The sequence below is a fragment of the Oncorhynchus keta genome, chromosome 5 (assembly GCF_023373465.1).
Source record: "Oncorhynchus keta strain PuntledgeMale-10-30-2019 chromosome 5, Oket_V2, whole genome shotgun sequence".
NCBI lineage: Eukaryota > Metazoa > Chordata > Actinopteri > Salmoniformes > Salmonidae > Oncorhynchus > Oncorhynchus keta.
In genome coordinates, this window is record NC_068425.1 from 10,456,772 (window position 1) to 10,579,067 (window position 122,296).

Genomic DNA, 122,296 nt, shown 5'->3' on the forward strand with positions numbered 1-122,296 from the left:
AGGAGAAGTACTCCAGATATAACAGACTGACCCTAGCCCCCTGACACATAAACTACTGCAGCATAAATACTGGAGGCTGAGACAGGAGGGGTCAGGAGACACTGTGGCCCCATCCGATGATACCCCCGGACAGCGCCAAACAGGCAGGATGTAACCCCACCCCCTTTGCCAAAGCACAGCCCCCACACCACTAGAGGGATATCTTCAACCACCAACAACCATCCTGAGACAAGGCCGAGTATAGCCCACAAAGATCTCCGCCACGGCACAACCCAAGGGGGGGCGCCAACCCAGACAGGAAGATCACGTCAGTGACTCAACCCACTCAAGTGACGCACCCCTCCTAGGGACGGCATGGAAGAGCACCAGTAAGCCAGTGACTCAGCCCCTGTAATAGGGTTTGAGGCAGAGAATCCCAGTGGAGAGAGGGGAACCGGCCAGGCAGAGACAGCAAAGGCGGTTCGTTGCTCCAGAGCCTTTCCGTTCACCTTCACACTCCTGGGCCAGACAACACTCAATCATATGACCTACTGAAGAGATGAGTCTTCAGTAAAGACTTAAAGGTTGAGACCGATTCTGCGTCTCTCACATGGGTAGGCAGACCATTCCAATAAAAATGGAGCTCTATAGGAGAACACCCTGGCTCCAGCTGTTTGCTTAAAAATTCTAGGGACAATTAGGAGGCCTGCGTCTTGTGACCGTAGCGTACGTGTAGGTATGTACGGCAGGACCAAATCGGAAAGATAGGTAGGAGCAAGCCCATGTAACCCCAAAGCCAATTCCTCCTTCGGCCGCCTTTCCTTCCAGTTCTCTGCTGCCAATGACTGGATCGAACTGCAAACATCACTGAAGCTGGAGACTCATATCTCCCTCACTAGCTTTAAGCATCAGCTGTCAGAACTGCTCACAGATCACTGCACCTGTATATAGCCTATCTGTAAATAGCCCATCCAACTACCTCATCTACATACTGTTATCTATTTTATTTATTTTTTGCTGTTTGCACTCCAGTATCTCTACTTGTACACTCATCTTCTGCACATCTATCACTCCAGTGTTTAATTGCTATATTGTCATTATTTCGCCACTATGGCTTATTTATTGCCTTACCTCCGGTATCCTACCTCATTTGCAAACACTGTATATAGACTTTTTCTACTGTATTATTGACTGTATGTTTGTTTATTCCATGTGTTGCACTCTGTGTTGTTGTTTGTGCTGCACTGCTTTGCTTTATCTTGGCGAGGTTGCAGTTGTGAATAAGAACTTGTTCTCAACTAGCCTAACTGGTTAAATAAAGGTGAAATAAAAAATCTACTTTAAGACCCATGAAAAATAATTGTGAACATGCCAGCGCGTGCACACATAGAAGGTCCCGTGAAAAAACGTCCGCACATGGATATCAAAAGCCCGTCCAGATGATTTGTTCTGTCAACCCTGCCTCAGACTCTAACCGAGCCTCATCTCTCCTGAATGGACGAGGCACCAGGACCACTCTCTCTACAAACTGCAGAAACAACACCAATTGTAGTAGTGCAGGCTTCTCAAAGAATTCAACCACAGTCTATGTAAAAATAAGTGAGTATGATTGCAATAAAAACATTCCGAAGTTTCTCCGTTTGACCTTTCATATAGTAATGAAAAGTTTACAATGAAAATGAATTTAACATGTTCAAAAACTGTATTCTTCTCACCTACTGATTGAAGCAGTGATGTCAGGGATATGACGTCATACGACCAAGAATATGACTTTCACGAAGTGGATTCTGCGTTCTGCCTTTCACCCAGGACAACTGAATGGATCCCAGCCGGCGATCCAAAAAAACGACTTCGTAAAAGAGGGAAACGAAGCGGTCTTCTGGGCAGACTCCGGAGACGGGCACATCGCGCACCACTCCCTAGCATACTTCTTGCCAATGTCCAGTCTCTTGACATCAAGGTTGATGAAATCTGAGCAAGGGTAGCATTCCAGAGGGACATCAGAGACTGTAACGTTCTTTGCTTCACGGAAACATGGCTCACTGGAGAAACGCTATCGGAGTCGGTGCAGCCAGCTGGTTTCTCCACGCATCGCGCCGACAGAAACAAACATCTTTCTGGTAAGATGAGGGGCGGGGGCGTATGCTTTATGGTTAACGAGACGTGGTGTGGTCACAACAACATACAGGAACTCAAAGTCCTTCTGTTCACCTGATTTAGAATTCCTCACATCAAATGTCGACCGCATTATCTACCAAGGGAATTCTCTTCGATTATAATCACAGCCGTATATATTCCCCCCCAAGCAGACACATCGATGGCTCTGAACGAACTTTATTTGACTCTTTGCAAACTGGAATCCACATATCCTGAGGCTGCATTCCTTGTAGCTGGGGAATTTAACAAGGCTAATCTGAAAACAAGACTCCCTAAATTGTATCAGCATATCGATTGCGCAACCAGGGCTGGCAAAACCTTGGATCATTGCTATTCTAACTTCCGCGATGCATATAAGGCCCTCCCCCGCTCTCCTTTCGGAAAAGCTGACCACGACCCCATTTTGTTGCTCCCTGCCTACAGACAGAAGCTAAAACAAGAAGCTCCCGCGCTGAGGTCTGTTCAACGCTGGTCCGACCAATCTGATTCCACACTCCAAGACTGCTTCCATCACGTGGACTGGGATATGTTTCGTATTGCGTCAAACAACAACATTGACGAATACGCTGATTCGGTGAGCGAGTTCATTAGAACGTGCGTTGAAGATGTCATTCCCATAGCAACGATTAAAACATTCCCAAACCAGAAACCGTGGATTGATGGCAGCATTCGTGTGAAACTGAAAGCGAGAACCACTGCTTTTAATCAGGGCAAGGTGACCGGAAACATGACCGAATACAAACAGTGTAGCTATTCCCTCCTCAAGGCAATCAAACAAGCTAAGCGTCAATATAGAGACAAAGTAGAATCGCAATTCAATGGCTCAGACACAAGAGGTATGTGGCAGGGTCTACAGTCAATCACGAATTACAAAAAGAAAACCAGCCCAGTCACGGACCAGGATGTCTTGCTCCCAGGCAGACTAAATAACTTTGCCCGCTTTGAGGACAATACAGTGCCACTGTAAAACATTTAAACGTGTTAACCCTCGCAAGGCTGCAGGCCCAGACGGCATCCCCAGCCGCGCCCTCAGAGCATGCGCAGACCAGCTGGCTGGTGTGTTTACGGACATATTCAATCAATCCCTATCCCATTCTGCTGTTCCCACATGCTTCAAGAGGGCCACCATTGTTCCTGTTCCCAAGAAAGCTAAGGTGCTTTGAGAGACTAGTAAAGGACCATATCACCTCCACCCTACCTGACACCCTAGACCCACTCCAATTTGCTTACCGCCCAAATAGGTCCACAGACGATGCAATCTCAACCACACTGCACACTGCCCTAACCCATCTGGACAAGAGGAATACCTATGTGAGAATGCTGTTCATCGACTACAGCTCAGCATTTAACACCATAGTACCCTCCAAACTCGTCATCAAGTTCGAGACCCTGGGTCTCGACCCCGCCCTGTGCAACTGGGTACTGGACTTCCTGACGGGCCGCCCCCAGCGGAGGGTAGGTAACAACATCTCCACCCCGCTGATCCTCAACACTGGGGCCCCACAAGGGTGCGTTCTGAGCCCTCTCCTGTACTCCCTGATCACCCATGACTGCGTGGCCACGCACGCCTCCAACTCAATCATCAAGTTTGCGGACGACACAACAGTGGTAGGCTTGATTACCAACAACGACAAGATGGCCTACAGGGAGGAGGTGAGGGCCCAGGAAAATAACCTCACACTCAACGTCAACAAAACTAAGGAGATGATTGTGGACTTCAGGAAACAGCAGAGGGAACACCCCCCTATCCACATCGATGGAACAGTAGTGGAGAGGATAGTTTTAAGTTTTAAGTTCCTCAGCGTACACATCACAGACAAACTGAATTGGTCCACCCACACAGACAGCATCGTGAAGAAGGCGCAGCAGCGCTTCTTCAACCTCAGGAGGCTGAAGAAATTCGGCTTGTCACCAAAGGCACTCACAAACTTCTACAGATGCACAATCGAGAGCATCCTGTCGGGCTGTATCACCGCCTGGTACGGCAACTGCTCCGTCCACAACCGCAAGGCTCTCCAGAGGGTAGTGAGGTCTGCACAACGCATCACCGGGGGCAAACTACCTGCCCTCCAGGACACCTACACCACCCGATGTCACAGGAAGGCCATAAAGATCATCAAGGACAACAACCACCCGAGCCATTGCCTGTTCACCCCGCTATCATCCAGAAGGCGAGGTCAATACAGGTGCATCAAAGCTGGGACCGAGAGACTGAAAAACAGCTTCTATCTCAAGGCCATCAGACTGTTAAACAGCCACCACTAACATTGAGTGGCTGCTGCCAACACACTGACTCAAAGCCACTGGGATGGTGTTCTGTGGCTTGCAAGCCTCCCCCTTTTCCCTCCAAATATAACAATGGTCATTATGGCCAAACAGTTCTATTATTATTTCATCAGACCTGAGGACATTTCTCCAAAAAGTACGATCTTTGTCCCCATGTGCAGTTGCAAACCTTAGTCTGATATTTTTATGGCGGTTTTGGAGCAGTGGCTTCTTCCATGCTGAGCGGCCTTTCAGGTTATGTCGATATAGGACTCGTTTTACTGTGGATATAGATACTTTTGTACCTGTTTCCTCAAGCATCTTCACAAGGTCCTTTACTGTTGTTCTGGGATTGATTTGTACTTTTCGCACCAAAGTACGTTCATCTCTAGGAGACAGAACGCGTCTCCTTCCTGAGCGGTATGAAGGCTGCGTCATCCCATGGTGTTTATACTTGCATACTATTGTTTGTACAGATGAACGTGGTACCTTCAGGCATTTGGAAATTGCTGCCAAGGATGAACCAGACTTGTGGAGGCCCACAATTATTTTTCTGGGGTCTTGGCTGATTTCTTTTGATTTTCCCACAATGTCAAGCAAAGAGGCACTGAGTTTGAAGGTAGGCCTTGAAATACATCCACAGGTACAACTCCAATTGACTCAAATTATGTCAATTAGCCTATTAGAAGCTTCTAAAGCCATGACATACTTTTCTGGAGTTTTCCAAGCTGTTTAAAGGCACAGTCAACTTAGTATATGTGAACTTCTGACCCACTGGAATTGAAGTTGAGAGCTTCAAGTAGTCCACATTCATCTCCTTTGTCTTGATCACGTTGAGGTTGTTGTCCTTGCACCACATGGTCAGGTCTCTAACCTCTTCCCTATAGGCTGTCTCATCATTGTCGGTGATCATTCCTACCACTGTTGTTTCATCAGCAAACTTAATGGTGGTGTTGAAGTTGTGCCTGGATGCAGTCATGAGTGAACAGGGAGTACAGGAGGGGACTGAGCACGCACCCCTGTGGGGCCCCCATGTTGAGGACCAGCATGGCAGATTTGTTACCTACCCTTACCACCTGAGAAGTGGGAGGTGTTTAGTCCCAGGGACAGCATAGTGATGAGCTTTGAGGGCACTATGCTGTTGAACGCTGAGCTGTAGTCAATGAATAGCATTCTCACATAGGTGTTCCTTTTATCCAGGTGTGAAAGTGCAGTGTGGAGTGCAATAGAGATTCCATCATCTGTAGATCTATTGGTGCGGTATGCAAATTGGAGTGGGTCTAGGGTTTCTGGGATAATGGTGTTGTTGTGAGCCATGATCAGCCTTTCAAAGCATTTCATGGCTACAGATGTGAGTGCATTTACATTTACATTTACATTTAAGTCATTTAGCAGACGCTCTTATCCAGAGCGACTTACAAATTGGTGCATTCACCTGATGACATCAAGTGGAACAGCCACTTTACAATAGTGCATCTAAATCTTTTAGGGGGGTGAGAAGGATTACTTATCCTATCCTAGGTATTCCTTAAAGAGGTGGGGTTTCAGGTGTCTCCGGAAGGTGGTGATTGACTCCGCTGTCCTGTCGTCGTGAGGGAGTTTGTTCCACCATTGGGGGGCCAGAGCAGCGAACAGTTTTGACTGGGCTGAGCGGGAACTGTACTTCCTCAGTGGTAGGGAGGCGAGCAGGCCAGAGGTGGATGAACGCAGTGCCCTTGTTTGGGTGTAGGGCCTGATCAGAGTCTGGAGGTACTGAGGTGCCGTTCCCCTCACAGCTCCGTAGGCAAGCACCATGGTCTTGTAGCGGATGCGAGCTTCAACTGGAAGCCAGTGGAGAGAGCGGAGGAGCGGGGTGACGTGAGAGAACTTGGGAAGGTTGAATACCAGACGGGCTGCGGCGTTCTGGATGAGTAGTAGGGGTTTAATGGCACAGGCAGGGAGCCCAGCCAACAGCGAGTTGCAGTAATCCAGACGGGAGATGACAAGTGCCTGGATTAGGACCTGCGCCGCTTCCTGTGTGAGGCAGGGTCGTACTCTGCGGATGTTGTAGAGCATGAACCTACAGGAACGGGCCACCGCCTTGATGTTAGTTGAGAACGACAGGGTGTTGTCCAGGATCACGCCAAGGTTCTTAGCGCTCTGGGATGAGGACACAATGGAGTTGTCAACCGTGATGGCGAGATCATGGAACGGGCAGTCCTTCCCCGGGAGGAAGAGCAGCTCCGTCTTGCCGAGGTTCAGCTTGAGGTGGTGATCCGTCATCCACACTGATATGTCTGCCAGACATGCAGAGATGCGATTCGCCACCTGGTCATCAGAAGGGGGAAAGGAGAAGATTAATTGTGTGTCGTCTGCATAGCAATGATAGGAGAGACCATGTGAGGTTATGACAGAGCCAAGTGACTTGGTGTATAGCGAGAATAGGAGAGGGCCTAGAACAGAGCCCTGGGGGACACCAGTGGTGAGAGCGCGTGGTGAGGAGACAGATTCTCGCCACGCCACCTGGTAGGAGCGACCTGTCAGGTAGGACACAATCCAGCGTGGGCCGCGCCGGAGATGCCCAACTCGGAGAGGGTGGAGAGGAGGATCTGATGGTTCACAGTATCGAAGGCAGCCGATAGGTCTAGAAGGATGAGAGCAGAGGAGAGAGAGTTAGCTTTAGCAGTGCGGAGCGCCTCCGTGATACAGAGAAGAGCAGTCTCAGTTGAATGACTAGTCTTGAAACCTGACTGATTTGGATCAAGAAGGTCATTCTGAGAGAGATAGCGGGAGAGCTGGCCAAGGACGGCACGTTCAAGAGTTTTGGAGAGAAAAGAAAGAAGGGATACTGGTCTGTAGTTGTTGACATCGGAGGGATCGAGTGTAGGTTTTTCCAGAAGGGGTGCAACTCTCGCTCTCTTGAAGACAGAAGGGACGTAGCCAGCGGTCAGGGATGAGTTGATGAGCGAGGTGAGGTAAGGGAGAAGGTCTCCGGAAATGGTCTGGAGAAGAGAGGAGGGGATAGGGTCAAGCGGGCAGGTTGTTGGGCGGCCGGCCGTCACAAGACGCGAGATTTCATCTGGAGAGAGAGGGGAGAAAGAGGTCAGAGCACAGGGTAGGGCAGTGTGAGCAGAACCAGCGGTGTCGTTTGACTTAGCAAACGAGGATTGGATGTCGTCGACCTTCTTTTCAAAATGGTTGACGAAGTCATCTGCAGAGAGGGAGGAGGGGGGGAGGGGGAGGAGGATTCAGGAGGGAGGAGAAGGTGGCAAAGAGCTTCCTAGGGTTAGAGGCAGATGCTTGGAATTTAGAGTGGTAGAAAGTGGCTTTAGCAGCAGAGACAGAGGAGGAGAATGTAGAGAGGAGGGAGTGAAAGGATGCCAGGTCCGCAGGGAGGCGAGTTTTCCTCCATTTCCGCTCGGCTGCCCGGAGACCTGTTCTGTGAGCTCGCAATGAGTCGTCGAGCCACGGAGCGGGAGGGGAGGACCGAGCCGGCCTGGAGGATAGGGGACATAGAGAGTCAAAGGATGCAGAAAGGGAGGAGAGGAGGGTTGAGGAGGCAGAATCAGGAGATAGGTTGGAGAAGGTTTGAGCAGAGGGAAGAGATGATAGGATGGAAGAGGAGAGAGTAGCGGGGGAGAGAGAGCGAAGGTTGGGACGGCGCGATACCATCCGAGTAGGGGCAGTGTGGGAAGTGTTGGATGAGAGCGAGAGGGAAAAGGATACAAGGTAGTGGTCGGAGACTTGGAGGGGAGTTGCAATGAGGTTAGTGGAAGAACAGCATCTAGTAAAGATGAGGTTGAGCGTATTGCCTGCCTTGTGAGTAGGGGGGGAAGGTGAGAGGGTGAGGTCAAAAGAGGAGAGGAGTGGAAAGAAGGAGGCAGAGAGGAATGAGTCAAAGGTAGACGTGGGGAGGTTAAAGTCGCCCAGAACTGTGAGAGGTGAGCCGTCCTCAGGAAAGGAGCTTATCAAGGCATCAAGCTCATTGATGAACTCTCCGAGGAACCTGGAGGGCGATAAATGATAAGGATGTTAAGCTTGAAAGGGCTGGTAACTGTGACAGCATGGAATTCAAAGGAGGCGATAGACAGATGGGTAAGGGGAGAAAGAGAGAATGACCACTTGGGAGAGATGAGGATCCCGGTGCCACCACCCCGCTGACCAGAAGCTCTCGGGGTGTGCGAGAACACGTGGGTGGACGAGGAGAGAGCAGTAGGAGTAGCAGTGTTATCTGTGGTGATCCATGTTTCCGTCAGTGCCAAGAAGTCGAGGGACTGGAGGGAGGCATAGGCTGAGATGAACTCTGCCTTGTTGGCCGCAGATCGGCAGTTCCAGAGGCTACGGGAGACCTGGAACTCCACGTGGGTCGTGCGCGCTGGGACCACCAGATTAGGGTGGCTGCGGCCACGCGGTGTGGAGCGTTTGTATGGTCTGTGCAGAGAGGAGAGAACAGGGATAGACAGACACATAGTTGACAGGCTACAGAAGAGGCTACGCTAATGCAAGGAGATTGGAATGACAAGTGGACTACACGTCTCGAATGTTCAGAAAGTTAAGCTTACGTAGCAAGAATCTTATTGACTAAAATGATTAAAATTATACAGTACTGCTGAAGTAGGCTAGCTGGCAGTGGCTGCGTTGTTGACACTACACTAATCAAGTCGTTCCGTTGAGTGTAATAGTTTCTACAGTGCAGCTTTTCGGGGGCTAGCTGGCTAGCTAGCAGTGTTGATTACGTTACGTTGCGTTAAAAGAACGACAATAGCTGGCTAGCTAACCTGAGTGCTATGGGTTGGTAGTAATTTAGGCAGGTTACCTTAGAGTTCTTGGGCACAGGGACTATGGTGGTCTGCTTGAAACATGTTGGTATTACTGACTCAGATAGGGAGAGTTTGAAAATGTCAGTGAAGACACTTGCCAGGTGGTCAGCGCATGCTCACAGTACACGTCCTGGTAATCCATCTGGCCTTGTGAATGTTGACCTGTTTAAAGGTCTTACTCACATCGGCTGCAGAGCGTGATCACACAGTCGTTTGGAACAGCAGATGCTCTCATGCATGTTTCAGTGTTACTTGACTCGAAGCGAGCATAGAAGTTATTTATCTTGTCTGGTATGCTCGTGGCACTGGGCAGTTCTCAGCTGTGCTTCCATTGTAGTCTGTAATAGTTTGCAAGCCCTGCCACATCCGACAAGAGCCGGTGCAGTACGATTCGATTTTAGTCCTGTATAGACGCATTGCCTGTTTGATGGTTCGTCGGAAGGCATAGCGTGATTTCTTATAAGCTTCCGGGTTAGAGTCCCGCACCTTGAAAGCGGCAGCTCTACCCTTTAGCTCAGTGCTAATGTTTCCTGTAATCCATGGTTTCTGGTTGGGGTATGTACGTACAGTCACTGTGGGGACGACATCCTCAATGCACTTATTGATAAAGGCAGTGACTGATATGGTGTACTCCTCAATGCCATCGGAAGAATCCCGGAATATATTCCAATCTGTGCTAGCCTATACAAAGGGGGATTCATATACAAATATCCATAATGGAATGATCCAAATAGATATCAATATTCTAAATATGAACAAATGTACAAAAATTCACATAAATAATAATACTGTAATAACTTAAAATATACAAATGCTATTTTCTGCATTATGGCAAGAGAAACAATCTCCTCTGTTTGATTTGGGATGAGTGATTCCCTCCCTACACAGACGGTGAGGTCTCTCGCTTGATTAGGGCACAAAAACAATCTGCCTAAATACCTATATTAATCCAAGTGTTCTGCCTAATCACTACACCCCTGGTCCATTGGTCCATGGAACAAACCCCTGGACAGACACCTAGGTCAATTAATTTTCCAAATATTCTACCCCTGGCCAGTGGATAGAGCCGTCAGACCTCATGTCCACTTGGCTGGCACGCTCAGTCTGACACACTGATTGTCTCAGTCTTAAAGGGCTCCAGTTGAATGGTACAGTACAATGGCTCACAGCACATTAGTGCTCCAGCCACATCTAGGGGCAGCCAGTCACAATGCCTCGCTGCCAGATCAGCCGCAACAGGCAGGCGGCACATAGACAAGCTATTGGTGCCTGCCAAGCCATACAGAAGGAGTCTTTGTCAGAGCAAAGGTAGAGGCCCTTGTTTCATTCTCCTCCAATGAGGTGTGGCAGATCAGGATCCCAGCCTGAACTAAGAGTCTGAGCAGACTGGATGGAGACACAGCTGTAGACATTCAAGGACACAAACATGCACATACAGTAGATATGTATGGGGTGGAGAGACAGAGAGACAGACAGAGATGGTGAAAAAAATATGATGCATCAGACCAGGAAAGTGAGGAACTCATTAAACACAGTTTAAATGAGCTGTTAGGGTGAGCAAGACCTGCCCTCTGGTGGGGGTTCTTCAACATCACAACTATTTATCTTACTAGTTCATTCAAGGCAACAGTAAACATCTCGTCCCCCCACAATAACATGCAAAGACTGGTGTAACTAAAGTACCAACAATTTAAACAATTAAATAATTCTATTGACAGTCATTTAGCCAACATATATTTTATTCATTACATATAAAAACAACAGATATTTAAAAAATCAAAACAGGTGCTTATTTGAACCTTTCTTCACAGGGACTCAAATGTAAAAAGCCCACCACAGTCACATAGTCAGTCCCAGATAGGGTAGGACATCAGGACCAGACTCACATCATCACTTTGTAGGCAACTCCAACTTGTAGTCTGCTCAAATTCATTACAACCAGTTCGGCAGTCATTTTGAAGCAGGGTGCTACAGCAACCCTCCACTAGGAGGCAGGGTGAACCTAGGACATTTCACTTCTCTTCTCTCATCTCCATTCCTCCCTCCCTGCCCCATTTATCCCACATACCTGCCTGCCTGTCAGTCTCCCTCTCCCTCCATTATTTTTACCCCTTTTCTCCAATTTTCTCACCCTTCTCTTTCGGCCCTGAGCTCTTCTGCTCTGATCGGTCCCAGACTTGCCACTGAGCTCTTCTTGCCGACTCAACATTCCACGATAACACACACACAATCCCCCTCACTCCTCCGTCTCCTTCCATCCGCCCTCCCCCTCTCTCTCCTCAGCCCCATTCGTCCGGTCTACAGAGCAGAAAAGAGCTGGTTTTGAAGCGTGGCTCACTGGCCCACAAAGAGTTTCTATCTAAAACTTCTCCAAAGCATTCCACGGAGCAGGACAGCAATCCGGTCATGAGAAGGAGCGAACTGTAGGAGGAATGTTATGAGGGGGAAGAAAACATCTGTCTTTGCCTCCTATTCAAACGGGAACCCAGAGGTTAGGGTTTTGGTTGATTCCCTGCATTGAATCTAGTTGTGACCTGCTAGAAACCTTACTTTCCTCCTCCCAATAATGTACTACACAAGGTTAAGACATGACAAGGAGAAATAAGATGGATGAGTTGATCTTTCTATTCCTAAATATTTGAATAATGGGGTGGATCGTTTCCCTTTTCAAACTAGTTCTTTGGTTTTCCTAGCTGTATTTTGCATTGATATAGAGGGTACCCCTTAAGTAAGGTTCTCCAGTATCTTGTGGAACATACCACATACAAAAGTTTATTGCAACATCCAGAAATGCAATACTGTATGTTATTTCATAGTTTTGATGTCTTCACTATTATTCTACAATGTAGAAAATAGTAAAAATAAAGAAAAACCCTGGAATGAGTAGGTGTGTCCAAACTTTTGACTGGTACTGTACATGTGGACTCACGTCAGATGTGTCACTTTTCAAGTGAATGACCTACAGGTGACCTAAGTTACACAACATGACCAAAAGTATGTGGACATCTGTTAATCGAAAATCTCGTTCCAAAATAATGGGCATTAATATGGAGTTGGTCCCCCCTTTGTTGCTATAACAGCCTCCACTCTTCTGTGAAGGCTTTCCACTAGATGTTGGAGCATTGCTACGGGGACTTGCTTCCATTCAGCCACAAGAGCATTAGTGAGGTTGGGTAATTAGGCGTTGCTCGCAGTCGGCGTTCCAATTCATTCCAAAAGTGTTTGATGAGGTTGAGGTCAGGACCTCGCTTTGTGCACATGGGGCATTGTCATGCTGAAACAGGAAGCACAAAGTTGGAAGCACAGAATCGTCTTGAATATAATTGTATACTGTAGCGTTTATATTTCCCTTCACTGGAACTAAGGGGCCTAGCCCAAACCATTAAAAACAGCCCCAGACCATTAGTCCTTCTCCACCAAACTTTACAGTGGGCATTATGCATTCGAGTAGGTAGTATTTTGCTGGCACCCATTGGGTTGGGCTGCCAGATGGTAAAGCGTGATTCATCACTCCAGAGAATGCGTTTCCAGAGTCCAATGGTGGTGAGCTTTACACCACTCCAGCCTACGCTTGGCATTGAGCATGGTGATCTTAGGCTTGTGTGCCGCTGCTCGGCCACGGAAACCCATTTTCATGAAGCTCCTGACGAACAGTGTGTGGCTGACGAACGGGTGTGGCTGAAATAGCAGAGTCTACTAATTTGAATGGGTGTCCACATACTTTTGGATATATAGGGTATGTTTTACATGGCTGCAGGTCAGTGTGTAATCATACCACCAACAAACACAGACATTAACATGGGAAATCTAACCCTCCGTACCAGTCATGAGACTAACACTGACGTTCACCTACTTTACACCAGGTTACCCATCCAAAAGTCAAAGGAAGGAAATAAAACAAAAACAATTGAAAAGTATCTTAGTAATAATGCATAAACAAAGGAGTGAATGTACTGTCCTTTGCTTAAAGTAACTGTCTAGGGGCCTCCTGAGTGGCGCAGCGGTCTAAGACACTGCAGTGCAGTGCTTGAGGTGCCACTACAGACCTGGGTGCGATACCAGGCTGTGTCACAACTGTCCGTGACCGGGAGTTCCATAGGGCGGCACACAATTGGCCCAGTGTAGTCCGGGTTAGGGGAGGGTTCGGCCGGGGGGTGCTTTACTTGGCTCATTGCGCTCTAACAACTCCTTGTGGCAGGCCAGGCGCCTGCAGGCTGACTTCACTCATCAGTTGAACAGTGCAGCTGGCGGGTGGGTGTTGAAAAGTGTGGTTTGGCGGGTCATGTATCGGAAGACGCATGACTCGACCTTCGCCCCTCCTGAGCCCTTTGGGGAGTTGCAGCAGTGAGACAAGATCAACAACAACAAAAAAGTAACTGTCTAGTGAAAATCTCACTTTTAAAAGTTCACATTCTGTTAACTCATAACCAAGTAATGTTGTTGACTTATCCTATATTTGTATGTGGTCAGAGCATGAACTGGAGAATAAAAAGATTTCAAAAACCCCAACTCCAACCTGTATCTCAGACTGTCTAAAGAAACGCTTGCTATTTCCTCATAGAGGATGATTTTATTCTCCTGTAGAGGATGGGCTGGCCAATCAGCGGTCTACTCGCATTAATACTTTTAATGACCGGTAAACTCCCGTACCATTCTGTTGTTGGGGTACACCCACACCATTCCAACAAGGAAAAGCTGCTTTTAAACATATCTAATTAAAAATGATTTGAAGGTAAACTATTTCACTCGTAGTGTAATTAAGTATAGGTCCTATTTCATAGAAATCTGGAAACACTGGACAGTTACTTTAAGTAATACATGTTGGCTCTTCTCGTGATTGTGGTAGAAAGTGCTAAAACAAACCCTCTTAAAACCCTCTAGAATGTTACATACTAATACCCTTATCTACCCCATCACACTGTACCAAGACAACAAAAGACGGTATCGGTCTGTATCAACATCAAAACTCTGCCCCCCTCTCCTAATGTATGTGCAGTTGTGGTGAACAGGCCAGGGACTCTTTAAAATCACTCTAAAATCGTCTCTCTAACATCACTGTCCTCTTCTCTTCCACACTGAATGTATTGCTTTCCAACCAGTCTTTGCTGACGTGTCAGTCAGAACCGAAGGGAGGGAGGGAAGGGGACTGGCAACAACAAAAGCTTCACCACAACAACCAGAATTAGAAGGAGTATTCACTACAGATTCACTACAGCTGCACTGGACAAAAAAAACACACAAACAAACCAAAAGGAAATATACAAAACAAACCTGAAGTTAACCTCAGGTAAATACTGTCATGGTCTCGATGGAGGCTGTGTTGATATTTGGATGATACTGAGTCTCCTGACGAGGGAAGAACTGGTGCAAAGCCTTAGTCTATGGCTTTTGGCATCTGCCTTTTAAACATAGTGACCAAAAACAGGAAGTGTTTGAAATGAAATGTGAAACTGACATTAGAAACATTATTGCTATACTACTAAGAAAAGCAGTTCATATTGTAATTTGCATATTATTAACCCCTTTGGGGAATGACTGATTAAAGGGAATTTGATTGACATCTGCTGCGCTCGACACAGCACAGACCTTCAGCATCTTCAACATCTTTTCAAACAGAACAGGGACATGAAATGTAGAAGCAGAATGCGTATCAGTCAGACAGTGGGTCAGTCAGTATTAGGTACTCCCAGGTGTCTCCTGCCCCGGGGGGGAGGGGCCAGTCCTGGTTGGCTGTGCTACTCCGGCTGCTCGTTGAGCTCCATGTCAGACACCAGGATGTTCTTCTCGGCCTGTTCGGAGGGGTTGGAGTTGGTGCGGCTGTAGCGCGCCCCCTCGTAAGATCCCCGGGAGCCTGCCTGGCGTCGGCGGTACAGGTAGATCACGCCCGCGATGAGGATCACCAACACCAGACCTGTCACCATGATCACAATCAGAGTGGGCAGGTGGTCCTCTTCAGCTGAGACAAACAGGGAGGGAGGGAGAGAGAGAGAAGGGGAGAAAGAGTGAGAGAGGGACAATTTTTTTTTTTGTTTACAGATTAGCATTACAGATTTAAACAAATCTAACATTTGATGACTTGAACAAACAACATGGGATATCCTATCCCTACTTACAGACTACCGCCAAAGCCTCAGCACCTGCAACGGAAAAGATAACATTCGAGTTGTGTTGTCAGCTCAGAGATTGCTTTTTGCAGATATAAATGAAGCACAGTAAGTGGTTATACAGCGTTGCTATCACTGTGTACACGTATGACATTGTCCATAATGTTATTTGTCTGCGCTACAGGGTGAGGCCTTCCTTACTGCGTGGCCGTTTGCAGATGACTCCGTGTGTGCGGTTCTTGCAGGGGCCTGGTTTCCAAAGGCCTGTGTTGCTCTGGATCCAGAAGCAGGTGTTGGGAAACAGCATGCTCAGGTTGGTGCCCTGCACCTCCCAGTTAGTGAACTTCACCTCAGCACTCTCAGACCACATCAGACTGCCCCCTGCAGGACAACACCAGGAACAACACACACACGCACACACACACACACACACACACACACACACACACACACACACACACACACACACACACACACACACACACACACACACACACACACACACACACACACACACACACACACACGCACACGCCTGTCTGAAGAATATCTTGAAATAGCCCTGGAACACCCTAATGCAAAAAGGTGTGTATAAATCATGTATGTAATATATGAATGAGTATATGGATAGCATATGTCACTCTGATAAATTACTCTTCTTACAGTAGCCATTAGATTATATGACCTTACAGTATAGGATATTTACATGTTTTTAACAGTCTGTGTATACTTTTCACTGTGTACATCCTGAGGAGTTCCTTACCTTTGGAGTTAAAGGTCATACCCAGCCAGGCTCCATGGGCCTGCTCCTGGTAGCCCTGGATGTGTTCCCACACAAAGCCATTCTCTGTTTCATCCAGGACCGACAGCAGCTGGCCACCCACTGGGGGGTGAGAAAGGGTGAGAGAGAGAGAGAGAGAGAGAGAGAGAGAGAGAGAGAGAGAGAGAGAGAGAGAGAGAGAGAGAGAGAGAGAGAGAGAGAGAGAGAGGCAGGCAGAGAGAGAGCGAAAGGGAGGATCAGATAACCATATTGAGATAATTAAATGCGGTCAGAGAGGAGTTGACAGACAGAAAAAGAGAGATGATGATGATGATGAGGGAACATTAAAGTGGGAAATCAGGAGATAAAAAAGCGAGTGCATTTCAATAAAAGCTCAATGAATCACAACTAACTTAGACTTATTGACGTATTTGGTCATTGACGTCAGTGCTGAGCGATGAAAGCTCTCTCCGTGATAACAGCGATTGAATGGAGAGAACTGTAATGTTCTCTGTGTTCTTTTCGTGTCACAATGTGCATGTAAAGTGTCACATATAGAGACTGTTTGTATTTATTATGGATCCCCATTAGCTAGATATAGAGACTGTTTGTATTTGTATTTATTATGGATCCCTATTAGCTAGATATAGAGACTGTTTGTATTTGTATTTATTATGGATCCCCATTAGCTAGATATAGAGACTGTTTGTATTTATTATGGATCCCCATTAGCTAGATATAGAGACTGTTTGTATTTGTATTTATTATGGATCCCTATTAGCTAGATATAGAGACTGTTTGTATTTGTATTTATTATGGATCCCTATTAGCTAGATATAGAGACTGTTTGTATTTATTATGGATCCCTATTAGCTAGATATAGAGACTGTTTGTATTTATTATGGATCCCTATTAGCTAGATATAGAGACTGTTTGTATTTGTATTTATTATGGATCCCCATTAGCTAGATATAGAGACTGTTTGTATTTGTATTTATTATGGATCCCCATTAGCTAGATATAGAGACTGTTTGTATTTATTATGGATCCCTATTAGCTAGATATAGAGACTGTTTGTATTTGTATTTATTATGGATCCCCATTAGCTAGATATAGAGACTGTTTGTATTTGTATTTATTATGGATCCGCATTAGCTAGATATAGAGACTGTTTGTATTTGTATTTATTATGGATCCCCATTAGCTAGATATAGAGACTGTTTGTATTTATTTATTATGGATCCCCATTAGCTAGATATAGAGACTGTTTGTATTTGTATTTATTATGGATCCCCATTAGCTAGATATAGAGACTGTTTGTATTTGTATTTATTATGGATCCCTATTAGCTAGATATAGAGACTGTTTGTATTTATTATGGATCCCTATTAGCTACATATAGAGACTGTTTGTATTTATTATGGATCCCCATTAGCTAGATATAGAGACTGTTTGTACTTATTTTAGATCCCCATTAGCGGCTCTTCCTGGGGTCTGGTCAAATTAAGGCAGTTATACAATTTTAAAAACATTACAATACATTCATAACTGATTTCAGAACACACACAGTGTGTGCCCTCAGGCCCCTACTCGACTACTACATATCTACAACAGAAGATCCTAGGATACGTGTGTGTGTATAGTGCGTATGTTATCATGTGTGTGTACGCATCAAATCAAATCAAACTTTATTTGTCACACACGTCAAATACAACAAGTGTAGGCTTACTTACAAGCCCTTAACCAACAGTGCAGTTCAAGAAGAGTTAAGAAAATATTTACCAAATAAACTAAAGCAAAAAATAATAAAAAAGTAACACAATAACATAACAATAACGAGGCTATATAAAGGGGATACCGATACCGAGTCAGTGTGTGAGGGTACAGGTTAGTTGAGGTAATTTGTACATGTAGGTAGGGGTGAAGTGACTATGCATAGATAATTATGTGCATGTGTCTGTGTGTATGTGTATGTGCATGTGTCTGTGTGTATGTGTATGTGCATGTGTCTGTGTGTATGTGTATGTGCATGTGTCTATGTGTATGTGTATGTGCATGTGTCTGTGTGTATGTGTATGTGCATGTGTCTGTGTGTATGTGTATGTGCATGTGTCTGTGTGTATGTGTATGTGCATGTGTCTGTGTGTATGTGTATGTGCATGTGTCTGTGTGTATGTGTCATGTGTCTGTATGTGTATGTGTATGTGCATGTGTCTGTGTGTATGTGTATGTGCATGTGTCTGTGTGTATGTGTATGTGCATGTGTCTGTGTGTATGTGTATGTGCATGTGTCTGTGTGTATGTGTATGTGCATGTGTCTGTGTGTATGTGTATGTGCATGTGTCTGTGTGTATGTGTATGTGCATGTGTCTGTGTGTATGTGTATGTGCATGTGTCTGTGTGTATGTGTATGTGCATGTGTCTGTGTGTATGTGTATGTGCATGTGTCTGTGTGTATGTGTATGTGCATGTGTCTGTGTGTATGTGTATGTGCATGTGTCTATGCCTAAGTTTGTGTTGCTTCACAGTTCCGCTGTTCCATTATCTGTTTTTTAAATCTGATTCTACTGCTTGCATCAGTTACCTGATGTGGAATAGTGTTCCATGTAGTCATGGCTCTTTGTAGTACTGTGCACCTCCCATAGACTGTTCTGGACTTGGGGACTGCGAAGAGACCTCTACGTCTTGTGGGTTATGCATGGATGTGCATGGGTGTCTCGGGGCTCCCGAGTGGCGCAGCAGTCTGAGACACTGCATCTCAGTGCTAGAGGCATCACTACAGACCCTGGTTTGCTTCAGGCTGTATCACAAGCGGCCGTGATTGGGAGTCCCATAGGGCTGCGTACAATTGGCCCAGCGTCGTCCAGGTTAGGGTTTGGCCAGGGTAGGCCGTCATTGTAAATAAGAATTTGTTCTTAACTTACTTGGCTAGTTAAATAAAGATTGAAAAAAGAAGTCTGAGCTATGTGCTAGTTGTTTAAACAGACAGCTCGGTGCTTTCAACATGTCAATACCTCTCACAAATACAACTAGTGATGAAGTCAATCGCTCCTCCACTTTGAGCCAGGAGAGATTGATTATTAATGTTTGCTCTCTGTGTACATCCAAGGGCCAGCTGTGCTGAGTCAATTGCAATTTTCCCAAGTCCCTCTTTGTGGCACCTGACCACACATTGAACAGTAGTCCAGGTGCAACAAAACCAGGGCCTGTCGGACCTGCCGTGTTGATAGTGGTGTTAACCTGTTACTCCTACCCCCTACTTTTTCGAACATTCTGTTAAAAATCGCGCAACATTTCAGCGCCCTGCTGCTCATGCCAGGAATATAGTATATGCATATGATTAGTATGTGTGGATAGAAAACACTCAGACGTTTATAAAACTGGTTAAATCACGGCTGTTACTATAACAGAACGTGCGTTTCATCGAAAAGTGCAGGAAAATCTGATCACTGAAAATGGAAAAATATATCCATGCGCGACTTGAACCCATTGATAAAGGTGAACCACTTTTGCTGAGATGCAATACCTACAGCTTCCACACGTTGTCTAGAGTCTTGTCATTTGCCTACTATTTGTTTCTTGGTCAAACAGATGTAAGGCAGCGCATTTCTTCCGGTCTCTGACCGGATATTTTGGTTGAGATTTACCACATTATTTCCAGACGGACAGCTAAAGAATATACTTCGCCTCGTGATCAATTTGATCGCTTATTAACGTTTACTAATACCTAAAGTTGCATTACAAAAGTATTTCGAAGTGTTTTGTGAAAGTTTATCGTCGACTTTTTTAATTAAAAAAAATGACGTTACGTTATAAGACGCTATTTTTTTCCGTTCATCACACAGTCTTCATAGATCGATATCTAGGCTATATATGGACCGATTTAATCGAAAAAAAAAGACCCAATAGTGATTATGGGACATCTAGGAGTGCCAACAAAGAAGATGGTCAAAGGTAATGAATGTTTTATATTTTATTTGTGCGGTTTGTGTAGCGACGACTATGCTAATTATTTTGTTTACGTCCCCTGCGGGTCTTTTGGGGTGTTACATGCTATCAGATAATAGCTTCTCATGCTTTCGCCGAAAAGCATTATAAAAATCGGACTTGTTGCCTGGATTCACAACGAGTGTAGCTTTAATTCAATACCCTGCGTGTGTATTTTAATGAACGTTTGAGTTTTAACTAGTACTATTAGCATTTAGCGTAGCGCATTTGCATTTCCAGATGTCTAGATGGGACGCCTGCGTGTCAGGTAGGAGCAAGAGGTTAAGAAGGCAGAGCAACGCTTTATTATGGACAGCCTTCTCCCCATCTTAGCTACAGTTTATCATTATGTTTTGACCATGACAGTTTACAATCCAGGGTTGCTCAAAGCAGTTTAGTGACCTCAACTTGCTCAATTTCCACATTATTTATTACAATATTTAGTTGAGGTTTAGAGTTTAGTGAATGATTTGTCCCAAATACAATGCTTTTAGTTTTTTTATATTTAGGACTAACTTATTCCTTGCCGCCCATTCTGAAACTAACTGCATCTCTTTGTTAAGTGTTGCAGTCATTTCAGTCGCTATAGTAGCTTTACTCAAAGCCAGTGGCATGTTGTTAGTAAAGATTGAAAAAAGTAAGGGGCCTAGACAGCTACCCTGGGGAATTCCTGATTCTACCTGGATTATGTTGGAGAGGCTTCCATTATAGAACACCCTCTAAGTTATGTTAGACAGGTAACTCTTTATCCACATTATAGCAGGGGGTGGAAAGCTATAATACATGTTTTTCCAGCAGCAGACTATGATCAATAATGCCAAAAGCCGCACTGAAGTCCAGCAAAACAGCCCCTACAATCTTTTTATCATCAATTTCTCTCAGCCAATCATCAGTCATTTGTGTAAGTGCTGTGCATGTTGAATGTCCTTCCCTATATGCGTGCTGAAAGTCTGTTGTCAGTTTGTTTACTGTAAAATAGCATTGTATCTGGTCAAACACATTTTTTTTCAAAACGTTACTAAGGGTTGGTAACAGGCTGATTGGTTGGCTATTTGAGCCAGTAAAGGTGGCTTTACTATTCTTAGGTAGCGGAATGACTTCTGCTTCTCTCCAGACCTGAGGGCACACACTTTCTAGTAGGCTTAAATTGAAGATATGGCAAATAGGAGTGGCAATATCGTACGTTATTATCCTCAGTAATTTTCCATCCAAGTTGTCAGATCCTGGTGGCTTGTCATTGTTGATAGACAACAATATTTTTTCACCTCTTCCACACTCACTTTAAGGAATTCAAAATAACAAATCTTGTCTTTCATAATTTGGTCAGATATACTTGGATGTGTAGTCTCAGCGTTTGTTGCTGGCATGTCATGCCTAAGTTTGCTAATCTTGCCAATTAAAAAATCAATAAAGTAGTTGACGATGTCAGTTGGTTATGTGACGAATGAGCCATCTGATTCAATAAATGACAGAACTGAGTTTGCCTTTTTTCCCAAAACTTCCTTGAAAGTGCTCCAAAGCAATTTAGTATAATTCTTTATGTAATTTATCTTTGTTTCATAGCGTAGTTTCTTCTTCTTTTTATTCAGTTTAGTCACATGATTTCTCAATTCGCAGTACTTTTGCCAATCGTTTGTACAGCCAGACTTATTTGCCATTCCTTTTGCCTCATCCCTCTCAACCATACCATTTTTCAAATCCTGATCAATCCACGGGGATTTAACAGTTTTTACAGTCATTTTCTTAATGGGTACATGCTTATTGGAAACTGGGATAAGCAATTTCATAAATGTGTCAAGTGCGATGTCTGTTCGCTCCTCATTACACACCATGGACCAACAACTATTATTTACATCAACAACATAAGGTCACTATGACCTCTCCTACACTATATTAGGCCCAGCCTTTGGAACTTTGTATTTCCTAGATATGGCTACTATATTGTGATCACTACATCCGATGGATCTGAATACTGCTTTCAAGCACATGTTGCTGATTTCATTCTACCCTGGTAGGTTGCCGACAGAAGGTTGCCGACGTCAACTTCAAAATCGTAGAGGAAGGAGTAGGAGTAGGCACAGTGGCGGCAGACACACGTACCCCCAGCAACAAAGGTGCAGGAGATCAGGCGGCAAAACTATTTGTTATTTTGAATTCGCTTCGGGCCTCTCGTTGGGAGAGCATTGCGGGAGTACTGCTTTGCGGGAGGCCGCTGTCTTCGGCTTCCACAGCTCAAGACATGCGACCATCGTTGATTGCCATGCTCCTCTTGCTGTGCTCCTTCGACTCCGCTATCAGATGGGGAAAGTGTGGCAAGAGATGGCTCCCCTGGTGAACGAACTCCTGGCAACACCGGCCAGTCGGATAACGACAAACGACAAGGCTGAGATGCATCCAACAAGCGCGAAACGCCGTCCAGCCATCGGCGTAGGTAAGGAAAACATTTTACACTGCGTTTTCCCTAGTTTTTTACGTAGGCTGGTGACCTGCATAATCAACGAAGCCCCCTCAAGCCTTTAATCCTCGGCAGCAAACAATTGCCGCATTGGAACTCTGAGTGATCCGGTTTGTCCCAAAAAAAAGCGTCGTAGATAGAGCTCCTACAGGGCTGGAACCATTCATTTACTTCTCCAGACAAGGAGGGCTCCATTGGAAAACTCATCTGGGACTAACTTTGTTAGCTTGATGGCTAGCAGTTTAGCTAGGTTAGCGACTCTTTCAAGTAGGCTTTAACCTGTCAGTTAAGCGGGATTCCAGGACAAGAAATAGCGGTCCTAGTTACTAAAACCGCGTTGCGGAATCCACTGGTGTGCGTCCAAAATGGCATCCTATTCTCTACAGGGCACTGGTTAAAAGTAGTGTACTACATAGGGAAATGGGTACCATTTGGGACATAGCCGATGTGCATGTAAAAAGACTAAGGAGTGTCTGGCTGACTAAGGGCATTGGCAGTTGACAGAGTGTCCTCCTTACCCTTCCTGCAGGAGGAGTGGGCGTCGGTCTGCAGCCGGAGGTTCTGCAGGTTGAAGGAGTAGCAGTGGTTCCTGAAAGGCACCCAGGCCCAGTCGCCCAGAGAGTGAGGGCACTGTCCTGGGAAACTCCACTTGTGCACCACAGCCTCCTCTGGTGGAGAGAGAGAGAGAGAGAGAGAGAGAGAGAAAGAGAGAGAGAGGGAAAGAGAGAGAGAGAGAGGACAGGGCTTACACACACTATTTAACTTACACACATGTTCATATACTGTATTACCCTATTGATAAGGCACACACACAAACATGCACACAGACATGTATGCACACAGACACACACACACCTGTATTAATCTGACAGATGGCAGCGTCCAGTTTAGCATCACAGGGGGTCATAGTCCACTGCCCCACCGTGGTCATGTGACCACATCCAGACAGTGTATTAGGCTCCCCATCCCGCCAGGCAGTGTAAATCAGGTCCTCCTCGCCCAACCAGCTGAAGCTCCGTCCCTGAGTGTGGAACAGAAGAGGAGTTAATCATAATATTCTGACCCCAAATCTTACCTCATTGGTCAATCTAGTTAAATCAACCTTTGAAGATCTGATTATATCAATGTAATATTGATTTGTCGTGATACAGGGCCTCACCCCATAGTTGTAAAGGCCTATCCATGCTGGGAGGTGTAGGCTGTTCATCAGCAGGGTGAGGTAAGCCTGTTGGTAGGGGTCTCTCACTGAAGCCAACGTCCCGTTCAGAGACTCGCACACATGCAGCGCCCCCATCCAGTCCAGGCGCTTCTTCACTATGCGGTACGACACCCCACCCAGGTCCAGGGCTCCGGACAGGGAGGAGGGCAGGAGGGCAGCGCCAGGGGGCAGAGCTGGGTCTAAGGAGACAAAGTTAAATCAGTATATAAAGGAAACTGTTTCTGCTGACTGATATAAACACAACTGTTTAATATATCAGGTATGTGTTTCAGTAGGTATAGTACTATGTAACAGATTCCCACAGGAATGTTTGTCTGTTACATAATTCACACTGGTTAGTTATGTTATGCACTGTTGAATTGCAAGTGGCTGTGCTGTTTGGAGTTGTGACATCTCCTGACTGTACCTTGTTTCTTCTGGCAGATGTAGCCATGGTTCTCCATCTCACAGGCCCGGGATGCCCACATGCCCGTATTTTTTGTTGGGTTCCCATGGATCATCACCACACAGTTCCCCTGTTAGGTGACAATGATGTCATCAACAATGGACATGACAAATCCTGGACCCACGGACCAAATATGTGTCCCAAATGGCACCATATTCCATATATAATGAACTACTTTTGACTAGTACCCTAGTTCTGAAGTAGTGCACTTATGTAGGGAAAAGGGGGCCATTTGGGATGCCGCCAAAGACTGGATTAATACAGAAAAAGATTAGACCAGGGTGGTATGTACCGGAGTCTTGTTGTGGAGTGGTCCACTGTTGTCCAGGGGTTCTCCAGAGGCCCAGTTGGTGTAGCTGAGGAGTCCAGGACGAGCCCACTGGAAGTGGCCTTTAGAGTCAGACGTCAACCCCAACCACAGGTCAAAACTCACATTGGACAACAGAGTTGTGACAAAGGCTGTGGGAGACAGCATGCATGATGTCATTCAGTGCTTCCCAAACTTTTTCAAACATTTTTCATCACTGGGGAACTGGACAAGTTATAAAAGTTATAAAAAGCTCTCTAAGGTCTGCAATAACTGACATGACCCCCCCCCACGCCGAATGCCCGATAGTTTGGAAACCACTGATGTTATTGATGGTGTATGTGTGTGTTTGTTTGTGTGTGCGCGTGTGATTGAGTGTGTGCATGCTTGCGTGTGTGAGTGAGTGAGTGAGTGAGTGAGTGAGTGAGTGAGTGAGTGAGTGAGTGAGTGAGTGAGTGAGTGAGTGAGTGAGTGAGTGAGTGAGTGAGTGCGTCAGTTGAGTATAAAACTACCTTGCTCCACGTGATTGGGCACCACAGCCAAGGCTCCTCCTTGAAACTCACACATGAGCCTGGCTCCTGACCATATGGCCTTCTGGTTCTCCTCATGACCAAACACCTTATAACACTACACACACACAAACAGGAAGGTCAGAGATCAGGTCAGGAAGGACCACCATGCTCTCACACGTAACACAACCCAGGAGAAACCAGTACCTCAGGTGAGAGGTCTGTTTGAGGTCTAACGTGAGATCTGATAACAACTGAGAGGCTAAAACGGAAGATCAATTCAAAACATAACACAGTAATGTCACATTCATATAACTGTCACATCTTTATCAGCACAGTAGAAACTACAAAACCCAGGAGCCCTACCTTGTGCAGGAAGGGGCTCCAGCCATTGGGGCAGCCCATGGGGGGCAGGGGTGTGGAGGGTGTGGGTGGGATGGTGCCTGTGACATTCACTCTCTTACAGACGTAGGGCAGGTCTGAGTGGCATTTCTGATCTGCCCACTCCGCTGTAGAACGTTTTAGAATGAAAGATGAAATATAGTTTTTTTTAAATCACAAAATAAGCTAATAACAAACTGCACAGTATCCCAGAATCCTCACCTTTGCTGACTGACATGTGGACACACTTGCGGTCGCGGCTGAGTGGGTGTGGCCTGCCGAGTGCCCAGGACACATAGTTGAGCACAGAGTGGTCTGACCAGTGGAAACGGCCATCGTTCTCATACGTATGAAGCCCCACCCACCAGTGGTCCCCCTCTACCTTGGTCATCTGCAGGCGAGGGAGAAAACACACGTGACCTCTAGTCATGCACATTTGACCTCCAGTGACATGCAGTGATGTACAGTACAGCATAGACTATTGGCTTGGTACCATATGTAGAGATATGAAAGTGCCCATGTGGATGTTTAATTTTGTCACGTTCTTCATGAACATGAAGTAGTTATAAAAGGGTTCTAACTTTTTTTATGAAGGGTTATAAAGGTTATGTAGCGCACCTTGTGCACTAGGAAGGCCTCCTTCTCAACAGTGGATGTGTTACTTTATGAAGGGTGCCTCGTGTCTGTGCCTCGACCTAGGTTGGGCAAAACTAAACATGGCGGTGTTCACCTTAGCAATCTCACTTCCTGCCATTATTGAAAGAGATCGTGATACCTCACATCTCAAAATAGGGCTACTTAATGTTAGATCCCTCACTTCAAAGGCAGTTATAGTCAATGAACTAATCACTGATCATAATCTTGATGTGATTGGCCTGACTGAAACATGGCTTAACCCTGATGAATTAACTGTGTTAAATGAGGCCTCACCTCCTGGTTACACGAGTGACCATATCCCCCGTGCCTTCCGCAAAGGCGGAGGTGTTGCTAACATTTACGATAGCAAATTTCAATTTACACAAAAAAAAGACGTTTTCGTCTTTTGAGCTTCTAGTCATGAAATCTATGCAGCCTACTCAATCACATTTTATAGATACTGTTCACAGGCCTCCTGGGCCATATACAGCGTTCCTCACTGAGTTCCCTGAATTCCTTTTGGACCTTGTAGTCATAGCAGATAATATTCTAATTTTTGGTGATTTTAATATTCACATGGAAAAGTCCACAGACCCACTCCAAAAGGCTTTCGGAACCATCATCGACTAAGTGGGTTTTGTCCAACATGTCTCTGGACCTACTCACTGTCACAGTCATACTCTGGACCGAGTTTTGTCCCATGGAATAAATGTTGTGGATCTTAATGTTTTTCCTCATAATCCTGGACTATCAGACCACCATTTTATTATGTTTGCAATCACAAAAAAGTATCTGCTCAGACCCCAACCAAGGAGCATCAAAAGTCATGCTGTAAATTCTCAGACAACCCAAAGATTCCTTGATGCCCTTCCAGACTCCATCTGCCTACCCAAGGACGTCAGAGGGCAAAAATCAGTTAACCACCTAACTGAGGAACTCAATTTAACCTTGCATAATACCCTAGATGCAGTTGCACCCCTAATAACTAAAAACATTTGTCAGACTAGCAGCATTCACCAAGAGAGGATGGCTTTCACTTCAGCAGTAATACATTCATGAGGTTCTTTGAGGAAAAGATAATGATCATTAAGAAAGCAAATTACAGACTCCTCTTTAAATCTGCGTATTCCTCCAAAGCTCAGTTGTCCTGAGTCTGCACAACTCTGCCAGGACCTAGGATCAAGAGAGACACTCAAGTGTTTTAGTACTATATATCTTGACACAATGATGAAAATAATCATGGCCTCTTAACTTCAAGCTGCATACTGGACCCTATTCCAACAAAACTACTGAAAAAGCTGCTCCCTGTGCTTGGCCCTCCTATGTGGAACATAAGAAACGGTTCTCTATCCACCGGATGTGTACCAAACTCACTAAAAGTGGCAGTACTAAAGCCTCTCTTGAAAAAGCCAAACCTTGACCCAGAAAATATAAAAAACTATCGGCCTATATCGAATCTTCCATTCCTCTCAATTTTTTTTTAAAAAAGCTGTTGCGCAGCAACTCACTGCCTTCCTGAAGACAAACAATGTATACGAAATGCTTCAGTCTGGTTTTAGACCCCATCATAGCACTGAGACTGCACTTGTGAAAATGGTAAATGACCTTATAATTGCGTCAGACCGAGGCTCTGCATCTGTCCTCGTGCTCTTAGACTTTAGTGCTGACTTTGATACCATCGATCACCACATTCTTTTGGAGATTGGAAACCCAAATTGGTCTACACGGACAAGTTCTGGCCTGGTTTAGATCTTATCTGTCAGAAAGATATCAGTTTGTCTCTGTGGATGGTTTGTCCTCTGACAAATCAACTGTAAATTTCGGTGTTCCTCAAAGTTCCGTTTTAGGACCACTATTGTTTTCACTATATATTTTACCTCTTGGGGATGTCATTCGAAAACATAATGTTAACTTTCACTGCTATGCGGATGACACACAGCTGTACATTTCAATGAAACAATTGAAATTGCCCTCGCTAGAATTGCCCTCACTAGAAGCCTGTGTTTCAGACATAAGGAAGTGGATGGCTGCAAACTTTCTACTTTTAAACTCGGACAAAACAGAGATGCTTGATTTTTTTTATTTTACCTTTATTTTACTAGGCAAGTCAGTTAAGAACAAATTCTTATTTTCAATGACGGCCTAGGTCCCAAGAAACAAAGATATCTTCTGTTGAATCTGACAATTAATCTTGATGGTTGTACAATCATCTCAAATAAAACTGTGAAGGACCTCAGCGTTATTCTGGACCCTGATCTCTCTTTTGACGAACATATCAAGACTGTTTCAAGGTCAGCTTTTTTCCATCTACGTAACATTGCAAAAAACAGAAACTTTCTGTCCAAAAATGATACAGAAAAATTAATCCATGCTTTTGTTACTTCTAGGTTAGACTACTGCAATGGTCTACTTTCCGGCTACCCATATAAAGCACTAAATAAACTTCAGTTAGTGCTAAATACGGCTGCTAGAATCTTGACTAGAACCAAAGAATTTGATCATATTACTCCAGTGCTAGCCTCCCTACACTGGCTTCCTGTTAAGGCAAGGGCTTTGGTCCTGCCATACATACCTACACGTACGCTACGGTCACAAGACGCAGGCCTCTTAATTGTCCCTAGAATTTCTAAGCAAACAGTTGGAGGCAGGGATTTCTCCTATAGAGCTCAATTTTTATTGGAATGGTCTGCCTACCCATGTGAGAGACGCAGAATCGGTCTCAACCTTTAAGTCTTTACTGAAGACTCATCTCTTCAGTAGGTCATATGATTGAGTGTAGTCTGGCCCAGGAGTGTGAAGGTGAACGGAAAGGCTCTGGAGCAACGAACCGTCCTTGCTGTCTCTGCCTGGCCGGTTCCCCTCTCTCCACTGGGATTCTCTGCCTCAAACCCTATCATAAGGGCTGAGTCACTGGCTTACTGGTGCTCTACCATGCCGTCCCTAGGAGGGGTGCGTCACTTCAGTGGGTTGAGTCACTGACGTGAGCTTCCTGTCTGCCCCCCTTGGGTTGTGCCGTGGCGGAGATCTTTGTGGGCTATACTCGGCCTTGTCTCAGGATGGTAAGTTGGTGGTTGAAGATATCCCTCTAGTGGTGTGGGGGCTGCGCTTTGGCAAAGTGGGTGGGGTTATATCCTGTCTGTTTGGCCCTGTCCGGGGGTATCATCGGATGGGGCCACAGTGTCTCCTGGCCCCTCCTGTCTTAGCCTCCAGTATTTATGCTGCAGTAGTTTATGTGTCGGGGGGCTAGGGTCAGTCTGTTATATCTGGAGTACTTCTCCTGTCTTATCAGGGGTCCTGTGTGAATTTAAGTATGCTCTCTCTAATTCTCTCTTTCTCTCTTTCTTTCTTTCTCTCTCTCGGAGGACCTGAGCCCTAGGACCATGCCTCAGGACTACCTGGCATGATGACTCCTTGCTGTCTCCAGTCCACCTGGCCGTGCTGCTGCTCCAGTTTCAACTGTTCTGCCTGCGGCTATGGAACCCTGACCTGTTCACCGGACGTGCTACCTGTCCCAGACCTGCTGTTTTCAACTCTCTAGAGACAGCAGGAGCGGTAGAGATACTCTTAATGATCAGCTATGAAAAGCCAACTGACATTTACTCCTGAGGTGCTGACTTGCTGCACCCTTGACAACTACTGTGATTATTATTATTTGACCATGCTGGTCATTTATGATTTGAACATCTTGGCTATGTTCTGTTATAATCTCCACCCTGGCACAGCCAGAAGAGGACTGGCCACCCTTCATAGCCTGGTTCCTCTCTAGGTTTCTTCCTAGGTTTTGGCCTTTCTATGGAGCTTTTCCTAGCCACCGTGCTTCTACACCTGCATTGCTTGGTGTTTGGGGTTTTAGGCTGGGTTTCTGTACAGAACTGAGATATCAGCTGATGTAAGAAGGGCTATTTAAATAAATTTGATTTGATAAAGTTGTTATAATGTTTTCATTAAATGTGTGGTACCTTGTGCAGTGTGTTGGCAAGGAAAACCTCCTCCGCAGAAGAGTGGATGGAAGCCAGAGAAGCACCGGACCAGGAGCAGATCCTCTGGGCTTGGTCCCACGTAGACCGGTGGTCAAAGAACTTATACTCTGCCTCCTGGAAGCCCACCCACTCACTTGCACTGGGGGCTGGAGGGATGAGGAGAAAGATAGGAAAGAAAAGTTGTTGCTAGTTGGTTATGATGGAAGACTATAAAAACAACAGACACAATGAGAGGAGGGTGGTTTATAAACTGACCTTCAGTGGGGTTTGGATCCTTATCAATTTTTCCTGAAAACACAAAACAAAAAGTGGTCTGAATTCATCATTCAGAACAAATGCATAACGCTACCACTGAGTGATTAGTGCTTTTTGAGTCTCTGTCTTCATTGTTGTGTTGTGTACACTCCTCTCTCATGAGGTCTATACAGTCTGTGTATATCTAACCTAACGTAGCAGGCGTAAAAGTGTACCAGAGCTATTAATATTATGACGTGATGCTCATGTCTTCGCCCTAATAATGGAAGTCGTTGTCCCAAAGACGGGATGGCAGGCGACAAGTTTAAGTCCAAAATAAGCCAATTGAAACACATTGGGCTTATTTTGGACCAATTTGGGGGAGAGTGAAACCTCTCGCTTTGCCTCTTCCTCTCTGACCCCGTCGCTGTTCGAGCCGGAAGAAACTGGCGCAATGGATCATGGTCATTGTAGTTAATTACCACGTGTTTTACGCTGAACTAGGTTGAATATGTCACCTACGTCCCCTATGGGCACAAACCCACCGTCACTGGACCAGACAGGACTGTCAAAAAGTGTTCTTCACTGACAAAACAAAACCAGGGGTGATGGTCGGATTCGCGTTTCTTGTTGAAGGAATGAGCGTTACACAGAGTCCTGTACTCTTGGGGCGGCAGGTAGCCTAGTGGTTAGAGCGTTGGACTAGTAATCAGAAGGTTGCAAGATCCCTGAGCTGACAAGGTAAAAATCTGTCGTTCTGCCCCTAAACAAGGCAGCCCACTGTTCCTAGGCTGTCAATAAGAATTTGTCCCTAACTGACTTGCCTAGTTGAATAAAGAAAAACAATATGTGACTTGTAATGGAAATGTTATACGTCTTATTTACTAACTACCAATTCTATGTTTTATGTTTGTGGTTCTCTATAAACCAATTTCTGTGTTCATGCAAGTGACAGACTGAACGAATCCTCACTATCAGTAGCTGCAATTTGGCTGGACGCCCAGACCTTGTTTTGAGAACGAAAGATATCTCAGTTTCAAGGTCTCAGTATTGGTCGGTCACATGAATGAAACAAAATGGTAATGATTCATTAATTATGCTAAATTATGCAAATATAACTCTGTACAGCCGTATATAAGACAACTGCAGGGACTGCCCCAGCAGATCTTCTGACAGATGTTCACTATGGTACATTACGTTTGTTGGAACCTCTACAGCGCATTGGCAATAAACAATGATTAATTTGAGAATGACTTAGAGTCCCTATGTAAGAATTTCAACAACAACTTGATTCAGGAAACTAGGCGTTTGTTGAGCGTCAATACAGGCCTTTAGCTATATTTCAAATACAATTGAGGAAAACAAAGGTTGGAAAGCAAATGGCACCTGCTGTAAGTAACAGATTCTATGCTGTAGGCTACCAACTGTAGGCTACCAACTACCAACGTCCCTTTATCAGGACCCTGTCTTTCAAAGATAATTCGTAAAAATTCAAGTAACTTCACAGATCTTCATTGTAAAGGGTTTAAACACTGTTTCCCATGCTTGTTCGATGAACCATAAACAATGAATGAACATGCACCTGATGAACGGTCGTAAAGACACTAACAGCTTACAGACGGTAGGCAATTAAGGTCACAGTTATGAAAACTTAGGACACTAAAGATGCCTTTCTACGGACTCTGAAAAACACCAAAAGAAAGATGCCCAGGGTCCCTGCTCATCTGCGTGAACATGCCTTAGGCATGCTGCAAGGAGGCATGAGGACTGCAGATGTGGCCAGGGCAATAAATTGCAATGTCCGTATTGTGAGACGCCTAAGACAGAGCTACAGGGAGACAGGACGGACAGCTGATCGTCCTCACAGTGGCAGACCACATGTAACAACAGCTGCACAGGATCGATACATCCAAACATCACACCTGCGGGACAGGTACAAGATGGCAACAACAACTGCCCGAGTTACACCAGAAATGTACAATCCCTCCATCAGTGCTTATACTATCGACAATAGACTGAGAGAGGCTAGACTGAGGGCTTGTAGGCCTGTTGTAAGGCAGGTCCTCACCAGACATCACCGGCAACAACGTCGCCTATGGGCACAAACCCACCGTCGCTGGACCAGACTGGCAAGAAGTGCTCTTCAATGTCGAGTCGCGGTTTTGTCTCACCAGGGGTGATGGTCAGAATCGCGTTTATCATCGAAGGAATGAGCGTTACACCGAGGTCTGTACTCTGGAGCGGGATCGATTTGGAGGTGGAGAGTCAGTCATGGCCTGGGCCGGTGTGTCACAGCATCATCGGACTGAGCTTGTTGTCATTGCAGGCAATCTCAACGCTGTGCGTTACAGGGAAGACATCCTCCTCCCTCATGTAGTACCTTTCCTGCAGGCTCATCCTGTGACATGACCCTCCAGCATGATAATGCCACCAGCCAAACTGCTCGTTCTGTGCGTGATTTCCTGCAAGACAGGAATGTCAGTGTTCTGCCATGGCCAGTGAAGAGCCCAGATCTCAATCCCATTGAGCACGTCTGGGACCTGTTGTATAGGAGGGTGAGGGCTAGGGCCATTCCCCCCCAGAAATGTCTGGGAACTTGCAGTAGCCTTGGTGGAAGAGTGGGGTAACATCTCATAGCAAGAACTGGCAAATCTGGTGCAGTCCATGAGGAGGAGATGCACTGCAGTACTTAATGCAGCTGGTGCCACACCAGATACTGACTGTTACTTTTGACCCGTAAGTATTTTTAGGACTATAATTTCCTCCTCATATTGTAGCCTACAACATGCGTCTCCACACACCTAGGCCTAGGTCATTTTTATGGATCTCAGATTCTCATTTGTGCTGTATTAAAAATATTCTGCCAAAGTCTCCAGTCATGTAAAATGACTTAGAATTGCATGAAATGCATTAATAAAAGGCCACATTCTTCCCGGACACCAGGCTACAAAAAATGTCCCCAATGTGTGCAACTTCTGTAAGTGCCTCTACTTTACTGCTCTACGTCGCAAAATCGAGCCAGGCGGTCACATATTTGCTTAATGAAAACTACAACTCCCTTCAACATCCCACATAGTTATTGACTGGATTTCTCTCCAGAATGATTTGATTTGAAACAGCACATTAGGCTCACCCCTACCCCCCCACCCAAAAAACACGAAAAGGAATTCAAGTAACTGAACCGTCGTCGGAAAATTAGTTGTTTAATAACCTGAGAGAAACATGTTGGTTAATCGCTCAGCACTACATAACACATACTTGAATTTTCAAAATGAAAGCTTTCAGGCAACAACAAGGGCCCCTTGTGTCAGCGTGTCTCTATTGTGTCTGTATACAGCAGTAGCACTGCTTTGTGACTGTATCAGTGTCTATGTGTGGTTCCGTTGTCTTGCTGTTACCTTTGGGGATCTTGCAGATCCAGTCCAGTTCAGCGTCACAGCGCATGGCCAGCCAGGTCATGGTGCCCAGGTCTGCTGCTGCACACTGACGGACGTTGTAGTAGTAACGCCCAAAGTTCTGGTACGTATACTGACATGCAGAGGAAGATGGGTTAGAGGACTTTACAAACATAGTTTAACAAGCTACAGTGCTGTGAAAAGTATTTGCCCCCTTCCTGATTTCTTGTTTTTTTTTGCACATTTGGCACAAGTAAATGTTTCAGATCATCAAACTAATTTTAATATTACACAAAGATAACCCAAGTAAACACAAAATGCAGTTTTTAAGTGATGATTTTAAAAATCTATCCGAACCTTCATGGCCCTATGTGACAAAGTAATTGACCCCTAAACCTAATAACTGGTTGTGCCACCCGTTAAATCGAGAATTCACTGTGGTTAATCACATTCTTTGGAAAGCTGAGTGCAATTTCACTAGCCACACCCAGGCCTGATTACTGCCAGACCTGTTGAATCAAGAAATCACTTAAATAGAACCTGTCTGACAAAGTGAAGCAGGCCAGAAGATCTCAAAAAGCAAGACATCATGCTGCGATCCAAAGACATACAGGAACAGATGAGAAACAAAGTAATTGACATCTATCAGTCTGGAAAGGGTTACAAAGCTTTGGGACTCCAGCGGACCACGGTGAGAGCCATTATCCACAAATGGAGAAGATTTGGAACAGTGGTGAACCTTCCCAGGAGTGCCCGGACTACCAAAATTACCCCAAGAGCGCAGATACGACTCATCTAAGAGGTAACAAAAGAACCCGTAACAACATCTAAAGAACTGCAGACCTCACTTAAGGTCAGTGTTCATGACTCAACCATAAGAATGAGACTGGGCAAAAATGGCATCCATGGTAGAGTTCCAAGGCGAAAACCACTGCTGACCAAAAAGAACATACAGTGGGGCAAAAAAGTATTTAGTCAGCCACCAATTGTGCAAGTTCTCCCACTTAAAAAGATGAGTGATGTGATTTTCTGGATTTCTTTCTCATTTTGTCTGTCATAGTTGAAGTGTACCTATGATGAAAATTACAGGCCTCTCTCATCTTTTTAAGTGGGAGAACTTGCACAATTGGTGGCTGACTAAATACTTTTTTGCCCCACTGTAAAGGCTCGTCTCACTTTTGGAAAAAAACATCTTGCCGATCCCCTAGACTTTTGGGAAAATATTCTGTGGACTAACGTGACAAAAGTTGAACTTTTTGGAAGGTGTGCGTCCCGTTACATCTGGCGTAAAAGTAACACGGCATTTCAGAAAAAGAACATCATACCAACAGTCAAATATGGTGGTGGTAGTGTGATGGTCTGGGGCTGCTTTGCTGCTTCAGGACCTGGACGACTTGTTGTGATTGATGGAACCATGAATTCTGCTCTCTACCAAAAAATCCTGAAGGAGAATGTCCGGCCATCAGTTCGTGACCTCAAGCTGAAGCGCACTTGGGTTCTGCAGCAGGGCAATGATCCAAAAGACACCTGCAAGTCCACCTCTGAAGGGCTTAAAAAAAAAAACTAAAAAGGCGGTTCATGCTCGAAAACCCTCCAATGTGGCTGAATGTGGCTGAATTAAAACAATTCTGCAAGGAAGAGTGGGCCAAAATTCCCCCACGGCGATGTGAAAGACTCATTGCTAGTTATCGCAAACGCTTGATTGCAGTTGTTGCTGCTGAGGGTGGCACAACTAGTTATTAGGTTTAGGGAGCAATTACTTTTTCACATAGGGCCATGAAGGTTCGGAAAGCTTTTTTCCCTTAATAAATAAAATCATCACTTAAAAACTGCATTTTGTGTTTACTTGGGTTATCTTCGTGTAATATTAACATTAGTTTTGATGATCTGAAACATCTAAGTGTGACAAATGTGCAAAAAATAAGAAATCAGGAAGGGGGCAAATACTTTTTCACAGCACTGTATATCTCTAAGCTTTGAGGTAAACGTATATGGTGCAAGATGCTGTATGTTGTTGCAGCGGGGCTGTAGCTATCAGTAAATCAAGGTTGCTGTGTTAAGCTGGGTCAATAATAGATAGTGCTGTGGTTTGGCTGCTCTAATTAGGTCCATGGACATGCTGTGATGTAATGCTGTGGCTGGAAGATTGGATGGTGATGCTGTGACTCACAGCCAGTCCATCGCTCCACTTCCAGCTACCGTTGTCCATGGGGTTCCTGCGGTTCAGCCCGATCCAGAACCAGTGCTGCTCATGGTCCTCTGATTCCCTGTGAACCATCATCATCAGCAGCAGCAGCAGCGTCATCAGCATCATCAGCAGCAGCGTCATTATTATCATCATCATCATCATCATTACTAGCATCATCACCATCATCAGCATCATAGTCATCACCATAAAAAATATATTTAATCTGTCACTGTGCCCTTGAGCTAGGCACTTAACCCTAATTGCTCCAGAGATTATGTACATTGGCAACCCTGGCCGTGACCCCACTCCCTGCGGGTATCTCCGGGGGAGTTGGGATATGCAAAAAATGTATTTCCTTTACACACTGTGTGTAACAGGACGAATATAAGCACCCCCAAAAATAATTATATACAGTACATTTATTATTATCATCCTCATCATTACCACCACATTCCCTCTTAAATTACAAACCCATCCCCTTTTCAAATAAGAACCACATTCTCCCTCCATCCAGTCTGGGCCCTGTAATAGAGACCCATTCATACAACCCATGCATGATCAAGGTGGAGTGTCCACCCACCCAAAGGCTTCGTGTAATATCTGCAGTACGAAGTGCTCCTCCTCTGGGCCACTGACACTCAGCAGGTTGGCTCCATGGTGTCTCTGACAGGCTAGGTGGGCCTGCAGCCAGCTCAGCTTCTGGTCCATCTGGGCTCTGTCAAACACCTGGGACACACATACACAGGCAGACAGGCAGGCGCATACACACACACACGCAGGCAAACAGGCAGGCACATACACACACACACACATGTAGGCACACAGGTCGGCACACGCATGCACGCACGCACGCACGCACACACACACACACACACACACACACACACACACACACACACACACACACACACACACACACACACACACACACACACACACACACACACACACACACACACACACACACACACACAGAGGCGTTAGAGGCAAATAAATGGTATGTATATTGACTAAACTAATACATATGCTTAAAATATGTCTAGTAATAAACTCAGCAAAAAAAGAAACATCCTCTCACTGTCAACTGCGTTTATTTTCAACAAACTTAACATGTGTAAATATTTGTATGAACATAACAAGATTCAACAACTGAGACATAAACTGAACAAGTTCCACAGACATGTGACTAACAGAAATTGAATAATGTGTCCCTGAACAAAGGGGGGTCACAGCGTTGAGATTGCCAGCAATGACAACAAGCTCAGTCCGATGATGCTGTGACACACCGCCCCAGACCATGAGAGACTCTCCACCTCCAAATCGATCCCGCTCCAGAGTACGAGGCTCATTGTAACATTTATTCATTCGGTTGTACCGATCCTGTGCAGCTGTTATTACACATGGTCTGCCACTGCAAGGACGATCAGCTGTCTGTCCTGTCTTCCTGTAGCGCCATCTTAGGCGTCTCATAGTACAGACATTGCAATTTATTGCCCTGGCTACATCTGCAGTCCTCGTGTCTCCTTGCAGCATGCCAAAGGCAAGGTCGCGCAGATGAGCAGGGACCCTGGGCATCTTTCTTTTGGTGTTTTTCAGAATCTGTAGAAAGGCCTCTTTAGTGTCCTAAGTTTTCATAACTGTGACCTTTATTGCCTACTGTCTGTAAGCTGTTAGTGTCTTTACGACCGTTCAACAGGGGCGTGTTCATTAATTGTTTATGGTTCGTTGAACAAGCATGGGAAACAGTGTTTAAACCCTTTACAATGAAGATCTGTGAAGTTATTTGGATTTTTACGAATTATCTTTGAAAGACAGGATCCTGAAAAAAGGGACGTTTCTTTTTTTGCTGAGTTTATCAAGCAGCGGTAAAGGTGTAGGATACCTTGTAGCAGTGATGCAGCTTGCCGTTTGTCTTCCACCCGTTGGGGCAGGATCCAGTGAGGCTGGGGGTGGGGTGCGGGGCTGGGGGCTCAGGGCTGAGGGACGTGTCCTGGTTCAGTCTACAGATGAACTTGGCCCGGGCTGACGCACAGTCCTTCACCTCCCATAGGCCTGTGGCGTAGCCCGTCTCCATGGTTACACAGCCCCCTTTGATGTTTCCTCCTGACAGAGGAGAGCGGGGAGAGAGTGGTCCATGTTACGTAGTTGCATGAGTCTGGGTCTGGGTGTAACTGACTGACACACCAGTGGGGATAGTAGAGATCATGGAAAAAGATGGTCTTGAAAATGGTAAACCAATCACCTGATTAAGTCATTGGCAATTTAGCCACAATGAATAGCCAAGAGATAAGAGTTTATACCATATCTAGTTTTGACAGGGCTCTGGGCATACAGCACAGACAGGTGTCCTGAAGACTAGTACAAGACCAACATGTCCGTCATGATAGCTCTGTGGACAGATAGAGAGACAGAGGTCCATGTCCCCACCTGGCTGGTCTCTGTTCCAGTTGGTATAGGTCACTTCATCCCCGCTGAGCCAGTGGAATTTCCCAGGGCTGTTCTGGTCAAGCAGTGCTATCCAGAATGAATCCCCAGAACGGCCAAACACCAGACTGTTGACAAACGCCTGCTCAAACCTACAACATCGCACATGGACAAGGCTCAGGGGTCAGAGGTTACACTAGGTGTGTGTGTGTTTGTGTCTGTGTGTGCTTGCGTACGTGCATGAGTGTATGTACAGGTATGCATGTGTGTGCGTACCTATTGGCGATGGTGATGAGGGTAGCTCCGCTGCCAGCGCAGGCCTTCCTGCCCTCCTCGAAGGTCACCTGCTCCTCTCCCACCCAGTAGCAGGCCGGACTGTGCCATCTCCAGCCCTGACGGGAGAGAGAGAGGAGAAAGGTTGAGCACAGAAATAATAACTGTCCAAAGAGATCTATCTACATCCAGAGACTTGCATGAAAACACAACCAGATAGGATGGGAACATATCAGCATAAAGTACTATAAACAACACATGTGTAATAAGGAAAGGGCAATTATTTTTCCCTACATATAAAAGCAGGGCAGGACAGAACAAGTCCAGGCTCAGAGCTATACTCTCTCTCAAACCGCTCTCTCACTCCACCCCTCTCTCTCGCTTCTCAGTGCTTATCTGCAGACGTGTACAGACCGAGAGCACAGTCAACACACAAAATGTCACAAGGGTTTGAGTGTGTAGTCGTGTACGTGTGTGTGTTTAAGTGAGTGCGTATGTGAGAGAGGAAGAGAGAGGGAAAGTCACTTTATGTGATTTAGTCCAACGTCAGGCTTTTGCACAACTGCACTTGGCAGGGAGGGAGAAACCTCAAAGACTTCCAGCTGGCGAGCCACGTTCCCCTTTATGAGCCTCATACTGAAGAGGCAGATGCGTATGCTATCTATTTCTCTCTCTCCTGTCACATGACCCACAATGCAACACTCTCTGGGGGATATCTAGTGTTACAGTTCCCTGAGCCAATGAGCCAATGAGCCATGGATCATATAGACCCTATTGTTCCGACAGAACCACAGAACCGCTGAACAATTAAGTTGTTAACTTGGTTGTCTCACACTTTCTCTTCAGATGTTGAGTTACAGTGGGGCAAAAAAGTATTTAGTCAGCCATCAATTGTGCAAGTTCTCCCACTTAAAAAGATGAGAGATGCCTGTAATTTTCATCATAGGTACACTTCAACTATGACAGACAAAATGAGAAAAAAAATCCAGAAAATCACATTGTAGGATTTTAAATGAATTTATTTGCAAATTAAGGTGGAAAATAAGTATTTGGTCAATAACAAAAGTTTATCCCAATACTTTGTTATATACCCTTTGTTGGCAATGACAGAGGTCAAACGTTTTCTGTAAGTCTTCACAAGGTTTTCACACACTGTTGCTGGTATTTTGGCCCATTCCTCCATGCAGATCTCCTCTAGAGCAGTGATGTTTTGGGGCTGTTGCTGGGCAACACAGACTTTCAACTCCCTCCAAAGATTTTCTATGGGGTTGAGATCTGGAGACTGGCTAGGACACTCCAGGACCTTGAAATGCTTCTTACGAAGCCACTCCTTCGTTGCCCGGGCGGTGTGTTTGGGATCATTGTCATGCTGAAAGGCCCAGCCACATTTCATCTTCAATGCCCTTGCTGATGGAAGGAGGTTTTCACTCAAAATCTCACGATACATGGCCCCATTCATTCTTTCCTTTATACGGATCAGTCGTCCTGGTCCCTTTGCAGAAAAACAGCCCCAGAGCATGATGTTTCCACCCCCATGCTTCACAGTAGGTATGGTGTTCTTTGGATGCAACTCAAGATTCTTTGTCCTCCAAACACGACGAGTTGAGTTTTTACCAAAAAGTTATATTTTGGTTTCATCTGACCATATGACATTCTCCCAATCTTCTTCTGGATCATCCAAATGCTCTCTAGCAAACTTCAGACGGGACGGGACATGTACTGGCTTAAGCAGGGGGACACCTCTGGCACTGCAGGATTTGAGTCCCTGGCGGCGTAGTGTGTTACTGATGGTAGGCTTTGTTACTTTGGTCCCAGCTCTCTGCAGGTCATTCACTAGGTCCCCCCGTGTGGTTCTGGGATTTTTGCTCACCATTCTTGTGATCATTTTGACCCCACGGGGTGAGATCTTGCGTGGAGCCCCAGATCGAGGGAGACTATCAGTGGTCTTGTATGTCTTCCATTTCCTAATAATTGCTCCCACAGTTGATTTCTTCAAACCAAGCTGCTTACATATTGCAGATTCAGTCTTCCCAGCCTGGTTTTGTTTCTGGTGTCCTTTGACAGCTCTTTGGTCTTGGCCATAGTGGAGTTTGGAGTGTGACTGTTTGAGGTTGTGGACAGGTGTCTTTTATACTGATGACAAGTTCAAACAGGTGCCATTAATACTGGTAACGAGTGGAGGACAGAGGAGCCTCTTAAAGAAGAAGTTACAGGTCTGTGAGAGCCAGAAATCTTGCTTGTTTGTAGGTGACCAAATACTTATTTTCCACCATAATTTGCAAATTAATTTAAAAAAAATCCTATAATGTGATTTTCTGGATTTCTTTTCTCATTTTGTATGTCATAGTTGAAGTGTACCTATGATGAAAATTACAGGCCTCTCTCATCTTTTTAAGTGGGAGAACTTGCACAATTAGTGGCTGACTAAATACTTTTTTGCCCCACCGTAACTCAAAAAGCGAGCATTAACTCATTCAACTCACACAACACAGTCAAGTTGGCCAAGCAGGAGCCAAGCTAACAGCAGTAACTCATTTGCCATGAGGCATTAGCTGGGATATCCATCATGTCGAGTGAGGGAGTGAGGGAGCACATAAACACTAAATTACTGAAGCATCAGGATCAAACAGTAATACCTTTGCATGAGTAAACGTTTTTACCCTTTAAACAGGAGGAGAGGGTTGAAAGACAGCAGGAGAGGAGAGCACACAACCATGGGGGGAACTAGTCAAAGATAAGAAGAGAATTACAGTCTGTGAAATTGCAGAAAGAGAGAAAGACAGAGAGAGAGAGAGAGAGAGAGAGAGAGAGAGAGAGAGAGAGAGAGAGAGAGAGAGAGAGAGAGAGAAAGAAAGAGAGAAAGAAATAAAGAAATAAAGAGAGAAAGAAAGAAAGAAGGAAAGAAGGAAAGAAGTAAAGAAGGAAAGAAAGAAGGAAATAAAGAAGGAAAGAAAGAAGGAAAGAAGGAAAGAAAGAAGGAAAGAAGGAAGTAAAGAAGGAAAGAAAGAAGGAAAGAAAGAAGGAAATAAAGAAGGAAAGAAAGAAGGAAAGGAGGAAAGAAAGAAGGAAAGAAAGAAGGAAATAAAGAAGGAAAGAAAGAAAGAAGGAAAGAAAGAAGGAAAGAAAGAAAGAAGGAAATAAAGAAAGAAGGAAAGGAAGAAGGAAAGAAAGAAAGAAAGAAGGAAAGAAAGAAGGAAAGAAAGAAGGAAAGAAGGAAAGAAAGAAGGAAAGAAAGAAGGAAAGAAAGAAGGAAGTAAAGAAGGAAAGAAAGAAGGAAGGAAAGAAGGAAAGAAAGAAGGAAAGGAAGAAGGAAAGAAAGAAAGAAATAAAGAAGGAAAGAAAGAAAGAAGGAAAGAAGGAAAGAAAGAAGGAAAGGAAGAAGGAAAGAAAGAAAGAAAGAAAGAAGGAAAGAAAGAAGGAAAGAAAGAAGGAAAGAAAGAAGGAAAGAAAGAAGGAAAGAGGGAAAGAAAGAAGGAAAGAAAGAAAGAAGGAAAGAAAGAAAGAAAGAAGGAAAGAAAGAAGGAAAGAAAGAAGGAAATAAAGAAGGAAAGAAAGAAGGAAAGAAGGAAAGAAAGAAGGAAATAAAGAAGGAAAGAAAGAAGGAAAGAAGGAAAGAAAGAAGGAAAGAAAGAAAGAAAGAAGGAAAGAAGGAAATAAAGAAAGAAGGAAAGAAAGAAGGAAAGAAGGAAAGAAAGAAGGAAAGAAAGAAAGAAAGAAAGAAAGAAGGAAAGAAAGAAAGAAAGAAAGAAAGAAGGAAAGAAAGAAGGAAAGAAAGAAGGAAATAAAGAAGGAAATAAAGAAAGGAAAGAAGGAAAGAAAGAAGGAAAGAAAGAAGGAAAGAAAGAAAGAAAGAAAGAAAGAAAGAAAGAAAGAAGGAAATAAGGAAAGAAGGAAAGAAGGAAAGAAGGAAAGAAAGAAGGAAAGAAGGAAAGAAAGAAGGAAAGAAAGAAGGAAAGAAGGAAAGAAAGAAGGAAAGAAAGAAGGAAAGAAAGAAAAAAGAAGGAAAGAAAGAAAGAAAGAAAAGAAAGAAGGAAATAAAGAAAGAAAGAAAAGAAAGAAGGAAATAAAGAAGGAAAGAAAGAAAGAAGGAAAGAAAGAAAGAAAGAAAGAACGAAAAAGAGAGAGATGGGTTAACCAGATGTGAGACCTGTGGATATGGTTCATTTGTGTGTGGGTATTTTTGTGAATGTGAACACATTTGTGGGGCTGTCTGGGGGTAGGGTGTCTGGCTGACCTCCCTGGCCCTGAGGGGGTGATTCAGAGCAAATACAGACTGGGGCGGAGGGGTGGTCAGAGGGCAGAGGGGCGGAAGGTGGAGGGGTGAGGGGTGTTCAGGGAGGGGGGCAGAGTGAGGGGGTGCACTCAAATATTCACAATCTGCATTCAGAGTGCCAGTGCTGACTGTCTGCATCTGGAGTTAGAACAGCGTGACGCTGCTAGAACTGTGAATAGAACCTTTCTAGACAGACAGAGAGAGGGACAGAGACGAAGAAACACAGATTGAGAGGAAGGAGTGAGAAAGAGAGAGAGAGAGAGAGAGAGAGAGAGAGAGAGAGAGAGAGAGAGAGAGAGAGAGAGAGAGAGAGAGAGAGAGAGAGAGAGAGAGGGAGAAAGTAGAGAGAGAGAGAGAGAGAGAGAGAGAGAGAGAGAGAGAGAGAGAGAGAGAGAGAGAGAGAGATTGGGAGAAGGAGTGAGAGAAAAAAAGTAGAGAGGGGGGCAAGATAGAGAGAAAGAGAGGAGAGACAAAGAGAGAGGGAAAAAGAGAACGTAGAAATAGCGAAATAAAGAAAGCGACTATAGTAAATCTTACTGGTTTGCACCGGTGGTCCTGTGCCTGTCCGTCAGTCTTCTGGGCTGCTTTCTTACAGATGGACGGCAGGGTCTGGTTACAGGGACTGTCATTCCAGCGGCCTTCCTGTACACACACACGCACAGACGCACACACAGAGAAAGAGAGAGGATACAGCTGCAGAGTATAAACAATAGTGTTCCGTAAAGGAGGCTTGCTGGCAGTGAGAACACACAGCTGTGAGATGGCGAAGGGTCCAGACTATAGGGGTCAAAGGCCAAAGGGTCACTCACGGGTCCCCAGATGGTGACACAGTCCTCGGGGGTGTTTTGGAAGTTGTTGGGCTCAAAGGGGTGCCAGTAAGTGAAGATGACGGGCGTGTGGTCTGTCCACTGGAAGTCCATCTGCATAGCCGTGTCATGGAGACCAATCCACAGCTCCTCCACATCTGACACACAGAGATAGGACGATAACTATCACAGAGCAGGGAGGAGGAGACACTACAGCAAGCACATTAGGACAGAAACAAGATGGGAGAAGCAGTGAGTGGAGTGGAGTATTAGACACGCTTCAACTAAAGTGTTCCAAAAGGGTTCTTCGGTTGTCCCCATAGGAGAAGCATTTTTAGGTACAACTCTTAAGGGTTCCATGTAGAGCCCTCCGTGGAAAGGGTTCTAGCTTGAACACAAAAGGATTTGACTTGGAACTAAAAGGGTTCTTTCCAGCTGGAACCAAAAAGGTTTTTCCAATGAGGACAGCCGAAGAACCCGTTTAGGTTGTAAGAGTGTAAGTAGGGTGTAAGTAGGGTGTAACTACAGTATGCCAACCCCTGTCCTTATAGTGGGGTGGTGAAAAAAGTTGTAAATAACTTATTATGTACAGTACCAGTCAAACGTTTGGACACACCTAATCATTCAAGGGCCTTATTTCCTTATTTCCACTTTGTAGAATAATAGGGAAGACATCAAAGCTATGAAATAACACATATGGAATCATGTACTAATCAAAAACTTTCCAATACTTTTGACTGGTACTGTATCTTTTTTATTTCATTTAATTTTTGTTGTTTCAGGTAAACAACCTAAACAAGTTGTACATATGTGCTATATATAAACACAAACAAGAAACCAGATCAAATGTCTCCTATGAGAGAAACTGCTCGACACCGAAGTTGAAGCCTGTTTCTATGACATGTACAGTATTGTAGTGTCTGTGTAGCTGCCTGTCTTCAGGTTGAGGTACCTTACCGTGACATACTGCATTATCTGTGTACCTCGCTTGATGTTGTTGATGATGAACTCTAGTTCAGGCAGGGTGTGGAGGCTGACCAGGTTGGCCTCCATTTTCTGACAGGTTTTCTGAGCAGTGTCCCAGTTCACCTTCTCTGACGTCAGTCTGTAGCAGCCTGCCTGGAACGCCTGCCAGCCCACATCACACTCGTACTTCTCATCATCCGCCCACGAGTCTGCAGCCCACAGAGCAGAGACAGAGAGCAAACAGAAGGGAAATATATCCTATATTAACTATTTGTTAATACAGTAGAGAGCATATAACCCAATGGCTACACAAATCTAGGATGTCTTTTTTAAAACTGTAACTACTCACATACAGTGTATGTAACTGTCCATGAAACAACAAGCTACGGATGTAGGATCTTAATTTGAGCCTGTTTGCTACAGAGGGAAAATAATCCTGCAGCAACAGGAAATGTGAATTGTTATGTGGATTGTAACAAATGTACAGTTTGCAGGGGATTTTTCGTAGAGGAAAATCAAATCTGAAATTTGAAAGTGGAAATTACAAACATTAGAAGCCTTTTTTAAAACTCAAATACACAACAAATGTGCCTTTCCTTTCCTTTCTCAAATCAAGCTCCAACATCTGTAAAAGCTTTAGCAGGGAGGATTTGATAAGGAGGTCTAGAGTCTCGACCGGTGACTAGACAGACGAACCGGTGGTGAAGGGGTCCAGGGTGGCATTGGGTCTCTTCTTACAGACGTAGGGAAGGGCTACAGAGCAGTCTCTGTTCTGCCAGCGGCCAGACGACTCTGTCCTGATCACCGCACAGTTCACCTCCTCCACATGGCTCGGCTGGTCTGGGATTTAAATAGAATTAATATTGGGAGATAGAAAGAAGAGACAGCTTAGAAGTTCTCTGTGTCGTCTGTGGTGTTAGTGTTGTTAACAGATGGTAGAGGTTGGGTTGGGTTAAAAGGATGGTTGAGGTTAAAAGGATGGTTGAGGATGGATAAGGTTAAAAGGATGGTTGAGGATGGATGAGGTTGGGTTAAAAGGATGGTCAATCACCAAGATGGCATTGCAGTCAGACGTCTTTTGTCCTTGTCGTGTCCCGTAATAATATATATATTTACAACTTTCTTCGCATACCTTTTTATATATATATATTTTCTTTTCCATAAACTCATCTTCAAAACACTCTCCTGAAACCCGCCTCACCAATTTATAAAACAAGTATTATTTACCTCAAATCTGTAATCCTCCATAGAAGCTAACCAGAAGCTAGCCAGAAGCTAACCAGAAGCTAATCAGAAGCTAGTTAGCTTCTTAACTGGTTAATCGTTAGTATTCAGCTAACCACGGTTTGTGGTCATCAGCTATCCTTCAGCTCGAAAATCTATTGCCAGTTTTGTACGGCGCGGAACATACCGGACCTATTTTTCTTTCCATGTCCCCGGATTTCAACAGCAAGCTCTGGACATTTATACCCGGATCTCGCAGCTAGCTAGCTGCTATCCGTGTGACTATCGGCTTACGTCGATTCCAGAGCAAACATCAATGGACCCCTACAAATCAGCCGGGATAAACAATCTGGAACCTTTCTTTCTAAAATTATCTGCCAAAATTGTTGCCACCCCTATTACTAGCCTGTTCAACCTCTCATTAGTGTCGTCTGAGATTCCCAAAGATTGGAAAGCAGCTGCGGTCATCCCCCTCTTCAAAGGGGGGGACACTCTTGACCCAAACTGCTACAGACCTATATCTATCCTACCCTGCCTTTCTAAAGACTATGAAAGCCAAGTCAACAAACAGATTACCGACCATTTCGAATCTCACCATACCCTCTCTGCTATGCAATCTGGTTTCAGAGCTGGTCATGGGTGCACCTCAGCCACGCTCAAGGTACTAAACGATGTCTTAACCGTCATTGATAAGAAACATTACTGTGCAGCTCTTTTCATTGATCTGGCCAAGGCTTTCAACTCTGTCAATCACCACATCCTCATCAGCAGACTCGACAGCCTTGGTTTCTCAAATGATTACCTCGCCTGGTTCACCAACTACTTCTCTGATAGAGTTCAGTGTGTCAAATCGGAGGGTCTGCTGTCCGGACCTCTGGCAGTCTCTATGGGGGTGCCACAGGGTTCAATTCTTGGACCGACTCTCTTCTCTGTATACATCAATGATGTCGCTCTTGCTGCTGGTGAGTCTCTGATCCACCTCTACGCAGACGACATCATTCTGTATTCTTCTGGCCCTTCTTTGGACACTGTGTTAACAACCCTCCAGGCAAGCTTCAATGCCATACAACTCTCCTTCCGTGGCCTCCAATTGCTCTTAAATACAAGTAAAACTAAATGCATGCTCTTGAACAGATCGCTGTCTGCACCTGCCCGCCTGTCCCACATCACTACTCTGGACGGCTCTGACTTAGCATATGTGGACAACTACAAATACCTAGGTGTAGACTGTAAACTATCCTTCCAGACCCACATCAAACATCTCCAATCCAAAGTTAAATCTAGAATTGGCTTCCTATTTCGCAACAAAGCATCCTTCACTCATGCTGCCAAACATACCCTTGTAAAACTGACCATCCTACCAATCCTCTACTTCGGCGATGTCATTTACAAAATAGCCTCCAATACCCTACTCAACAAATTGGATGCAGTCTATCACAGTGCCATCCGCTTTGTCACCAAAGCCCCATATTCTACCCACCATTGCGACCTGTACGCTCTCGTTGGCTGGCCCTCGCTTCATACTCGTCGCCAAACCCACTGGCTCCATGTCATCTACAAGACCCTGCTAGGTAAAGTCCCCCTTATCTCAGCTCGCTGGTCACCATAGAATCACCCACGTGTAGCATGCGCTCCAGCAGGTATATCTCTCTGGTCACCCCCAAAACCAATTCTTTCTTTGGCCGCCTCTCCTTCCAGTTCTCTGCTGCCAATGACTGGAACGAACTACAAAAATCTCTGAAACTGGAAACACTTATTTCCCTCACTAGCTTTAAGCATCAGCTGTCAGAGCAGCTCACAGACTACTGCACCTATTAGCCCACCTATAATTTAGCCCAAACAACTACCTCTTTCCCTACTGTATTTATTTAATTTAATTTATTTATTTTGCTCCTTTGCACCCCATTATTTTTATTTCTACTTTGCACATTCTTCCACTGCAAATCTACCATTCCAGTGTTTTACTTACTATATTGTATTTACTTCGCCATCATGGCCTTTTTTTGCCTTTACCTCCCTTATCTCACCTCATTTGCTCACATCGTATATAGACTTATTTTTCTACTGTATTATTGACTGTATGTTTGTTTTACTCCATGTGTCGTTGTATGTGTCGAACTGCTTTGCTTTATCTTGGCCAGGTCGCAATTGTAAATGAGAACTTGTTCTCAACTTGCCTACCTGGTTAAATAAAGGTGAAATGAAAAAATAAAATTATAAAATGGTTGAGGACGGATAAGGTAAAAAGGATGGTTGAGGACGTATAAGGTTAAAAGGATGGTTGAGGATGGTTGAGGTAAAAAGGATGGTTGAGGATGGTTGAGGTAAAAAGGATGGTTGAGGATGGATAAGGTAAAAAGGATGGTTGAGGTTAAAAGGATTGTTGAGGATGGATAAGGTTAAAAGGATGGTTGAGGTTAAAAGGATTGTTGAGGATGAATAAGGTTAAAATGATGGTTGAGGATGGATAAGGTTAAAAGGATGGTTGAGGTTAAAATGATGGTTGAGGATGGATAAGGTTAAACGGATGGTTGAGGATGGATAAGGTAAAAGGGATGGTTGAGGTTAAAAGGATTGTTGAGGATGGATAAGGTACAAAGGATGGTTGAAGTTAAAAGGATGGTTGAGGATGGATAAGGTAAAAAGGATGGATAAGGTTAAAATGATGGTTAAGGTTAAAAGGATTGTTGAGGATGGATGAGGTTAAAAGAATGGTTGAGGATGGATGAGGTTAAAATTATGGTTGAGGATGGATAAGGTTAAAAGGATGGTTGAGGATGCATAAGGTAAAAAGGATGGTTGAGGTTAAAAGGATTGTTGAGGATGGATAAGGTTAAAATGATGGTTGAGGATGGATGAGGTTAAAAGAATGGTTGAGGATGGATGAGGTTAAAATTATGGTTGAGGATGGATAAGGTTAAAAGGATGGTTGAGGATGGATAAGGTAAAAAGGATGGTTGAGGTTAAAAGGATTGTTGAGGATGGATAAGGTTAAAATGATGGTTGAGGATGGATAAGGTTAAAAGGATGGTTGAGGTTAAAAGGATGGTTGAGGATGGATAAGGTTAAAAGGATGGTTGAAGAGGGATGAGATTGGTTTGGGTTAAAAGGAGCAGGTTCGCATTTATTGTCATGAATATTGCCCTGAAAGCAGCTCTGCAGTGGTCTCTTGCTGGCACAGCCACAAAGTCATAAAACCTGATTTTAAACCTAACCATAACCATAACCCTAACCCTGTTAACCCTAATGCCTAACCCTAACCTTACATTAAGACCAATAAAATAATTTCTGTTTTCATACATTTTTACTATCTAGTCAATTTTGACTTTACAGCTGCCCCATCTAGCGGAGATCGCTCAGTTCTGCTTCCAGGGCAAGATTCAGGACAATAAACATCAATCTGATTTTAAAATGATGGTTGAGGATGGATGAGGTTGGGTTTGGTTGGGTTGTAAATATGTTTGAGGATCGTTGAGGTTGGGTTAACTTCTTCGAGATAGGGGGCGCTCTTTTAATTTGGATAAAAAACGTTCCCGTTTTAAACAAGATATTTTGTCACGAAAAGATCCTCGACTATGCATGTAATTGACAGCTTTGGAAAGAAAAGACTCTGACGTTTCCAAAACTGCAAAGATATTATCTGTGAGTGCCCCAGAACTAATGCTACAGGCGAAACCAAGATGCATTTTCATACAGGAAATGGTTCAGATTTTGAATGCCCTGTGTTCCAATGTCTCCTTATATGGCTGTGAATGCGCCAGGAATGAGCCTGCACTGTCTGTCGTTTCCCCAAGGTGTCTGCAGCATTGTGACGTATTTGTAGGCATATCATTGGAAGATTGACCATAAGAGACTACATTTACCAGGTGTCCACCCGGTGTCCTCCGTCGAAATTATTGCGTAATCTCCAGCTCCATCCGCGTTCCATTTTCTTCAGAGGAGAAAGTCAACTGCCACGAATGATTTATCATCGATAGATATGTGAAAAACACCTTGAGGATTGATTCTAAACAACGTTTGCCATGTTTCTGTCGATAGTATGGGGTTAATTTGGAAAAAAGTCAGCGTTGTAATGACTTAATTTTCGGGTTTTTTCTTACCCAAACGTAATGAACAAAATGGAGCGATTTGTCCTACACAAATAATCTTTTTGGAAAAACTGAACATTTGCTATCTAACTGAGAGTCTCCTCATTGAAAACATCTGAAGTTCTTCAAATGTAAATGATTTTATTTGAATGCTTTTCTTGTTTTTGTGAAAATATTGCATGCTGAATGCTAGGCTTAATTCTATGCTAGCTATCAATACTCTTACACAAATGCTTGTTTATTTATGGTTCAAAAGCATATTTTCAAAATCTGAGATGACAGGGTTGTTAACAAAAGGCTAAGCTTGAGAGCTAATATATTTATTTCATTTCATTTGCGATTTTCATGAATAGTTAACGTTGCGTTATGCCAGGGGTGTCAAAGTCAAATGGACGGAGGGCCAAATAAAAAATTTAGCTACAAGCCGAGGGCCGGACTGTTCGAATGTTCATTGAAAAATTTTTAAATGACGCATATAGTCTAGTGAACCTAATTGAACCTACTGAAAACCTAACAAATATATTCCAATATGATCAGATAAATAAAGCAATATTTTCTTATGGCTCTGTCAGTAATCTTTAATTTTCAACAGACACAAAAGACAAATTTCCTTTATATAAAAATCCCCATAACATGAACATTAAATGAAAGAAACCGGTATTCAAGGCACCATCAGTAGCCTATATTTTCTATTTTAGCAAAAGTGGGCTAAATTTACTTCAAAGAAAAAAACAATAATAGCAATTTTCTATCATCCACTCAACTGAAATATTTTTAAAATATAATTGGATTGAAATACAATAAAATAAAGTGCAAAAATCTATTAATCAAAAACAACACTTTGTTTAAGGAGAAGTAACATGCAGTGAAAACAAATATTAAACTTTAACTTTTAAACTTGAACTGAGTAAAAACTCTAAATATGTGATTGCACAGTAATGTTCACTTGTTTGAGGTTGAGGGTGATACTTGGTGGTGTCCCATCTTTTCCACAAGTTCATCAATGTTCGGGGTAAGGCTCTGAGCTGAGGAAATCCTCAGAATTGAGTGGAGGTGTTCAGCAGTAAGTCAACTTCTGTGTGATGTTTTGTTCAAGTTCATCAAAGAAAACAGTTGTTCACACAGGTATGTGCTGCCAAACATAGACAACGTTTGAGCAGCCTGGATGCGCAGCTGGGGCATTGTGTCGGGAGGAAACGGGCGAACTCCGCAGCACCCACTGCCGCATATTTTGCCCTCAGTGCATCATTGCATTGGAGGTCAATCAACTCCATTTGGAGGTTTGGTGGTGAGCTTTCCACGTCAACAGCAAATGGGTTACCGAGCAGTTCCAACCTGCTTTTTTGTGCTTCAAAGTCAGCAAATCTTCGCCACCAGTCCGCTCCTGTGTCCACACATCGCAGGTGCTCCGTCGGTTGTCAAACCCACGAGTTTTTCCCAAGGCAGCTCCATCTCATTTACACATCTTGACACCTCTTCATACAAATCATGCCCCGTAGTTGTGCCATGCATAGGACGTAAAGCCAAAAACTCCTCTGTCACGCTTAGGCTGGAGTCCACTCCGCGGATGAAAATTGACAACTGGGCAATGTCAGAAATGTCGGTGCTCTCATCCACAGCCAAGGAATATGCAATGAAATCTTTTCCCTTTTTCACAAGCTGCTCTTTTAGATTGATGGACAACTGGTCTACTCTCTCGGCAATGGTGTTTCTGCTCAGACTCACATTTAAAAAGAGTTGCCTTTTTTCTGGGCAAACTTCGTCACAAACTTTAATCATGCAGTTTTTGATGAAATCCCCCTCCGTAAATGGCCGGGCTGATTTAGCGATCTCTTCTGCCAAAATAAAACTGGCCTTGACAGCAGCCTGGCCTTGTGATTTGGCTTTTTTGAACAGAGCCTGTCGAGATTTGAGGCCTCGTTTTAATTCCTCTGCCTTTTGTAGCCTTTGTTCCATGTCCATATTCTTGTTTTTGTCCGCGTGTTTCGTTTCATAATGTCGTCTCAGATTATACTCTTTCAGTACCGCCACACTTTCTCCACACAGAAGACACACAGGTTTTCCAGCTACCTCCGTGAACAAATACTCCGACTCCCACCTTGTTTGAAACCCCGGTTCTCAGTGTCCACCTTCCGTTTTGCCATTTTTGATGGGTATCTGAAAGTTAATTTTACTGTGATGCTGACAACTGCTGTGCCAATAAATATTGAAATGAAGCAGCCTACTGCTCGGTGCGTCACCGTTGCATTGTGGGAAATGTAGTATTGGTGCGTGTAAAAGATCTGCGGGCTGCCGGCTTGCTGCGGTCTGCGGGCCGGTTCTAATAATAAATCAAGATCATCCCAGGGGCCGTAAAAAACCTTCTCGCGGGCCGGATGTGGCCCGCGGGCCTTGACTCTGACATATGTGCGTTATGCGAATGAGCTTGCGGTGATAATTACACTCCTGGATACAGGTTTTTTTCGTAGCCAAACGTGATGAACAAAACGGAGCGATTTGTCCGACACAAATAATCTTTTTGGAAAAACTGAACATTTGCTATCTAACTGAGAGTCTCCTCATTGAAAACATCTGAAGTTCTTCAAAGGTAAATTATTTTATTTGAATGCTTTTCTTGTTTTTGTGAAAATGTTGCATGCTGAATGCTAGGCTTAATGCTATGCTAGCTATCAATACTCTTACACAAATGCTTGTTTAGCTATGGTTCAAAAGCATATTTTGAAAATCTGAGATGACAGTGTTGTTAACAAAAGGCTAAGCTTGAGAGCAAATATATTTATTTCATTTAATTTGCGATTTTCATTAATAGTTAACGTTGCGTTATGGTAATGAGCTTGAGGCTATAAATAGGATCCCGGATACGGGATTGCTAGTCGCAACAGGTTAAAAAGACGGTTGAGTATGGTTGAGGTTGGGTTAGAAAGATGTTTGAGGATGGTTGAGGTTGAGTTATAAAGACTGTTGAGGATGGTTGAGGTTGGGTTAGAAAGATGTTTGAGGATGGTTGAGGTTGGGTTAGAAAGATGTTTGAGGATGGTTGAGGTTGAGTTAAAAAGACGGTTGAGGATGGTTGAGGTTGAGTTAAAAAGACTGTTGAGGATGGTTGAGGTTGGGTTAGAAAGATGTTTGAGGATGGTTGAGGTTGGGTTAGAAAGATGGTTGAGGATGAGTTAAAAAGACGGTTGAGGATGGTTGAGGTTGGGTTAGAAAGACGGTTGAGGATGGTTGAGGTTGGGTTAAAAAGACAGTTGAGGATGGTTGAGGTTGGGTTAGAAAGATGTTTGAGGATGGTTGAGGTTGGGTTAAAAAGACTGTTGAGGATGGTTGAGGTTGGGTTAGAAAGATGTTTGAGGATGGTTGAGGTTGGGTTAAAAAGACGGTTGAGGATGGTTGAGGTTGGGTTAAAAAGACGGTTGAGGATGGTTGAGGTTGGGTTAAAAAGACGGTTGAGGATGGTTGAGGTTGGGTTAGAAAGATGTTTGAGGATGGTTGAGGTTGTGTTAAAACGACTGTCGAGGATGGTTGAGGTTGGGTTGGGTTAAAGACAGTGTTCTCTCACCATTCTCCCAGTTGAGGTATTTGAGCGGGGAGGAGTCACCCCACTGCCAGCCTCCGGTGATGTCCAGGTCATTCAGACCGATCCACAGAGCAGCACTGTAACCAGTCAGCAAACCTACAGCAGCGGGGAGAGACTTCTCTTAAAAACATAAGATGTTCTCATATAAACAGAGGCAAGATCACACCACCTCTTTAAAACTAATAGAGAAGAGGCGAGTTGAGAAAAGACGGTAACCCTTGATTGTAAGGTATGCTTTTAAATGGCTTATACACGCTTAATACATAGTTGTTTACCAGCAATGTCTAATACCAGTTCACAACAGACCTATAAACACATTTCCATCAAACCGAGAATAAGGAAGAAAAGCGGTCCCGTGTTGTAGCACAGAGGACTGCATTTTAGACTCTCCTCTGGTCTCCTACCGTTGATGTAGGTCTGCTCATGCAGCTTGGTGATACTGAGCAGGTCAGCCCCCTGCTGTTGGCAGCTGATGCGAGCCTCGCTCCATGACAGGGTGGCCTGGAAGTTGAACTGGTAGCAGCTGTCTGTCATGGGGTCTGTGTCCCAGAACGTCTCACAGTCATTGCCTGGGAGGGGGAGGGAGTGAGTGGGAGAGAGAGGGGAGGGGAGGGAGAAACAGAGATCATTGCAAGGGGGAAAAAGTCATAGAGAGAGAGACATAGAAAGAGTCTGTGGTGCGTGTGTGTGGGGTGTGGAGGAGGTGGAGGGGGAATATAGCTGTGTGAGACGGTGACTCACTCTTAACAGGACAGAAGCCCCAGAGTTCGTCCTTGCCATAGTCGAAGGTGGTGGCACACCACAGGTGACCGTCCTCTCTGCCAATACTGGTGCAGTTGTGGAACCACTGGCTATCGTACATGAAGGGCAGGTAGCAGGGCCGACCGTGAGAGTTCCCCTGGATAGTATAGATCTCTGAAAAGGCACACGATGGAAAGACTTCAAATCCCAGGATGCACTGGCACTGAAGCGCCAAATTGATTTGTGTGGATAGTTTTTACTGAGCAAGCAAATCTGTGTACTTGGGAAAGACCATCAAAGGTAAACAATAAACCAAAATAGACCAGATAATGGAAAAACAATCAAACAATTTACATCTGAAAAATAAATACATCAGGACAAAGCTTTATAAAAATGATATACTGTCTCAAACTAAAAAGTATGCCAGACAAAGTCATTTTCATTTTCACTAGCAAGTGACAAGGGTAGGAAAGATACTCTTTCCAAAAAACTTTCTCTAAAATAATAAAATATTGAGTTTAGTTTATAAGCCGCTGTTTTGGTTATTTTTTCCAGTCTATTATGAGACTGCCATGTATAAACTAAACTCCATTATTCTTTGAGAGTTGAATGAACTTTATCTTGAATGAAACCTGATCTCCACAGTTTGACAAAATGCCCACGGGTTGCCACGGTAGCCTCTGCATTCCACTGGACAGCGGGGTATGAAGGAAAGGACAGCGGGGACAACTCAAATCAACTCTCCAAGACACGATGGAGAAAGAGAGAGAGCGGGAGAGGGAAGAGAGCGAGCGAGGAAGGATTGAGAGAGAGGGAGAAAGGGAGAAAGAGAGAAAGGGAGAAAGAGAGCGGTAGAGAGAAAGAGCTGTAAAGAAAGGGACTGGAAGGGCGTCTGCGATGTTACCAAAACACACAGAGAACGAGCCAGACCCATGGAAAGTAGGGCATATGTGTTAAAAAGGGGGAAAGGCCTAGAAAGTTCCCTCCCTCCTTCATTTCCCTCTCTTCTCCACTAGTGGCTGGTTCGTGTCAAGCTGCTAGCCTGCTAGCTACACAGCGGGGTGACTAATGTCCGTGGCATTCTTTATTCAGCAGCCTGTTGACTTCACAAAAGCAAGTTGTGCGGAATGGCAGTTAAAAGTTACAAATGCCTTTTGCCTCCCCACAAAAAAAGGAAAGAAAAGAAGGAGAGGAACGATAGAGGAGGAACGTAAAGAAGGAGAGGAAGGATATAGGAGGAAAGTAAAGAAGGAGGGGAAAGATAGAGGAGGAACGTAAAGAGGGAGAGGAAGGATATAGGAGGAAAGTAAAGGAGGGGAAAGATAAAGGAGGAACGTAAAGAAGGAGAGGAAAGAGAGAGGAGGAAAGTAAAGAAGGAGAGGAAAGATAGAGGAGGAAAGTAAAGAAGGAGAGGAAAGAGAGAGGAGGAAAGTAAAGAAGGAGAGGAAAGAGAGAGGAGGAAAGTAAAGAAGGAGAGGAAAGATAGAGGAGGAAAGTAAAGAAGGAGAGGAAAGATAGAGGAGGAAAGTAAAGAAGGAGAGGAAAGAGAGAGGAGGAAAGTAAAGAAGGAGAGGAAAGATAGAGGAGGAAAGTAAAGAAGGAGAGGAAAGATAGAGGAGGAAAGTAAAGAAGGAGAGGAAAGAGAGAGGAGGAAAGTAAAGAAGGAGAGGAAAGAGAGAGGAGGAAAGTAAAGAAGGAGAGGAAAGAGAGAGGAGGAAAGTAAAGAAGGAGAGGAAAGATAGAGGAGGAAAGTAAAGAAGGAGAGGAAAGATAGAGGAGGAAAGTAAAGAAGGAGAGGAAAGATAGAGGAGGAAAGTAAAGAAGTCGAGATCTGGTTTTAATTGCAGTCAGACAGGCTAGAGACGGTATTTCAAAGACTAAGCCCAGCAGAAAGGCTGTCTGTGCAACTTAAATAATAACATTTGATATCTGCATGAATAATAATACTACTACTAATAATAGTGGAAACGAGGCTTTGCTTCAAAACCACACTGTTATCCCTTCAGCGGGGGGCTTCAACTCCTAGGTCCTATGTAAACACTAACATACGTAGGCTAGAACTGGGTGATATGGACAAAAATCCACATTGTGATAAATTGCCTGAATTGATGCAATAATGATAAATAGAAGGATAGTTTATAACATTAATGTGCAACAAGTTTCTTTAAACTACTTTAAACGTTTCCTTTAAACTACTAACTTACTACGAGTCTGATGGTTGTAGCCATCAACTGTCCCATGAACAATCACCCACATTAACACACTTACTTCATGTCAAACTTCACCTTTCTCTAGTACAGGCTACGTATCATAATGAACGATATCAGCGAAATGCCTGCGATAAGTGATTGGTATGGTCGGTGTCAATCATTTCCGGTTTAATGAGCCAGCTCTACTGTAGGCTATGTGAGGGCAAGGGCATTCCACTGTTTAAGTCTTGAGTTTACAAACACAGAGCGAGAGGGCTTTCCTTAGCTATCTTGCTGGCGGACTGCCAGTCAGTCATACAGTCGACAGAGAGGCTCAGGGCAAAAAAATTGCAGCATGCGTCTGAACAGATAGAGCTGTACCCTCCTCAACAGTACAACACAGCTGACGAACCCTACCTATCTCTCTGATTTGGTCCCGCCGTACATACCTACACGTACGCTACGGTCACAAGACGCAGGCCTCCTAATTGTCCCTAGAATTTCTAAGCAAACAGCTGGAGGCAGGGCTTTCTCCTATAGAGCTCCATTTTTATGGAATGGTCTGGCTACCCATGTGAGAAACGTAAACTCGGTCTCAACCTTTAAGTCTTTACTGAAGACTCATCTCTTCAGTGGGTCATATGATTGAGTGTAGTCTGGCCCAGGAGTGTGAAGGTGAACGGAAAGGCTCTGGAGCAACGAACCGCCCTTGCAGTCTCTGCCTGGCCGGTTCCCCTCTCTCCACTAGGATTCTTTGCCTCTAACCCTATTACAGGGGCGGTTTACTAGGGCTCTTTCATACCATCCCGAGGAGGGGTGCGTCACTTGAGTAGGTTGAGTCACTGATGTGATCTTCCTGTTTGGGTTGGTACCCCCCCTTGGGTTGTGCCGTGGCGGAGATCTTTGTGGGCTATGCTCGGCCTTGTCTCAGGATGGTAAGTTGGTGGTTGAAGATATCCCTCTAGTGGTGTTGGGGCTGTGCTTTGCAAAGTGGGTGGGGTTACAGTGCCTTGCGAAAGTATTCGGCCCCCTTGAACTTTGCGACCTTTTGCCACATTTCAGGCTTCAAACATAAAGATATAAAACTGTATTTTTTTGTGAAGAATCAACAACAAGTGGGACACAATCATGAAGTGGAACGACATTTATTGGATATTTCAAACTTTTTTAACAAATCAAAAACTGAAAAATTGGGCGTGCAAAATTATTCAGCCCCTTTACTTTCAGTGCAGCAAACTCTCTCCAGAAGTTCAGTGAGGATCTCTGAATGATCCAATGTTGACCTAAATGACTAATGATGATAAATACAATCCACCTGTGTGTAATCAAGTCTCCGTATAAATGCACCTGCACTGTGATAGTCTCAGAGGTCCGTTAAAAGCGCAGAGAGCATCATGAAGAACAAGGAACACACCAGGCAGGTCCGAGATACTGTTGTGAAGAAGTTTAAAGCCGGATTTGGATACAAAAATATTTCCCAAGCTTTAAACATCCCAAGGAGCACTGTGCAAGAGATAATATTGAAATGGAAATCTAAATCTACAAGACCTGGCCGTCCCTCTAAACTTTCAGCTCATACAAGGAGAAGACTGATCAGAGATGCAGCCAAGAGGCCCATGATCACTCTGGATGAACTGCAGAGATCTACAGCTGAGGTGGGAGACTCTGTCCATAGGACAACAATCAGTCGTATATTGCACAAATCTGGCCTTTATGGAAGAGTTGGCAAGAAGAAAGCCATTTCTTAAAGATATCCATAAAAAGTGTTGTTTAAAGTTTGCCACAAGCCACCTGGGAGACACACCAAACATGTGGAAGAAGGTGCTCTGGTCAGATGAAACCAAAATTGAACTTTTTGGCAACAATGCAAAGCGTTATGTTTGGCGTAAAAGCAACACAGCTCATCACCCTGAACACACCATCCCCACTTTCAAACATGGTGGTGGCAGCATCATGGTTTGGGCCTGCTTTTCTTCAGCAGGGACAGGGAAGATGGTTAAAATTGATGGGAAGATGGATGGAGCCAAATACAGGACCATTCTGGAAGAAAACCTGATGGAGTCTGCAAAAGACCTGAGACTAGGACGGAGATTTGTCTTCCAACAAGACAATGATCCAAAACATAAAGCAAAATCTACAATGGAATCGTTAAAAAATAAACATATCCAGGTGTTAGAATGGCCAAGTCAAAGTCCAGACCTGAATCCAATCGAGAATCTGTGGAAAGAACTGAAAACTGCTGTTCACAAATGCTCTCCATCCAACCTCACTGAGCTCGAGCTGTTTTGCAAGGAGGAATGGGAAAAGATTTCAGTCTCTCGATGTGCAAAACTGATAGAGACATACCCCAAGCGACTTACAGCTGTCATCGCAGCAAAAGGTGGCGCTACAAAGTATTAACTTAAGGGGGCTGAATAATTTTGCACGCCCAATATTTCAGTTTTTGATTTGTTAAAAAAGTTTGAAATATCCAATAAATGTCGTTCCACTTCATGATTGTGTCCCACTTGTTGTTGATTCTTCACAAAAAATACAGTTTTATATCTTTATGTTTGAAGCCTGAAATGTGGCAAAAGGTCGCAAAGTTCAAGTGGGCCGAATACTTTCGCAAGGCACTGTATATCCTGCCTGTTTGGCCCTGTCCGGGGGTGTCATCGGATGGGGCCACAGTGTCTCCTGACCCCTCCTATCTCAGCCTCCAGTATTTATGCTGCAGTAGTTTATGTGTCGGGGGGCTAGGATCAATTTGTTATATCTGGAGTACCTCTCCTGTCCTATCCGGTTTCCTGTGTGAATTTAAGTATGCTCTCTCTAATTCTCTCTTTCTTTCTCTCTCTCGAAGGACCTGAGCCCTAGGAAGGTGCCTCAGGACTACCTGGCATGATGACTCCTTGCTGTCCCCAGTCCACCTCCAGTTTCAACTGTTCTGCCTGTGATTATAATTTTTTGGCCATGCTGGTCATTTATGAACATTTGAACATCTTGGCCATGTTCTGTTATAATCTCCACCCGGCACGGCCAGAAGAGGACTGGCCAACCCACATAGCCTGGTTCCTCTCTAGGTTTCTTCCTAGGTTTTGGCTTTTCTAGGGAGTTTTTCCTAGCCACTGTGCTTCTACACCTGCATTGCTTGCTGTTTGGGGTTTTAGGCTGGGTTTCTGTACAGCACTTTGAGATATCAGCTGATGTACGAAGGGCTATATAAATATATTTTATTTTATTTTGAATTGATATTGCAAAATGGCTGACTCCCTTTGCCTACCAGAGTCAAACTGACGTCTTGTTGCTCCCCCATACCAAAACGAAATCAAGACTGACCAGAATGACTTGTTCAACTTACACTTGACTTTACCAGAGAAAGAGTACCAAAATAGCATCATCAACCGTTTGTAATCCACTAGAATTACTTTGCAAACCAAAAGTAGAAGCTCTTCTACTTACCACGATAGCTCCTAGAACAAAGGTCCTGATCGTCCCCAAAGAGCCTCCACTTGAGCCCCTCCCGTAGGGGCTTGACATCCGAGGCCACCGCTGAGGCGTTAGCGGAGGGGTTAACAGGGTGCGAGGGTGACGGCAGGTACAGGTTGAGGTTGTCCAACACCTGGGAACAGTACCAGGTCCAGCGGACCCCGGGAGGCTCTCTGTCACAGGGGTAGACGCCCAGCAGTGAGGTGTCCTCCCTGGAGCTGTAGTTGCCTGTTGTCAGGCCCAGGCACAGAGAGGAGCCTAGGTTGAAGAGTCGGCCCCGGGTCACCCACTTCCACTTCTGGGCGTCATCCTCGCAGGACTCGGACAGGGACAGGGAGTGACCCTGCACCCCTAGACAGCCCTGAGCCCCCTCGTGGAAGAACACAAACACATCACCATTCACGGGCTCTGTGGAGAGAGAGACAGAGAAACACACAGAGAGAGAGAAGGGCATTCTATGCCATTAAAAGGAACAGAAATTTCAACATACCAATTAGGATCTGGCTAAAAATACTTGAATCAGTCATAGAGCCCATTGCCCTTTATGGTTGTGAGGCCTGGGGTCTGATCACCAACCAAGACTTCACAAAATGGGACAAACACCAAATTGAGACTCTGCATGCAGAATTCTGCAAAAATATCCTCCGTGTACAACGTAGAACACAAATGCATGCAGAGTAGAATTAGGCCGATACCCATTAATTATCAAAATCCAGAAAAGAGCCGTTAAATTCTACATCCACCTAAAAGGAAGCGATTCCCAAACCTTCCATAACAAAGCCATCACCTACAGAGATGAACCTGGAGAAGAGTCCCCTAAGCAAGCTGGTTCTGGGGCTTTGTTCACAAACACAAACACACCCCACAGAGCCCCAGGACAGCAGCACAATTAGACCCAACCAAATCATGAGAAAACAAAAAGATAATTACTTGACACATTGGAAATAATTAATTAAAACAACAGAGCAAACTCGAATGCTATTTGGCTCTAAACAGAGAGTACACAGCGGCAGAATACCTGACCACTGTGACTGACCCAAACTTAAGGAAAGCGTTGACTATGTACAGACTCAGTGAGCATAGCCTTGCTATCGAGAAAGGCCGCCGTAGGCAGACATGGCTCTCAAGAGAAGACAGGCTATGTGCTCATTTTGATAAACTCCCATATCTACTGGGTGAAATTCCACAGTGTGCCATCACAGCAGCTAGATTTGTGACCTGTTGCCACGAGAAAAGGGCAACCAGTGAAGAACAAACACCATTGTAAATACAATCCATATTTATGCTAATTTATTTTATCTTGTGTCCTTTAACTATTTGTACATTGTATGACATTTACATAATATGACATTTGTAATGTCTTTATTGTTTTGAAACTTCTGTATGTGTAATGTTTACTGTTAATTTTTATTGTTTATTTCACTTTTGTATATTATCTACCTCACTTGCTTTGGCAATGTTAACACATGTTTCCCATGCCAATAAACCGCTTGAATTGAATTGAGAGAGACACATAAGGGAGAGAGAGGGAGAGAGAGAGAGAGTGAGAGAAACAGAGCGAGACACACAGAGAGAGACACATAGAGAGAGAGACACACAGAGAGAGAGAAAGCGAGAGAGAGAGAGGTAGAGATAGAGAAACACACAGAGAGAGACACATAGAGAGAGAGAGTGAGAGAGAGAGAGAGAGATAAACACAGAGAGAGAGACACACAGAGAGAGACAGAGAGAGAGAGAGAGACACACACACAGAGAGAGAGAGAGAGAGAGAGAGAGAGAGAGAGAGAGAGAGAGAGAGAGAGAGAGAGAGAGAGAGAGAAACACAGAGAGAGAGACACAGAGAGAGAGACACCGAGAGGGAGAGAGAGAGAGAGAAACACAGAGAGAGAGACACACAGAGAGAGACACAGAGAGAGAGACACACAGAGAGAGAAAGCGAGAGAGAGAGAGAGAGAGAGAGTGAGAGAAACAGAGCGAGACACACAGAGAGAGACACGTAGAGAGAGAGACACACAGAGAGAGAGAGAAAGCGAGAGAGAGAGACACACAGAGAGAGACAGAGAGAGAGAGAGAGACACAGAGAGAGAGAGAGAGAGAGAGAGAGAGAGAGAGAGAGAGAGAGAGAGAGAGAGAGAGAGAGAGAGAGAGAGAGAGAGAGAGAGAGAGAGAGAGAGAGAGAGAGAGAGAGAGAGAGAGAGAGAGAGACACAGAGAGAGAGAGAGAGAGATAGAGAAACACAGAGAGGGAGACACAGAGAGAGAGAGAGAGAGAGAGAGAGAGATAGAGACACAGAGAGAGAGAGACAGAGAGATAGACACAGAGAGAGAGAGAGAGAGAGAGAGAGAGAGAGAGAGACAGAGAGAGAGACACACACAGAGAGAGAGAGAGAGAGACAGAGAGAGAGGTAGAGAGGACAGTCAACTATTCCATATTTAGCTGCTAATGTGGAGACCACAATCAATATCACTGTTAATGGATGTCCTGCTTTGCTAGAGCAAGCATCTTTCAGCTGGTTGTGGTGCTGTTGAAAGGCTAGCTTTCTCACAATAATACCTAGCCCACCTAGTTATATCTCCTCTCACATCTATGACAAAACAGACAAAAAAGTTGGAGAAAGAAATCATTTCATTTGCATATTTGAAAGACCAGAGGAGGCTCACAGACCTGTATCAACTTAAGCAGACATTTACCAAGGTTGTGTGTTTAGACAAGTGTTCATTGGAGGGGGCTGCTGCTTTTAAAATGTGGCTGCACATGTTTTTTTCACGCATCTTTTAATGTTGGTAATGTCTATTTATTTGTTATTTCCTGTCAGATTCTGGGATATTTTCCCTGTTTCAGACATGTGACCTGGAATGGCCTTTCTCCTCACGGGGAGTCTGTGGTCTGAATGTCATGTGAGGGAAGGTTGGCTGAAGAACTAAAAGAGTATCTAATGCCTTCAATAGAGTTCTATCCCCAGACCCATTGATCACTCTGTTTGGTACAGTTGATGGGAATAGCCGGGAAGGGAAAGCGGTCTCTCTTTGTACTCTATTAGCCAAAAGGCTCATATTGCAATTTTGGAAATTGGAGACTGTACCTGCCTTTGAAATGTGGTTACGGGATTTAGGGAATGTAATATATATGGAAAAGATTCGATACAATACCTCCAATAGAAGTCCAATGTTTTACAAAATATGTCAGCCGATACTGGATAAATGGTCTAGTCCCGCTTCATAACTGGGTTGACGATCTGCTGCTACTCTGTGCTGTACTCCACTCAATATTTATTTTTGTCTTAACTACACTGCTTGTAATGACTATATGCTGTCTTCTTATACATGTACCACCTAATAGGATTTAGTTTTAGTTTGTGTATGTGTGAGTTAAGTTTTGTTTTGTCCTCTAAATTGGCCATCCCATTCAACAGTACAATGAATGTCATTGTTAGTATTGCTGTGTTTTTTATTAGATTTTTTATTGGAAAATAATAAACATATTATAAAAAATTTAAAAAAGAAGAACTAAATGAGGACTGGGCAGTCTGAGGTTTTGGTGGACTGGTTTGGAACTTTATCCGGAGAACATGTCTGGTTTCATATTTGAAGATGTTTCTGTTGTCAATATCGGATAATATACATGTCATTACTTTACTTAATTATGCCAGTAATTTACCCAGACCGAGTGACCCTACAGTTAATCCTCAAAAGTAGGTACAGTGAAATGTCATGAACTGTACCTTGGCTTAGTTCATCCTCATGTAGTAATGTATATGTCAATGTGCCCTGCGCATTGGGTCTCTACTGTAGGCTCTGTGTAAGACAAGAGCAAGTATACTGTATACACTCCAGCCCTGTATGAACTGATAAGAGGAGGAGGTAGAGAGAAAGCGAGATACTGTGTCTAAGCTAGCTAGATACTGGCTGGACTCCAGCCACTTTGACTGGAATGTCGGGAAGAAAACAACCTTCCCAAAAACCCACTGTGGTTTTCTCTCCTGCCCACGTCTTCTCCGAGCTATTCTTTTTCTTCTCCTGCAAGGGGGGTTATGGGGATTGGGAGGTTAAGGCCAGGTGATTCAAACATGTGTGCACTGGTGGAGGAGAGAGCAAGGGACGGAAAGGGGGAGAAAGAGAGGAAGAAAGAGAGGAGAGGGAGAGCAGCTGTGATGTTAAGTGAACACAAAGAGCAAGGAGAAAAAAGGGAATGACCCCAAAACAAACACAAGCCCTCCTCAGTGAATCTAGGTCCAGAGAAGAGTAACAGAGAGAGAGAGAGAGAGAGCATCAGCTTTCCTCCTTCACGGGGCCCTCCGAGGGGCCAGGATGTGGGGAAGGTGGGACAGATCACTGGGCGTTGGACTGAACATAGGGAAAGGGGGGATACCTAGTCAGTCGCACAACCGAATGCATTCAACTGAAATGTGTCTTCCGCATTTAACCCAACCCCTCTGAATCAGATGGCTCTGGTATGGGTGTACTTGGGTCCACACACAGAACAGGGGTCCTGGCCTGTAGCACAAAAACCTCCTCAAGTCATCTAATCAGTCCACTGTAGCTCTCTCACAGAACTAGCAACACCGCCCTTGCAGCACTACCAACACTCAAACGACGGAGAATCTCCATAAAAAGAGTCCCTACAAAGTCGTTATAAAGCAGAACTTCAATCGGTGTACAGCACTAGCTTTTCTCAGACTCACTCAAACTCTGTTGCAAAGTTGTTGAGAAATAATAGTCAGCTTGTGGCCTTGGACGGCTTCCAGATGCTGCAAAGGCAGAAGTTACTAAACACAATGGCTGAGTGGTTCCACAGAGCTGTGAGCCTCCACTGGCAGTGCTTTGTACAGTGTAATCAGATATAATTACCAGCTAGCGCTGACTGCTGCAGACATCTCACTGTAGCACCATGTTGTTAGTCCTGTTTACTGTCCACTAATTGTGACGCAATAAAGATTCAAGAGTCAAAATACTTTTTTCTCACATGGTAATGGTGCGCCTCTGGAAAAATCTTTACTATGCACTCTTAGAATTTTTTTAACTTGTATTATTTATTTAACCTTTATTTAAGTAGGCAAGTCAGTTAAGAACAAATTCTTATTTACAATGATGGCCTAGGAACAGGGCTTAACTGCCGTGTTCAGGGGCATAACGACAGGTTTTTACATTGTCAGCTCAGGGATTCAATCTAGCAACCACTAGGCTACCTGCCGCAAGATGCAGAGCCTTTGACCGATGCGCCAATGCGCCACTCCAGGTATAACTATTTTGGGTTCCATGTAAAACCCTCTGTGGGAAGGGTTCTACATGGAACCCAAAAGGGTTCTACCTGGAACCAAAAGGGATTCTTCAAAGGGTTCTCCTATTGGGACAGCCAAAGAACCTTTTATGGTTATAGATAGCACCTTTGTCATTGAAGTAAAATAATGAGGGTCAGGTTCCACGAGTTTATAATTTCAGACACCGATTATTAAAGTAACACAATCCATAACAGTCTGAAATGAAAAACCTTTCCATGGACTCATTTCTCTCCAGGGAAGTCATTGTCTGTCATTTCCATTAAACGGCATGTGTTCAATAACCTTGCTACAGTTAGTCAAGCACGCTCTACAGTTCTCCAACAGCAAAGACAATCTGAGTCCTGTTAACGTCATACCGTATGGACCCTGTAGAACAGACAGTTCAGCAAAGTCGCTGGCTTTGATGCCTCTCAATTCAAGGATCTTTCTTACCTTGTGGTCCATGCCAAAACATTTAGCAGTGCTCCCAGCTACCCCGGTCTGAAAATCCAACCCGTCTATATGTTCTTTTAACGGGCTCTTCTCTGCCGTGACAGGCAATCCACCCCAGCTGCATGCAAATTAAGGGTTCAACTTTGCCCTTCCCAAATTGTCAGAACACTGTACAGAACAATGAATTAATTTTGGACATCTACAGCGCTGGCTTAACTTCTTGGTGACAGGGGGGCATTATTGAGTAGCTTGGATGAATAAGGTGCTCAGCTGCCTGCTACTCTGTCCCAGATGCTAATATATGCATATTATTAGTAGTATTCTAAAACTGTTTGAATGATGTATGTGAGTATAACAGAACTCATATGGCAGGCAAAAACCTGAGAAAAATCCAACCAGGAAGTGGGAAATCTGAGGTTTGTAGTTTTTCAACTCTTTGCCATTCCAATATACAGTGTAAATGGGGTCATATTGCACTCCCTAAGGCTTCCACTAGATGTCAACAGTCTTTAGAACGTTGTTTCAGGCTTCTACTGTGAAGTGGGGGCGAATGAGAGGGGATTGAGCCAGGTGTCTGGCAGAGTGCCACAGGCTCTGACGCGCGGTCATAAGAGAGTTGGCTCTCGTTCCATTGCTTTTCTACAGACAATGGAATTCTCCGGTTGGAACATTATTGAACATTTATGATAAAAACATCCTAAAGATTAATTCTATACTTAGTTTGACAAGTTTCTAAGGGCTGTAACAGAACTTTTTTTACTTGTTTTTTTTTTTTTTTACTTTTCTGAACGTGCGTTTGGATTTGTTTACCAAACGCCCTAACAAAAGAAGCTATTTGGACATAAATTATGAACTTTATCGAACAAATCAAACATTTATTGTGGAACTTGTATTCCTGGGAGTGCATTCTGATGAAGACCATCAAAGGTGAGTGAATATTTATAATGCTATTTCTGACTAATGTTGACTACACAATATGGCGGATATCTTTTTGGCTGCTTTGTTGTCTGAACGCTGTACTCAGATTATTGCATGTTTTGCTTTTTCCGCAAAGTGTTTTTGAAAGCTGACACCACAGCAGTTGCATTAAGGAGAAGTATATCTCTAATTCCATGTATAACACTTGTATTTTCATCAACATTTATGATTAGTATTTCTGTAAATTGATGTGGCTCTCTGCAAAATCACTGCATGTTTTAGAACTACTGAACATAACACGCCAATGTAAAATGAAATGTTTTGATATAAATATGCACTTTATCGAACAAAACATACATGTATTGTATAACATGAAGTCCTATGAGTGTCATCTAATGAAGATCATCAAAGGTTAGTGATTCATTTTATCTCTATTTGTGCTTTTTGTGACTCCTCTCTTTGGCTGGAAAAATGGCTGTGTTTTTCTGTGAGTTGGTGGTGCTTTCGCTGTAAAGCCTTTTTGAAATCAGACACTGTGGCTGGATTAATGAGAATTGTATCTTTAAAATGGTGTAAAATACTTGTATGCTTGAGGAATTTTAATTATGCGATTTTTGTTGTTTTGAATTTGGCGCCTTGCACTTTCACTGGCTGTTGGTGAGGTGGGACGCTGCCGTCCCACATACCCCAGAGAGGTTAAGCCGGATGCTCTGAAGTAAGCAGCGCTGCTTCCAGTGGTGTGTGATTTCCTTGACAAGTCTTACATAACGATGGTTTTGGCCATGCTAACACTTGGAGACGTAAATGTTATTAAAGGCAGCCTAATGTCATTTTGTCTTTTGTCATGATGAGAATCAGAGCCACAACAAAAGGAATGTTGGTTTTCTGTGGCTACCAAGGCAGTAAAACTGAGACTACCTATTAGACCTTGATGACTAATTTCCCACAGGACATGACTAGTACCCAACAAGCTGGGCACTGATGTTACTGATGTGAAGTAGAAGCTCTAACTTCTCAAAGTGTTCACACCTGGGCCCTGCAGCTGTGTTTGAAGTGTTGGTTCAACCTCAGATGGCTCTGCTGAGTAAAAGACAAACTTCAAATGTAATTCCAGAAGCGGATTTGAAAGTGTTTGATGTGAGTACAGTAAAGCACAGATCAACAGCTTCACCAAATTTTTGACGAAAGTTAAACCTTGGGAAAGTACAACCAGAACAACACCCATCTAGCCTGATCCCTCCTCTCCCTCTCTCCCACTCCCTGCCCCGTCACCCTGCTCACACCAATGCCAGTTTCCCGCTGCAAAAGAGAGCGGTTTAAACCTGCAGCCAAGAACAACGGAACATGAGAAGCCAAGAGCAGAGAGTTTGATGTTCCCAGAACCGCCTTCTTCTCCTCCAACTCTGGCTGGTGTGTTGATGAGGTCTCTCTGGGCGTGGGGGTGTGAGCAGGGCACCGGAGCTGGAACACAGAGGTCCAGTGGAGGCCGAGGTACATGAAACAAAGGTGACTGACTTGATCCACACTGAGGTGAGACGTACTGGAGAGATGGAGGCAATGGGACTGGGAACCACATTGGGATAGAAATTTGAAATAACAAATATTTCACTCCCATAGATGTAGAAGCAAAATGGAGTAAATGTGTGGGTGGATGTTATTGGATAAGAACAACAATGATGATAGATTCTGGTCTCAGGTTAAAGACCCCCAGGTCTAGATGAAGGTGTGGTTGTGGGACCAAAGGATTGTCTTTGAACCTTTTTCTTATTTTGACAGATGTTTGCGATGAAAGGGGACGCTTGTTTTACGGGTAAGCTTTATGAAACAGAACATCTCCTTGTCCAGTAAAAACAACAACCAACAAATAGACAGGACATTCCAGCCTGTTAGTGTGTTTGTTTCTATTTATTTTACGACAGTTCAGGCCAGCCTCTGAAACTGCTGGAGCGGTGGTAGGCCCCCTCCCAGCAAACATCTCAGTGGGAGGGGAGGAGAAGCAGCAGTGAGTGGGTGGGATTTATTAGGGGCTGATCAGCCCTTTAGAGGGTGGTTGGGTGGGATTTATTTAGGGGCTGATCAGGCTGTTTGCTTCCTGCTTTCTGTACAGCTCGAGTCCAAAGACACAGGGGTGGTACCTGAAATTCCTCCATGATCCTAAAGGTAAGACCGAGCCCCAGGAGATAGGGATTGTTCTGAAACCTGTACCTGTACCGTGAGGTAGACCTCACGGTGTGAATAAGTGTCTAAAATACAGAATAAATAGGTATGATGGAAAACAAGAATGAAAGCATGTGAATGAGAGATCTGCATTGCCTTTGCAGTTGGCAAACAAACCCAGTACCATCCACACTGCAGGTGTAACAGCTAGACACCACAATATATCTGGCCCTACATGACATTTGATTGAGAGCTGACACAACTGTGCTTTTAGAGAAATCACACAGAAACCAAAAACAGTGACTGTAATAAAACAGTAATAACAGAACCTGGTGAATTACAGTATATGATCTTCTTATTGACTTCATCACCTTGAATCATCATACTCAGCTTTGTTGATACTGTTTTCCCTCCCTTGTACTAACTGAACTAATTCTGGCCGCATTACACACAATGTATGTTCTGGTGTAGACCTCAGTATCAAAGAACTGAATACATCTTGTTGAAAGTTCAATTCCCTCTGAGGGTGTGATATAGGATCGGCCAAGTAAATTTAAGTTATATTTCCACATGGGAGGAACTGAGAATTTCATTGAAGAAACAAGAAGAGTTTTTAGTTTGGCCCACCTCCAACGTTGTTCACAATGTCAAGTTGGTTACTGGGCCTCTACTTTGTCTTCATTTCAGAGAGACAGTGAAATAACTTGTATATCCTAGTGTTATCCGTCTTCATTCATGGATTATTATTAACCTATAGATTTAATCTCTACAAATCGACCCATAGCATGCCTAGGAGTAAGGCAGGTCAGTGGTACTACTACAGTGGATGGAGAAGAGATGGATGTAATTGTATAACAGGATGTAAAGGTCACATCTGCCCCCGAGGTGGCAAATATATGCAACGCGTCAGTCCCATACCCCCCCCACCAACCAACACAACACACACACATCTGGTTCCACTCAGAATTCGGACTTTCGTTGCATTCCAATGCATCAGTGAAGTTCGGATAAAAAGTACCCGTAAAATCCCACCAGCCCCCAAAAAAAAAAAAAAAAAATACAACCGAAATAAGTTTTAGGTGGATATTCAGACATGCAATAACAACGAGTCTGCGACTCTCGGTCTCCAGAGTTTTCCTTGAATGAAAAGCCGAGAAGCATTCGACTGCAACATATTGATCTTACCTGAAACGCTGCTGTTTAGTTCCAGACTAAAGATGAATAAATATAAAGTGCATTTGTAAAAGTGAAGGCAATTTTTCCATGTTCTCCTCGAATTCTTGTTTCGGTCGCAGCGTGGCATGCCCACTATTGCTCAGCAAACTGTAAATCGGAGCAATTTATGGAGAGCTTTCCTTTCGGGACGGATGGGTAGAGTGGTGGTGGGTATGATGGGTTGCAGATGAGAGGAGGAGTAGAGTGGGCTCTGTGTCTTTTTAGCGCGTCATTAAAACTGAAGTTAGCAGACGCGTTGGGTTTGCGTCACCATACTCTAGCCCGCCTCACATTCACACACAGTTGTGCACAAACTAAATGCACTGTATTGCAGATATGCAACACTGTGTCAGAATCACAGACATGCAACATTATTACCTTGCATTTTCTTGAGATCCGCCCGCTGTTACATTGTAACAACATCCCTGCTTGTGATACGTTACATGCTGCAAATATGTAGCCTATCTCGTCTAGGCCTATTTGTGTCCTTCAAAATAAGCTATTGGTATTACAGATATATATAATAATATATATATATATATATATATATATATATATATATATATATATATATATATATATATATATATATATATATGATAAATCTGTACATCGTAATATATATATATATATATATATATATATGATAAATCTGTACATCGTAATATATATATATATATATATATATATGATAAATCTGTACATCGTAATATATATATATATATATATATATGATAAATCTGTATATCGTAATATATATATATATATATATATATATATATTACACCTATAGACACTTGATTTTGCTTATTTTAAAACGACAGTAGAGTTTGAAAACATAAATTATAAATTATTTTACTAGATACTAGATTCTGACTCATAGAATCATTCCCCAAAGCAGCAGTGGGGTGACAGTTATGGACACAGATCATCCAAGTGAGACTGCAACAAGAAACAGTTTTACTTCCCATTCCAAAACCAGAGACCAAAAGCCAACTCACAAATATGTGTGAAAAATACTAAAGTGATGGCTTCTTGGCCTCCACAATTCTGGATTATTTAATTATCACCGTATTGCTGTCCCTTCCTCGTGAATCAATTAAACTGCCCTGGTGCACATATTCACACCTGGAAGGATTCTGTGTTGGGGATTGGTAGTGGTGGATGTTGGGGAGAGTGGAAACAATCCAATGTCAATCTGTTGGGAAATGCAAGAATGATGCATCAATCAGAACAACTTTACATTGGTGGATAATGTGGGTGTGTGTGCACAATCTGCACAAGGAGCCTAAAAGTTCAAAGCTGGTGTCACCGATGTGTTGGCTTCATCCATCTCTCTTGTGAACACAGTCATTGTTGGACCATTAGCAGTATGCATGGCTCAGGGCCCTGTCTGTCTTCCTCTCCACTGATCATTATTGATCTGTGGCTTTGGCAGTGCACTGCACACAACCACACTCAGTTTAACACACATTTTAAACAACGTGCGAATGCACCGTGCACGGTAGTAGCCTACCCACAGAACTAGATTGACCGCTGACCCCCTCAATTACTATCTCTATGGCCTACCCATGCATTTTATATCAGTGTGGTTCAATGGTAGAGTGATCTTCGCTCATGGCATCAATTCAGCACTACGCGAGCCCAATCATTCATTCAATAATGTGACTGTTGTAATATAGATAATTACTTCAGGGGCTCTCAAACTTATTTTTGGCCGGGGACACCTTTTGTGATAGCAAATTCATCGGGGACCCCCTCATAATCAGAACACAACTGGAGTGAGATAAAAAAAAATAGCATACAAAGAGTTCTACTATGACTTTGGCAGTGCATGGCCAGGCAAACCATTTAAAATGTCCATTTCTTGGCATCGGAGAGAACTTTTTGTTGTTGTTGCGGTTTCTCTCTTGAGGCAGAGAGAAAACGTTGCAGTTTTAAAGCTTAAATTACAGTGCATTTACATAACATAAAATATAATTAGGATGGAGTTGATAATTGGTGGAGTACTGTGGATGCCAATATCCAGGCCCATGTTGCCCAGGGTTAATTAAGAACATCATTTGTAGATCAATCATGTTACATTGTATTACATACACCCTCTTAACTTATTCTACAGATCTCTTGGCCAAAATTCATTCAATCTGTTTGTAAAATTCATTTAAAAAAATCAAATGTAAAAATGATAGTGTATAGACAGATTTTGAGATCTGACCGCGGACCCCCTTCAGTACCTCAGGGTCCGTGGACCCCATTTTGAGAACCCCTGGGGAGTAGACGGGTTGGATGTTTAGCAACAAAACTTAACACATAAGCATATATGGGGCAAAACAGACAGGGCTGGCTTAGATTGTTGACATGTAAACTATATTTTGTCTCAAAATGTTTATTGAAGACAAATACATTTGCACAAGGAGCACTTGTCTCTCAAATACATCATTACAGTTGTTGGTTAGCTAGCGAATTTGAGCCATATTAGCATAGACATTAGTCAAAACACCTCAACAGTCTCAACAAGGTAAAAATGATTCCCCACATGGTTGTTAGCTATTTGAATCATACCACATGGCCTTCTGCCTCATCGACACATCCACAGTCTCATGGTGTTGTCAGCCAACCTGTCTTTAGGTTATTCAAACTTCTCCATCAGGTTTGGTTTCCCCCACTTTGTTATATTCATTTGATATTTTTGTCATTTAGCTGACGCTCTTATCCAGAACAACTTACAGGAGAAACTAGGGTTAAGTGCCTTGCTCAAGGGCACATTGACAGATTTCTCACCTGGTCAGCTCTGGGATTTGAACCAGCGACGTTTTGGTTACTGGCCCAAAGCTCTTAACCGCTGGGCTACCTGCCGCCCTTTCAAAGATTTTCTTGATTATTTTAGTTCTTCCTCGATAGACCTTCTCCAGCTGTTCATGTTCCTCTGCAACCGCCAGGTTACAGATAATAAATATTACATAAGTGTGCTTTGTGTTGTTGATGTAGAGAAATGAGCTTGCCGAGCCTTCGGAGAGTAAACAACCCAACCAGAACTAACACCCCCACAAACACTCAGATCGCACAGTTTAACCAATAGTATTTAATGGGTTATGCAATTCTCTGCTAAGGCCCAATCTCCTCCCAACAGTACAATGAGTAAACCAGTCCCTTGCATTTTATTGGCAAAAAATTCATTAAAACAGACCTAAATAAATATGTTTTTGTGAAGGGAATTACTAAAACGAGAATAGGGCAAAAAAAAAAAAAAAAAGAAATTTAAAAACCACCAATTGCTTTTTTTTCCTTAAAATTGGGAAAATGTAAGTAACAATTCTTTAAAAAAGGGACCATTCATTAGTTTTCCACGTCATATTATCATGTAACAACTAGAACCAATATAAAAACTGCAGCGGAACAGTGCCACCATCTGGAAGTCTTAAGCTTTGGTCACAGGATTTAAAACAGACAGGGGGGTCGGTATGCCTCCCTTCAAAAACGACCTGGACCCAGGAGAGTGGCTTAAATTAATGAACGCCATAGGTCTTGTTCAGGTCCAGTCTAAAGGCAGGCTAGACTGGTACTGTCAGTCAGGGGAGGGGGTTGGATGACAACCAAAGCATTTATCAAAAGGAGAACCCAGAGCATCTGGGACGACTCCGAGGCATGGTGGGTGGGTGGGTGGGTGGGTGTGTATGAGATGGAAAACAGAGTCTTCCAACAGTCCCTTCCATTTCTCAAAGCTAATGCAGCCCTGTTCCATTCTTTTAATCTTAAAATTGTTGAATTTTCCCATTTCTCCTCAGCTCAGTGCCATGTCCCCCTCCACACTGTGGGGGACCCTAGGGCTTTGACCCCCAGAACAACAACACCCCTCAGGGGAGGGAGAGACAGGGAAGCTGGGTGGGTGGACATGGAGGGCTCCAGGTTTCAGTTGGAACACTGATTACCCCACCTCTCTCCCCTCCACCTCATCCATGATTCCTCAAGCTCCCCCTGCCTGCACCCCAGAGGTTTCCCTGGGGTGCTGAGCCCATGGTGGGACATAACAGGATGGGAAGTGATGAGGGGGCTGAATCAGGCAGCCACCCCCACCTCCACCTTCCACTTAGGTCAGTCAGTTCGTAGTGAGATAGATAGTGAAGGCTCAGTTTGAGGCGCTGCTGTTGGAGGAGCTGGAGGTGGAAGGTATAGCCGTGCCAGAGGCCCCGGACGTGGCCACAGACTTGCGGATGTGAGGCATGAGGAAGGGGTCACTGGCTAGCTGGTGCACATCGATACGGTCCTCCTTCCGGTAGACCAGACAGCGCCTTATAAAGGCCTGGAGAGAGATAAGGAGGGGACATTTATAGACGTTGTGACAGGAGAATAATTTGTACACAGAGCAGAAAAGGATGAATGTGTAAAGTAACAGACCAATGAAAGAGGGATGGAGAAACAACACCAGGTGAGGAAGAATTTAGGGAATGGACTAACAAATCACGGAAAGTTGAGGGAAGGACAGAAAAAAAAAAAGTAGTACCTTAGCTTCTGGGGTGACTACTGGTTTGGGGGGAAACTGAACCTCTGTTGCCTTCAGTATGGTGTTCTCCTGCAGGATGTCCTGTTGAGACTGGTTATGGCCAAAGGGCTGGCGGGGAAGACAAAGAAAGAGAAAAGAGGCTAAAGTTAGCAACACAAAACATCCTCATCTCTTAAATGGAATATAAAGAGCATGAATACAATTCTGAGAGGAGTGAGTAGTGTGTGCGTGCTTGCATTACCTTGCGTCCGTACAGAGCCTGGTAGAAGATGACTCCCACTGACCACACGTCCACCTTGTTGGAGATTTTAGGAGGCTCTTTACCCACCACAAAGCATTCAGGGGGAAGGTACCTGCAAGGGAAGATCATTGCTTAGAGCAACACCCTTTCCACAATAACAATCATCCAAACAAGATAGTCATTCTATTGTTCTAGTTTGTGCGGCGCCTCACCAGTAGGTCCCTGCACCCTGCGAGGTCAGCTCCATCCCATCCACTGAGTTGTAGCTGTCGTCGTCCATGATCTTGGACAGGCCGAAGTCGGTGATTTTGATCTCCCCACAGGCTGTGCCATTCACCAGGAGGATGTTGCCTGAGGAAACGACAAGTCAGAGGTCAAGACAAAAGTTCACAATGAACATTTCTCTGTAATATACTGGCATGGCTGGTTTATAAATTGGTCTAACGACATGCCGCGTTCGAATTGTCTACAGACAAGTTTCGCTGGTCAAAACAACATTTCATTTATACTCCGGTGGAATGTCTAAAGACAGACACAGACTTCTCGGTTTTCTTGTTGGAGACAGATAAGTGTGTTGTCATGGTTACCCAACTGCGACAGCAACGAGACAAGTTAAACAAATTATCCGGTAGAACGCCCTGCATTTATTACGTCACATACACAACCGTAAGCTATTTTCTTTAATTAACTTGACATTACATTGAAAAATTATCTTGTTGGGAGTTTATTTTCCTGTAATAATTCATAAAAATGTACTAAAAAGGAAGCCTAGTGGTTAGAGCATTGGGCCAGTAACCGAATCGGATGGGTTTATTGGTGTTAAAATACACCAGTTATGCTATTTGGATCACCAGGCTGCTGTCAAGCATATCATAACAACAACGACAAGTTTAATGTCGGACGACAATAGAACGTTCATGATGTCACTGCGACAACAGTCTACAGACTGTCGATGTCGATAGACCAACTGTAAACCAGCCTTAAGAGTCAACTGAGTGAAAGGTATCTTTTATCTTGTCTCGTTTTAGTCTGCTGTCATCGTTTCAACTTGCTTTACATGTAGACTACCAGTCAAAATGACACACCTACTCATTGCAGGGTTTCTTTATTTTACAATTTTCTACATTCTAGAATAATAGTGAAGACATCAAAACTATGAAATAACATATATTGAATCATGTAGTAACCTAAAAATAAAAAAAAGAAAGTGTTAAACAAATCCAAATATATTTTATATTTGAGTTTCTTCAAAGTAGTCACCCTTCGCCTTGATGACAGCTTTGCACATTCATGGCATTCTCTCAACCAGTTTCATGAGGTAGTCACATGGAATGCATTTCAATGAACAGATGTGCCTTGTTAAGGGTTAATTTATGGAATTTCTTTCCTTCTTAATGCGTTTGAGCCAATCAGTTGTGCTGTGACAAGGTAGAGGTGGTATACAGAAGATAGTCCTATTTGGTAAAAGACCAAGTCCATATTATGGCAAGAACAGCTCAAATAAGCAAAGAGAAACAACAGCACTCTGCAGTGATACGCCATCCCATCTGGTTCGTGCTTAGTGGAACTATCATTTGTTTTTCAACAGGACAATGACCCAAAACACCTCCAGGCTGTGTAAGGGCTATTTGACCAAGGAGAGTGATGGAGTGCCGCATCAGATAACCTGGCCTCCACATTCACCCAATCTCAACGCAATTGAGATGGTTTGGGATGAGTTGGACTGCAGAGTGAAGGAAAAGCAGCCAACAAGTACTCAGCATATGTGGGAACTCCTTCAAGAACATTGGAAAAGCATTCCAGCTGAAGCTGGTTGAGAGAATTCTAAGAGTGTGCAAAGCTGTCAACAAGGCAAAGGGTGGCTACTTTGAAGAATCTCAAATATATGTTGATTTGTTTAACACTTTTTTGGTTACTTCATGATTCCATCCATATGTGTTATTTCATTGTTTTGATGTCGTCACTATTATTCTACAATGTAGAAAATAGTAAAAATAAAGAAAAACCCTGAAATGAGTAAGTGTCAAAACTTTTGACTGGTTCTGTAAGTGATGGCATCAGTGTTGACCTGATACTAATATCGCAGTGTAACTGCTGCCATGCTAGTGTCCGTGCGATCTGCTGTGTGTACCCACCAGGTTTGAGGTCGTAGTGGATGATGGGTGGGCGGATCTCGTTGAGGTACTTGAGGGCGTTGACCATCTGCATGATGATGGAGCGGCCCTCCTTCTCCGACATCAGCTTGTGCTGCTTCAGGTAGAAATCCAGGTCGTTCCCCTCACAGTACTCTAGAACCGTACAGAACCTGGAACACAACGAGAGAGAGAGGATGTGGTACTGTTTAACTCCAGAACCTAGAAATTGAATTGGCTGTGTGGTACTGTTTTAGTTTAGAAACCGTACAGAGCCTGTTCCACAACGAGAGACAAAGGAACCGACTGAGGTACTGTTTCAAAACAGTAGGATAGAGTTGAATTAAATAAATAACACCAGAACTAGAAATCCCCCAAAATCTCACTTTCTATTCCAAAGATGTGTTGGATATGTTCTGTAGCTCTTTTTTTGGGGGGGGGGGGACTTACGAGTCTGTGTCGAGTGAAAAGTAGTCGTAGAGTTTGACTATCCGTGGGTGGTCCAGCTCCTTATGGATTCTATACTCTCGACATGCGTGTCTGAAACAGAGACCATGTTAAAAACTCCAATGTTAAAACCAAAGTGCTTTTGTTACCCGTATCACTCCGAGAACTGTTTTTGTGTCTATGATAAGAAAAAGGGAACTCACTTGTGGTAGTTCTCTTTCTTCTCATCCCTCCAGTTCTTATTCAACTGGTGGATTTTGACTGCGACGTATCTCTGCTCCGTTAGGTCAAAGGCCTTCAAAAGTGAGAGACGTGACATCAATTATAAATAAATGATTCTATCACATCCATTATTCTTTATCATATCTGAGAAAAACCTGGCACCAACATGAAACCGTTTGAAAACTTGGCACAGACTTAAATGGATTCCAGGTGAACATCAAAAGTTCATCATTATGAGAAAACCTTTCGACTATGTAGTCGCTATACTTAGTTCAATGGGTATACAACTATGCATTTGACCATGATGACAAAAGGTCAGTTCCACTGACTGTTAATGAATGGGCAGAGTGCTCTCACCTTGTAAACTTCACTGAAGCCACCTCGGCCTAGTAAGTAGAGCAGTAGGTACCGGTCGTTTAGCGTAGGGTGGTCTTTGAACCTGTGGCGGAAAGCAGACATATTTTGATTATAAGTCAAACAGAGAGAAAACAAATAAAAGAACACTGGTAGAGAGCACGTACGTGGAGTTATCCTCGTTGTGGATCCTCTTGAGCTCGCGGATGTGCAGGTTCCGTACTCGCTCCAACCTCTCCAGCTCAGCCTGGATCTCTGCCTCCTCCTGCAATACACAGCAAGCTTATTAGCAACTTTTACAGGAACCAACAGATAAACAGTAGACAAACTACATACACAAAACATAGAAACATTGCATGTAAAAACAGCACACTACCTTCTTGAGATGGCCCAGTCTTAGTTTGAAAATCTCCTCTTGCTCGTGATACTCGGCCTGTGATAACCTGGAAGAAGAAACTCACCATGATAAACAGAACCAAACCTGGGAAAATGTATGCATTTAAACAGAGAGTGGAAGAGGCAGGGTAACGTACGCTTCGCTCTCGGCTCCGTTGGCCTTGCTCTTGCGTTTGTTCTGCTCCAGGCTAAGGGGCGGGGTCTGGGCCATTGAGGGCGGTTTCCTCTTGGCCAGGGCCTTCCTCTGTCTCTCTATGTCCTCTCGCTGGGAGTTGATCCTCTCCTGTTGCCTAGAGACGAGACACAGACAGACACAGAGACAGACAGGAGATGGGGAGGGTCAGTGCTGATGTGAGAGAGAAAGATATTAAAAACAACAGAGGAGAATAGAGAGGAGGAGCATGAAGGAGGAGAAAATTAGATGCAGAGTGAGAGAGGCTTTTGAGTGACCCTTACTTGATAAGGTTCTGAAAGGCATATCCGTCGGTCCACTGTTCTGTGAATGAGGCACCATGTCGGACGGTGGTGAAGTGACCCAGACGTAGACGGTCCTGCATGCTCTTGTCGCGACACGCCATCTTCTCCTGCTTCGACTGGGGGGCGAGAACACACACACGCACATTATACTTGGGGAAAGCTAGTCCTTGGTCAAGAAAATAGACATGGGTTAAGTTATTCTAGACTCCCAAGCCTGTTGTAGGGACAGAGGGAGAACTCACTTTCTCAATCAGCAGCTTCTTGCTCATGGTCACACATTTGTTCAAGCGTTCTTTGTACCGCTCCAGCATCCTCTGCTGCTCATCCAACTGCCTTCGAAGGTCACAGTTCGCCTGAAACAGAACGGGTCAAAATCCCATTCATTAATAGTCCTTTTAATGAAACAAAGCTCTTTTAAAATGTCAGATGGAAGTTTCTGAGGAGGTCTGTTCCCATGTCTGGAGCATAATGCTGTCTCATGACGAGGCCAACAACATGTTATTCCATTAGAAGACAGAATGGGAAAACAAGGACGCGTTGATGGCAGAGGTGTTCCCACCCGCAGTAAGTCATCTATCCTCCCCTCCTTCTTCTCCAGGTCAGAGTTCTTGTTGTTCTCCATAGCAGTTAGCTTCTCTACTGTCAGGTCAGACTGCAGGAGGAGGCGAGAAAGAGAGATGAAGTCAAACAGTCATTGGAGACGTGTCATATTATACAGGAGTTATTAGACATCACCAGTGCTCTGTGAATCTGTACAGAAGGTGCAAGGTAACAGCTACCTGTGTGGCTTTGTGGTTCATGTAGAGGGAGACAGGCTTTAGGGAACAGGATGAGTGCTCTGTGTTGGCTGAACCCATAGAGGACGGGCTGCCCTGCTGCATCTGGGATAGAAAGACATCCACACATACCACTAACATCATGTCATGGACCACAGTAACATTCTGCTTTGCATTCAGATCAGTTTGAAGGGCATGATGGGTTCGTTAGGAACAGCGGGAGAGAAAAAAAGATATGGTGAAAAGGGAGGAGGAAAAAGAACAGGGAAGTAAGGGAGCATGCTCACCGTGCCTGGGGGGTTGGAGAGGGAGTGATGTTGTGGGGAGGAGCGGACAACTGGAGGGAGACTCCTGGCAGGACTGGTACCAGGACCGCTACCACCCGCAAACTGACAGATTAAATGGAAAAGTCAGAAGAAGAGCGAAGGAATTGAAAGCTATGGATGCGTTTTGCCAGAAAGTGAGCACACTCACCTCAAAATAATCACTAATTTTCTGTCCTCTTGCTCCTCCTTTCCCTGGAGAAGAGAAAAAAAAGGCAGAAAATCTGTGTGACATTGATCTATTCTGACAACAAAATGGCTGCCGGCAAGGCACGACTGAGGTGACAGAGAGATCACAGAGGAAGGGAGACAGACATCTCACCTTGGCTGCTGTCGTACAGCTCTGCTTTCCTCTTCCTCGTTCTCTGGTCGTTGGGCTTTTTCTCTGGGGTCTGGATAAAGAGTAGGAGAAACACATTTCACTTTATGACAGCGGACGATGTCTAAAATATCATATAACAAGAGTGAAAAAATGTATGGCGTCACTGCTGTGGGACACTGACCTCCAGCTCTTTGTCGCTGAGAGAGCCCACGCTGCACAGGCTCTGATTGGATGACTCATTGTGGCCTGAACCCTGTTCAAAAAACAAACAAACAAACCCACACAATTACACGTCAGACAAAGAGTGGAAGGATATGCCAAGGGCAGGGAGGGACTAAACTTAATTCACAATTAAACCAGGGGTGTGGAAGGGAGGGATAATGCTTTCTGCTTTCATTTGACTGACTGCTTCTCCCCATGGCTACTCTCTGGTGAACAGATAAGGTGAGTGATTGTTTGTGAGAGAAAGAGAGAGCAGAAGAGAGTCGGGAGAGGAATAGGCTTGAGCTAATATCATCACCATTCGTCTCCACACTGTGCACCTACCCTATTAATTCTAAATGTCTGTTCCCTAGGTGATGCCTGTCACTCAAATGACTCACTTTTGAATTCACCAGGCTCTGCCATATCAGAAAAATATACTTAGTCATTCTGGGCACATAATGCTGCTCCCTCTAACTAAATTGAACCTGAAATTGCTGAACATCAGACATAACTAATGCAGGTGGGAATAGGTCTCTCAATTTTTTCTCCCTCACACTCTCGCCTTTCATTATTTCATCCTCATTCTCTCCAGCCTTGTTCAAACAATTTCAAAATCCTACTGCTCAGATAGGGTATTGGAGGGCTTTCAGTGTTTCCCCTGTATTCACTTAGTGGCGCAGCTAAAGGAAATAATTTCTGTCCATCCTTAAAACGTATGTACAAAATTCTCTCAGCTCCATTGCAAAATTGATAGAATTGCAGGAAATTAGCTGAAAAACAGCACATTTCTCTCTGCCGACAATTCTGGACTGCTTAAACGCTTAAAAGGCAGCTCAGGATGACTGATAGGGAGCAGAGCTACAGGGCTGTTCAAGGTCAAGAGAGACAGGCTGAGCTGCCCTCATATCTTGGGGCTTTCAGACCTATAACACCAGGGCATGCTATATGTCTCTCAACTCTCTCTAGGCTAATACTTCCTCTCTCTCTTTCCCAGTCTTTCCACACACTGCAACTCTATCAGACGGACCCTGGTCAGACGGGGCGGCCGTGGTGTGATGCTTTTAGCGGGAGCCGCCATTTTCTCTGCGACAGCACCGTGCTCTGGGTTCAGTTCTGCCTATGGCTGGCATAGAGCCCAGTCCTGGCTCTGATTCACTCTCTGGGCTCCGGTTCACTTTCCACAAAGGCAGCTCTCTAAGATGGAGTTTACCTCAGCACCACCAGGCAGGACCTCTAATCAAAAGCCAGAGAGCTAGTGCCATAACATCTGGTCAGGGTTTCTACGCGTATGAGGGTGACCGGCATTCATGCCCATCCCTGCCCCCACTCCCTGCCCGTTCCCTTCTTGGCAGCCCTCCGCACTTGCATATGCAGCCGCCACATCATGAGCCAGTAGGAGAGGATAGCATATCACACCAGCCAACAAACACAGACACACAGCTCTACATTCTCAAGAGAGCGAGAGAGAGAGGCGGAGGGGGCCAGCCGGTCCCTGGCCAAGCTCAACCAGAAATAGAGAATCAAACAAAGAAAAGGAGAAACAAAGAGAAAGGGTGAGAGAGAGACAAAGATAGATAGTTATGGCCCTAAAGTAAATTTGCAACACTGAGATCCCCCTGTCAGTCCTACATTAGTAGAAAGGGTGGAGTGGCAAAGGAGCAGGACCCTATATAGGCCTCTCATCTCCAATGATATAGTGTAGTAGCACAGACCTTAGCCACGCCGACCCCGGTGAAGCGAGCCTCCAGCAGCTCCTGGCGTCGCGGGTCCAGGCTGTGCAGTTCTTCCATCATGGCTGCAGGGACAATGAGCAAGAAACACACAATTTGATATCAGATCTGTTTACTTTCCATAGCACAGACAAACATCATACAGAGTAAGAATACAAGGGGCTGGAAATCGTCTGACAACAGCTTGAGGATTTAGTGACACAACCAGTTCAGGGTTGCCTATAGGTGAATGTGTTGACGCATCCAACTATACATTCGCAGATAATGACTCATGGATAACCTTAGACACACCTGTTTTTTGTTTTAAAAAATCTAAAGTCACCACCACTGATTCCAACACAGCACTTGATCAACAACAACAAATCAAACAACGACTAAACAAGCAAGAGCTGTGCACAGTCTAGTGCTGGCTGAGATGGGACATTTCAGAAAATATGGTTTGAAAACTGTGATTACAGTATTGTGATAAGATTTGTGAATCTGATTGAGTCATTTTGCCACATAGCTAACTAGCTAGGCAATGAAGCAGACCGTTTTGGCAAGAAGGGTCAGGCCAGCGACCAACCAACTTGTTAATAGTATATCAAATCAACTAGCTAGATAACTAACTAGCTAGCTGATCAAAGAGTACAGGCAGCTTGCCATCATCCACTTGCAGGGGACAGACTACTAAAAATGAGAGTAACATGATAGACATCATCATGACTCGTGATCATGTGTTCATTACATTAGTTGACATGTGTCAATATTTCAGCCCCCCCTAAGCTAAATGCTTGTTAACTAGCTAGTTAACTACAGTAGCTAGCTAACGTCCGACGTTAGCCACCTGGTGCAGCTAACTAGTAACTAGCAAGTTGGTCACTTCGTTGGCAAATATGTCTGATAGGTAACTAAAAAACAAAATGTTATGTTTCCAAAATATACCTACTTGTAAAATGGTAAATTTAAGGAGGGGGGTACATAACTAGTTAGCTAACTAACGTTACTAGGTTAAGGGAGATGGATAGCGACATGTCAAATGTCCGATTAACATGTAACGTTAGCTAGTTAGCTAACGTTAGCTACATAACTGCTGTTTTTCAGGAATATTATGACCCAACCCGAAGTGTTATGTTAGAAATAAAACATTAATACAGCTCGACCAAGGTTACCTGTTGTAATGATATTTTCCACGGGTCCAATCTTTTTTTTGTCCAAGATTCTTGTCTCCCTACCTCGACACTGTCAAACGAGGCCTCATCCAAATCCCCGTTCTTCGGTGTTGATTTGTTACCCGTTAGGAGACGAGCGTCTGCTTGGCCCCCCAATAACGACGGATAGTTCCCTTCTCGGCCTAGGAGTCCTGGGGTATCCCGAACCCGCCTTTCCGCACTCCCTACACGGGTATCCCCAGGTTCACATTCCTTTCATCAAGGGCCGTACCATGCCTCTTTCGGGGTATTTATCCCGAACAATGACCATCACTTGCCCTTTTCATCGCGAATATGATCCAACAATGTGGCCTTTATTGTGTTTTAATTTTGTCCTCCGATATGATATGTTCGGTCTAATTCTGTACTCAATCAGAACAAAGTTGGTGTGCGGCTTCACCTTCCTCGCCCTAGCAAACAATCTGTTACGGAAGTTGTGTTGTTCCGATCATTTCAGTTGAATCTGGATCGGTTCGGTTCCTCATTTTGGGGGGGAATGTAAACAATAATCGGTAAATCTCCCTTCATTCTCGTGAGATTGTTCAAATTTGTCTTTCCACCTTCACCCCAACCACGCCTGCCCCCAAAACCGACTGTAGACCAATTGAAGTCGATTTACAAACTAGCTACATGCAATCTAAAACTGCCCATAAGGTTTCAGGGAGACAGAAATGCAATCATCTTTTGATATGTGAAGTGAAGGCAATTATCAGAAAGGAATCATGTCACAGTGATGGGTTTACACAAGGTTTTTTAATCATTTTGAAGTGGTGAATGTAAAAAAAAAAAAAAGTTTACTCCTACAGCGCAATTGATCTAAAATAATGGATTATGGCAAACAGTCTGTTGAATGTAAACATTAGAATATTGGGTTTCCAGACATTTGTTCAGGTTTCATTAGCTCATCAGCCTTCTCTGTATTCCGTTTCTGAGTCATGTCCACCTCTCAGTCAGAAATTCATTATCAAAAAGCACCTGGGGGAAACCAGAGCTGTGAAGACAAATGGCTGAGGGAAACCAATAGAAAAACATGTCTAATGCTTTGCACACACATCACCCCTCAATCCATCTCCATAGTGTCCCTCATCACAATGGTCTGATGGAGGTATCCCAATTCTATCCCTCCCTCCCAGGGGCTGCAGTCCCACATCTACCTCAGACACTAGTTCAATGATAAGCCACACAGTGTTCTCTCTGCTATTCCTGGCTCACTCCTGTGTCTCTGGTGGTTGAGTATGAGGCTTGCGGTACTTGCATTGGATCCAGACACGGTACATGGTCAGCTGCTTGCCTCTGTTCACCTGCAGCCGCCGGTCCACCATGTTCTGGACCTTCTCCAGACCCGCTTCACTGAAGTAATCATGTAGCTCATCTGGAGAGAGATGTCATGGAGATATAATATACAAAAAAAACAACAGAAAGTGTCTAGTGTCTGAGGTAGATGTGGGACTGCAGCCCCTGGGAGGGAGGGATAGAATTGGGATACCTCCATGAGACCATTGTGATGATGGACACCATGGAGATGGATTGAGGGGTGTGTGCAAAGCATTAGACATGTTTTGCTATTGGGTTCCCTCAGCCATTCGTCTGCACAGCTCTACGTTCACCCAGGTGCTTAGATAAATAAAAGGTTAAATAAGAAATACATTTTTAAAAAGTGACTTGCAAATTACCACTGTTAAAAAGCAGTACATACTAGCCTTTTGATTTGATTCATTACCTTGTGTGAAGAAATAGACTCGTGTTCCATCACCCCGGACATAAAAGTTATCTGACAAACACCTTCCTGAAAAAGGAACACATTCAACAGATTTTCCCCAAAACATGTACATATTGCTAATCACAATTTATAAGCATTTTGTTACATAACATCTGCTAAATATGTGTATGTGACCAATACAATTTGATTTGATCCCACACAGTCCCACGCATGAGTGCCTATGGTAACTAACCTTTCTTGAAGCGTAGCTGTGCCATGTCATAGCGCCCATAGTCCCTGAGCAGCAGCACTCCTCCAGGCTTCAGCAGCCGAGCCAGTCTGCTGATGGAGGCTTGCATCCTGACAGAGAAAAAGAGACATGGGAATTTGATGGCACTTAATTTTCCCTATCACACACATGCAGTCACACAGACACACACCCACACTTGATTGTTGCCACACTCAAACACGTCACACAGGGGCCGGCTTACTTGTCAGGATGCAGGGCTGAGAGCACGAAGATGAGCACTATAACACCCATGCTGGCGTCTGGGACAGGGTAAATAGCTCCCTCATCACCCAGGTCATGAACAAAGGCATAGCAGCGTCCGGGGTCATATTCTGAATTAGCCTGGTAGTGAAAGGGACAAGATGAATAAATCTATTTATCAGCCAACTAATGACATCATCTATCAAGCATTTCTCCTTCTCACCTTGACCAGCTCTACAGCGGTGCTGGAGAAATCACAGCAGTAGACAAAGAGCCCAGGGTCACTGTCACACACAAAGAAGACAGGGTCACGCAACAAGGAGGTGTGAACAGGGTTGCATCTAATACATATTGAGATCTGAATAGCAGATATACAGCATGTGTATACGAAGAGGGTAGTAGCTACTATACAAAGTCAAACTGATCAGGCTGCATACTGCATAATGGGACTGATCAATACACGTGGTCCCAACCACCACTCACTTGTTGGTCTTCAGAATGGGAAAGACGGTGTTGCCAACACCACAGCCAACCTATTGAATCAAACAAGGGCATAGGTTAGCCTACTTTATGCCTAAGGGCCACATGTACTTAGCTGGTCCCATATCTGTTTGTGCTCTTGCCAAATCTATTGCTCATTCTTCATGTTTGACATTACAATGAGTGACAATGAGTTGGCATAACACAAACAGACTGGCAGCCAAGCGAACATATACTGCAGTCATACTATGATTCAATATTCCTCACCTCCAGTATGCGATACATGGCACTGGATCCAGGGAAGTCACCATCTACAGGGGCCAGAGGAGCGACTTCACTGGTTTGGCCCTGACTCTGTTCGAGACCATGTGGTTCACTGTCCTCAGCTCTATGGTCCCCAATACAGGAGTCCTGGTTGAGACGACACTGTGGGGCCAGCTCAGGGAACTCTGTGAAGAGCCAGTGGCGGTCTTTGAAGAAGCGATTCTCATGGATGGTGTAGAATTCATTCCAGTACTCATTCGCCCTGCAGTCAAAGTCCTCTGTTGAAATGAGTGGAAGAGATGCAAATTGACTACCACATATACTATATCTTGTTCGGGTACTTACACTACATGACCAAAAGTATGTGGACAAACATCTGCTCGTCAAACATCTCATTCCAAAATCACGGGCATTAACATGGAGTTGGTCCCCCCCTTTGCTGCTATAACAACCTCCACTCTTCTGGGAAAGCTGTCCACTAGATGTTGGAACATTGCTGCGGGGACTTGCTTCCATTCAGCCACAAGAGCATTAGTGAGGTCGGGCACTGATGTTGAGCGATTAGGCCTGGCTCGCAGTCAGCGTTCCAATTCATCCTACAGGTGATCGATAGGGTTGAGGTCAGAGCCCTGTGCAGGCTAGTCAAGGTCTTCCACACCGATTCTGACAAACCATTTCTGTATGGACCTCACTTTGTGCACAGGGGCATTGTCATGCTGAAACAGGAAAGGGCCTTCCCCAAACTGTTGCAACAAAGTTGGAAGCACAGAATCGTCTGGAATGTAATTGTATGCTGTAGCGTTCAGATTTCCATTCAATAGAATTAAGGGGCCTAGCCTGAACCATGAGACACAGCCCCAGACCAATATTCATCCTCCACCAAACTTTACAGTTGGCACTGTGCTTTCAGGCAGGTAGCATTTTCCTGGCATCCGCCAAACCTTGAGTAGTCCTTCGGACTGCCACAGCAACTTGCCCAAGCCTCCCCCATTTCTCATTCACGCAAATCCAGATAGCTGATGTTCTGAAAGAGATGCAAAATCTGGACCCCTATAAATCAGCTGGGCTAGACAATCTGGAACTCTATTTCTAAAATTATCCGCGCAATTGTTGCAACCCCTATCACTAGCCTGTTAAACCTCTCTTTCGTATCGTCTGAGATCCCCAAAGATTGGAAAGCTGCCGTGGTCATCTCCATCTTCAAAGGAGGAGACACTCTAGACCCAAACTGTTACAGACCTACAGTGGGGAGAACAAGTATTTGATAACCTGCAAAATCAGCAGTGTTTCCTACTTACAAAGCATGTAGAGGTCTATATTTTTTTTTATCATAGGTACACTTCAAACTGTGAGAGACAGAATCCTAAACAAAAATCCAGAAAATCACATTGTAAGATTTTTAAGTAATTAATTTGCATTTTATTGCATTACATAAATATTTGATACATCAGAAAAGCAGAAAATACAGAGATCATATGTTTCCTGTAGTTCTTAACCAGGTTTGCACACACTGCAGCAGGGATTTTGGCCCACTCCTCCATAACAGACCTTCTCCAGATCCTTCAGGTTTCGGGGCTGTCGCTTGGCAATACGGACTTTCAGCTCCCTCCAAAGATTTTCTATTGGGTTCAGGTCTGGAGACTGGCTAGGCCACTCCAGGACCTTGAGATGCTTCTTACGGAGCCACTCCTTAGTTGCCCTGGCTGTGTGTTTCGGGTCGTTGTCATGCTGGAAGACCCAGCCACGACCCATCTTCAATGCTCTTACTGAGGGAAGGAGGTTGTTGGCCAAGATCTCGCGATACATGGCCCCATCCATCCTCCCCTCAATACGGTGCAGTCATCCTGTCCCCTTTGCAGAAAAGCATCCCCAAAGAATGATGTTTCCACCTCCATGCTTCACAGTTGGGATGGTGTTCTTGGGGTTGTACTCATCCTTCTTCTTCCTCCAAGCATGGCGAGTGGAGTTTAGATCAAAAAGCTCTATTTTTGTCTCATCAGACCACAGACCCATTCATCCTCTGGATTATCCAGATGGTCATTGGCAAACTTCAGACGGGCCTGGACATGCGCTGGCTTGAGCAGGGGGACCTTGCGTGCGCTGCAGGATTTTAATCCATGACGGCATAGTGTGTTACTAATGGTTTTCTTTGAGACTGTGGTCCCAGCTCTCTTCAGGTCATTGACCAGGTCCTGCCGTGTAGTTCTGGGCTGATCCCTCACCTTCCTCATGATCATTGATTTATGTCTGTATAACGCATAGATGGTGGACAATCTATTCCTAGTATTTACGGAATGTCTGTCTCTTACCAACTGAATACCGTTTTAAATTATGTATATTATAAAATAAAATAAGCATGTTTTTTTCAATATCCTTGTCGATTGATGACCAACCGAGAACACTGCAACAGAAGAACCATATCTCCACCTTAAAACAACCCATGACTGCAACAGAATAACCATATCTCCACCTTAAAACAATCCTTGCTGCTTTATTCTGTGCATTCTGCAGTCTTCTAACTTTACTTGATGATGCATTTCCCCAGACCACCGAACAGTAGTTCACCTGACTCTCAATTAATGCTTGTGTTATTTGCTGAATAATTTTTCCTGGTAAATATTTAGCTATCCTTCTGATTATGCATGCTGTTTTAATATTATTATTATTTTTACATAGATTAGTTATTTGAGAAGACCATAATAAGCAGTTGTCTAGCTGCACTCCCAATAGTTTGGTTTCTGCCACTTAAATTTGTACTCCTCCCATACTTAATTGTATCCCATGCTGTTTTGGCCTTTTCCTAGTTGAACAGACCAATATAACTTTGGTTTTCTTGGTGTTTAAAACAAGTGTTTTTGGCAAACCCGCTTCCTGATGTTCTCCAAATCTCCTTGTAAAGCCTGCTGTACCTGTTGAACCAATTGTCTTGCTGCATAAATTGTAGTATCATCTGCAAATATAGTAGATTGAGTTTCAACATAGGGAAGGTCGTTGGTATATATTAAATAAAGAAGTGGCCCAAGGCAGCTGCCCTGCGGTATTCCACAGTTTAACACATTAGGGGAAGAAAATGAACCATTGATATAGGTTTCCTGTCAGTTAGATATGACTGTACCCAATTCAATGCTACCTCCTTAAAACCATAATGCATTAATTTGGTCAAAATTATTTCATGATCCACAAAATCAAATGCTGCAATGAAATCTAAAAATAGTACACCTACAAATTTGCCATTATCCATAGCATTGAGCCACTGATCAGTCATGTCAACCAATGCAGTGGAATGTTTTTTGCGATAAGCATGCTGATTGGCTGTAATCAGATCATTATTTTCCATGTACTCCCACATTTGTCTACTCACAATACCCTCCAATATCTTACTGAGTGTAGGGAGTAGACTAATTGGTCGACTATTAGCAGGAGTAATGGGTTCTTTGCTGTCTTTCGGAATAGGACACAGTTTCGCATGCTTCCATACATTTGCAAACATCCCCTTTTCCAGTGACCAATTAAATATGTATCACAGTGGAACTGCAATCTGGGGATCAGCACAGCGAAGCAAAAAATTGTCCATAAGACCATAACCTGTAGATTTACCATCAGGTAATGACTTCAATAGGTTTAACACCTCCTCCACTGACACCGTTTGTAGACTAAAAGAGCAGATCTTATTGCTCATAATATGATCATCAATCCATTGAACAATAGCTTGTTTGGAAGAATGTATGTCTACATTGTTGCTCAGTAATTTAATTTTCTGTGTAAAAAAATCTGCAGAATGATTGGCAATATCAACTGGTTTTGTTATTATTCTCCCGTCAACCTCCACAATACATGGGCATGATGAGATAGATGTACCAAGTAAGCCCTTAACTGTGTTCCATACCTTTTTACAATCATTTTTACAATCAATAAAAACATTGTTGTAAAATAACTTTTTTTCCCTTCGATTCAATTTAATTGCATAATTACGTAATGTTCTATAATTCTGTTCATCAATTTCTAATTTTGACTTGGCTGCTAAGACTTTTGCCAGATTTCTTTGAGAAAAAGCCTCACCCAGTTCATCATTAATCCATGGAGATGGACGAGCACCAACTGTACTCTTTCTTTTAGGGGCATGATGGTCCATTACCTCAGTGAGCAAATCAATAAAACATTCTGTAGCGTGATTTAAATCATCCTCTAGATAAATCATCTCCCAGGGTACAGCAGCCAAATCATTTAGAAATAACTCAAAATGTTTTAACATTTCTCTTAACCACAATCCTTTGGGGTTTCTTTGGAACCTTGGCGTTTATGGTTATGGTCACAATATTATGGTCTGTCCAGCCCATTGGCATTGATCTGGCTTTTAAGCATTGCAATGGTATATTACAGAAAATCAGATCAATGCATGTCTGAACGATGACCCAACTTAATTGAAGACCTAGTAGTATCATTCACCATTTGTTTCAAACCACAGTTCTTAGCATATCTCATCAATGTTGTTCTATTCTAATTATTGTGATCCTTCCAATTTATATTAAAATCACCCAAGATAAATACATCTCTGTTGCTATCTGTGGCCTGGTCAAACCCAGTACATAAGTCATCCAGATAGACCTCCTATCTCTACGGTGTCCTATACACACATCCTACCAATATGGGTGCCTGGTGAGGCAGATGTACTTGAGCCCATTGTGCCATTTGACCTACATTAAGGTCATCCCTCCTCTTAAAAGGTATATGATTCTGAATATACAGTGCAACACCCCCACCATTCCTATTCCTGTCCCTTCTCAGTAGACTATATCCTTGAATGTTCATTTGCCCATCATTTACAGATGCATCTAAATACGTTTCGGTCAAAGCCAAAATGTGAATATTATTTACGTTGACCAAGTTAAAAACCTCATGTATTTTGTTAGGAAGGCTACATACATTAACCAGAGCTATATGCAGCCCTTTCCTTATCAAGTGGAGATCAATATAGCATGTATTCGTTATATTTGAAGTTGTCATGATACACTACAACACACAAACTCAGTTTTAAACATTACATTAAAATAACCAGGGAGTTACTCTAGAGTCCTGATACAATTGCCCGTTGATATAAAGTTTATCCATCACCATGGAGACTCGTTGATTCAGGCAACTGTAACGGTGTTCGCCTGTTGGAAGAGAGTCGGACCAAAATGCAGCGTGGTGGTTACTCATGTTCTTTAATGAAGATGAACGATACATGAAATAACTATATATATATATACAAAACAACAAAACGGACTGTGAAAACCTGTACAGCCTGTCCGGTGAAAACAAACACAGAGACAGGAACAATCACCCACGAAAACACTCACAGAATATGGCTGCCTAAATATGGTTCCCAATCAGAGACAACGATAAATCACCTGACTCTGATTGAGAACCGCCTCAGGCAGCCATAGACTAATTAGTCACCCCACAAAACCCCAAGACAAAAAACACAACACAATAACCCATGTCACACCCTGGCCTGACCAAATAAATAAAGAAAACACAAAATACTAAGACCAAGGCGTGACAGAACCCCCCTAAGGTGCGGACTCCCGGACGCACCTCAAAACCATAGGGAGGGTCCGGGTGGGCGTCTGTCCATGGTGGCGGCTCCGGCTCGGGACGTGGACCCCACTCCATAAATGTCTTAGTTCCTCCCCTTCGCGTCCTGGGATAGTCCACCCTCGCCGCCGACCATGGCCTAGTAGTCCTCACCCAGAACCCCACTGGACTGAGGGGCAGCTCGTGACTGAGGGGCAGCTCGGGACTGAGGGGCAGCTCGGGACTGAGGGGCAGCTCGGGACTGAGGGGTAGCTCGGGACTGAGGGGTAGCTCGGGACTGAGGGGTAGCTCGGGACTGAGGGGAAGCTCGGGACTGAGGGGAAGCTCGGGACTGAGAGGAAGCTCAGCACTGAGAGGAAGCTCAGCACTGAGAGGAAGCTCAGGCAGGTAGTTGGCTCTAGCAGATCCTGGCTGGCTGGCGGATCTGGAAGAGTCTGGTTGACTGGCAGATCTGGAAGAGTCTGGTTGACTGGCAGATCTGGAAGAGTCTGGTTGACTGGCAGATCTGGAAGAGTCTGGTTGACTGGCAGATCTGGAAGAGTCTGGTTGACTGGCAGATCTGGAAGAGTCTGGTTGACTGGCAGATCTGGAAGAATCTGGTTGTCTGGCAGATCTGGAAGATCATGGCTGACTGGCGGATCTAGCTGTTCTGGCTGCTCCATGCAGACTGGCAGCTCTATGCAGACTGGCAGCTCCATGCAGACTGGCAGCTCTGGCTGCTCTATGCAGACTGGCAGCTCTATGCAGACTGGCAGCTCTATGCAGACTGGCAGCTCTATGCAGACTGACAGCTCTGGCTGCTCCATGCAACCTGGCAGCTCTGGCTGCTCCATGCAGACTGACAGCTCTGGCTGCTCCATGCAGACTGGCAGCTTTGGCTGCTCCATGTAGACTGGCAGCTCTATGCAGACTGGCAGCTCTATGCAGACTGGCAGCTCCATGCAAATTGGCAGCTCTGGCTGCTCCATGCAGACTGGCAGCTCTGGCTGCTCCATGCAGACTGGCAGCTTTGTGCAGACTGGCAGCTCTGGCTGCTCCATGCAAACTGGCAGCTCTGGCTGCTCCATGCAGACTGGCAGCTCAGGCTGCGCTGAACAGGCAGGAGGCTCCAGCAGCGTTGTAGAGGAGGAAGGCTCTGGAAGCGCTGAACAGGCGGGAGACTCCGGCAGTGCAGGAGAAGAGGAAAGCGCTGGCTGCGCTGAACAGGCGGGAGGCTCCGACAGCACTGGAGAGGAGAAAGGCTCTGGCTGCGCTGAACAGGCGAGGCGCACTGAAGGCCTGGTGCGTGGTGCTGGAACTGGTGGTACTGGACCGAGGACACGCACAGGAAGCCTGGTGCGGGGAGCTGCCACCGGAGGACTGGTGTGTGAAGGTGGCACAGGATGGACCGGATCGTGAAGGTGTACTGGAGAGCCTGAGAGCAGGGCTGGCACAGGACGTGCGAGGCTAGGTAGGTACACAGGAGGCCTAGTGCGTGAGGCTGGCACAATTTTCACCAGCCGACAAACACGCACCTCAGGACGAGTATGGAGCGCTGACCCAGGTGCCATCAAATCCCCGACACGCTCCGTCGGGCGACTATCTTGCATACTACGCCAAATCAACTGCTCTCTCTCTTCACTCTCCTCCAATTCCATTAACAACTCCTCGAGTGTCTCCTCATCTCCCATCTGTTCACTCTCCTCCATTATGTCCAATTATTCCTCGACCCTCTCAGACTCAGCCCTCAGCTTCGTCGATAGTTCCGATAACATCCATGGCTCCTTACGGTAAACAGGGGGAGTTGGCTCAGGTCTGAACCCTGACTCTGCCACACTCTCCCTGAGCCCCACCCCAATAAATTTTTGGGGCTGACTTTTGGGTTTCCTTGCCAACCGTGTTCCCTCCTAACGTTGGCTCCTCTCTCCGGCTGCCTCTGCTCTCCTAAGTGCCTCCACCTGTTCCCATGGGAGGCGATCTCTTCCAGCCAATATCTCCTCCCAAGTGTAACAACCCTTGCCATCCAAAACGTCTTCCCATGTCCATTCCTCCTTTCGCTGCTTCTGCTCTCGCTGTTGCCTGTTACCATGCCGCTCCGTCCGGGTGTGGTGGGTGATTCTGTAACGGCGTTCGTCTGTTGGAAGAGAGTCGGACCAAAATACAGCGTGGTGGTTACTCATGTTCTTTAATGAAGATGAACGATACATGAAATAACTATATATATATATATATATATATATATACAAAACAACAAAACGGACTGTGAAAACCTGTACAGCCTGTCCGGTGAAAACAAACACAGAGACAGGAACAATCACCCACGAAAACACTCACAGAATATGGCTGTCTAAATATGGTTCCCAATCAGAGACAACGATAAATCACCTGACTCTGATTGAGAACCGCCTCAGGCAGCCAAAGACTAATTAGTCACCCCACAAAACCCCAAGACAAAAAAACACACCACAATAACCTGTCACACCCTGGCCTGACCAAATAAAGAAAGAAAACACAAAATACTAAGACCAAGGCGTGACAGCAACGCTTTTCCTTCGTGATGTGATATATATTTTTTCTCCTTTCATTGATCTTGGTGGGGAAATGATAATTCATTCCAAAATCAGTGTTTCTGAGTTCTCTCCCCATGTTCTTCGTCATTTCCTTTTGGTTAAAGTGGCATTACGCACAACATCAGTGGGCAGTTTCAGTTGAGTTGACATAAAGTCTCGGACTGTTTCCTCACAGCCTCGGCTGTTGTCATTCTCCAGTATCCCTGAGAATATTAGATTGTCCCGCATTGATCGACACTGTACATCAAGCAATGTTTCTTTAAGTTGTCTGGACCTCTGGCAGTCTCTATGGGTGTGCCACAGGGTTCAATTCTCCGGCCGACTCTCTTTTCTGTATACATCAATGATGTTGCTCTTGCTGCTGGTGATTCTCTGATCCACCTCTACGCAGACGACACCATTCTGTATACTAACCTCCAGACGAGCTTCAATGCCATACAACTCTCCTTCCGTGGCCTAAATCAAATCATATTTATTTATATAGCCCTTCGTACATCAGCTGATATCTCAAAGTGCTGTACAGAAACCCAGCCTAAAACCCCAAACAGCAAACAATGCAGGTGTAAAAGCACGGTGGCTAGGAAAAACTCCCTAGAAAGGCCAAAACCTAGGAAGAAACCTAGAGAGGAACCGGGCTATGTGGGGTGGCCAGTCCTCTTCTGGCTGTGCCGGGTAGAGATTATAACAGAACATGACCAAGATGTTCAAATGTTCATAAATGACCAGCATGGTCGAATAATAATAAGGCAGAACAGTTGAAACTGGAGCAGCAGCAGTCAGGTGGAATGGGGACAGCAAGGAGCCATCATGTCAGGTAGTCCTGGGGCACTGTCCTAGGGCTCAGGTCCTCCTGAGAGAGAGAGAAAGAAAGAGAGAATTAGAGAGAGCATATGTGGGGTGGCCAGTCCTCTTTGGCTGTGCCATGGTGGAGATTATAACAGAACGTGGCCAAGATGTTCAAATGTTCATAAATGACCCAGCATGGTTGAATAATAGTAAGGCAGAACAGTTGAAACTGGAGCAGGAGCATGGCCAGGTGGACTGGGGACAGCAAGGAGTCCTCATGTCAGGTAGTCCTGGGACATGGTCCTAGGGGCCCAGGCCAGTTGAAACTGGAGCAGCAGCATGGCCAGGTGGACTGGGGACAGCAAGGAGTCATCATGTCAGGTAGTCCTGGGGCATGGTCCTAGGGCTCAGGTCCTCCGAGAGAGAGAAAGAAAGAGAGAAGGAGAGAATTAGAGAACGCACACTTAGATTCACACAGGACACCGAGAAGTACTCCAGATATAACAAACTGACCCTAGCCCCGACACATAAACTACTGCAGCATAAATACTGGAGGCTGAGACAGGAGGGGTCAGGATGGACCGGACTGTGGCCCCATCCGAGGACACTGGACAGGGCTGGAAGGATATAACCCCACCCACTTTGGTAAAGCACAGCCCCCACACCACTAGAGGGGCATATCTTCAACCACCAACTCACCATCCTGAGACAAGGGAGCGCTGACCGAGGTAGCCCACAAAGATCTCCGCACGGTACAACCGGGGGGCGACCCAGACAGGCCGACCACAACAGTGAATCAACCCACCCAGGTGACGCACTCCCCCAGGGACGGCACGAGAGAGCCCTCGAGCAAGCCAGTGACTCAGCCCCGTAACAGGGTTAGAGGCAGAGAATCCCATGTCACTCTCTCCATTATGATAGTTCCGATAACATGAAAGAGGGGAACCGGCCAGGCAGAGACAGCAAGGGCGGTTCGTTGCTCCAGAGCCTTTCCCTTCACCTTCCCACTCCTGGGCCAGACTACACTCAATCATATGACCCACTGAAGAGATGAGTCTTCAGTAAAGACTTAAAGGTTGAGAGCAATTTCTCTCTGACATGGGTAGGCAGACCGTTCCATAAAAAAGCTCTATAGGAGAAAGCCCTGCCTCCAGCTGTTTGCTTAGAAATTTGGGACAATTAGGAGGCCTGCTCTTGTGACCGTAGCGTGTGGTAGGTGATTCTGTACGGCAGGACCAAATCAGAGAGGTAGGTAGGAGCAAGCCCATGTAATGCTTTGTGGTTAGCAGTAAAACCTTGAAATCAGCCCTTGCTTTGACAGGAAGCCAGTGTAGAGAGGCTAGCACTGGAGTAATATGATCAAATTTTGGTTCTAGTCAGGATTCTAGCAAAACGTATTTAGCACTAACTGAAGTTTATTTAGTGCTTTATCCGGTGAAGCCGGAAAATAGAGCATTGCAGTAGTCTAACCTAGAAGTGACAAAAGCATGGATTAATTTTTCTGCATCATTTTTGGACAGAAAGTTTCTGATTTTTGCAATGTTACGTAGATGGAAAAAGCTGTCCTCGAAATGGTCTTGATATGTTCTTCAAAAGAGAGATCAGGGTCCAGAGTAACGCACAAGGTCCTTCACAGTTTTATTTGAGACGACTGTACAACCATTAAGATTAATTGACAGATTCAACAGAAGATCTCTTTGTTTCTTGGGACCTAGAACAAGCATCTCTGTTTTGTCCTTTAATAGTAGAAAGTTTGCAGCCATCCACTTCCTTATGTCTGAAAATCATGTTTCTAGCGAGGGCAATTTTGGGGCTTCACCATGTTTCATTGAAATGTACAGCTGTGTGTCATCCGCATAGCAGTGAAAGTTTACATTATGTTTTCGAATAACATCCCCAAGAGGTAAAATATATAGTGAAAACAATAGTGGTCCTAAAACAGAACCTTGAGGAACACCGAAATGTACAGTTGATTTGTCAGAGGACAAACCATTCACAGAGACAAACTGATATCTTTCCGACAGATAAGACCTAAACCAGGCCAGAACATGTCCGTGTAGACCAATTTGGGTTTCCAATCTCTCCAAAAGAATGTGGTGATCGATGGTATCAAAAGCAGCACTAAGGTCTAGGAGCACGAGGACAGATGCAGAGCCTCGGTCCGATGCCATTAAAATGTCATTTACCACCTTCACAAGTGCCTACAACTGCTCTTAAATGCAAGTAAAACTAAATGCATGCTCTTCAATCGATCGCTGCCCGCACCTGCTCGCCCGTCCAGCATCACTACTCTGGACGGCTCTGACTTAGAATACGTGGACAACTACAAATACCTGGGTGTCTGGTTAGACTGTAAACTCTCCTTCCAGACTCACATTAAGCATCTCCAATCCAAAATTAAATCTAGAATCAGCTTCCTATTTTGCAACAAAGCATCCTTCACTCATGCTGCCAAACATACCCTCGTAAAACTGACTATCCTACCGATCCTTGACTTCGGCATTGTCATTTACAAAATAGCCTCCAACACTCTACTCAGCAAACTGGATGCAGTCTATCACACTGCCATCCGTTTTGTCACCGAAGCCCCATATACTACCCAACACTGCGACCTGTATGCTCTCGTTGGCTGGCCCTTACTTCGTATTCGACGCCAAACCCACTGTCTCCAGGTCATCTATAAGTCTTTGCTAGGTAAAGCCCCGCCTTATCGCAGCTCACTGGTCACCATAGCAGCACCCACCAGTAGCACAGGTACAGTGGGGCAAAAATGTATTTAGTCAGCCACCAATTGTCCCACTTAAAAAGATGAGAGAGGCCTGTAATTTTCATCATAGGTACACTTCAACTATGCCAGACAAAATGAGAAAAAAATCCAGAAAATCACATTGTAGGATTTTTTAATGAATTTATTTGCAAATTATGGTGGAAAATAAGTATTTGGTCAATAACAAAAGTTTATCTCAATACTTTGTTATATACCCTTTGTTAGCAATGACAGAGGTCAAATGTTTTCTGTAAGTCTTCACAAGGTTTTCACACACTGTTGCTGGTATTTTGGCCGATTCCTCCATGCAGATCTCCTCTAGAGCAGTGATGTTTTGGGGCTGTTGCTGGGCAACACGGACTTTCAACTCCCTCCAAAGATTTTCTATGGGGTTGAGATCTGGAGACTGGCTAGGCCACTCCAGGACCTTGAAATGCTTCTTACAAAGCCACTCCTTCGTTTCCCGGGCGGTGTGTTTGGGATCATTGTCATGCTGAAAGACCCAGCCACGTTTCATCTTCAATGCCCTTGCTGACGGAAGGAGGTTTTCACTCAAAATCTCACGATACATGGCCCCATTCATTCTTTCCTTTACACGGATCAATCGTCCTGGTCCCTTTGCAGAAAAACAGCCCCAAAGCATAATGTTTCCACCCCCATGCTTCACAGTAGGCATGGTATTCTTTGGATGCAACTCAGCATTCTTTCTTTCCTCCAAACATGACGAGTTGAGTTTTTACAAAAAAACCAAAAAGCCAGTAGCACCAGTAGCACAGGTACAGTGGGGCAAAAATGTATTTAGTCAGCCACCAATTGTCCCACTTAAAAAGATGAGAGAGGCCTGTAATTTTCATCATAGGTACACTTCAACTATGACAGACAAAATGAGAGAAAAAAAATCCAGAAAATCAAATTGTAGGATTTTTAATGAATTTATTTGCAAATTATGGTGGAAAATAAGTATTTGGACACATACAAACAAGCAAGATTTCTGTCTCTCACAGACCTGTAACGTCTTCTTTCAGAGGCTCCTCTGTCCTCCACTCGTGACCTGTATTAATGGCACCTGTTTGAATTTGTTATCAGTATAAAAGACACCTGTCCACAACCTCAAACAGTCACACTCCAAACTCCACTATGGCCAAGACCAAAGAGCTGTCAAAGGACACCAGAAACAAAATTGTAGACCTGCACCAGGCTGGGAAGACTGAATCTGCAATAGGTAAGCAGCTTGGTTTAAAGAAATCAACTGTGGTAGCAATTATTAGGAAATGGAAGACATACAAGACCACTGATAATCTCCCTCGATCTGGGGCTCCACGCAAGATCTCACCCTGTGGGGTCAAAATGATCACAAATCCCAGAACCACATGGGGGGACCTAGTGAATGACCTGCAGAGAGCTGGGACCAAAGTAACAAAGCCTACCATCAGTAACACACTACGCCGCCAGGGACTCAAATCCTGCAGTGCCAGACGTGTCCCCCTGCTTAAGCCAGTACATGTCCCGTCCCGTCTGAAGCATTTGGATGATCCAGAAGAAGATTGGGAGAATATCATATGGTCAGATGAAACCAAAATATAACTTTTTGGTAAAAACTCAACTCGTCATGTTTGGAGGAAAGAAAGAATGCTGAGTTGCATCCAAAGAATACCATGCCTACTGTGAAGCATGGGGGTGGAAACATTATGCTTTGGGGCTGTTTTTCTGCAAAGGGACCAGGACGATTGATCCGTGTAAAGGAAAGAATGAATGGGGCCATGTATCGTGAGATTTTGAGTGAAAACCTCCTTCCGTCAGCAAGGGCATTGAAGATGAAACGTGGCTGGGTCTTTCAGCATGACAATGATCCCAAACACACCGCCCGGGAAACGAAGGAGTGGCTTTGTAAGAAGCATTTCAAGGTCCTGGAGTGGCCTAGCCAGTCTCCAGATCTCAACCCCATAGAAAATCTTTGGAGGGAGTTGAAAGTCCGTGTTGCCCAGCAACAGCCCCAAAACATCACTGCTCTAGAGGAGATCTGCATGGAGGAATCGGCCAAAATACCAGCAACAGTGTGTGAAAACCTTGTGAAGACTTACAGAAAATATTTGACCTCTGTCATTGCTAACAAAGGGTATATAACAAAGTATTGAGATAAACTTTTGTTATTGACCAAATACTTATTTTCCACCATAATTTGCAAATAAATTCATAAAAAAATCCTACAATGTGATTTTCTGGATTTTTTTCTCATTTTGTCTGGCATAGTTGAAGTGTACCTATGATGAAAATTACAGGCCTCTCTCATCTTTTTAAGTGGGAGAACTTGAACAATTGGTGGCTGACTAAATACTTTTTTGCCCCACTGTATATTCCAGCAGGTATATTTCACTGGTCACCCCCAAAGCCAATTCCTACTTTGGCCACCTTTTCCTTACAGTTCTCTGCTGCCAATGACTGGAACGAAATGCAAAAATCACTGAAGCTGGAGACTCATATCTCCCTCACTAACTTTAAGCATCAGCTGTCAGAGCAGTTTACAGATAATTGCACCTGTACATATTCCATCTGTAAATAGCCCATCCAACTACCTCATCCCCATATTGTTATATATCATGAAATTGGGGACAAAAAAATAAATAATCATAAGGGTACGTTTTTAGTGATAAGCATATTTCAAGGCTTTCTTTGGTGTATTTTAATTATGTTACTAATATTACAGGAGGTGCAGAAGAGGTGGATTTGGCGCATGCGCACTTGCTCAAAAACAATATTTAGATTCTTTCCAGAAAAGGCATTGGCCATGTTCAAGAGGATTAAAACTGCAATGTATCATGGGTAAATTGTGACTGACTGACTGATCTTCAAATAATAATGAGTCGTTACTTGTGATGCAAGGTGATTTGTGGATCAGTCAGTCGGGACATTATATACAGATCTCTGATAGCAGTAATGAGGTAGATTTTTTCGGTTGCTTGTAAACTTTTTATTTAGACCTATATCAGTACATACTGTCTGGGACGGCAGGAATTATGATAGTTGCTCAGTGAAACTCCTTTCCTTGGTAAGTACCAAATTAATTTGTACATTATTAAGCTTGAAAAGCTGGTGAATGGCAAGTTGAATGGATGCTTCTGGGCTTAAAGGAGGGCGTCTCTTGTAAACCCAGATTCTGGTTCAGAACCAACCTTGCTTCTCTTGAGGGAGGGGCTGACTGTTTTCTTGGACCTTCTTCTTGGCAGCTGCCTCTTGCTCCTCTGTCCACTCCACATTGTCCCTGAAAGTGAATGGGACACCAACACCACTAGAAACCAAGAGGAAGGCATGCTACCCAGGCCTCGTTCTGTTATGTTCTGTCCATATGTTAGCCCTATAATAGACTAATGGAGCCTAAAGTTACTCTTTATAGTACAAGGACCTTACATGTCCTGTTGAAAACACCCATGTACAGAAGACACCTTCATCCAATGACTCGTGTAATGTAATGGAACTGAGAATCATGATCAAGGGCTATCCATGTGTGTGTACTACCACAAGTAGTATGCATGCTAAAATACGAACCATGCGTTATGTTGAAAAACTTGACGTGGGTCTGTCAGGAAACGGGTTCCAAACTGAGATCTTTTCAGTTCTCCAGATGTGGATTCTGGTAATATTTGTCCCGTTTCAGTGATGTTTTGCTCCACTATCCCTCCCAGAGTAACGGGCGCTGCCATGTTGAACTGACGCACCGGAAGGAATGTCCAGAGAAGTTGAAACAAAGACTACATTGTCAACGAGATATCCCACTACAGTCAGTAAATCAGCGTTGCCTGTGAGTACTCGTTTACACCAGTTGAGCGCGCCATAGCCCTACATTTGTCATTATGATCGAGAACGTGGCTGCTGATGAGATCCCCGATTGGGGATGAATGGCGGTAGGATGAAAGAAGATGGCGGGCAAGGATAAAAAGGGGATTAGGTTTTGAGGGAATATGGAATTCAGGACTGCACAGGACTTTTGGAAGAGCTAGAGAAGGAAAGTGAACGTGAAGAGACTGAGGGTGAATTCATTGTGGTGGCAAGTGCAGTGATAACCACTGAGAAGAAGCTGAGTGTAGAGGGCAGTGGTGTGGTAAGGGAAGTTGGTGCCAAGTGTGAAAAGAGGGATATGTCCCCTAGTAGCTCAGAGATGGAACCTGACGAGTTTATGGATGTAGTACCTGCGGTGAGGACCGCCTAGCGTCCCGAGGATGAAAAGGATGATTCTGTCCCAGTGGGACGGAGATTTGTGGAGTGAATGATCCTTGCATTTTGGATAATCCATATGTGGTGTCAGGTTGGATGGAGAAGAGGTTGGGGACTGTTGAAAGTAACTCTGAGTGGAATACTGATGATTTGTTGTGTTTCTTCAGTCCAGAGGGAGTTCGGGACTAGAAATGTGACCTGCTTTGCTCCCTGGAGCAGGGTGGACTTGAAAGGAGTGTTAAACAGGGATGGCAGTGTGTTGAGGAGGATCAGTTGAAATGGGAGATTTGCGGTGTCTGTGACACCCGCCGTTTGGTGTGACGGAGACCCGGTGGAGAGCGTGGGAAAATGGAGAAGACAATGTCTGTCCTGCTGAGTTTTGATGCAGAGTCTTTGGCCGACAAGGTCAAGTTAGGAAGTGTAAGGTATCCCGTGAGAGATTTTGTTCCAAAAATACCAGTGTTTTAGTTGTGAAGTTATGGGGATGTTGCAGCAGTGTGTAGGAGGGGAGATTCCTAGAAGTGTGCAGGAGGGCATGAGACGAAGAAATGTGGTGTTGCAGGTGGTGTTGAGTGGGAGTGTTCTGTTCTCTCAGACCGTTGCTCAGTAGATTAGACAGGGTTAAATAGTGGAATGGGGTAGTGGTTTTTTTTACAGAGGGCTTATAGTTGGCAGGGTAATTTTCCTGTTTCCCAATATTGTAGTACTCTATCAAATGTATGTAGGCCGTGAATGGCCTCACACACCAGTACAGTAGGTGGTGATGTATGCGCCTAAACGATGGATGCGATCCGCCAACCCAATACTTTAGATAAAAATAAGACTTTGCACCTGCTCCTCTGGAAATCCTTGGGATGTCACTCTACTAAGCTAACATATGGAATTGTTTTAAAATGGTCATACCAATGATAATTTAGCTATTTGATTTGGAATTTTAGGACCTCTTTAGGTATCAAAGATTAAAAATGTTTTTAATGATTTGATGAAACATTGAATTTGGCCTGCTATTGCTATTGGCCTGTTGAAACGCATTGAATAACAGATTCACACATGGGAAAAAGAAATAGTGAAAAAAATCTAAACAGAGTTTGTTTTAAAGTGTCTGGGCTACCATCAAGTATTGTGAGGCTTGTGAGAATCCTAGAGCAAAATAACCTGAGGTGTACAGTGCCATAAATGAATCATAGAAATGAATGTAACTAAATGATGGGAATTGCCTGTACATTTACTAGGCCTGCTGGTTACACATGTAATGGGGAATTTATCAAAATTAGCAAAGGGCAAGCAATTCACACAATGAAACAATGAATGTGCAAGAATTGGCAGGTGACAGTGGAGCACGTTCTGGAGAGAGCATGCATTCCCATCTTCTTGTCTCAACATTTTAAATTATAGTCGAGACACATTATCTCCACACATTTGAAATGCTTTTTTACCAACAGCTGCAACTCAATAATAAGCTAGGCCTATTGCCACACGCACTGCCGTCTTCTGAAATAGGCATATGCACTTGTGATTTGAAACAATCCACAACTATAAACAATCCACACACAAATAAAAAGCTAATGATCCTCTATAGCTAAGTCAAGCTCTCTGGTAAACTTTTTAGAATAATTTTATTTAGACAGGGGTGATTATACACTTTTGGCAAAACACCAATGTGCTTAATGGGTTAGTGAGCATCTTAGCAGTGCACTGTGCACCTGCCAACTTAACTTTTTAATTTGCAAGTGGCTGAAACCAGAGATGTGTATATAATGACGAGATGCTCATGTTACGGGTGGGTGAAGCGGCAACGAAGCACTGAGCAGCAGCGGAGTTGACAGCATCTTGGTTAAAAAAAAATATCCTGCACATGTGCATAAATCTCCGTATCTTTCTCCATGGCAAATCGGGTTTGTACTGGTTTGCACAATGTGTTGTTGATACTCATTCAATTACAAACATAATGTTATATATATAAAAGGAAAACACAAAAGCAGATCATTTTTTCTCAAATATATTTTAGCAGAGTGAAATTGCTAAAAAAAAGAAGACAGAAAAATGGATGAGTGATTTCTATTTTTTTTATCAACATAGTAAAACCAATCAAAAGCCACTCATTCCCAAGACACATTAAATGTAACATTTACATATGTTATGCAATAAAGCAAATGACAGAACAACCAATGTCCCAGAAATGCTTTCTTTTATATAAAGAAAAAGTGATTTATAAAAGGGACCACAAACTTCTTCTGTTTGTCTAGCCACATTCTAACAACTGTCAAACTTGGCTACAAACAGTTCATTGTTGTCCATCACTCCCAAGTTTGATACCAAAGCACAAATGCATACTGTACTGTACACATGCTAGAGCAGATTGCCATAGCTGTTCATTAGTGACCATTAACATACAACATACATTGGGCACCATTAACTAAAACTCATGATATCCCATGTGGCTGTTTATTACAGGTATTGGACTTTACTTTTATGTAATACAGTGTGAATACCTGAGTTCAGTGTCATAACACAAGTAAACCGTGGCAGTAGTAGTAAGCAGCTGGGCTCCATAATAATATACTACAACCAGGTTGTTTGTAAAAGAGGCCTGTGGACAAGTGTGCTGTGGTGTGTGCAGTGCAATTTCATAAACCAAATTTGAAACAATAACAGAGCATAACAATCTTTCTCTCCAAAGGTAGGTTTGGGGTCGCTGAACCATACTAGTTCTTATTACGGGAATGACGTCACACCTCGTGGGTGAAATCGGGGTCCTGGAGGCCTTGCCATAATTTGGACTGACATTGAAATGTTGGATAAGGCAGTATTAATTATTTGTTTTTTACATGATATGTACAATACCATCACTACAATACAATGTCAACAAATGTATTTCATTGACATTAGAGTCAGCACACTTCATCACATGACAGTGGAGAGGTTCCACTTCACCAACCCCCTCTGTGTCACTACATTGCATCTCTCATAGACCCCTGAGTTTTGCTGATTGTGATTGGACAAGAGTCCCTCAAGAGTTCCCACGGTAGGTCACATTGGTGAAAGTGGTGGTGGCTCCTTTGTACAAGGGGTTGTTAGCCTGAAAATAATGGAAACAAATAGAGGACAAATATATCAAACATCCAATCAGACACATGTCATCTTGACATGGATAAATATTCTTGCCATTCATATTTTCTCCATCAGATGGCAGCCTTGTATTAAAAGCATAGTCGGACTCACCGTATCCCATTTGGCCTTAGCCCTCTCCTCCTCAAACTTGGCGAACTCTCGGCGATCATGAACGGTGACCAGCAGCTTCCAGATGAGCAGGCCAGCCAGACCCAGAAACAAGATGGCCCCCGCCACCGCCATGAGAACCACCAGGATATCAGGCCCTTTAGGGCAGTCTGAAAGAGAGAGAAGAACACAGGAGAAGAGAGGATTGAGCAGGGAAAAGAGATTGAGAGGGATGAAAAAGAGGTGGGGAGGGTTTGGGTGGATGATATTTGTGTCGGCAATAGGGGACTAGCGTTAATGCACCTCGCTCTGGCTTTGGAGTTGTTTTTGTTCCTCTTGGGTGCGTGTCAGAGGGGAGAAGACTACCAGGGGTGGCAGGGTTGAGTGCTATTATGAGCTTTAGAGAACCAGACTGCCCTCTCTGTACCTGCTCTACTCTAGTGGTGCCTGCCAGCCTCATAGATTTGTAAGATTTGTAAGTCGCTCTGGATAAGAGCGTCTGCTAAATGACTTAAATGTAATGTAAATGATAGATAAAGACTGACTTGGAACCAAGAAACACACTATTGGTAGTTAGGGAGAAAAATGGACTCCTCCTACAGCTCCCAGGCATCAGTAGTAATGCACATTATTTCTACACACATAACTATTCTCTAGAATACTAAAGGAATTCACTGTCATCCAGACCCTGTCAAACACACATATGAGCAGAGACCCATTCACACACCGATGGACACACTCACCAGGCTCCATGACATATAGGATGGACTTTCCACTGGCATCCTCATAGTACTGGAAGTGCTCTACACAGTCATTCTCATCCTTATAGGTGCAGTTCACAGCATTCTTCTCATAGAAGACTGGGATGAAAGAGAGGGTTATAGGGGGTTCGATCCAAGTGGAGGATAAGGAGCGAGAGAGAGACAAGATGAGGAGCTGGAGGTTAACAATATTTATTTTGCAGGCACGTAGTAAAATCTATGGACACACAACATTACATATATAGACGAACAAACACAATATAAACAGTCGTGTCCACAGGAATTAGTGGATAAGGAACCAGACATGAATAAACCAGTCCGTACCAAAACAGAACAGTCCTACTGCATATTGAGAAAGCTAATAGCAGCAGGGATGAAGGAGACTTTTGAGCTCTTCATTTTAAACCTAGGAGGCCTGTGTCTGCACTCTAAGGGAAGTATACAAAAATGCATCAAACATGGGATGCCAGGAGTCTCTCAAAATGGATGGCTCCTGGCGTATGATTCATGTCTGTTACTGGTGAGACATGTCAGATGATCCTGCTACCTGGTTTCACAATGTTACCCAGCATGTTCTGACTCTTTAGGTTAAGATGACCAAACCAGCAGATCATATTGAATGTTAAAATGGAATCAATGAATGATCATCAGCGTCATATCCACCCTGAAACTGCAGAGTTTTCTCAGGAAGAACAGGCTCTGATACTGTAGAGAAATTAGGGCCTCAATGTGGGTTGTTAGCACACAGTTTTGACATCACAAACCTGTAGTCTGGGGCTACAGTTGAAGTACATACATCTTAGCCAAATACATTTAACCTCAGTTTTTCACAATTCCTGACATATAATCCTAGTAAACATTTCATGTCTTAGGTCAGTTAGGATCACCACTTTATTTTAAGAATGTGAAATGTCAGAATAATAGTAGAGAGAATGATTTCAGCTTTTATTTCTTTCATCTCATTCCCAGTGGGTCAGAAGTTTACACACACTTAATTAGTGTTTGGTAGCATTGCCTTTAAATTGTTTAACTCGAGTCAAATGTTTTGCATAGTCTTCCACAAGCGTCCCACAATAAGTTGGGTGAATTTTGGCCCATTCCTCCTGATAGAGCTGGTGTAACTGAGTCAGGTTTGTAGGCCTCAATTCTATAGAATTGAGGTCAGGGCTTTGGGGCCAGCAATACCTTGAAATTGTTGTCCTTAAGCCATTTTTTCAAACTTTGGAAGTATGCTTGGGGTCATTGTCCATTTGGAAGACCCATTTGCGACCAAGCTTTAACTTCTTGACGGATGTCTTGAGATGTTGCTTCAATATATCCACAAAATATCCCTCCTCATGATGCCATCTATTTTGTGAAGTGCACCAGTTCCTCCTGCAGCAAAGCACCCCCACAACATGATGCTGCCACCCCCGTGCTTCACGTTTGGGATGGTGTTCTTCGGCTTGCAAGCCTCCCCCTTTTCCTCCAAACATAACGATGGTCATTATGGCCAAACAGTCCAATTTTTGTTTCCTCAGACCAGAGGACATTTCTCAAAAAACTACGATCTTTGTCCCCATGTGTAGTTGCAAACCGTTGTCTGACTTTTTTTATGGCGGTTTTGGAGCAGTGGCTTCTTCCTTGCTAAGCGTCCTTTCAGGTTATGTCAATATAGGACTCGTTTTACTGTGGATATAGATACTTTTGTACCTGTTTCCTCCATCATCTTTACATGGTCCTTTGCTGTTGTTCTGGGATTGAGTTGTACTTTTCGCACCAAAGTACGTTCATCTCTAGGAGACAGAACGCGTCTCCTTCCTGAGCAGTATGACGGCTGCATGGTCCCATGGTGTTTATACTTGGGTACCATTGTTTGTACAGATGAACGTGGTACCTTCAGGCGTTTGGAAATTGCTCCAAAGGATGAACCAGACTCGTGGAGGTATACATTTTTTAACTGACTTGCCGAGTTAAATAAAAAAATATGAAATGGGGTGGCAGGGTAGCCTAGTGGTTAGAGCATTGGACTAGTAACCGGAAGGTTGCAAGTTCAAACCCCTGAGCTGACAAGGTACAAATCTGTTGTTCTGCCCCTGAACAGGCAGTTAACCCACTGTTCCTAGGCTGTCATTGAAAATAAGAATTTGACTTGCCTAGTTAAATAAAGGTAAAATAAAATAAATGAATAAATAAAGGGGACATTGACAAATATTTCACATAGTCAGCTCAGTGATTCAAATCAGCAACCTTTCAGGTACTGGCCCAGCGCTCTTACCCGGTAGGCTACCTGCTGCTCATATGATGGAATATGTGAGAACATTAAGCACTATAAATAATGCAATCTGTTGTGTGGAGAGCATGTTGAACACATATTAATGGAGCATTGTTTATTAACAGTTCTTACCTAGTTCTTCCACCTTCTGAATTTCATCCCTGCAGATTCGGGCACAGCTTTTCTCCTCAAAGAGACGGCCTCTCTTGAAGTGCTTACATTCAACACATTCTCTGCAGATACAACACAATGTTAATGCATCATCATCATCATCATCATCACCACCAACTTCTTAATTGTAATCATCCTGCTTTTCCTCCTCTTCCTTATTGCATCACCATTTCATCATCATGTACTCATACAGTATCTGTGTGTAAGGCAGTTATACTGCCCCTTGTACAGTATTTACTCACTTCTTGATGCTGCAGGCATCAGGGCAGGTTGGACACCTCTCACAAGTGGCCCCGTAGGCCCCTGGCTGGGTGCACTCACAGGCCCCACACACACACTGGCCCCGGCCGCTGCACAGCAGGCCCATACTGGACATGCAGGTGTCTGTCCGGGTTGTGCAGTTACAGTTCTCCCCCATCCAGTCAGAGCCACACTTGCAGAAGCCACAGTCACATTTCCCATGGCCTGGCAGAGACACAGAGATTGAGGATGGGCCATTTTTGAATGGACATTTTATGTCTAACTTAGAGACACAAATAACGTATCTTTTGTACATTAGGTTGATATATCTCTTATACATCACGTTATCAGTACTGGACAAACCCATGAGTGCGATTACAACCCTGCCCTGGAATGTTTTGAATTTAAAAGCAATGTGTATGTGAGTGGTTTGTGTGTGTGTGTTTTTGACAGATCATATCTATACTGAACAACAATATAAACGCAACATGTAAAAAGTTTCATGAGCTGAAATAAAAGATCCCAGAAATGTTCCATACGCGCACAAAGCTTATTTCTCTCAAATGTTGTGCACAAATTTGTTAACATTCCTGTAAGTGAGTATTTCTCATTTTCCAAGATAATCAATCCACCTGACAGGTGTGGCATATCAAGAAGCTGATTAAACAGCATGATGATTACACAGGTGTACCTTGTGCTCGGGTCAATAAAAGACCACTCTAAAATGTGCAGTTTTTCACACAACACAATGCCACGGATATTTCAAGTTTTGAGGGAGCGTGCAATTGGCATGCTTACAATAGGAATGTCCAACAGAGGTGTTGCCAGATCATTTAACGTTCATTTCTCTACCATAAGCCGTCTCCAATGCCGTTTTAGAGAATTTGGCAGTACGTCCAGCCGCAGACTACGTGTATGACGTCGTGTGGGCGAGCGGTTTGCTGATGTCAACATTGTGAGGCCCATTGTGAGGCTCATTTTTTAAAAAAAAGTTATCTGTGACCAACAGCTGCATATCTGTATTCCCAGTCATGTGAAATCCATAGATTAGGGCCTAATGAATTCATTTCAATTGACTGATTTCCTCATATGAACTGTAACTCAGTCAAATCTTTGAAATTGTTGCATGCTGTGTTTCTATTTTTGTTCAGTATAATTGTCAGCAATTCTGCATGTGTTTGTCTATGTATCAATGAGTATTAATGAGTGCATTGAGAGCATGGCAGGCAGACACACGTGTGATGAGTCCATATTAAATCATAATTTCCAAGACATGAAGTCATCAATTCATGACCAGGCAGACAATGGCAGGAAGCAAACTGGTAATCCATCCCACTCTTCCCCTCCCAAAACTGGGACAATCCCTGGCTGTAATGACCACTCCCTGAAGCCTCCACAATATTTCTCAGCCCAGCCAGCAAAGTTGAGAAATGATTGTTTGATTGCCCTCGGACAGGCATACTAGAGCAACTGGCTGTTTCTCACAGGATGAAGGTTAATGCAACAGGGCTGGGCAATGAATGACGAAGAGCAGAGACAAACTGAGTCACTGTCTCAGAGCTCAGCTGGGTTAGAGTGACCGATGGAAACTAAACAGAGGTCTGTAAACTGTATAAACAGGCAATCAGAGACATCGGAATAGTTGTTTTTAGGTGAAACCACCTCCTTCAGCTGAATTCCCCAGTTCCCACGCCCTATCTGACTCTGTCATCACTATGAGATAAGTGTGTGTGTCCTGTCTGTCTGTCTGTCTGTCTGTCTGTCTGTCTGTCTGTCTGTCTGTCTGTCTGTCTGTCTGTCTGTCTGTCTGTCTGTCTGTCTGTCTCTCTGTCTGTCATGAAAGAGGCAGCTATAGTTATAAAAGGTTGATTTACTTTCTTTCAGGCACATAAGCTGTCTGAGTTGAGCTGGTTAATGTTTTACAGTATGTATCCCACAAACAGAGCATGAACTCAATTGAATGCTGTTGACACAATCAGTACATAGTAAAGAAAGTCCTGGTTTTCCTCTCTTAATAACGTTCTTGTGTTTGGCAAATGCTCCTTATACTTTACCTCATCCGTACACTGAGTTCATGCTTGTGCCTTGTTCTCTCTACTGTACTTGTTGTATGGTCGAGTCAGAGAAATTAGGAGTTTCCAGGGAGTGCATTCCAAATGGCACCCTATTCCCTACACAGTGCACTACTTTTGATTTGAGGCCTATGGGTCCTGGTCAAAAGTAGTGCACTATATAGGGAACAGGGTGCCATTTGGCATGCATTTCTAAATAATCTGCCTCAGTCTGAGACAGCACTCTAATCCTCCAATTTATCAAGTCGTAAACATGAACTACAGAGACACATAAACATGGAGTCCAGGAAGGAGGACAGAGAGAATGAGAGCGAAGAGGTGGAGGGAGTCATAGACATAGAGAGAGAGAGAGAACTGTAAACACAACAATGAGAGAATAATACAAAAAGAGAGGAGATGAGTGGGAGCATTGGTGATGGATGTGAACTTTAAAAGAGGGAGATAGAGGAGGAGGAGATAAGGATAGAAAGAGAGAGGGTAGCATGCCAGAGGAATGCTAACTTTCATGTTCTCTCTTGCCTGTTTGTGTGCCCTGTGGATGGGCTTGCTGACTCCTGCTCCACTGCCCTAGCTCCAGAGCAGAGGGAGAAATACACACCAACAGGGGGATGTGGGAGGGCCTGGGGTTAGGAGGACGGGGTGGGCCTTGGGGGAGACCCAGATTGAGCTGGAGCCCAGGGACTCTGATACTTTACTGTTGTTCACACAGTAATGACATCATGCCGACCACACTCCAGAGACACAGGCTGACAAAGTTGAGTCTCCTTCAGCGTGCTCCACCGGCTCTACTCACTAAATATGGAGTTCTGGACGGTTGCATTTCTGTGTCAATCATTCCAACCCTAGACGCTTCATAAAAGAGTAGAGCTCAATGACTAAAACCACAATCCCACAAATAACATCTTTTCCACTGACAAAACCATAGCTAATGCTGAGTTAAGACATAAATGACTGTTTTAACCAAATATGTCACATTCCCAAGTCCTGACTTCACCCTCACCACCATACATAGCATTTCACACATAGCACACACTGTAAAAAAGCCAATTGAACCAATTGCTTAATCGGCATTAATCTGTGAATTGAAGGAAAATAAATGTAGCTAATGTGTGACGTTTTTTTCATTCAACAGACTTTGCTCACATTGAGCTGAATGTATATATAAGTCATGTTGGCCTTTGGAGTAAAATTACAAATATGTTTGCTCAAAACTACACCCATCATTATCATATTTCCCAGCATGCTGGTTGATTTTCAGAATTGTTTGTTTCAATACCTGTGTTTTTGCATGTACATTGATTAGTTGATTAATCTTATGCTACACAAACATAAATAAAAAATAAAAAAATCCAAAACGAATCCAATCTGTTAGTAGTTGGACTTTTTACACCAGTTACCGTGGTGGCTGTTGCAGTTTATGATTTAGGTAGTTTCAATAACTTATTTCGCCTACCCTGTCAGTCATTCTCAATGCAGGTTGTGGGTGATTAAAAGTTCTAATTGTTGGATATCCTCACTCTGGGTGGATTCCAAAAGGAATTACACATCATAATGTGACTTGCAGGCTTGATGTGGCCTGTAAACCAGCAGTTTCAGACCACTGCCCCCAAAAGAAAGGCCTGATGATATACAGTACCACTAAAATTTTGGACACAGGGCCTCCCGGATGGCTCTGTCGCAGCTGGCCGCGACCGGGAGGTCCATGGGGCGATGCACAATTGGCCTAGCGTCGTCCGGGTTAGGGAGGGTTTGGCCGGTAGGGATATCCTTGTCTCATCGCGCACAAGCGACTCCTGTGGCGGGCCGGGTGCAGTGCACGCTCACCAGGTCGCTAGGTGTACGGTGCTTCCTCCGACACATTGGTGCGGCTGGCTTCCGGGTTGGATGCGCGCTGTGTTAAGAAGCAGTGCGGCTTTGTTGGGGTGTGTTTTGGAGGACGCATAGCTCTCGACCTTCGTCTCTCCCGAGCCCGTACGGGAGTTGTAGCGATGAGACAAGACAGTAACTACTAACAACTGGATACTATGAAATTGCGGAGAAAAAAGGTGTTTAAAAAAACAGTTTGGAGTCCATATTATGGCAAGAACAGCTCAAATAAGCAAAGAGAAATGACAGTCCATCATTACTTTAGGACATGAAGGTCAGTCAATACGGAACATTTCAAGAACTTTGAAAGTTTCTTCAAGTCGTAAAACCTATCAAGCGCTATGATGAAACTGGTTGTTTTAGGATTGTCATGAGGACAGCCACAGGAAAGGAAGACCCAAAGTTACCTCTGCTGCAGAGGGTAAGTTCATTAGTGTTACCAGCCTCAGAAATTGCTGTCCAAATCAATGCTTCACAGAGCTCAAGTAACAGACACATCTCAACATCAACTGTTCAGAAGAGACTGCGTGAATCAGACCTTCATGGTCGAATTGCTGCAAAGAAACTACTAGTAAAGGACATCAATAAGAAGAAGAGACTTGCTTGGGCCAATAAACACGAGCAATGGACATTAGACTGGTAGAAATCTGTCCTTTGGTCTGATGAGTCAAAATGTGAGATTTTTTATTCCAACCGCCTTCTCTTTGTGAGACGCAGAGTAGGCGAATGGATTATCTCCACACCGTGAAGCATGGAGGAGGATGTGATGGTGTGGGGGGTGCTTTGCTGGTGACACTGTGATTTATTTAGAATTCAAAGCACACTTAACCAGCCTGGCTACCACAGTATTCTGCGGTGATACCTCATCCCATCTGGTTTGAGCTTAGTGGAACTATCATTTGTTTTTCAACAGGACAAGGACCCAACACACCTCCAGGATGTGTAAGGTCTATTTGACCAAGAAGGAGAGTGATGGAGTGCTGCACCAGATGACCTGGACTCCACAATCACCCGACCTCAACCCAACTGAGATGGTTTGGGATGATTTGGATGGCAGAGTGAAGGAAAAGCAGCCAACAAGTGCTCAGCATATGTGGGAACTCCTTCAAGAATGTTGGAAAAGCATTCCAGGTGAAGCTGGTTGAGAGAATGTCAAGATTGTGCAAAGCTGTCATCAAGGAAAATGGAGACTTCTTTGAAGAATCTCAAATATAAATTATATTTTGATTTGTTTAACACTTTTTTGGTTACTATATAATTCCATGTGTTATTTCATAGTTTTGATGTCTTCACTATTATTCTACAATGTAGAAAATGGTAAAAAATCTAGAAAAACCCTTGAATGAGTAGGTGTGTCCAAACTTGTGACTGGCACTGTATGTAATATACTGTCATGAAGAGTTTCATTTTACACTGGGAAATATACAAATAAAGTAGAATAGAACGTATGTTGGTTCAGCAATATGCCCAAATATTGAGCAAATGCACAATCCTATTGCAGTTGGTTGCCTTACAATTGTACATTGTATCAACTTTAATGCTGTTTTGTTGAGCAAACTCACAATCCTATTGCAGCTTTACGTACGTTGAATAAATAAATACAATTCCGGTGCACATGATAGCACTCTTTTTCAGCCCAGGGGCCCTTTCTATGATGCCTTCCCAAAGGGCCAGACTGTTTGGGTTAAGAGATGCTGTCTCACGCGACTCAGACCCCACCCCCCTGCCTTCCCGTCTAAATCCATGTGGAGGCATGCTATGAGGAGAGAGAGGGATGAGGAAAAGTCTGGACAACGTGAAAACAATTGAAGCGGTTGACCATGGGAACATCCTCATTCCTAGAACGACAGACTCAGGGCCACACTGGGAACTAATGGGAACCATCTATTTCACGACAAAGGATGTCTTCTAGAGGGACTCAAACAGTGTATTTTCAGTTTAAAAAAAAGACTATGACAGACTGCGTAGCTCTTTCCCCCGGAAACATCAAAAGTTACAGACATAACTTCTCTACGGGTATCCAGTGCCTGTCATTCTTTCAGTGAGTACAACAGCGACTGGCGATCGGACCTTAACCTCTGTTACCATAAGCAAAGTCCTGGTTGTCTAATAAAGCTCAGTCCATCCCTAAGGGAGCGGTTGTGGTTAAAGCACAGAGTTATAGCCAACACACATATAAATGTAGCAACAGCACGGTGACTCATCTGCTATGCAGCCACATTGAATTATCCAATGACGGGACCTATTAAAATGTTGTTACTTTGATTGAGCAACGTGTGCGCTGTGCAGGCGTGCAGTAGGGAGAGATGATCAGGGATGACATCTCATACTTCATTCCCAAGAGTGGTTAGAAGATTGATGGAATCAGTGAGCTCCATGAGCTTGTTTACGCCGCTAAAATGATCATGGAAGAAGACGTGGTTTTGATTTTAATCATCTGAATAACTTCTTGTGGATTTGATGGAACAAACAAGAAAATAGAAAACGCATCGTTTTTTTTTTGGTTTGTGTTATCCTTTACCAGATCTAATGTTTATATTCTCCGACATTAAGTTCACATTTCCACAAACTTCAAAGTGTTTCCTTTCAAATGGTATCAAGAACATGCATGTCCTGAGCTACAGGCAGTTAGATTGGGGTATGTCATTTTAGGCGAACATTGAAAAAAGGGTCCCTTCCTTAACAGTAGAGAGAGAGAGAGAGGTCTGGGTAAAGGTCAACTGAGGCATTGTGGACATGTTCTAAGGAAATGGACATCTCCTTTTTCCTGCTAAAACCATAAGCCTGCCAAAACCCCTAACCCTAAACCAAACAGAGAGAATAAATGTTACAAAAACAACTTGTCGACTTGTGTTGCTGAGTAAAGCAGAAAAGAACATGTCGTAAAAGAAACCAACATGGCTTCTCCTTGACAGACACAACAGTGTATCTATCCACTCACCTGAGCAGATCTCTCCTTTGAAGCGCAGGCAGTTGAAGTCGTCACACTCGCAGTACTTGCCCCACACCTTTCCAAAGCCACTAGTGTGGCAGGAGCACTGGCCACACACACAGTTGCCCCTCCCACTGCAGATGGCGTCTTCAGCTTTGGGGCTGCAGTTGCCCTGGTCTGAAGGCCTGTAGTCCCCGTCGGCACACTCACAGCGGTCTCCCAGGCGCCCCGGGTGACACTGGCACACACCACACTCGTAGGTCCCATTTCCCTGGTTACAGAGAGGGCTCTCGGGCTGGGCTGTGGCCTCACAGTCACACCCGCAGGCGAAGTGGACCGTAACCTCCAGGGCGTCCTTGAAGCCCACAGGTTTAATGGTGAAGGTACGGTTCTTCTCCTTAGGGCAGCCGTGTAACCTGGCCTCCACACTGAACGACACCTGGGGGGAAAGGTGTGTGTGATACAGCAGGTTACATTTGAACTGTGCAGTAAGAACAGAGCATTAATTCCTATACCTAAGATCTGACACTAGGCCACCATTTATCATCCAGATGGTGAGTGGTACAGGTACTGACTGTGTCTCCGATCTTAAGTCCGGAGCAGGACTTGAGTCCCTGGATGAGCTCTCCGTTGAGGCAGGTGGCATTGAAGGACAGAGCCAGCTCCTCTGGAACACCCAGCAACTCCAGCTCCACCTTGGAACGGATCCTCTACTCCACAGGTCAAGGGTCAATGGGCAGAGGTCAGAGGACAGAATGAACTCAATCAGAAACATAAACGATTCAGAAAACCTCTACTCTTAGTCTCTGTGGAAATGGATACAGTGGGTATATACAGTGTTCTATCTGTCACACATTGGCTCGTGGGAAGTCAAATAGACTGTTTGAGAAATAAAGGGGAGCTGAACTCACTCCTTTAGCCTCGCTTTTCTACATCCTCATTAAGAAATGCTAGAAGCAATGAGAGTTTGAAGTGGGAGCTGTATGTTTGCTAATGTTGTGCGTTCTCTTTGAAATATCTCAAACAGCCAATATACGAGACGAATGACTTCGCAACCGCATGACACAGCATGACGAGCTCAAAGCAGTTCCTGCTTTCTAGAGGATCAGTGTTTTTTTCTATGACCGTTGTGTTCATGATGTTAACGTTAGCTCCTGTTCTTTCAACATTAACATTGGCTACGATGTCTATGTTCTGTTGTGCCATGGGTAAACATGTCCGAGGCGCTGCATGTTAATGGCTAGTCCTGTTGTCTGTAAATGGCGGGGCTGTATGTTAATGGATAGTCCTGTTGTCTGTAAATGGCGGGGCTGTATGTTAATGGATAGTCCTGTTGTCTGTAAGTGGCCGGGCTGTATGTTAATGGATAGTCCTGTTGTCTGTAAATGGCCGGGCTGTATGTTGATTCTGCTGCTATGACTGGATAGAGTGCCTTCGGCGCAGCTGTTTCTCAGTGCAAGACAATTCTCCCTAGGTGTTACCAACTCATGTTAATGCTAAAGTAGGCATGACTGGGCATGATACAAATCAAAACCCAACTCTCATATATACGGCTGTCTCTTACCTCGTAAGCATCCAGGATGAGTTGTATCACATTCCCAGAGTCATCCGACAGTGTTCCAACTGTGGTGCCAGGAATGAGCTGGCTGTAGTTCTGAGGAAAGAGGGTCCAAGGGGACATAAGAGGTAAGGTACCATATCCCTCTACACCTAGCAACCACGGTGACCCTGATAACAGTCAGGTGTACTCACCTGGTAGAGGGGCACCACATTGTTGGTCACAGCGAAAATGAGGTTGATGTTGTTCTCAGACATCTTCTCTGTGATCAGAGCCAGAGAGGGGTAGTCCTGAAGGAGAAGACCGTCGTTATCATTACGTTTCTCTTGTGATAACAGACGAATAGAACTCTGACACAGACTCCCTGACACACACCACTCACCAGGGTTGACGACTTGTCATAGTTGTTGTCTCTGTCGATGTGACACTGTCCATCGTTGGGCTGCACTAGACCAGCCAGCCGGCCGTCCAGGGCTATGTGTGTCGTAGCGTCGGTAGTGAACACCAACAGGTGGGAGGCATCCCCACGCCAGCCTATCTTGTCCTAGTGACAGACGGAGGGAGAGAAGAGGGAAAGAAGAGGAGAGGGGAGAAACGGTATGTATTCAAGTTTGTGTGCTGTTTCTAAACCACTGATTGTGTGTGTGTGTGTGTGTGTGTGTGTGTGTGTGTGTGTGTGTGTGTGTGTGTGTGTGTGTGTGCCTGTATGTCTCTAGGTGTGTGTGTACATGCGTGTGTGTGTGTGTGTGTGTGTGTGTGTGTGTGTGTGTGTGTGTGTGTGTGTGTGTGTGCCTGTATGTCTCTAGGTGTGTGCTTACATGCGTGTGTGTGTGTGTGTATCACCTTGCACACCACTGCCTGTATGACCGCGTCGAAGCCTCCCTCTGGAGAGTCTCTGTTACGAGACACCTGCTGCTTCGCCACCTCCTCGGTGAAGCGCTCCACCTGCTTGGTCAGAGACAGCACGTGCTTGTAGCCAAACTGAGGCAGGCACCGCGTCTGGATCCTACACATCACACCCCGTGCCATACCGAAAACAGGCAAATTGACAAAAAGGTGGAGAAAGAAATACATTGCTGTTAGACGCAATTTGACAGCTATTAACAAAGCCAAATCCTCAGGGAATTTGAGCTTCAACACAGAATATCAACCTTATCAAATCTTCCCCTCTGCAAAAGCTCATCCTCTTCTCCCTCCCTCCTCCTCCACCTCTCTGTCCACTCCACCCCCCCACTCACCCATGGCAAGGGTTACTGACAGCTTCCTCAGGGTAGGTGTACATATATGGGGACAGGGGCTTGTCCACAAAGGCCCCAAAGCCCATACGCAGGTTGCTGGTGGTGCGGCCCATGGCTGCAGCCAGCTGGTTGCCCAGGGAGCGCAGGCGGGCCAAGTCGTCCTTCATGGAGTAGGAGAGGTCCATCAGATAGTACAGGTCAACTGGGTAGTCCTCCACCTGCTTCACTGTCACTGTGAAACGCCTGGCATCATCTGAGGAGAGAGCGAGAGCGAGAGTATATAACAATTCCTCTGTTCAATGTACTTTAGACAAGTGGTGAACCTGGTGTACAGTATGTGGGTGGTTGCATGTAAGCCTGTGTTAAGAGTACCTGGTCTCAGAGTGAGGCGGAGTTTCTGGGGTCTGATCTGGGTGACGTCGTCAGCCGCCCCCGACGCCTTGTCACTGAGGGGCGTGTCTTTCTGCACGCTGAGGGTACTGAAGGGGAACTCTAGCTCCTCCTTCGTACAACCCCCATCCAACAGGTTCTGCTTCAGATCACAACGGGACACACTGGAGCCCCCTTGGCCAAACTCCTGAACCCAGGAAAACAACAACACACACTGGTAAGAGCAACACTTCCCAATGAGACAACCAGTAAAGGGACAGTGATCGATTTAAAAAGAACATCTAAATGCAATACAATGGAAGGGGGGCTCAGTGGATGAATACAGTATTTGGACAGTGACACATTTTTACGCCGTTTTGGCTCTGTACTCCAGAACTATGGACTTGAAATTATGCAATGACTATGATGTTAAAGTGCTTTAATTTGAGGTTATGTTCACCCATATAGAATGAACCGTTTAGAAATGACAGCACTTTTTTGTACATAGTCCCCCCAGAGGATATACTCACTTCCTTAAAGCACCAAGCACAGCTAGGGTGGATAGCCAAACACTGTCTGCAGGTGCTCACCCCTCGAGATGTGCAGATGTTTGAGCCTGAAGTACACACCAACATAAACATGGGTGAATAGGTAGGGGGTCCAGCAGTGGGAATCAAATAAGCCATATATGGACACTTGAAATGAATCATATAGCCTATTTGCTGTATGGACACTTGAAATGAATCATATAGCCTATTTGCTGTATGGACACTTGAAAGGAATCATATAGCCTATTTGCTGTATGGACACTTGAAAGGAATCATATAGCCTATTTGCTGTATGGACACTTGAAAGGAATCATATAGCCTATTTGCTGTATGGACACTTGAAAGGAATCATATAGCCTATTTGCTGTATGGACACTTGAAAGGAATCATATAGCCTATTTGCTGTATGGACACTTGAAAGGAATCATATAGCCTATTTGCTGTATGGACACTTGAAAGGAATCATATAGCCTATTTGCTGTATGGACACTTGAAAGGAATCATATAGCCTATTTGCTGTATGGACACTTGAAAGGAATCATATAGCCTATTTGCTGTATGGACACTTGAAAGGAATCATATAGCCTATTTGCTGTATGGACACTTGAAAGGAATCATATAGCCTATTTGCTGTATGGACACTTGAAAGGAATCATATAGCCTATTTGCTGTATGGACACTTGAAAGGAATCATATAGCCTATTTGCTGTATGGACACTTGAAAGGAATCATATAGCCTATTTGCTGTATGGACACTTGAAAGGAATCATATAGCCTATTTGCTGTATGGATGGACACTTGAAAGGAATCATATAGCCTATTTGCTGTATGGACACTTGAAAGGAATCATATAGCCTATTTGCTGTATGGACACTTGAAAGGAATCATATAGCCTATTTGCTGTATGGACACTTGAAAGGAATCATATAGCCTATTTGCTGTATGGACACTTGAAAGGAATCATATAGCCTATTTGCTGTATGGACACTTGAAAGGAATCATATAGCCTATTTGCTGTATGGACACTTTTAGATTGATTCTTTATTAGCTTTGAGTGTTTTTGACAATGTTATTCCACTTGCAGTCTTGCCAAGTAATTGTCTCTCATGACAGTTTCTCCACACTGACTCTGCATTTAAACTACAATTCTTCTTCTTTTCTCACTACTTTAGTCGTTAGTTGGGCCACAGACGGTTCCGTTTCCCTACCACACACTCTCTTTTCTCTCTCGGCGGGTCCCTCCTCCTCTGCTTCCTCTCTGGCCCGGGCTCTACTTCTCTCCTCCCCTGTTACAACATACTGCTTCCTACCCAAGCCTGTCCTGTCACGCACATTGTTCTGTAAAACAGCTGTTATGCAGGCAATTCGATGGTAGAGGAAGAGGCACACACTGCAGGAATTTCCATCAAAGTATGACGCTAAAACGTGTCATGTTGACGCTGCTCAATAAGTCGCGGATGTGACACATTATGTCTTGCAACAGATAGTTAAAACCTGATTGCAGTCATATCAATTGAAAATGCTATTTCATTAAAAAAAATTAAATGCAATGAGATGTGTACGCTTTGTCTATTAGACGTATTGAGGTTTAATTATGTGTTAGATTTCTTTTATAATCATTATTATAATTATAATTATTATGATTAGGCTATTCGCTATTGTGCATGTTGAAGTGATTGCTTGTCTATATAGCACTGTTACTATAAAAACATGAGGCCAAAACAAATACTATGTGAAATGCAAAGGTGTGGCCTGTACAAATATGAGCGCACTCTGGCACAACGTTTCGCGAATTAGCGCTCCCTTTTAAGGACTCAACATGCCCAATGTTCCATTCCAGTAGCGCAAAACAGTGCCATACAGTTTATTGTTTTAACAAATAAAATCGTCAAAAACTATAGTTTTGTGAGTTTTCCTGGAACTTAAAACGTATTACTTATTAAAAACATACGATATAACAAAATAGAATATTCAGCCGGCATACCCACCCTAGAATAGAACACGTCTTATATAATGACAGAAGATTTTTTTTTACATAAAAATTATAGGATGACAAAGAAAATACTTACCAAGAACTTCAGAAGAAGCTAATAATAAACCAGAAAATATCCATAGTCGGTCAAAAAAAGTTCCCATGTTGGAGAGACGGGTTAGGACTGACTGCTCGACTTTCTCTGCCTGTTCCACCTCTGCAGTAGTATTAGTAGTATTAGTAGCCTGCTCTCAAACCAGTGGACCACCAATTAGAATGCTTTTCCTCATTCTTGCAAAATGCAATGCTGATTATGATTCAGAGAGGCTCTGACATACACGTTTAGGCTACTTTATAGAAACGTAACTGTACGACATAATATATAGACTAGAGTATGGATGTGCATTATATTTAAGAATACGCCGTTGGCCTATTCTCCACATGTCAATGGCACAGATGTGTCAGTCGCTATAATGGTAGCAAGCGTCTGTGTGATTCAAGACATTCAAATTGCCTGCTAATCTTTTGAAGTCTATTCGACAATATCCCCCCCCCCCCCAAAAAAAAAAACATAAATAAATGAATGAGTACATTTATTTATAAACTAAACAAATGTATGAATAAAAATAAAAGACACAAGAAATAGAACAAGTTATTGATATAAAACATATTGCCAAAAACAATAAATTGTTATAACAATGCAGAGAAAAGTGTTTGTAAACATTGTTGTTTACATCTTTGTTTGGTTTTCAGCTGGCATGTATGTTCATTGATAGTTACAAGCAACCCACTGTAAACAAAGTTTCAAAATCAGCGACCTGTGCTTGAAAGCCCCCTAGCGGTTGAAACTGATATTCATTTTCAACCAGATGACGGTAGTATGAGTTTATAATTATTTGATTATAATCCCAATTAAACTGATGTATTCATACTTGATCTTTTATATCTTATTATCTGAGGAGATATGAGGAGGTTTGTGCTGTTCTTCACAAGAGGGTTTACAGGGTTTTGAGCATAGTTTGCTTGTTGTGTATGTGGGCATGTAGGCTGGACAATTTACATCCATTCTCTCCCATCTCTTCTTTAGAGAATGATGCAGTAGTCCTGTTTGATCCATTCTTCCTTTATCTG

At 44.1% G+C, this 122,296-nt stretch overlaps 4 protein-coding genes across 6 annotated transcripts; all 4 read right to left on the reverse strand.

Moving 5' to 3' along the window:
• Positions 1-14,377: 14,377 nt before the first annotated feature.
• On the reverse strand, positions 14,378-70,048 carry LOC118384149 (C-type mannose receptor 2). Of its 2 annotated transcripts, XM_052518686.1 has the most exons (29): positions 69,800-70,048; positions 59,803-60,237; positions 54,173-54,346; positions 53,836-54,000; positions 53,414-53,527; positions 45,239-45,382; positions 44,560-44,751; positions 43,580-43,734; positions 43,308-43,412; positions 38,501-38,616; positions 38,228-38,376; positions 37,683-37,903; positions 36,381-36,526; positions 35,783-35,879; positions 33,616-33,745; positions 30,239-30,271; positions 29,963-30,129; positions 25,590-25,758; positions 25,353-25,495; positions 24,990-25,104; positions 24,463-24,629; positions 24,132-24,240; positions 23,666-23,904; positions 23,362-23,527; positions 23,025-23,174; positions 16,068-16,187; positions 15,506-15,685; positions 15,314-15,337; positions 14,378-15,156 (listed from the first exon to the last, which is right to left on the reverse strand). In XM_052518686.1, the coding sequence occupies exons 1-29, from the start codon at positions 69,915-69,917 to the stop codon at positions 14,936-14,938; spliced, it is 4,464 nt and encodes a 1,487-aa protein (XP_052374646.1). In that variant the 5' UTR covers positions 69,918-70,048; the 3' UTR covers positions 14,378-14,935. The 2 variants fall into 2 exon arrangements, with proteins under 2 accessions (XP_052374646.1, XP_052374647.1); XM_052518687.1 differs by lacking the exons at positions 59,803-60,237; positions 69,800-70,048 and adding an exon at positions 54,805-55,049.
• Positions 70,049-72,891: 2,843 nt separating this feature from the next.
• LOC118384498 (serine/threonine-protein kinase tousled-like 2) lies at positions 72,892-83,748 on the reverse strand. The gene is made up of 21 exons (XM_035771092.2): positions 83,106-83,748; positions 81,937-82,019; positions 80,202-80,273; positions 80,021-80,090; positions 79,850-79,893; positions 79,663-79,764; positions 79,379-79,480; positions 79,159-79,251; positions 78,842-78,952; positions 78,579-78,715; positions 78,260-78,412; positions 78,103-78,169; positions 77,894-77,991; positions 77,730-77,811; positions 77,354-77,445; positions 77,154-77,243; positions 76,707-76,876; positions 74,784-74,922; positions 74,572-74,683; positions 74,331-74,438; positions 72,892-74,129 (listed from the first exon to the last, which is right to left on the reverse strand). Exons 2-21 carry the CDS (start codon positions 82,015-82,017, stop codon positions 73,956-73,958), a joined length of 2,097 nt encoding a protein of 698 aa, XP_035626985.1. The 5' UTR covers positions 82,018-82,019; positions 83,106-83,748; the 3' UTR covers positions 72,892-73,955.
• Positions 83,749-83,878: 130 nt separating this feature from the next.
• LOC118384499 (tRNA N(3)-methylcytidine methyltransferase METTL2-like) lies at positions 83,879-101,465 on the reverse strand. 2 transcript variants are annotated; one of them, XM_035771093.2, is made up of 9 exons: positions 101,300-101,465; positions 100,927-101,015; positions 86,081-86,355; positions 85,817-85,866; positions 85,557-85,617; positions 85,335-85,474; positions 85,097-85,203; positions 84,865-84,930; positions 83,879-84,516 (listed from the first exon to the last, which is right to left on the reverse strand). In XM_035771093.2, the coding sequence occupies exons 1-9, from the start codon at positions 101,452-101,454 to the stop codon at positions 84,353-84,355; spliced, it is 1,107 nt and encodes a 368-aa protein (XP_035626986.1). In that variant the 5' UTR covers positions 101,455-101,465; the 3' UTR covers positions 83,879-84,352. The 2 variants fall into 2 exon arrangements, with proteins under 2 accessions (XP_035626986.1, XP_052374649.1); XM_052518689.1 differs by lacking the exons at positions 83,879-84,516; positions 84,865-84,930; positions 85,097-85,203; ... (2 more) ...; positions 85,817-85,866; positions 86,081-86,355 and adding an exon at positions 91,631-93,767 and having other exon boundaries at positions 101,300-101,318.
• A 2,552-nt stretch (positions 101,466-104,017) lies between these two features.
• On the reverse strand, positions 104,018-121,483 carry LOC118384500 (integrin beta-3-like). The gene is made up of 15 exons (XM_052518688.1): positions 121,263-121,483; positions 119,176-119,261; positions 118,649-118,853; positions 118,277-118,529; positions 117,882-118,044; positions 117,421-117,582; positions 117,233-117,328; positions 117,045-117,134; positions 116,056-116,190; positions 115,490-115,919; positions 108,613-108,835; positions 108,332-108,432; positions 105,928-106,044; positions 105,188-105,354; positions 104,018-105,044 (listed from the first exon to the last, which is right to left on the reverse strand). Exons 1-15 carry the CDS (start codon positions 121,327-121,329, stop codon positions 104,976-104,978), a joined length of 2,364 nt encoding a protein of 787 aa, XP_052374648.1. The 5' UTR covers positions 121,330-121,483; the 3' UTR covers positions 104,018-104,975.
• Between the last annotated feature and the right edge of the window lie 813 nt (positions 121,484-122,296).

Excerpts from the sequence above, each read along its gene's own strand:
- LOC118384149 (XM_052518686.1), bottom strand. The coding sequence starts at position 69,917 with ATGCCACGCTGCGACCGAAACAAGAATTCGAGGAGAACATGGAAAAAT. Across the intron at positions 37,904-38,227 it reads CTGGAACAGAGACCAGCCAG|GAGGAAACATCAAAGGGGGC; the intron begins GTGGGGACATGG and ends CTCCTCTGTCAG. Across the intron at positions 15,157-15,313 it reads TGAGGCTTTGGCGGTAGTCT|CTGAAGAGGACCACCTGCCC; the intron begins GTAAGTAGGGAT and ends TGTTTGTCTCAG.
- LOC118384498 (XM_035771092.2), bottom strand. The coding sequence starts at position 82,017 with ATGATGGAAGAACTGCACAGCCTGGACCCGCGACGCCAGGAGCTGCTG. Across the intron at positions 79,252-79,378 it reads TGAACCACAAAGCCACACAG|TCTGACCTGACAGTAGAGAA; the intron begins GTAGCTGTTACC and ends CTCCTCCTGCAG. Across the intron at positions 78,413-78,578 it reads GCCTTTCAGAACCTTATCAA|GCAACAGGAGAGGATCAACT; the intron begins GTAAGGGTCACT and ends TCTCGTCTCTAG.
- LOC118384499 (XM_052518689.1), bottom strand. The coding sequence starts at position 93,342 with ATGGAGGAGAGTGAACAGATGGGAGATGAGGAGACACTCGAGGAGTTG.
- LOC118384500 (XM_052518688.1), bottom strand. The coding sequence starts at position 121,329 with ATGGGAACTTTTTTTGACCGACTATGGATATTTTCTGGTTTATTATTA. Across the intron at positions 117,583-117,881 it reads TACAGGCAGTGGTGTGCAAG|GACAAGATAGGCTGGCGTGG; the intron begins GTGATACACACA and ends GTCTGTCACTAG. Across the intron at positions 115,920-116,055 it reads GACTTAAGATCGGAGACACA|GTGTCGTTCAGTGTGGAGGC; the intron begins GTCAGTACCTGT and ends CTTTCCCCCCAG.